At 40.6% G+C, this 144,179-nt stretch overlaps 5 protein-coding genes across 8 annotated transcripts; 4 read left to right on the top strand and 1 right to left on the bottom strand.

Moving 5' to 3' along the window:
* The first annotated feature begins 541 nt into the window (after nucleotides 1-541).
* On the top strand, nucleotides 542-23,430 carry LOC129105337 (RNA-binding protein Musashi homolog 1-like). Its single transcript, XM_054616291.1, is given in 15 exon segments — nucleotides 542-680; nucleotides 683-698; nucleotides 1,251-1,291; nucleotides 1,975-2,056; nucleotides 2,207-2,291; nucleotides 10,819-10,860; nucleotides 11,411-11,503; nucleotides 16,964-17,012; nucleotides 17,713-17,795; nucleotides 18,034-18,151; nucleotides 18,946-19,026; nucleotides 19,508-19,564; nucleotides 20,594-20,647; nucleotides 20,826-20,980; nucleotides 21,095-23,430. Coding segments are annotated over 15 exon segments (1,044 nt in total). The 5' UTR covers nucleotides 542-634; the 3' UTR covers nucleotides 21,137-23,430.
* Nucleotides 23,431-38,750: 15,320 nt separating this feature from the next.
* dnai1.2 (dynein, axonemal, intermediate chain 1, paralog 2) lies at nucleotides 38,751-58,312 on the bottom strand. Its single transcript, XM_054617526.1, has 20 exons — nucleotides 58,176-58,312; nucleotides 58,024-58,089; nucleotides 57,364-57,462; nucleotides 57,065-57,145; nucleotides 56,658-56,784; nucleotides 56,325-56,380; nucleotides 56,053-56,208; nucleotides 55,819-55,878; nucleotides 55,569-55,697; nucleotides 55,276-55,360; nucleotides 55,035-55,152; nucleotides 54,773-54,816; nucleotides 54,346-54,593; nucleotides 53,955-54,044; nucleotides 53,569-53,656; nucleotides 53,277-53,356; nucleotides 49,604-49,752; nucleotides 47,750-47,849; nucleotides 44,311-44,496; nucleotides 38,751-38,944 (listed from the first exon to the last, which is right to left on the bottom strand). Exons 1-20 carry the CDS (start codon nucleotides 58,209-58,211, stop codon nucleotides 38,843-38,845), a joined length of 2,100 nt encoding a protein of 699 aa, XP_054473501.1. The 5' UTR covers nucleotides 58,212-58,312; the 3' UTR covers nucleotides 38,751-38,842.
* A 2,108-nt stretch (nucleotides 58,313-60,420) lies between these two features.
* Nucleotides 60,421-70,709, top strand: fam219aa (family with sequence similarity 219 member Aa). 2 transcript variants are annotated; one of them, XM_054617027.1, is made up of 6 exons: nucleotides 60,421-60,635; nucleotides 65,054-65,150; nucleotides 65,697-65,790; nucleotides 66,423-66,503; nucleotides 67,589-67,643; nucleotides 68,116-70,709. In XM_054617027.1, the coding sequence occupies exons 1-6, from the start codon at nucleotides 60,576-60,578 to the stop codon at nucleotides 68,272-68,274; spliced, it is 546 nt and encodes a 181-aa protein (XP_054473002.1). In that variant the 5' UTR covers nucleotides 60,421-60,575; the 3' UTR covers nucleotides 68,275-70,709. The 2 variants fall into 2 exon arrangements, with proteins under 2 accessions (XP_054473002.1, XP_054473003.1); XM_054617028.1 differs by having other exon boundaries at nucleotides 67,589-67,764; nucleotides 68,116-68,184.
* A 753-nt stretch (nucleotides 70,710-71,462) lies between these two features.
* zgc:109965 (Nicalin-1-like) lies at nucleotides 71,463-76,421 on the top strand. The gene is made up of 15 exons (XM_054617250.1): nucleotides 71,463-71,616; nucleotides 72,414-72,604; nucleotides 72,837-72,981; nucleotides 73,088-73,185; nucleotides 73,281-73,358; nucleotides 73,439-73,542; nucleotides 73,846-73,934; nucleotides 74,048-74,187; nucleotides 74,273-74,451; nucleotides 74,578-74,665; nucleotides 74,774-74,812; nucleotides 75,739-75,911; nucleotides 76,003-76,056; nucleotides 76,139-76,217; nucleotides 76,365-76,421. Exons 1-15 carry the CDS (start codon nucleotides 71,463-71,465, stop codon nucleotides 76,419-76,421), a joined length of 1,668 nt encoding a protein of 555 aa, XP_054473225.1.
* A 3,592-nt stretch (nucleotides 76,422-80,013) lies between these two features.
* On the top strand, nucleotides 80,014-86,784 carry myorg (myogenesis regulating glycosidase (putative)). Of its 3 annotated transcripts, none has more exons than XM_054616994.1 (3): nucleotides 80,014-80,093; nucleotides 82,629-82,981; nucleotides 83,146-86,784. In XM_054616994.1, the coding sequence occupies exons 2-3, from the start codon at nucleotides 82,719-82,721 to the stop codon at nucleotides 84,935-84,937; spliced, it is 2,055 nt and encodes a 684-aa protein (XP_054472969.1). In that variant the 5' UTR covers nucleotides 80,014-80,093; nucleotides 82,629-82,718; the 3' UTR covers nucleotides 84,938-86,784. The 3 variants fall into 3 exon arrangements, with proteins under 3 accessions (XP_054472969.1, XP_054472970.1, XP_054472971.1); XM_054616995.1 differs by having other exon boundaries at nucleotides 80,036-80,256; XM_054616996.1 differs by having other exon boundaries at nucleotides 80,051-80,093; nucleotides 82,633-82,981.
* The last annotated feature ends 57,395 nt before the right edge of the window (nucleotides 86,785-144,179 follow it).

The raw sequence follows: 144,179 nt of genomic DNA on the forward strand, positions 1-144,179 counted from the left end.
TATACAATACAACACAGACAATAAATACACTATATATACTATACAACTACACAGACACAGACAATAAATACACATACTATACAACAAAATAAAGATAGAACAGGAATGAAAATGTACATGTATATCCACTATTGTAATGTTACAATAGATACATGTACGGTTCATCTCAAAGCATTCAAAAGGCTTTAACGGGCCATGCTGTTGTGATCGACCAATGACAAGAACGGCGGGGAAACACTACAGAGACAGAGAGAGAGAGAGAGAGACATAGACAGAGACAGAGACAGAGAGAGAGACATAGAGAGAGAGACATAGAGAGCCAGTGGCAGCATGAATAAAGGCAGGCAACGTGCAGGAGGGAGGAGGGGAGGTCCTAAACCGGGGGTAGGCTACGGGAAAAACGAGGTAGAGGCGGAGCGTTGTATGCATGCATGCATGTGTGTGTGCGTGTTTCCTCACTCACCCCTCCTCCTTTTTTTTTTTTAACCACCCCACCCCCCCCCACCTCCACCCTCCACCCTCCTCTCTCTCCACCCTCCTCCCCTCTGCCCGCCCCTGAAGTCTGGAGCAGCAGCAGCGGCGGAGCGTTCACTGCCTCTCCTCGCCTCACAGTGCGGGAATATACCAGCGGAGAATGGATACGGAAGGGAGCCAGAGCAGCCTGTCCTCCGGCACGGACAACTCCCCCACGACCCCTGGTAACAGCCTCTACCTCTACCTGTCTACCTGCCTGTATTTCTTTTTTTTTTATTTATTTTTTTTAAGCTCGCCTCTCGGCCCCGATCCGAGTTCACCTTGGACTTTAGTTGAGTTCAGTGCGAGAGCCGAGCCGCGCCGAGACAAAAGACAAGCACGCTGCGTGTGTGTGTGTGTGTGTGTGTGTGTGTGTGTGTGTGTGTGTGTGTGTGTGTGTGGGATGGATCCACAGACGCACCACCGCCTCCTCTCCCCTCGTTTGTTTATTTACCCCCGGTCGTCCTCCAGAAGGCCACATTGCAACTTCTCCCCCCCCACCCCCATCATCTGGAAAATCCTTTTTTTTTTTTTTTTTTTTTTTTTTTTTTTTATACATTTTTTTTCCTCCTCTAGGGGATTATAACGGCGCGACTGGCCGATCGGTGACTTCGCAACATGGCCGATGCTTTTCTTCTTACTTTATTCATGCTATATTACACATAATCCCCCTCATCCACCCCACTGAATGTGCGTGTTATCATGTGTGACTTACAGCTTGTGTTTCTCTCATTCAGCAAAATGTTCATCGGGGGTCTGAGTTGGCAGACAACACAAGGTGAGCTGTCCCGCACACTACTTTAATAAGTCTGAATGAAAAGCCTCCTCTTGTTTTCTTCCACACACACACACACACACACACACACACACACACACACACACACACACACACACATACATTGATTCTCCCTGAAGTTGATTTGAAACACTGTTAATAGTTAAATCAAAGGATCATCTCCTAGGATTTAGATTTGAGATTAACACTGGGAAAACGCATGCACATTTCATGTCCACCCTTAGTAATAACAGAGCTTTTATTATGGGATCTGGATCGATTATTCGACGTTAAAGCAGAAGTTCTGCTCCCATGTTGTTCTCCTTATTGTTGCATTGAATCCATTCATTTTTTATTCTCAAGGCTCTCGGGATAACCGTGTTATTATCCCGCTGCTGGCCGCTGGGTCTAAACAGCCATCGTCACCAAGCGCAGCTTTGTTTGCGGTCCTGCAGGGCCCTAAATGGGCTATTATGCTGAATGGCCAGATAGCCACAGCCTGAGGACCGGAGGGGGACACAAACACAACGTGGTCCCCCATTGTCTGCTTTTTTTTTTTTTTTTCCATCAACCTCAACCAGGGGCCTGTAGGGCAACAACAACAACAACAACAACAACAGAGAGAAAAGTCACATTATGGATTTATTTATTTATTTATAACCGTGCTCCTCTTGGTGTCTTTCCAGAGGGATTGAAGGAGTACTTCTGTAAATTTGGCGAGGTGAAGGAGTGTATGGTGATGAGGGATCCCGTTACCAAGCGGTCGAGGTAAGGAGGAGGAGGAGGAGGCGTGTGTGTCCGCCGTCCTATCACCGGATGCCTCATGCTCCCCATGCTTCTCCATGAGACTCTTTAAAGCTGCTTTTGCATTCTGACTTTTGAGAGAGTTTCTAATGTTTGGTTGTTTTTCCTCCACAGGGGGTTTGGGTTTGTAACATACGCAGAACAAGCCGGTGTGGAGAAGGTTTTGGCGCAAAACAGACATGAGCTGGATTCCAAAACGGTGAGTTGTCCCTTTATGAAGAGCTGGAGGCTTTGGGTCACTTTTCTTTCTTATTCTGTGTAGCATTCTCCTTTATTGCATTCATATTAGTTGTTGCACTTACTGTATTCGTATCAGTTCGCTGCACTTATTGTATTCGTATTTGTTTACTGCACTTATCCTATTCGTAGTAGTTTGTAGCACTTATTATATTCGTATTAGTTTGTTGCAATTATTGTTTTCGTAGTAATTTGCCTCTGCACTATACTTTTGCTCTGGTTTATGCTTTAAGATGCTTGTTTAAGAAAGGAGATGCACTTATGACTTCTGGTGACTAGTAGTTCTCTTGAATACCTATGTTGAATACACTTATTGTAAGTCGCTTTGGATAAAAGCGTCTGCTAAATGACTGTAATGTAATGTAGCATGTTTTTTTTTCTTTCTCTCCCCCCCTTTGGTGCGTTTTGCCTCCCCCCTATGGCTTGTAAAGTTGAGGAGTGCGTTTCAGAGCAGCTCCTCCTCCCTCCTCCTCCTCCTCCCTCTCTCTCTGCTCATTTCCCCCAACAAATCCTTGTTCAGGGCGCCAACATGAAAGCGTTCTTTCTTGGTCTTCATTGCCATGGTTACCTGGGGGACCTGAATGGGGTAGGAGCCCCTGCTAAACCCCCTTACAGGGTTTATGCAGAGAGCTCAAAAAGTTTTTTTTTCCTCCTCCTCCTCCTCTTTTTTTTTTATTTTTTTTTCATAGAAAACATCAGAACTAAGTTTTCAAGTAGCAGCTCTTAGAGAAAGAAACAAACAACAACTTTGAGGAAAGGAAACAGTTGTGGCAGCACACTGATGCCAGGGAGGTGGGGGGAGTCTGTGAGGTCCAAATGAGTCTTAGTCGAATTTAGAAGTTGAGGTTTGTTTGAACAACTACTGTGATCAGGGAGATCTCTGTGATTTCCCCTCCCACACTACCGACACATGAAGATTCAAATGTGGGTGAATGAAACCAATCAGTAGCCAGATAGAGGTCACAGAGGCGCTTGTATTTAGCTCCATAATGTAGAACTATGAGGACGGTGACGTATAAACGTGTGTGAATCCCTGCGTTGGAGTCAAAAGCTGCTGACTCAGATTTGAATATCTGTGAAGTTGTGAATGTTGCTGTCTTGGTCATGTAGATTAGTATAGAAATTGGGACTGGGTGTGTCAGTTTGTGGCCTCTCCTAACCAAACGTACACACACACACACACACACACACACACACACACACACACACACACACACACACACACACACACACACACACACACACACACACAATAGGATCATTTGAGAGTGAAAATCAGTGGCACAGAAAGGAAGCAGATGCCCAGGGGTGGAGAAAGGTAGAGTTGGTTAGTTGTTGGAGCAAGCCTGTTGCCGGGGGTGACGCCAGCCACAGGAGACAGTGCTCTAACTGCACAGCCTGATGGGATTTATGTCTCCATAACAACTTCTCAGCTATTTAGCATTAACTTAAGATACTCGGCTCGGTTGGGCAGCAGAGCTCTGACACACACACACACACACCAAAAGATAAATGTAATATCACGACAGAAACACTTAGCTTGTGTGTGTGTGTACGATTGGGATATTATCTGTGTGCTCCGAGGTTTTCAAATGTCTGAATTTAATTGCAGTTGTTAGATCTTTCTGCACAGTTGCTGCGAGGTTTATTACAAAAAAAAGTGTTGCTGCTGGTAATTTGTCTTTTTTTTCCAGTTAGTTTGAGAGCAAGTTCTGAGCAACTGTGGAGTGTTACTCAATGAGTCATATTACCTATTAAACCCAGGTACAGTCTTTGGGAGCCAGACCGTGTGTGTGTGTGTGTGTGTGTGTGTGTGTGTGTGTGTGTGTGTGTTATGTGAACATTGGTTGGCAGGCCACCGGTGGGGTTAGGAGTTGCCCTGTTATAAACCCAAATACAGCATTAAGGCTAAACAATAATAATGTTAACCACTCAAATGCAGCTTTGGTTGCTCAGGTTGTTGTGGCAGCAGTCTGTGGGGGGAAGCTCACCGTGGTAACATTTATCCAACCAGGCGTTTAAAAACGGTTATGGTTGCCATTTTGTCGTTCCATCTTGGGAATAAGAAAGTAGATTGTTTTATTCCAGCTCTCATATTTGCAAGGTGTGTGTTGTTCAAGAAAATAAAAATGCTTTATTAGTGCATATAGCCTAAATCTATGACGATACGTAAAATATCACTGATTCAAAATGACCGAACAGCGAAACAGCTCATTCCGTAACAGCTCAACACGGCTTTGCTTTTTGCTTATGAATAATTACGAATAAAGCCTTTCAATAGTGTTTTTTTGTCAAAGCTTAGAGTCAACTGTGGGTCAAATTCTGTGGTGTTGGAGCGAATATCTTTAATAACTTGTGTAGCTTTATGGGATCAGTGTCAACCCCTCTGTAACGTCTCCAGCACCTGTCCCAGTTTAATTATTTTCTATATTGATTTATTTCTATGCACTTTGTGTCTCCCTCACACCTGGACCCTCGTTTCCCCTCCCTCTCTCCATAGTTAGAGGATAGCTATTGTTTGATCAGAAGGAGATGTGAGAAGGACATTCCCTCTCTGGAATGAGGAAGAATATTCAACGCTCTGATTTTTTTTTTCTTTTTATGCTGAGCCTTTTGGTTAGCGAGAAAAGACGCTACGAGGCCTGAAGCAGGAAGGAGGGAGACGAGGAAAGTGAATGAAAGGGATGAAACAGAGCAACAGGGTGCTGTGTAAGGACACGGAGGGGAGAAGTAAACCACGCTACGTGGAGACAAGGTTCATGCCGTGGTTAATTGGTATTAAACATTTACAGTCCTGTTACATACCAATAATTGTTTTATCCGCCACTAGAAAGCAAAAGCAGCGGACCGAACTCTGAATTAACATTATAGTTACTGTCAATACCTGTGGGGCTAAGGATTTAAATGCAGAAAATGAGAGGTTGTCTCTTGTTTTTAGAGTGAGGCTGTTGTTTTGGTTGGAGGTTAGATTTCCTGTCGGGGCAGGGTATGGCCTTAGGGCAGTGGTGTGCTGTCATAATTCTCTGGACAGAGAAGAAGGGCACAACTGGTATTTGTTTTCTCCGGGAAGAAGAAAGGACGAGAACAGACAGTCTCTGAAACGCCACTGCTTCTCATTCACTCGGATTAGCGAAGGTTGGGTTTAGATTTTGCCACGTTTTTATTTGTAGTGTCGTTTCTGTGTAGAGCAATATCCAAAATAACCCCTTTTAAAAACATTACTTAAAAGAAAAAAATATATATTATAGAAGGGAATTGCAAAAATAAAGATCATACAGAAGATTCTTTACTTTCATTTCACTTCTTTTTAGACCAAGTACCCATGTTACGGTAGGTAGTAATTGCTTATTTTGGCACGCTCTGCTGTCTGAAGGTGCAGTGGTGGTCATCATCGTGGTGTTAATGTAGCTGCTTTCCTCTGTAGCTGTGCACTGTAACAGCATATGTTAGCACCAGCCCCCGTGGCCCATTGGCACCCTGGTCCGCCACGGCTACTGGTCTACCACCTGGTTAGCGGAGAGTTTAGATGCCTGCATCGGCTCCTCGCTCCTCACCGGAGATTAGCTGTTAGTGCTGACGTGGACAAAACTTGAGATGGGGGATGGAGAAGGTGGAGGAGAGCGGAGAGCGAGCAAGGCCCGGCTCCCTTGCTGTAATTAGTATAGATCTGAAAAAGGAACTAATCCGATTGAGGGAAACAAACTGGATTGGGCTTCTCGAGGTCCATGCTTGGCCTCAGATCCGGTGATAAAGCCTAGACCTGGTCTGAAGGGGGATCCAGGGTTCTCCCTCCCAATGCTGCATGTGCACAAACCCACCCAACCACCACCACCACCACAACAACACATGCCCTGACGAGGCACCCCGGTGGGGTTGAAAGGGTGGGGCTGGGTTGGGGGTCCTCATTAGTGAGCTTCGTTAACTAATTACTGTGCCATTGTTCAGCTGTGCAGATTGACCCTGCTGGCCTGAACCCAAACCAAGTCTCCTCTCCGGCCCTGCGTGCGTGCATTGACAAGCAATCTGCTTTTGTCCCCTCTTCTGTTTATAGCCTTTTTGTTTAGCTTATATTGATTATATCGCCATAATGGGGCAGCCTGTGGTGCCTTTTTTTTTTTTTTTTTTTTTTATATCAGTGTGGTCGTTTGCCATTTTGTGGCAAGAATGGTTGGCAGATTGGCCAATGTGTCAGAGTTTAGACGTCTATATGTGACTGTGTGATGGCAATACACTTGTTGTAAGTAGAGGTGGATTAGTGAGTGTATGTGTATACATGTGCTCGTTTAATTACATATATGCGCTACTTTGTATACATGTGTTTGTGTTTATGTTTGTGCTACATTATGTGGGTGAGTGTGTGAGTGTGTGTGTGTGTGTGTGTGTGTGTGTGTGTGTGTGTGTGTGTGTGTGTGTGTGTGTGTGTGTGCCTGTGGGGGTAGCACGGGAGCCCCAGTTCCTCTACGGGCCCATCTGTTTTGTACTCTTTGTCCTGTTAATTAATGAAATCAGAGGGGCCGCCTGCTGGGACGGCCCCGCTGCAGCGCCACACCGGACAGGCCCACTTTCTCATGGGCTCACTCTGTTTTCCAAATGAATGCCTTCTCCTTCTCCCTGTCTTTTCCACACTCTTCTCTCTCTCTCTCTCTCTCTCTCTCTCTCTATGTATCTACCCATTAATTTGACGTCCACTTTTTAATTTTCTGTTTTCCAGTTTGTAACACTGGTGGATGCGCTGGGCCACACGAGGTGACTATTGGTCGTAGATTAGATTTAGTTTTAAAAGCTAAACCGCTAAAAATCATATTGTAGGCTCTGCCGTCACTATGCTACTTTAGATGGAGCGGAGGTTGGATGTCACGAAGCAGGATGTTAGTCAGACCATTTTAAGAACACTCAGTCATAACTCTTCGTTGTCAGTCTGGTCGGAGCAACTTTTTCCTCCTAGAAGTGTTTAAACACCATTCACCAGTAGGTAAATATCACCACTGTGGATTGGGACTGTTACATCGCAGAGCCACATCTCAAATGTCAAACCTCCGAAGAGCTATTTCTGAGTGTTGCAAACATTGACCTGGCTAAGTTATTTAACTTTTTGCTTTGTGGCCTATCTGTCTTCCTTGAGGCTAATCCGCCGGTCTGATAGATGCTTTAGTTTTCATTCGTAATAGCCTTCCTCTGAGTACAGACAGATTTAGAAATTAAATGTTAGATTTTTCGCTGAAGTGGAATGATTTTTTAACAGCATGGCATGACTGTAGCCGTAGTAGCACTACTACAGATGTTGCATTAGGCCTAACCTAGTCTAGTTGGTAACCTTTTGTGTTTTAGGATGTTTTTTTAAGAGCTTATGATGATTAAAAAGGTTTGAAATAAAGGGGTTTTGACAACATGTGAAATATGGGCGGAAAATATGATGATATAAATGATGAGACATATATTTGTCAACTGATTTTTTACACCGTTGGTACCATGGAATCTTTAATATGTCCGATCAATTTGTATTAACAAGATTGTTGCTTCAATTTGATTAGATTTTTTTAGGTGTTTCATTCAAACAGTTCTCCTTTCGTGTTTAAGAAAGTATATCACTATATACTGTATATATCTTTTGTGATATAATCTGCATATACTGATCACTCAAGCCAAAAAAATGTCTGTTTCCAAGCAGAATTGAAGAAGAAATGTATCTTACAAAGACACATTGACAGGAGACTGATTTTCAAAATCACTGCATGCTGATAAATGAAAAGGCTGGCGGATGTTTGCGTTTGTATGCGTTCGGTTCGTTGAGACGGATTTTTGAAAAATATTTTTTACTTCATGCGTACGCGACTGTAGCCTCATGTCAAATGAGAGAGTTGGTTTCTGACCGATGTCATTGTTAGCTCATAGTCTGTGTCTCTGCCACATAATGGCCTCAGGGTTGCACCTGCCCTCTGGTTTTGTTAAAGCAGTTAAAGGCACCTCTCAGCAGCCGTAATCCCCTACCACTTTACACCAAGACTGTTTTGTAAAGTTAGGAGGTGTAGAAAATGATGTGTTTACAATAAACACAATTATTTATCTTAACTAGAAACATTGCCGCCTAAGGCTGGGGGAAATGTTTTGAGTCCTAGAAGCATCGCGATTCTCTCTTAAAAGATTATGACTGGATGCAGAAAATTCAATAATTAGCCTCGTAATGTCAGGATGCAGAAAATTCAATAATCGCAAATTTAAAACTCAAATCTCAACGTTATGTTTGCCCATAAAAATTCTGTGACACCAGGTTGTCCATTCCTTACCCCTTCAGTCCTTAGACTTTTAGTGTCATTATGTCGGGTCACTGCAGCTTCTTCTTTATTTTATTATCGATTAATATGGCTTGTTTTTGCCATGAAATACATGTACAGCCTTAAAACAGAGATTTTCTTTCAGTAGTACACTTGTACTGTAAACTGTGGGACATGATTTGTATATGTAAATGGCTTCATCTGCACACCATTTAGGATATTTGAGTATTTTGCAATCATCTTTTAGATGAAAAGCAAGTGGTAAGGTCACTGCATGGTTAATAATCATAAAGTATTACATCTATTATGTTACATTTGGCCTAGTAAGAAATGCTGTGTTGTCGTTGTCTGTGAGGTTGCTCTGTTGTTGCACTGCTGTTGCCGATAGTTGCCGGTGGCGTTGCGTGTCCCTGTCACCTTCGCCTTTGTGCTCAGACCAGCTGGAGGTGACACGACTCCTCTTGTCTTTGTGGCCCACTTCAAGGTGTAAAGACCTTCTGCAATCCCTTCCAAGGACGCTGCAGCTGCATCTTAGTTACACAGCGCCGCGCTCTCAAAGCAGTGTTAAATCTGAGGTACTTAAAGGTCCTCGTGGGATATTTTTGTCTGTAGATTTGTCATCAGAAGCAGGGAATCATCGCAGGAGAGAGATGAAAGGATTGTTAGAATATTGAATGAACACCCTGCCTTGTATTGTGTGTATGGTTCACGTTAGAAGTACTTATTTCTGGCCTTTTGATAGGCTCCCTTTTAGTTGCCAATATCAATTCAATACCTCTGATAGCGGCTGTGTGAGACACCAGGGCTTTCGCTTCACACATCCAATTATTAGAACAAAGATGAAACTCTAAGACCATAATACACCTCAAGGTCCTCTGACCTAAAATTGTCCCTCTCGTCGGCTTGAGTGAGAATAACACCAGATTCCTCACAAATTTAAAATGCCAGGCCAGGCTTTGCATATTTAGCATTATTAAAGGCCAGCTCATTCAAAACTCATTTGCTTCTAATTTTATCTGTAACCTTGACCACTGCGGAGACATTCCACTTGGGAGAGAAATATGGATATAGTCAAAACCGGCTAATTCAAAATGGAGGTTGTCTGGATTTTGTGAGATTTACAAAATATATATCCGTCAGAAATGTATTCAGAATATTAAATGCTCATTTTGGATGCCGGGCTGCCCTGCTCTGTCTAGTTTCTGTGTAAGATGCATTGAGTTGTGTCTCAACACACAATTTAGAGAATGTACGCATTCACGTCTCACTGTGTATTTTGTTCCCTACGCCTGTTTGTTCGGCTGGTGTGTTTGGATTTTTTGGGGCTTGCATAAACAAGGGTCTACTATACATACTGGCAGATTAGCATACGTTCTATTTCTGGACTTGCAGGCCTTCAGATGGGCTCAGACTTAGAGGCTCTGTGTTGTAACTAATTCTAGTTAGTTAACAGTGTGATAATTCATTGGGGCCCACAGCGAAATTCCGTTAACACTAACACATGATCAGCTACTGAACAACATATCCGGAGCAGGTAGAGATTTCTTGTCCTGCTTAAATAAATTTACGCTGGGCGATGCTTTCTAATGGGGGGGGGCCCTGGGTAAGAAAATGTCTGATGAGACAGGAAAAAGAGATTTGTTCTATTGTTTAACACTTTTAAAACAGCAATATTCGTTTGGGGTCGTGGAAACCCTGTGTCCTCTATAGCAGCTCAAAAAACATTTGACTTTCATAATTTTATAGATATGATTTTGAACTGATAACTATGTTTTTAAAGAATGTAAATGTAATAATGCATAGCTATTAAACATCTATTAAATATGAAATATTTAATAGATAGAATTGTTTTAATAACAATTCCTTTTTTGCTTGATACATTTCTCTTTTATACTTTTCCACATATTGTGTTTTAGTAACAGCAGATGAAAAAAACAGGTAAAGAAAAAAATATTTTGCAATCATTATGATTTACACTTACAGCAGTTGGGTCCGTGTGCCTCCAGACATTGAGATTGTAAAGCAAGTGTCAACAACGTCTCACTTCTGATCGAATCCTCTAAAAATCTGCAGCGTCGAATTGTCACCTTTCAACGATCATCACAACTGCAATCAAATCCTCAGTAGGATGTCTTGAAATGAGCACGTCATTCAAAGAACAGAAATGTTTTACTTTTCATTTTTCTAAACTCTTCTAAACTCATCTCTCCTCTACAGATCGACCCGAAGGTGGCGTTTCCACGTCGGGCTCAGCCTAAGGTGAGTGCACCCTTAATGTGTTAACAGCATGGACGGGTTGTAATGATGTCATGTGTCACTGCTCATCACTCCGATCCAGTTGGCCGGGATTAGAGTCAGGCAAGAGACCAAAGATGAGCGGCAATCCACTTGTCCAGCCCGACACCGTGACCCCATACCCTGACCCCACCCAACCCCCAACCGTCAGCCGGCAACATCTACACACACACACACACACACACACACACACACACACACACACACACACACACACACACACACACACACACACACACACACACACACACACACACACACACACGTTTGTCCTGGCACACACATAAATGAATGCACAGACAAATGCCTGCCAGTAGTCACCTGTACCTCTAAGCCTTAAAAGTAACAGACCTTAAACTGAAGTAAATTAGGTTTAAATGGCCCGAAGAGCTTTCAGAAACCTCTGAGATAAGATAAACAGCAACAAACACAAAGTCTCTTTATCACCAGCATCTACCCCCTGCCTAATGTGATTAGTGCTAAACGATGCCTTTTTCTTCTTCTGTGTTTCCAGCTGGTGACCAGGACAAAGAAGATCTTTGTCGGAGGACTGTCAGTCAATACCACCATCGAAGATGTGAAGCATTACTTCGACCAGTTTGGAAAGGTAATACATACACAAATCTGGTACCCCACTCTGTATTAAGCTTCTGTCTTTCAGATTCACTAGAGCAGTGGTTCCCAGCTTTTTTTTGTCTGACTGATCTAAAATACCCCTTTCATCAACAACCCCCTAACATCACGTTAGAAATCTATCAATTGAGTATAAACCAGTTATTTTACCGATTGTAATTATCATAAAATCATAATATTTAATTTTAATGATATAATAGTGGATATGATAATGTTACACTCATTGTTTCATACAATTGAATTGTCTGCATTGATTAATAGGTGGGTTTTGTTAAGTTTGCTTTTGTACTGCTACCACCTGGAGATGCAGAGGCAGGATGTTTCAACAGTTTATCCATTACTATTAGCTATTTCAATCCCTGTCTGCTAGCTGACTATTTCTACTGTTTATCCATAGCCATTACCTATGTGTGTTCAATACTTCTTCTACCTTTAGGCTACTTTTAGCTACTTCAATCTATTCAATTCTATCAACAGTTATTGGTTCCTTTTTCATCCATTCATCAATCACTTTTAGCTAACGTTAAATGTTTGTCTATGCTTCTCGCTTGTTGTGAACACACTCTTAGTTGCAACTTGTGGTGTTCAGGTTTATAGCTGACTCAATATGTGGTCATATGTTTTTTTTAATATGAAATCGAAAAAAACATTTTTTATCAAATTACTTGAGCTACTACTGACCTTTCCACCTACCGCCTGGCAACAGCAGAAGTACCCCCTGGGGTAGAAGTACTGCAGCCCTGGTTGGGAATCACCGCTCTAACGGACTGTGCACCTTTGATAGATTATTTTCATCTGTTGGCCCTATCCCTTTGATATCTCTCGGCTTTTGAAAGCTTGTTTTGCTCCTTTTGTTTTACTCTTTTTGCCCTTTTCATTTGATCGAGGCACAGGAAAAAGTGCAAAAGGGGCCTAATGTCAGTGAACAAACATTTAGGGGGATTGGAGAGGACTGAAAGAGAGAAAGAAAGACTAAAAACTAAAAGAAAGGAAATAAAATGCTCTTTGGTCATAGATGAGCTTCTCTGTCAGCTTCAGTATTAGTTAGTTTGTTAGTTTATCTCTTTTGTTAGCTGTTTTGCTCCTTTACAATCACATCTTAGTTTTGGGGGTTCTTCATTTGTTCTGCCTAGCTACTTTGAATGAAATTTGGTGAAAGGCAAACACATGCTGTGGAGACAGATGAGTGGTCGGGGAGAGGGAGGAAGGAAAAAAAAAAAAAAGCATCGAGAGGAGGGGAAGAGAAGTGGGAGATGGTGGGGGGGACTGAAAGGGAAGAAGCAACCCCCCATAGAGAGAGGGAGGGAGGGGAGGTTGGAAGGGTTGAAGGGCAAAGAGAAGTAGGAATGTTGAGATAGTGAGGAGGAAAAGTGACTAGGAAAGGAGAAAACACCAATCTGATGGGCCATAAATGTATCAGAGCTCCTCATGCATGGATGCTGGGTTACTTTTTAGCTAACTACTCTTTTGGGGTTTAGGAGTGTGTTTGAGTAGAGTTCAGGCTCTTCACTATTAACTAATCAAATGCAACAGCTGCTCCTGTAACAGCCCCCCCCCCCCACGTTACCCAAAATCACTACCTAAGACACCAACTCCCCTCCCATCGCGAATACACACACCCTGCTCCAGTCCCTCTCTGCCTGTTGCCGTGGTGACCTGCTTTCGCCCATTGTCCCGCTGTATTCCAGAGGGTTTTCTTTTCTTTTTTTCTCCTTTAAAAAAAAAAAAAAAAAAGTGTAAGAAGTGCACATTTGCATGAATGGAAAGAAGGGCGTGTGCGTGCATGGAAGCGTTACAGTGGCATCGCCGTGGCTGCGATGGGGAGGCAAGCTTGCATACATTTGCACGGACTGCAAGACTCTCAGCCAGTGATCCAGTTGTCACAAACATTAAGTGTTTGGTCCTGCTGTTGGTGAGAGCAGAGAGAGAGTCTGAAAATGAACATCGTTGTGTTTTCTCTCAGCTGGCCTCTGACTCATGTTTGGGGTTTTACCATATTTCAGGTGCTGGTTCAAATTCACACAATGTCTTCTAATTGTGGATCCTGTTCGATCTGGATCACATGTGTGTGACCATCACACTTCAAGTCATTGCAAGGTGCATGTTGTGACATGTGTCATGTTGCCTGACTTGTGTTTTTATAAAATGGCAGCTCTGTGCCGAATCAGTTCTCCCCGGTGATCACAGACGCTCATATCTAAGACAACACTCCCTCCGCAGGATGAGGGAATATTTGGACTGTTTGGACACGTGAGACCAAAGCTGTATCATGGATAGCGCCGATCCCACAGTGCATTCCTGCCGAGCGGGAGGTATTTCTTGTTTATTATCTGAGCCTGGTTACAAGGTGCAGGTTGGGATGGAGTAGGACTCAGTGTCCTGTTTATTTTCGTACCGTGGCACCGCCTCGCAAAAGGAAAACACAGAATGCACTATGCATTTGCTGCGACTCTTTGATACACGCCGTGGTTTATTTTTTTGAGTGTAGTTCTGAAGGCACACCTACACAAACTTCATTAGACTGGACTGGAAATGGCTGCTCAGTTGACACGTCAGGTGTTTTGGACCAAATTGAGGAGTCAAAGACGTACGTTGATGTGAGGTATCATTACTTAAAAAATATCTGAGCTCCTGTTGCTAAATGTCTTAAGGGCAAAAGGACTACAGCAGCCATGTTTGTATGAGTAATGAGCCGATCCTGAGATCTTGAAATCCCCTTCAACCTGGTAGAGAATTGGAAACACCTCCCTTGTTTTTAGGCTGAACGCAGAGTCCGTGTGGATCTGAGAAAGGTGTTTTTAACTGGTAATCAGGCATGCAGTTAGGTAATTTGATAATTAGCATTTCAGGGATTTTTATGTCAAACAGGCAATTATGTGTAGCCCAAAAGAAAACCCCTGTTTTAATTCTGTTTACCAGCTTCTTTCCACTGCTTTCCTGAAAGTATTTTACATGAACAACTACCAGTAAAAATCCCTCTTCTGTAAATGAAGTGAGAGAATAGGCCAGAGCGGCAAAGCAAAGGAACGAGTGGATAAGATGAAAAATGCAGCATGGACGGGGCAGACTGGAAAAGTTGGGACTCCACTCACCCATGTGAGCTGCCGATTAGGAGGCTTGACTGAACACTTTGTCTGCTGGCCTGTTTAGAGAGCGATGGCTGGAGAGAGAGAGAGAAAGAGAGAGAGAGAGACGGGAGAATGAAAGAGGGAGATGTGAGGAGACAGAAGGGGAAAAAATGTGAATGCCACCTTTCATAATCTCGCAGCAAGTGTAATGAACTTGTCAGCAAACGCTTGTTCTTCAGACAATGGCTGCACGCTTCACTAAGAACTGGATATTTTTAATGCTGCCCTCCAGAAGCCGCGTATGATCACAGCTGACCCCTTGTTTGGGTACATCTGAGAATGTCAGGATTCCATGAGAATATGACCTTAACTCATTCTTCGCTCCCTACATGCACGCTGACTAGTTAGCGACTGAGCCACTTCTGAGCAAATCTCAGACCCCCACAGCTATCCAATCAGATTGTCTTACAGCACCCTGGGCAGTGGACATCGGAGATCGTCTTCTTATTAGTTTTGGCAAGGGCGAGGGTGGCTGGTGTGCGACCACAGCATAAGCTCACACACGTGATGGAATATTTCTCAAATCACCAAGCCATTATGTTGTAATGGAGGACGATGCGATGAAGACCATTAGCATGACTGTGCAGCATATTATCTTTACTCCGGCTTCAAAAGATGTGGCTCCACAGCTCAAAAGCTCCCCGGACTAGCAGCGCTAACCATCGGCCATCTCTTCCCCGAATAGATGTTGCTAATGCTAACGGGTGGTGGGGGGGCTAGCTGTGCGTGTAACTCTACTCTTATGATAACATGTTGGCTTGCAGCTGTCTACTTACTGTCCTGTTCCCTGGCTCTCTGCTGTGTCATTGAGTTTGGACGACCGGAAGGGTGGACGGCATGAGAGGAGAGGAGAGGAGGAGGGGAGGGGAAAGGAGGGAGGGAGGGGGGGGTAAAAACTGAATGAAGGACAGAGAGAGGAGGGGGTGCTGTGTGTGTATGCGAGCTATATGTTGACAAGGATGAGAGCTTAAATGGTCAGGGAGGTTGTAGAAGCAGCCTTGATCCTCTCCGATTCATAATTTGGCAAGAGAAATCTAAATATCTTTCACCGGCACGTGCGTAATCTCAAAAAGAAGACGCAGATGTGTTTCATCTCAAGTAAAGGTCAGAAATCGGGTGGCCTGGTTATCAGAGGCCTCTGCCACTCATGTTACTCTAGTTTGAGTTTCAGTGCTCGATACCTCATGAGAAAATAGCCATGTGGTCATACTACACATGTTTCCGTGAGATGTGGGAAGATCTGTATTGCAGATTTTTTGTGAATGTTGTCGCAATACTTTTTCTTTTTTTTTTTCTCGGCACAAACAACAGAAAACACAGCAGTCCCAGGCCTTGGCTTCCCTCCTGTCTCTCTCCTCATGCCGTCAGAGCTTAGCAGAAGCTGCTAACTTTCCTGCCAGTGAAGGACAAGTAAAGGGAGGGAGGAGAGAGGGGTGAAATGGGGGAGGAGGAGGAGGAATATGAATAGGCAGTGCAGTGAGTGCAGAAAGGAAAGTGGAGGGAGAAGAAGAATGAAAGGAGAGCGTGTTGACAAAGACCCGAGTTCACTTTGTTCTATATTCTCTGATCCGAAATGTTCATTTATCCTCCATCAAAACTTCACCTGCTATGATTCATCAGTTTCCCTTTTTTTTCCTCCTCTTCTGTCACATGCTTTCTCTCCCTCCCTCCCTCCCTCCCTCATTTTTCTCCTTTCCCTCCATTCTATTCATTGAAATTAGTTTGCGAGGGAATGGGGGTGGGGTGTTGGGGGTTGGGGGGGGCAAGTTTTTCTAATTGAAATTCTTTACAGGGTCTCCATGGGAATAGTAAACTTTGTGGAGAGGGAAAGAAAGACAGCAAGGGTGAGCGAATGAAAGGGGGAGAAAGTGAGGGGGGGAGAGAGAGAGAGAGAAAGCCGGACAGAGTTTGTGAGAACTCTGGAGAGAGACAGAGACAGAGCAAAGAATGGGAAAGAATTTCCTCCAGCGCCTCGAGGACGGGAAACATTCACTTCTTATTCACCTTGATAGATTGTATTTCATTTTATTTTTATACAGCTCCCCCCCCCCCCACCCGACTCCCTCATTTCCCCATCGCTCTCCTCCTTTCTCTCCCTCATTCTTTCTTTTCTTTTTCCTCCTTTGTCACCTGTCACCCCTCCCTCTCTCCCTCTCCACCCTCTCCATCTGTTTTCCCCTCTTACTCCAATGCTAAAGAGGGACAATGGCACCCCATGCTGTGTAATGATGTGTGTGTGTGAGTGTGTGTGAGTGTGTGTGTGTTAATATGTCCAAGCTCATCTATTCTTTGCTTTGTTCTCACAGGTCGATGATGCCATGCTTATGTTTGACAAAACAACCAACAGACACAGAGGTATGTATGCAGAGTTATGACACACACACACACACACACACACACACACCACAAACTCTCTCACACACATTATGTTAATATGTGTCGACACACTAAATGGGGACACCTAGAAACATGTCCTGGTAAATGCAAGGAGAAACAGCGAGATAGAGTCACTTGGTGAACCTCCACAAAAAAAAAAGAAAAATGCAGATTTGTTTCTCAAATGAAATGGAAAGACAAAAGCATGTGATTTATCTCCGTCCTCTCTCAGAGGTGTGGCGCCCGCTGGGGGCGGCAGTACAGGGTCAGGGTGGTTAAATGTAACTTAATGAGACAAGTGAAGGGAAAGAGAAGGGTGGAGTGAGAGAAAATATGTGTGATAGTTGGGAGAAGACGGTAAATCTGGGCAAATTTCTGGGTGAGCCACGCCCAATCCCAACTCCTCGATGATGCCAACAGCTTGATTGACAGGCAAGATATGCGCGGATGTATTTTAGCTCCTTGTGTTAGAAATGGATTTTGACAGTCTTATTAAATCCAATGTAGAGTTTTAGAAAGTTTATGAGATAAATCTGGTCAAATGTTTGCATAAAATATACTCGTTGTTTTTACTCAATATTTTATCGGTATAATCCTCTTTGTCACCGACCACAGGGTTTAACATGAACACTCAGAGAGCTCAAGTGTTGGAATAAGAGTCTGTTTGTGTGTTTTCCAGGCTTTGGATTTGTCACCTTTGAGAATGAAGACGTTGTGGAGAAAGTGTGTGAGATCCACTTCCATGAGATCAACAACAAAATGGTACGCATGTCAGCAGCAACATAGTTCATCAACCTACAGGTTTCTACTGAAGAACTAAAAGTCTTCTAATGAATAAATCTCTAACACATGTGTAGTTTATATCACAGCATTAACTTCTTAGTGATGTAAGGATTGTTTGAGCTGCTTTTAGCGTTCTGCTAGGATGTGTTAATAGGATGTCTTAATCTCAGTTTTTTTTGCTGAATTTATTAATGAACACTGGTTTCCTGTTGCTTAGGTGGAGTGTAAGAAAGCCCAGCCCAAGGAGGTGATGACGCCGACAGGTTCAGCCAGAGGCCGCTCCAGAGTGATGCCCTATGGGATGGATGCCTTCATGCTGGGCATCGGCATGCTGGGTAAATATTGATAATCAGACATACGTATATAGATATACGTAGAATACATTAAAGTCTCCTTAAAGGTTTTATTCATTAGCTGTAGGTGTTGTGGTGTAGAGCAGAAGCGTAAATTGATAACACTACGATTTATGATGTAAAAATTTAGAGGTCACAGACTGAAGGGCGATAGAGCTCTACACACTGGAGTGAAATGTGGTTTGAAAGCATCCTCATTGAGAAAAACAAACCTACGTGTGTAATTTGTGGTTGTTTGGCTCCCTCTACTGGACGTTTCACACTGTTCTGCATTGTTGTCCCCATCGTCTCAGAAACGGCTGTAGATGTTAACTCTGGTTCGTTCGTACGGGGTGAATGTAGACTGTTAACCATCATGCGTCACCCAGTAGATGGGTTGATCCAGGGCTTCACTGTAAGATCAAAATATTCACTGGCTGATTTAAATGAGCCCATCATATAATGAGGATTATGTGACATCACATACTTTGTATACTTGCTGCATTGGAGCAGAAGGAAATAGCTGATGGTAGCATGGTTAGCAAACAGCATTTACCGGTAGGTAAAGGTATGGCTGCACACACAAAATGATTGGCTGCACAGGTTTATGATGAGAAGCCTATTACAAGTAGGCAGGTTCTTGAGGTAAAACTAATCAATATGTTTTCTAGTAGGTTGGTCATTTTTTTGCTAACCCTCAGAACAATCACATTTCATAGAGTTTGTGTCTTTTTGTCTTCATGGGTCTTTATTCAGCCCAGATAACTAAAGGGATGATTATGTTCTATTTCCAACAGGCTACCCAGGTTTCCAGACTGCTACCTACACTAGCCGCAGTTACTCTGGAATTGCTCCCGGTTACACTTATCAATTCCCAGGTAAGTTCATATATATCTTACATTTCTTGCACTCTTTTTATGTCTTCTAACAGGAAGAGAAGTACGTTTAAGATTTAAGATACAGGCTGTAGTTGATTCAGCTGTCAAGTACTGTCAAGAGATCTTTACAAACTACAAGAACACACACTTAATGCCATCTTAAATTGTTATTTAAATTGTTCCAGCCTGTCTTTCCAAAACCTCCTCCTTCTTTTATATATCTCCATATGTCTCCAATCTCAAATTCTAATTATTTGTCTCTCCATATATTCTTGTGTTTTTTATCTACTTTTGTAACCTCTCCCTCTCCTTTGCTCCAACGTTCCTGACTGTCCTCACAGTAGATGTTTAACTTTCTGTGCTCGTGCGTCCATGATAGCGTTCTGCTGTGGCTCAATGTCCGTGTGTGTGGCTATGTAGTCTGGCCGGTGGATGGTGACTGTATTTACAAAGCGCTGATCTTGACCTTTTCTCTCTCCAGAATTCCATTTAGAGAGGACCCCCCTCATGACATCATCCCACCATCCTGAGCTGGCAGGTCAGTAGCTCCTCATTCCTCCGAGGGCCCCAAGACAAAGAAAAAGCTATTTAGCACAGAATAGTCAAATGAAATTGCTGGCATTAATTTAATAAGCTTATTCCCCAGTTTCATGTAAACTGACAAAGCCTTTAATGAAAATAGTCAGGTTGTTTACTAAATCAGTGGACCAATCAACTTAGGTTATAAAAAAGGCAAAAAATGACAACAAGCTCTGTAGCTTCCTGCAATTATTCCAATCAAGTGTTTTTTACAGCGGTTTGAAAATGTATCTTCAGAAATACAAATGATCCTTAAAGTGTCGTCTAAAAAGGTTTCTACCAAAGGAGTTCCTTTTAAGACGCAAATAAGAGAACAGGTGCAGCAAAAGAAAATTAAATAAATTAAATGAAAATATAATTACAATAATCTTTTTAATAATTTGAAACTAAATTGATTTAAAAATGAATTAAAAACGAATAACGTTAATAAAACATAAAATAAAAAAAGGTTACTTCAAACAAATATTAAGTCAAACTTGGAATTTATTTAAAAACAAACTTAACTCAATCGCATATTTAATTAATTAAATTACAATTGAAATAAAAAATCTAATTCAATTCGATTTAAATAAAATCATCAGGTCTTCAGTGCCTCTAACTTCCCTCACAGTTCCTCTTCTTTCAGCCAGTTAGCAGCTGCTTTGAGCCTTAGGGTGTTTTTGTGAATAATTTCCCTGCATCTCCAAGCTGCACATGCAGCTCCGTCTCCACACTGCCATCTAGTGGCTCTGAGTTGTACTTGAATTGTCATCCTCCTTGTTGTTATCATGAGCTTTATAATGTTCCTTATTTCAAACATGTAGAGTCAGATTTATCGTACGTTATGGTTTTAATACGTTGCGCCCTCCACAAGCTGGATTTAAATCGGATGACAGATGTTTGCACAGATGTCAAGCTAACCGACATTGAGCTGTAGATTGTGACTCATGATCTGATGTGAGCGATCCACAATGACGAAGCAATAATTTGGTCTGTTTTTAACCCTCAGCCATTCCCCTGACTGCTTATGGACCAATGGCAGCAGCCGCTGCAGCAGTTAGAGGTATGTGTGTGCTGAGACAAAATAATAGTGTGCACTATGTGTGTTCATATACTTGCCTTCGGTAGAACGTGTATACATAGTCCTGCTTGGACAAATAAAAGAGTATTTTTAGACGTGTGTGTGTATGTGTGTAAAGCCCTCTAGTGCTGAGGCCTGACTTGTCTCCTCCATCTCTCAGGCTCCACCCCTTCACGCACAGCTGGTTTCCTGGGCACCAGCAGCCCTGGACCAATGGCTGAACTGTATGCTGCAGCCAACCAGGACTCAGGAGTCAGCAGCTACATCAGCGCCGCTAGCCCCGCCCCCAGCACAGGGTTTGGTCACGGTCTAGGGGTAAGTCAAATGCCCCACGAAAGCACGCGCACACACTTTAGTTCATGCATGGATGCACGTATTATTCAAAAAATCTCATAGAAAGTGTATCCGCTCTTGTCCATGTATCCCCAGGGCCCTCTGATTGCTACTGCATTCACTAATGGCTACCACTGAGAAGACTCAGGTCACTAAAGAGGGGAGGGCCTCTCTTCTGCTGATGAGCCAATCAAAACGCTGGCTGCCCTCTGATGGCACAACCTGATTGGCCAGCCACAGGCTCCCTGTGGCTCCACCCACCGACTGAATATCTTTTTGAAATCCTGAACTCTGTTTTGCTGTACTAATCTCACTTCAACATAACGTCCCCCGTCTCTCCTCTTTTGTCCTCATGTAGTGTTATATCTAGATCCCCCCTTTTGTTATCCATTATTTTTCTTCTGAAGCTGAGAAAAGAAAACTGCAAAAAAAAAGAAAAAAAAATCTCTGAGGAAACGTTTGTCATCTTTGACAAACTCTCAGAGGACTATTGTAAGTTTTTTTTAATTATTATTATTTTATTTCAATGTGATATGTCGTTTCATCATGAAAACCTTCAAAGCCGTTACTGATGTGAACCGAGAGAAGAAACCGTGCGACATGGGTCTTTGTCTGAAAACCATTTTTAACAAAGGAAGAACAAAATCTAACAAAGTCCTCTTTTTAACTCAAGCATCGCAGAAACATGAAAAAAAACAAAAACTAAAATGTATATTTTGGTAGTCTTTAAAAACAAAACCTTTGTAATATTGTTATTAATATTGACATAATAATGATAATCTGTAAGGTATTTTATTCTGTAATTGGTTTTAAAGCAATGTTTTTATGTCTTCCTGTAAGATATTGTACATAGACGTTGGGATGGGGGGGGGGGGTTTGAGGGGTTTACTGAACCAGCTCGCATGTCATTGGTTGGTTTGGAAAGGGTTAACAGCTATTTGATTGGCTGTCATCTACTACTATGTGTGGTCATCTCACTACTTTTATCAGTATGCATATGGTAGTATGTGTACGTCGTTGGCCAGTCGGCTCCAGCACTCAACGATAGCTGTTGAGAAATAGAACTTCCAGGAGTTTGTCTGGCACATCCATTCAGTTAAGCAACAGTTTTGTCACAAACTCATCACTTTGTTTGCTTTGCTTCTTGAAAAAGCAACTTTGTCTTTATTAATTTGATCACCACAACGAACCAGATTTCTTGCATCTTCACGAGAACTACTTCAGATTAAGATGACGAACTACAGAAGCACCACAGGTGGAGAAATCAGGGGTTCACGGGGTGGGGTTTTGACTTGACTTCCTCTTTTTTGAAAATATTATATATATATTTTTGCGCGATTCACTTCTTAATGTTTTTGTTTTTATTGTTTTCTTTTTTTTTTTAATTAAATTCTTTTATGCGGTGTTATCCACCGTGAAAACAAATGAAGGACATTCTCAGAGAAGCAATTGTAGAAAACATCACAATCATGTTCTGTCCTCTTATCGCTATTGAAGGTGCATGTGATTGCGTCTGAGTGTGTGTGAGTGAGTGTTTGTGCGCATTCATCAAGGTGTAATATGGAACTACTTTTGGCAACGAAGGAGCATTTCGATTGCCAATTTTTCTTGGTACTGAAGAAAAAAAGATCACCCTGTTCCATTGAGGCTCATCTGCTCCTCTCCCCCCACCTCCTTCCCATTTCATATTTTTAGGTTTAATAAATTTGCGCACCTCTGAAACCAACATAATATTGTTTATATACAGTTGCTGCTCCGTGTAGTGGTGAACAGAGGGGATTTGGTCAGGGAGCCAGAAATGGAACAGGGTCTCGCTCCCAGTCGGCTCTGACACAGGACCTCAGTACAGACGCCACTGGCTGGCAGGAAAACTCAAAAGAGTTGGAACAAATTCAACATTTGCAAAAAAAACCAAGTAGTCTGTTTGTTCAGCCTTCTTGCTGCAGCCTGTTTGATGTTCAGCACAGCAGAAAACTTCCTGATCCAGCCAGTAGTTCCTCTGTCAGACCGCCTGGGACACGACATAAAACTACTGCTGGACACCAACACTGTAACTTTTTAACTTACAATAAAGCAATAAGTTATTTTTTACCTTACAAATGAAAATAGTACTATTATTGGTAAAAGCAGACGACGTGTGCATAATTCTGCGGCATTAAGACTTATTTTCAGAAAAAAAAAAGAAACTATATTTTTCTGTTTTGAGATCTTGTTCCCCTTGTTTATTGATTTTAATGATGTCTTTTGTTGTGTTGATGTAAGGAGAAGGGCCAATGCTTTGAATGGAGCTCGTTGCTCTACGTGAGCTCTGTTTAAGTTTTAAGATTTGGGCTGTACCCCGCCAAGCTTTACAACAATGCTTTTCTTTTTTTTCCTTGTTTTATTTTTCTGATAATTTCAATTTTAAAATCCTAATAAATTATTCTAAAGTGTTTGATTCTGATTTTTTTAATTTTTTTTATTATTATCATAGAGTTGACTTTTTATGCTGGAACACTGATGTCACACCAGTTGACCAACAATGGCACGCAATCTGAAATCCAACTGGACTTTCTCTAAAGCTAGGTCCAGACAGCAGGCAAATCCAATTTGTTTCTCAAATCAGATCTTCGACAGCAGCACTGTTATTTGCAAGTGATCAGATAGGATTAGTGTGTCCAGACATCAGAAACCTATCTGCATGTTTTGCCGTGGTAACAGCATTGGCGTCAGCAACAACGTGACTACGCTGGTGACACAGCTGTCCCAACATGGAAGCATTCGCCCTCTCGTGCTCTCTGGTATACAAATTGATTAGGGGAAGTACTAGAAAGTTAATGGAGAGTGAAAGTCCCAGCAGACAATATATTTCGTCATCTGTCCAAGCACTGCTGTTCTCAATGTCTTCTCAAGTGCTCTTCTAGTAGCAGCATTGATTCCTCTTAGCACTTCAACACTTGAAATCAGATTGGAATCGCATTTCAAACCACCTCCAAATGTGGTATGGTTTCTTCCTGTCCAGACTTTCCCAAATTAGTATGGATACAATGTGGATATGCCAAAAAAAGGCTGGCAGTCTGAACATGGCCTTATGAAACTTAAATCCTCCCCTATGTATGATTTGAACATTTCAGACTTTGGAGAAACCGAGTGGAAGTATTCAAAACGACATCCTTCCCCAGGCAGATTTGACCTGAGGATACGTAGCTCTCACACCAGATGAGTGATATTCAGCAAGTTTGTGCGGCAAAGGTTCAACTAAATTGAACTTTGACCTTACAAATTCTGACTTCCACAACACACATCCAATGGGAATCTGACATTGAAGGGAAGTGGAAGTTATTGGAAAATTTGCCACCTTTATTAAGATTTCCAAACACTGCTGATGGTAAATGTAGTCCACTGAAGAAATACATTTCCTTATGCCTGCTATATTGACCGAGAATGCTGATCTATCCTGCTCAGGAGCCGTGCCGGCTGTGCCTACATTTACCAGGATGCAATGTTTTTTACGCCTGATGGAAAAAATAAACTAATGAAATGTCAATGAAGCTAATTATTTTTACGCCTAAACCTTACAACTTACACCTTCTGAATTCAAGTTTCTCTTTTTAAACCAAACCGTTCTGTTTTTATACAACACGGCACAAGTGAAACAAAATACACCAGTTTTCACCAGGATTATTTTTCTACAAACATGAACTTGCCATCAGACTAGTTTGAAAGACGCAATAGATATATGGAAATATGTGGCTTTAAAGACACTTGTGGACCAGTTATATCAAATGCCTTCCAACATGGTTCCGTCCACACTGGTCCCTTCCGGTCCCTGCCCCAGAGCCTTGTTTACATGCTACTCTCTTGGCCTACATGCCCCTGATGCCTCTGCCTCTAAGACAATATAGACGGACATTATTTGTTCAGAAAATTCAGAAAAGAAAAAATGAAAGTCGCCGGTTGATTTTGATCTTAGTTTTCAGCAAAAATGCCAGAAAAAAATAATCTTAAAAAGAAAAAGCGACGCTAGTTCTGTCATCAGAGAGATCTCTCAAAACAAACTTTAAACCATATAGGATCCTTTTCTTACTATAATATCACTGAGGCATTATGGGAAAAGCTACCTTAAGGAGATAAATGCCATATTAAAAGACAAGACATTGAAGATGTAGTAAATGTGCAAGGAGGACCTGTTTATCATGTGTGACCTGATAGTTTCAAATGTGTTTTCAGCTGTTTTAAATTGGACTGTAACTATTCCAAACAAACACAAAGAAAGGGGAACATGTTGCAGCAGAATATCTGACCCACTGTGTTAACAACATTAATAGATGTTAAATGGCACTGAACCGTAGACAGGGATCATTTCCATGTATCAGCATGTTGTGCCAGCAGTGGTAAATAGAGTCTGATGCCTCACACTTCATCTCCGGGCAGAGTCCTGGACGGAGGCCAGCAGGGCTAGTGATCTTCTCCCTCCTCTCTCCTGTTCCCCCTCTCACCACAAACTTTGTTTTTACAGCTTTGAAAGAGGACCACCACTTAACATATCGGACTTATCAACCAGAGATTGGAACTTCAAACATTTTTGTTAAAATTTGGATTTCAGCTGCCCTTTCAGGTTCTCCTTTCAGCCTTTTTGTAACTTTTCATCATTTTCAAATTGTTCTAGTCCCCCCACCCCCACCTGACTGTGTCTCTTTTCTGTCAGGTACAATGGCTCTGGGGGAGCTTAATTCGCAAGTTAAAAATTCCCTGAGTGGAAGTGTTTTTTTGGACCGCGGTTCTATAGAGGAACAGGAACAGGAACCTCCACTCCACAGCTACCTTTGTTTGACTATTTTCACCTGTTTTTGTCCTGCATACCCCGTCAACATTGTGGCCTTGGTCTTCTCTATCATGGTAAGCGTGGCATTTCCCGAATATATATCATCTTATAGTATGCAGATGTACTGCTGTCATTGAGGAACAAAATGTGTCAGAGGGAATAGAAATGTGTTCTCTCTTCAGGATGTTTCAGTTACACAGTGTTGTGAATGAATGTGTTAGACATGAAGAACACACACACCTGTTCTGCTCATCAAAATAAACCTACTACATCCTCCACTTGAAACAAAATTAGCACATTGCAATCTGATGATATAAACATTCAGTTGGTGGCCAAACTCCCAAAAAACAGACAGATGTTACCAGTAATCTGTTTTCAGACCTGTTAAGTGTTGTTTTACCAACATTTTATAGTTTACGATGTGACGAGGTCCCAACAGGTCAGAAAGCTTCAGATGACACTTTGAAAAGTGGTAAGTTTGAACTGATTATTGGCAAAACCTGGAGTAAAGGCATTAATTGACTTTTCATTTCTGGGGCTGATCAAATGCTCAGCGGGTTTGTTAGTGATGTTGTTTTTGAAGTAAAATCCTCAAATGTACTGACAGAGTTGTATGTGTAACACAGTGATTTGTTATTCTCAGTCTAGGAACAGCTATTACCAGGGTGACTATGACGGGTCGAGGCGGCTGGGCAGGAACGCTCTTTATGTTGCTGTTGCCTCCATCATCATTGGCCTTCTCATCATCACTATCTCCTGCATCGTTCACTTTACCACTGTAAGACACTCAGGGTTGGGCAGTAAGACAGTATATTGTGACCGTTACCATGTGGGTATTTTAACTATATCTATCTACACACACCTAATTCAATGTGTTAATTGTATTCCAATTTTCATTGGGAAAAATGGCATTGTGAAATAAAATACTAAAAAGGGGTATTTTTTAAATAATACAATTATAATATTAACTTTCATTAAACTCTGTTTAAAAAAAAAAGCTGATGGACAATGTTTCCCTGACCAGCCATATTGTCTTTCCAGAGAATTCACCAGATTTTTGTTAATGCTGTTTCCATTCCTCCTGATGCAAAAACAAAAAATCATCTCTGCCAATAGATAATGAGTTTGGTCGGGTGTGTGTGCATGCATGTGCATCTCTGTGTCTGTCCGCAACTTATCTTGCATTCTGCTGCACCAGACCTCTTGTGGTTGCAGTGACTCACACTTTCTTAAAAAAAACCCATTTCATTGCTGGTAATCTACTGCCATTGATTGGCTCCTGACTCCTCACTCTCCACTCTTAACCAGACCCTGGCCGGTAGGGGTTCAATTCAATTCAATTCAGTTTATTTTGTATAGCCCAGAATCACAAATTACAAATTTGCCTCAGAGGGCTTTACAATCTGCACACATGCGACATCCTCTGTCCCGGTACCCTCACATCGGCACAGGAAAAACAGGAAAAACTCCCCAAGTGAACACACGGCTGAGTGCATCCACACCAATCATTCGCTGCTCTGCAGTCAGAGATGCAGGCTGTGTTCGAAATGATATACTAACGAACTGCATTCTACATTCTCAATCAGTATGTACTACCTACTACTACTAAATTAATGATTAAGTATGATTTTACCTGTAAAGCACTAATGTTAGCACTAGTAGTATGCTCAAGCGACAACAGGGCTGATATCAAGGCACTCCACCAGCGACTTTTTCACATCTGCATATTACAATGTGCGATTGAAAAGCAGATACATTTGTGTTCCAGGGGTTAAGCCAACTGTGGCCTGTGTTCATTCAATCAAACATTACAGCAGTGGCCATTGCAGACACACTCTACTGAGTGCACCTTTCTAGTTTTGCCATGTTTGTCTTGTGCAGCGTAAATGGACACAGCTACAACTGCATTTCGTTATGCAGCCCTGTGTTGCACAAAAATACACTTTCCTTGGACCTTGATAATAATAAGTTGTGGTTTAATCATTTTTTGTTATAATCATTTTCCAAATTGTTCAAAACAAATACGTTTTTACTTATTTCCCTTCGCCACATAATGTAATATGCAGCTAGGAGGGGAATGAGACTGTGGAAAGGAAAAGTCTAATCGTATTAGCAATATGTATGATTTCGTACATTATTATGCAAGACAAAAGATCTAATTATACTGTGTAAATAACAGTAGATTGTACATTTGATGATATGACTCTGGCAAATTTGTCTCCTGTGGGTAATTCATTGAATAGATATTGTTTAATGTACTTCTGTTTGTGTTCCAGGGGGACTTTTAATGTTGTGGAAGTAGAGAGAGGGGGAGAAAACTGGATGATCTAATCTGGATGGGCTCAGGTGGTTCGTTCATTCTGCTCCAATCTGCCAATGAAAGGACTATGACTCGCCTCATGTTTACTTCAACTTGTACATCCCTTCCTCTCGTGTTTAATACATGTGGAAAATCACAGACTATACAACCTGGTGAATGTGTACATTTCAGAAATTAACGTCAATAATGCTTTGACTTAAAAGGCAGCTTTCTACTAAAGTGAAGGAAGCCATTGTTTACCAATTTGAAAAATGGGTTTTCACTGTTTTATTTTATCTAGAATGATTGACCAATACTTTGGGTTGAAAGTCTGTAACTTAGCCTCTGCAGCTTACGTTTTTCAAATCTGTCTCTAAACTAAACTGTTGAAGTACTCCTTTAACGACATACTAAAAAAAGTTTTTCACCTTTTCAAGTCAAACGCAGGGAATATTTCACGTTTGTTTTTATTGATAGAATTCAGCTGTTACTGCTGTGTGCATGGACATGTCATGGCTCTTGGATCCAGATTTTGCCAAATTTGACACAATCTTCATTTCATATCATATAAACGTAAACACAAACCAAAAGATCACATGTCATGGTAAGTCTTTAAAATTTGCTGCACCTGTTGCCAGTCAGCCCCCGATACCCAACCTCTCTTTTAACCTTTAGAATAAGCTTAAAGAATTATGTACAGAAACGGACTTCGTCCTATTTGTAATATATCTTTTACACCGAAATTAATTTAGAAACCTTCTTTGAACCCCTTAATTACAACCTGCCTTGCTGGGACATTTTCTTGTAGTTTGATATGTCATAGTATATCCCCGTCTAAATATAGAAGATTTCTCCTCCGTGTTGCAGGTCGCTCAGCACGTCAAGCAGAACTGACCCTGTTGTGAGGTAACAGAAACATATGAAAAGTGTCATAAAAGGCAGGGAGGAAAGAAAGAGATGCTTCCGATTGGTTCAAGCAGGAGGGTCCTGATTCTGTTTGTCCATTTCAATCTCTGACCTCGTCTCAATTCTTTTCCATTGTTGCTATTGAACAACAACACTTTCAGGCTGTTTTCATACATTTATTTGAACAGCTCTCCATGGGTAAACAATAACCTTCCTCAAGAGAGCAATTAACACTTACATGCTATAAACATAACAACATAAAATGTTTGCGGTTTCATTTTTGATTTGCAGTATGTATATCTTCCACCAAACCAATCTCCTGCATGCAGGTGTAATTCAAAGCAGTGCCTCTGATGTAACAGGCCTGCTGCCAAGTTTCAGCAGTTATTCTAATGCACTTAGACAAATTCGTTTTAGCAGTAATCTTGTACTATTATCTCCCATTACTTGAAAGAGAAATGCAGCGTGTTTGTGGTGCCACCTCTTTGATGTCACACCAAAGCAAAACTCGAGAGAACAAGATGAAAAATGAAATGAGTGCAGGGATTAGGAGACTTGAAAGCACTTAGTAAGAATACTTAGAGATCAAGGTGGACTTTGTGACAGGAAACTGATTACCGTCCTATATAATGAAGCTCCTTTGTGTTAAAAATCCACATAAACAAAATTAATTCATCTAATATTCATTTAATATTTTCAAAGCATTCTAGCTACATTAAAGAGAATCTGATTTCCAGCGCTGTGAGACATCTGTGTTTTTTCCGTCTGTACCAGAATAATGAATTATATTCTTTTCTTGCTCACATTCAAAGCATCAGCTCACCTGAAACTGTGCTGTTGTGTTGCTAGCAATACATTTGGAGAGCACACCATGATTCATATGAAGTGCTCGTAAATAGGCCACTCAAAGCGGCTGCTTCCATTAGCACAAGATAGAGCCTCCACGCTCATATATCCCATAACACATTCCACCTAGGGAGCAGCAGTTTGATCCAGTTTGAATACATGAAAGAGGATAACTGTGGGAATGATTCAGAGCAGGCAGGGAACACAAACACGCATTCAGGTACCTGACAGCCACAAAACTAAAAGTTAATATTAAATACAGATTTTTCCGTATTTAATAAACTTTTTTACTTAAGCGGCATTAATTCACTCTTTTTGGACACTTGGGGGCAATGAGATGAGCTGTAAATGCAACATTTGACAGAATATTACCTGCAAGAATCGCTATGGCAAATGTGTTGCCCATTTAAATATCCAGCAGACACAGAGCAACTTCAGCATTCATTTAGAGTCATGTTTGAGACCAACTTGCCAACTGCAAATCTAATGTTTTCGGCCCTGAGAGAAATATCTGGCTCTTTAGCTGCCAAATGCTCCACTATGTTCATCAGCTGGCTGCTAACTTATCCTGTCAGCTCTTTGGTGCTAGTCAAGTAGTATACAGTGGGTTTTTAGAGCTGGATCAGGAAATGGCACTGATGAGAGCTGTGAGAGTAAATCAGAACATAGTGGGCCTGCAAACCAAAACAACTAGAAAAGTGCACTCAGTATGTCTCCCTCTCCCCTCCCAAACTAAGAAGAGTTGTATCTCACTCAATTGTCCCTCCAGGCTCCCTTACAGTCAAGATTGGGGCAAAGGTAATAAAAATAGGAATGTATTCATCTTATATTGTGCGTAGCTTTAGTGGAACATATCGGGTATGGAATTAATCTGCAAATGTTCCAATTCAAGATAAGACCAAACTTTTGCCAATTTTTTTAGCCATGACAAAGGGCAAATATGGCTTGCAACAGACTAGGGAATGCTTGTTTATCATTAATATAATAATATTGTGTTATAGTGTTATGTTAAGTTACTTTGTGTTGTGTTAACACCATGGTCATTACAGTTATATTGTATTGTGACATGTATGATTCCTTACGGGGACCAACAGGACAATTCAGTACTGATAGTGTGTGATGTCGAAGCAGTGGGTCAGTGGATGTATTTGACAAGCTGTCATCATGTAGCTATGTGCTGTGGAGATGAGTTTCATTCTGTTCATAAATGTGACAACACAGTATTTTGACACCCATGTCTACACTTATGTCGGCCCATATCATTGCCCTCTTGAAGTGATGCCCACTACGCTAACAGCAGCTTAGATGGATGGTTGTCAAGAGAGAACTTATTATTGTGATACGTTATGTAAAATAATCTCATTGGTCTTGGTGTGCTTACACACAGACAATGGGACACTTTCGAGAGGTAGAGAAGCATTGACAGCCCGAGAACCCACCTGTGTTAAAATTACTTGAGCATTGATTCAAACATATTCCAACATGGTGCAAAATTAAATAAAAGGAGTTTGAATGCTTGAACTGGATGTCATCCTGGGGCAGCTATATTTTAACACTTATATGAAAATACTGACTGATTCTACTCTCGTTTTCCTAAGCCTGAAATCAGGATGAATATGATAAATAAGAATAGATAATAAGATTGTATAGTGACTATAGAATTTACGGCTGTTTACATTTATAGTAAGAATTGCATCACTCATGCATTAGCTGCCTAATGCTAAATGCCAACAAGCTTTTATATTCGTAATTAATAGAGAAATAATTAATTATGGAAAAGCTTTAATTAATTGAGAAATAATTTATATATTCAGTGTATTTTGCATTCAAATAAGAAATTAGATGCACTGTTTAGTTTACATTGTATTCACTTTTTTTTTTACCTTTTGCTAGTTTTGCTTTTCCTTTCACCTTAATACATTATTACTGCCCACACAGCCTATATTTAGAAATCACTGTCAGATACATCCTTTTCTGATCTGTTGCAATTGGTTCTCTGCATGACACAAATGACCTTTGCGAACGCACAGGTGGTGGAACAACCATTGCCACAAAATGGGTCATGAATGTAGCACAGGCACAGAAAAATTTAAAGTATGGATGATTCATCTTGTAGCAAATAGTGTCATAACTAAAATAATGTTTTTTAACCTGAACTATATATATAACCTGAATATATATATATATATATATATATATATATATATAAAGACTTCAAAACTGCATCCTTTCTGAAATTGATATTTCATGCAGTTCTTTAGTTCCACTCTGAAACATTATGCTCATTAACTTTGTGTGGGGGTGTTTCAGCTCAAGGAGTCTTTCCGGGCAGCTACTGATATCTGCAGGACGAGGTGTGTGGTGTGCTAGGGGAGATACCAACAATGTAAAGACACCCGGGTGCATCTGTTGGCAGTAATAAAGATAGAGAGATGAATGGAAAATAACCGTGTTGTTTGTTTTGGTCGTATGTCGTGTGTGTGTGTGTGTGTGTGTGTGTGTGTGTGTGTGTGTGTGTGTGTGTGTGTGTGTGTGTGTGTGTGTGTGTGTGACAGAAAGAGCCAGTCTGACAGTTTCACAGCCTTCTGTGTCACATTCTTTATAAATAATGCTCATTCAGCGTTAGCCCAAGTGGCCTTTCTGTGTTTTTATGTATTACATCATGTAGTGTTTGTCATTAAACACAGTTTATATCAATAGTTGATATGGATGGACAAAGATGAATTTGACATGAACATTCCTAATAGTGCTTTATCTTTGCTGCACATCCACAGTCCCAGAGGGAAGCTGCAGATTCCTGATTATTCCTGTGAAGCCTGTTACTCTACAAAGATGTTTTCCGAAGTCAATTCAAACTGTCCTCCTCTTGCCAGTAATACTATTTCTGTCCTGTAGAGGGGCCTCAAGCTAAATGTTCCATGTGTCCTCCAGTACTGATCCTGCCCTCCAATAAGTTATACACAGTAAACAGACATGGGAATAAATGAGGAGAGAAAACTATTTCTCTAGAGGTTCTAAAGAGGTTTCTTGGAAAAAAAAAATCTTATTCTGATTCTGCCTGGTTGCATTAACACATTTACAATACAAAAAGAATCAACTATAACTTCACTGGCTGATCCAAACATTTAACAAAAAAGTATTTAAAAGTAACATAGTAGTGCAGTGTTAGTGTTGACAGTGAGCAACTGTATATATATAAAAAAACATAACTAAAAATGTTAACAGGTTTTTGGGATAAACAGTCTGAAAGAACATTATTCAATTAGAAAATAAATTAAACATTTTATATCAGGCTTTTAGTTGTTGGATTATACTTAATTGTATACATTTATATTTTTTCCCCAGTAAAGTATTTCACATGCCCAATTATTTTATGCACTGCTCTTTAAATTTAGATTAAACCTACCACATTTGGATATAACCACTAAAACCTATTTAAATTATCGCTTCTTCTTGCATATCACCCAAATGTAGGTACATGGCCTTACGAAAAGCACATACTGTTGTGTCACAAGCCCCCAAAAAACTGAAAGTTGGGGCAACTTGAGCAAATTAAGATCCCATGAGAGAGATCATTGTGACCGACAAAGAAGGATCATTAATCCAATGCAGAAACCTCAGATGAAAAACAATCCAGCATCTTACAGTGAAAAATGGAAGCATCAGGATGGAAGGAAAAACGAAAACAACTATAAAACTCGGACAGACAAGGAAAAGTTCCGTATAAACTTAGCTTTGTACCATTTATATGAAAAACAAAGTCCTAGTCATTGTTTTGTCTGACAGCCGGCTTTGCTTGTTCTCCGTAACAACCTCCACTCCCCCCCCACACTCCTGTCTGCAGCAGGCGCCCTGTGTAATTACATCCAACCCGTTCCCCTCTCCCTTACGCTTGATATCACTGCTGACATCGACTAGCACAGCCCCTCCTCTATGTCTCTTGCTCTCTCTCTCTCTCTCTCTCTCTCTCTCTCTCTCTCTCTCTCTCTATCCACCAGCAAGTGTGCAGTCCTGCCTCGTCTTCAGTTGTCTGTGTTGTGCAGCGGAGATGAACAGGAGCTGGTGAGACAGCGGCAGCGATGAGGGAAGAGGAAAGAGTGTGGTAGACAACTCAAGAGGGAACCGTAATCCATGTGAACAGGAACAGAGGATGGAGGATGACTGAAATTATACAGCGGGATATTTAGTCAGAGGACCAACTGTTGGGTGAGCCTGTGAGGTAAGTGAGCAACTAGTATGAATCTGAGACTTTCGCTCTGGCATGTGACAGCACACGAAATGTAAAAAGTCTTAGTGAGATGAAGTAAACATCCACACAGTATGAAATAAGTTTTTTTTCCAAAAGACGGGAGGCAACATGAGCCTCTTAAAAATGTATTGTTTGTGATTAATAACAATCCATCTTCATTTCTTAAGAGTGCAAAGAGAGAGGCTCCTCTCCATCTGAGGGATGAAGTCTGCACCAAAAGCACCAAAAGCCAGATCAAACAATCGGTGACTTTATGAAATCCACCTGTCACACTCCTTGGTCGGCCAGGTTTCCCATTAGAGTCGTGGGTGTACAGAACTCACTGAGGCAGGGGGGTCGGATTAACTGATCAGACTGATTGATAAGAGGTGATTAGGGGTCTGGGTGTGATAGTGCCGTCAAGGTTTCATCTTGGAAACAGGTAGACCTTTTTATGTGTGTTGTTTTGTTTGTAACACACAGAAAGAAAAAGACAAACAGGTTTAAGACTGATAGGAGGAAAGGGATTTAAGTCCAGTGAATACTTCAGTTGGGATACATCATTGTGATTCACAAGCTTTTTCTCACAGGAAGTGACTGCACTCATGCTATTAATCACTTTTTTGAAGATGCATTGCAAGAATTCAGAATTTGGAACTTTTCTTTTTTGTACATTAAGACAAATGGAAACTCAATATACCAAATATTTGTGAGAAAAAAAAGCTCCCACTCACTGCACCGTTGCAGGTTTGCCTTGTCTAAATTGATTTTACGATTAACCCACTAACATGATCAAAAATTCTAATTTGTAGTGTTAATTGCACTGAAAATTGCAAATGAATGGTCAATCATTTTAAATGAATCCATCTCACCAAAGGACCAGAATGCACATCCCAATCAAATCATTCAGATACTTTAACCTGAGAATTTCTTTGATCGATTCTCAGAATAAGTGATTATTTTTCTTTTTTTGTCATTAATATCTTCTAAATCTAACTGGTCACAAAAACAATCACTCAGCAAGTATTTTTCTGATGTTGTTTCGATGTTTTTATGTATTCAATATGATAAGCCTCGATAAGCACTCTTCAGGTTAACACTATTCACCGTCTGTAGCATAATTCATTGATAACTATTCACACTGCAAGTGCTATTACGATGTAAATTTATGGATATGCAAATGTATCAAATGGGAAACTAAAGGGAGTGCATTTTCAATCTAGTTCCTGATATTGTGCATCCATATTAGCAAGTGGGCCGTCTGTACTGCAGATGTTAATTTGAAGGATTATGAAGAGAGATGAGCACATCAAGTGTGTAGATGTGTTTAGTAGAGTAGGATAGTGCATTTGAAACAAACAAAAAAACTGTGCAGAATCTGATTAAATAAGAATTTGGGTTTATTTTGGTGATTTTATTTTTGGGTGTGTATCTGAAGGCTTGCAGTGCACCAGTGGTGCACATGAAACAGGAGGGGATTGGGAGGAATCCATTATCATACATTACCAGTCTTAGGTATTGGTTTGGGGCCAGTAACAATGGTATTATTGCTTTAAAAGCAGTACATACTGACAGTTGTGGTTATGGAGTGGAGAGTCCAGATCAGTATCTTTTAAGTGTAAAGCATACTCTTGTGTGTGATGTGCAGCGTTGTACGTGTAAACATAAAACAGTTTAAGATTATTGCGTGATTATTTTGCAGCAACTTAAATGTGGTTGTGTTAATTTGCACTGGTGTGCACAATTGTGCATATTGGTACTTGGAGAATGCAAATTATGTATATCTTTGAGAGCAGCGGTGCTCATAAATCTACAACGGCACACCGCTGAATGAATAGGGGGAACAGTGCAGCTAACTCCCTACGCAACTGATGAATGTTAAGACGTGATGTAATAAAGAATTAAAGTATGTTAACTGACTAACACAGAGCTTGTTCCTAGGTCCCAACTCATACTCTGCTTGTGTTCAATTAGTCCTAACTCTTATATTTGTCCCTCTTTCACAGGCACTGGTAGGCATTTACTGGAATCGTAATCTCACAAAATGCAGCGAGGCTCATCTGCATGGTGGAGAGGTGGTGTGTCACCATAAAGAAGCTCAAGAGAAAAAAGGATCCTTGAGGAGGTAACATTCATCGCTGCAGTGAGAGGATCAGGCATACGTCCCTGCTGTTTTCCACTCAGATTATTCAGAAGAACACAATGTGCATTGTTCCAAGGAACACTCCCCTTTTACAGTCACAATACATATTGATTTTTTGGCCTCACAACAACACCTAAGGCATTTAACTATATGATGAGAATACAGTAAGTTAAGTCCATCTGTGGACATGAGTAATCATAATCATATGGATTCAAGCTTCTACAAATAAGTCTTCAATCACGACACTGGTGATGTTCAGACTCACTCATTCCATAATGGTGAACTAAAAAAACTCATGGAACCAACTTAAACATCTATCACCTAAATTGATCAACACTGGACACTGCAGTCCGGTCTTCATTATGGAATCTGAAGAAAGAATAACAGGACTATCCACAGCTGCGTTGGTGGCCATCGCCTGCAACACATTAGTCGCCGTCCTCCTCCTTCTTCTCTGTCTGATCCTCTACCGAGCCTGCGGAGTCCCTTCCAGACAAGAGAGGCTTCCAGTGTTGGCTCCGAGTGAAGGAGAGACCCAGCAGGTGAACGAGCACAAGTACCTGTTGACGTCCTGACTGCAGAGGGATGAGTCAAATGTAGCAACGAGCGACGACCACTGTGATCTCCTCCACTGGAGAGGGAACTGAGTGAGCACAGGGCGTGACTATAAGCAAAAAGCAGGCTTGTCCTTCGTAGTTTTTTTAAATCAGCTGTGGATCTGATGGCAGAAATGGCTGTGCCAGAGATAGCAAAGATGGTTTGCAGTTAAGTAAGTTGACTATTTTTGCGGAGGAATGCCAATGTGAATGTTTTGCACAGACACACACATGCTGAGGAAAAAGGCCACAAGGATGGATGCAGGTTGCACAATGACAGAGAGAATGGAATGTTCAGTACAAAAAGAGCGGCTGGCCTGCTGTTGGAGGTTTCTAAATATATCCTCTTATTTCGTAAAAACAGACAATACCAGTATATTGCTGAAAAACAGGGACTTCAGCCTGTGTGGATTGTGTGTGTGTCATTGTCACTCATAAATACCAGTGATCTGTGAGGCATAGCGCCTTGCTGAGGGTGTTACATAAGGACGAGAGAGGCTTAGATGAGATTTGTGTCCTCTTCACTGAGGCCCTCATACTGACATCTGCTTGTGGCTGTACGTGATGGCCCACACGATCTGGACTGAATCACAGGACGCACACATACAGAGGCATCGATCATGTGGAATTCTACAGATCACAAACAGAAACTGCCCACATTTCCCCCCACAATTTATCAATACTTAGGAATTGAACCTGTATCGCCAGTGCTGCAGCTTCAGACTCAACAAGGCATGTTGTAGAGTTAAAATATATTATGATGTGTATTTGAACTTTAAAATATCTTGCAGGCTTTTAGTTGATATCAGAGTAACACAGTGTGAGCAGTATGTAAAAAAGGGTTTCAGAATATATTGTTGTTGCTCAAATGAAAATGTGTCTGATAAAGCTACGACTGTGTGTGAAAAATTTGAAGATTTCCAACTTCGGTGCACCCCAGTGTTAGTGCCAAAAACTCGAGATGTACTGCAACATCCTCCTCCAAACTACCACAACCATGGAACTGATGTTGTAATGCACTTTCTAACCATTAAACCACTCTTCCACCCAAACCCAAATGTTATACATGTGTCTACAACATCTACAAAAATGCAACAAAAACTAATCTGACAAAAACTACAACAAAGTTATTCATCCAAACCTGCAGTATGCTTCCTATAACTGCAGTAATGAGGGAATTGGAACAGCTGTATTCTCATCACCACGGCCACGGCCACAATTAATTGTTATGCATTGTCTGTAAAAATGAAGCCTGATTGAGCAGCCCTCTCCAACTAAACTTGTGGAGATGAAGTAATGAATCACACTTAAGGGGGAGATTGCTGCTTTTGTTCGCAGGAAGATGCGAAGGGCAGGGGAGCTCTCTGAAGCAGAGAGAGAGAGAGAGGGAGAGAGGGAGAGAGGGAGAGAGGGAGAGAGGGAGAGAGAGTGCACTGTGGCAGCGCTGAGCTTCCGAGCACTGGGTGGTATTTTACTGAGGAACAAAACCATTAAGAGAGAGGAATAAATAAAAAGGCATGCCATGAGTGAAAGGAAAGTTCGGCCCATGGATGGGAAATTAAAAGGCTTCTAGCTCATCCCTGGACGGGAGCCCAGGACGACTTGTGCCAGCCAAGATAGGTCGTCTGGAAATGGTCCATAAATGCTGGATCTATTAGGATAATTTAACTCCCCGTTCGCTGGCAGTAACTCTCCCCCTTTTCTCCCAACTTTTTATCTTATAATAATACAGAATGGGTTTAAGAAATCCCTGCAGAAGGTCAGTTAAGTCAATGGAATTCTAATGTTGCCTGTTTAACATGTATTTGGTACTGCAGTAAAAATAAATGCATCGATAATTGAATCTGAATAATTTATTAACAGTTTGAGAGAGATCAGATGAAAAACGTTTTTAATAAAGATGTAGAAATATTATTCATGTTATGTTGGTGCTGTTTGCTGTTGCAGACATTGAGCAAAATATCTTTTTTTTATAGGATCGAGAATAAAAGATTGTACCATGTTGCTGTGTCAGAGGCTGTGTTAGGCTGTGCTTTGCTCTGGTTCCCTCAGCAGACTGAGGAGCTTCTCCATCTTGGCTACTTCAACTTCTGGACCCTTCGGCTGCTCCTGACCCTTCTTGCCCTACACACAGACACACACGCAAAGTGAGAGAGAGAGTAAATTGTAAATGTATTATGCTTACCAAGCACTTAAGGAGCCCAGAAACCCAGCAGGCAGGCAGTTAACCAGAGGAGAACACAACACAATCAGACATAAATTGAAATGGATGTTACGTCAATAGCAGCAGAGTGGTTATATTAATCCATTATAGTAATTTCTTTCCACCATATTGGGACATGGAGCTACTGCCTAAAGGGCACCATTGCAAAGGGCAAATCTTCCAGAGATCTTCCAGTTTGTGGTGTCTTGTTATTATTGGCATATTAAACACTGCTGTGCATAGAAAAACACACACACAGCCAATTAGGAGCTAAAGCTCAACAGTGGCTGTGTGGGAGGTCATTCTACCTCTGTTAAAAGGATATTTAACGGGCCCATCATTAGTCTTATTTACTATTGTTAACGACTTTTCTCAAACTGTAAAACTTGTACAATTTATTATTTAATGACATTTATATAATGATATTAAAGCTTACTGGATATGGCCTTTTATTACTTTCATGAACAAAGTGGTAATTTATAATGACATGTCTTCTGCTTTTGCAGAAAGGTAAGTTACTAATAATAATAAGCATGATTATCTTTTATTTTTGATACAAATACAGACCAGAGTTTCTCAGGTTGAAGAAATGTAGAGTGAGGTGAAAAAGCCTAATTCGTTCTTAAACTGCATGAAAGTCAGCTAGCACTGTAGTGAAAAGTGAACTACTGTTTATGTAAGCAGTGATTATATGTCAGTCCTGCTCATACAATGACATCCAACAAACTTCCTCAAGAAATAAAAAGGAATCAGTCTATAGTTTATAATACAGGCTGCTGGAGGGATGTCTCAGGGCCCTTCCTGTGACCTTAAACCATTTTCACTGCAGACATTGTTACTTTGTTAGAGCAAGAAAAGTACAAGTGTAACTAATAACATTAACAAGAAAGGTGCACTCAGTGGAGTGCAGATCTCTGCTGTATCGTGTGATTGAATGAATACAACCCACAATTGGCTTACCCCGACAAGCGGCAATTTATGTAGGTAATCGACTCAAAGTCTTTGTATAAGACGTGCAGTCTTGCCAGAGAAAAATGTGTATTTACTAAGTCTGCCTGAGTAGCGACATCTGAGTAGAGGCGAGGTACTCGGCAGTGTGTGTACTGGTAGTTCTGTTAGCCGATAGCCAAACACAGTGTCCAAAACACTAAAATTGAGCACAATGTTTTCTCCTACTATTATTTTTTGCGCAGAACAGCGGTTGAAAGGCGGCTCTGCAATCAGCTGTGTTACCACTAGTGGCCCCTACCAGCCTGAAAAAAGCTTCTGTGAGGTGTCAGCAGGCAGTCAATTGCATTATAAAACAATAAGAGTTTTTTTTATGAAAGTGTGAGTTATCACAACCACAAGAGATCCGTTGAGCACACAGCCATAACTGGCCCTCCGCAATATTATGCAGAATTCGAGATTAGCTGTGGAGAGACAGAGAGCTGCACACTCATTCACGGACGGAGACACGGACGCACGCAGTCATACACAAACTCACACACGCAACAGATCACATGAGCCTCCTGGCAGGGATGATAATAATAACGTTGGCTCGTAACATTTAAGTGTCTCTGTAAGGTCTGAATGGAATGTAGCCATCATTAATGTTATTAGATACACGTGGGCTTTTGCTACTATGACATCCCATAATGGCTGCTATGTAATCATTTACTGTGTGTGTAGTAATTTGCTTTAAAGAATGACAACATGAGGGATAAAACTACCAGTATGCATACTAAAATATTTTTTATATATATATTTTTGAGTGCAATGTTGACATAATGGACACTATCATCCCATAGAGGAATAAACAATACACAGCACAAATAACTGGTTGCTGCTGTGGTGACTACAAAACACGCTTTAAGTCTTAATTTGATGCCTGTGCAACTTTTACCATTAAATCAAATTCTTGTATATTCTTGTGTATGTGTTGACATCATAGTAGTACACTTTAAACACTAGTACATAATGTTATTTTTTATAGATTTAAGTATAGAAGTGTTACTGTTGGGACTGACGTGCCAACTCAGTAGAAAAAGTGAGGGTCGACACCAACTCCTCTGAAGATTGGAAAATGAATATTCATATTGTAGCTGTTTTGAAGCTTGAAATGGATACAGTGAGGGGGTTGATCCAGACAGACAGCTCCGTTCCCAAAACGACTGAGCATCAAATCTCGATGCAACATAATATCTCTGCCATGATGAATGGCTCAATGAAGCTTCCTCTATAGTGGAGAGAAAGGCTGACCCGGCACAAACCAGCACTTCTTTTTAATTAACTTCAAAAGTAATCAAAAACATAAAAAAATCCTCTTCTCCCAACATGTCAACAGGTGTTCTGATTTATTTTCTTAATTTCTTGCTGGCTTGTTTACTGCAGCAATAAAATCCTAGATTTGTTCTGTCTGTATAAAAGTAATGCATACATATAAGAACCCCCCCCGTATTGTAAGGCCCACACTGTTGTGTCGGCTCATTTTCTAGCATTCAACATGAATACAAAACGCTATGAAAGGCGTTATATTTGGGACAATTGGGATTCATAGTCAATGACAAAATATCGCACATGGTGCTTTTATATTGCCACTGCCACTTGTGATTTGTGGGCAACAAAGAATGAGACGAGAACAGATGAGATGAACACATTCATGCTGCACACAGTTGAACAGAACAGTGTGCTGTGTTGAACACAGACGGGGGCCATTTGATGTTAAGTGGTCATCTAAAAATGATGAACATTTGGAGTGTGTCCAAAGTTGACTATAATGTGCACATTCTGGTATATTATATGCATTATGTGAATTGCGTAACACTTTCAGACCAGATTAAACTAGAAAGTGCATAAACTTTCTCTTTCTCTTTAACTTTAAGACAGCAGACAGTTGTTTCAACACCAAAGACTCTCCAGGATAACACCACATATCCTCAGGCCTATACAATTCTGTGTGTACAGCATAACAACAGGCACATCTGACGCTACATCTTAGTGATTGTTGCCCTCAGACTTAAACTAGGAAATAACAGTAAGCCCTCAGAGCATTTTAGAACATACTCTAAAAAGGTACATCCTTTGGTCAATTCCTGTGCCTGACACTTAAATTCAGACTTCTAACATTTGAACTCTCATTTTGCAAGACAACAATTAATTCATTTCGAGGCGCACTACAAGACACAGAGGTCGGGTGGAATTGTTTGGTGAGAGTCAATGAGCCAAGAAGTTGGTCTGCCCCGACAGCCTTACTGAATGCCCTTTAAATAGGTGATTAAAACACACTTTGGATTGTTACAGTTTGGATTGCCAGGCCAGGACATATTACTGATGATATTTGCTGTGGGTGTTGATGCCTGATGCTTATTTGCCACACTGCGTTCAAAAATGCTCTGACCGCTGTCAGTGGTGCTTAACTATACAATTACTCCCCAATTGTATGCCTTAGGGCTACAGTCTGAGGTTGCTAATGAGGTACCACTGGATGTGTGTATATGTGTTGACATGCTGTACCCATCCAAACTGGGTTTATGTGAGTGGTTGAATGATCATTTTTTCTGCGTGTTTCACCCAGGCAATGCAGTGTATAATACACAACAATATGTTGTGAAAATAAATAATTATTAGTGTAGTCATTAGCATTTTTTCTAGTTTACATGCACCTATATGACCAACACAAAGAGGTAGAAAAGAAAAGGCTGAAGAGCTTACTCAAAATGGGCCCTGATTAAAGTGTTGTGACTCAGCGTGCCATTTTGTTTCCTCCTGTGTTTAGTAGGGCCGCTGTGATTAGTCCACAGCTCATTAACCATTGTCACTGGGTGGCAACAGAACCTTCAGTGACTCATCAATTGTGAATGGAGTAGAGTGGAAATTTTTACTCTATAGCTACAACTTGCTTTGAATTCCAAATATATTTCAGCTTTCTTTTCTTTAAGATTATTTCCCCAATTGTTAATACATGACAATTTATGTTTTGCTTCTCCTTCTAGTGATCTTTTCTAACAAGCTTATTTGATTACAAAGAATGCTTGATATCTCTATGGGTAATTGTTAACTGGCCTAAATGAGCAAGGGAGAGAGAAATACAGGCCATTAGTGACGCTGACAATGAGCAGCCGAGGAGGGGGAGAACAGTGGCCTTCATTTCATTGTTATTTGGTGAAATTAGCTCGAGGTCAGGACTCTGCAAAGATCTGATCTACTTTCACTGATGTGGAACAATAATACATGCATTCAGATCATTTACAGATAAGATTTTATATTAGGTGAAAGAACCATTTCGAATGTTATTAGCTGATTTAATGGGCGATATCAGCGGTGATCACTATCAAGTGAGATGTAATCACTAATGCAAGTGACTTTGGTTTCACACGGGACTCAAACTATGATCTTGTGAATGTTTGACCCATCCATCGCCCCTGACAACCATCCTAAATGGATTTAGATGTCTGTAACCCAGCAGATATTTTTGTATAAGGTAAATCTACTTTCCAGAACGATAACTTTAACAGGTCTTAAAAGTTGTAAAATGCAGTAATAGCCAAATCCAGAGTTATTTTCTTTCCGCCGATTATGTGAATGAGCCAGAGACCGAGGCTGGACTAAGGGCTGGGAGGCAGGGAAACACTAGTGTGCCTGTTGTATGGGCCAAATAATGCAGATGATTGCCAGAAGATCCCCGGTGTTTTCATCTGAATTCTATACTTTTTTTGCTTCATGTGTCACTGAGCAACTTCCATAGGAAGGACCGTGGCGCTGCCTCCGGCGCTGTATCCAGTCTCTTTATACATCCATCATTTTATCGCTTTACTACATCACCTCACTTCCACCTTAACTTCTTAATTATTACTGCGAATAGAGGTCAGTGCTTCTTCTTGTTTTTGTATGGATGATAGAATACATGCCTTCTGAAACAACCAGTAGGTGTAGCAGGCCCCATCTAACCTATATCTATGACTCTGATAACCGCTGATAACGCCCATTTAATTGGCTGTTACCATCCAAAGGGGGGCAAGAACACAATAGGCCATTCAAATGCAATGGTAACAATGCAGAACACATTTCTCCGTGGTGCTGAAAGTGGCAGAAGATTTGGTACTAAATATGTAATGTGGACAAGCTCCATTCGTATGTGCCAGTAGAGTCTCATTATAAAGACAAAGCAGCAAGAGAAAAACATGGAGCAGTCAAGCAGCTGCATTTGGAACGAGAGGCTTAAAATGGGTATAGTTTGGAGTAATATAGCTCAAACGATTGTATTGTGATGGAAAGTCCCGCTCTGCCAACTTGATAAGATTCTTACCTTGGGTTTCTTGCGGAGGTTAGGGGAGAGTTTGAGGCTGCTGACATAGCCTCGGTCATCGCCCACTATGATGATAGGATAGATGGGATTAAACTCAACGTGAGTCAGCTTGGTCTTCTTTTTGGCCACCACTGGCTGCTGGCAGATGGCCTCATATTTGTTGATGTTGAGGTCAAAGACATGAACCTGAAAAAGATGAGTGATTACAAAAATAAATGTATTGTTAATGACATTTTTTAACTGAGATTTCAAGAGTTTGGCATCACCACTAACTTTGACTAAAGGTTTACAGTCTGTCTGAAGATCCAGCCTGCAGAGTCAGTTAAGGCTAGATCTGATGCTGCCATTTTATATCTTGTGTTTGTGTTGTCTTTTATTTGAGAAGGAGCCTGGGGGAGCACAAGTCTCTGCAGGGATGCAGCCTGACCATCTGGTGCAAAGAAGGGTGTTCCCAGTAATTCTGCCATCAAAAGTGCCACCTGCCCATCAGATCTAAACTAATGCACCTTCAGGCACACTTAAACACCGATGGCACAGTCTTCTGGAGCGATTTGCCGTTCAGTATCTTTCCAATCCACACTTGGGCATGTGGACGTGAGCAGCCGGGGACCCAACAACCGGTCTACTGATTAGAGGACGACCCATTCTACCTCTGAGCCACAGCTGCTATGTGTTTGTCTGTGCTGGCATACGAAATCATAAGCATCATTATCCCGAAGGGACCAGATCCCAGACATTCTTCTTTCAGCCTATAAGTGCATTTAGACAATCTGTCTGCAACAAATGAGCCCACTGCAAAGCACAGCCCACTCCTTTTACCAGAAAGATGACTGTGCCCGGGCTGCTAGGGTTCACACCGTCTATGTGTACCAACACCACATAAAGCATCGCAGTGATTACAACCAATCATCATTTTCTACCAGGGTATGACTTTCTGCAACCTCCATCATTACAGCCATTATCTGCAGTGTTTTTGCTTTTGATATATGAGCACTAATGTAACATTAGTCATACCTGATTGCAGTACATTTGTATTCAAACAAGAACTGCGAGCAGTGATGCATTTTACTGTGTTGAAATGATTGCCTATAATTTATTAAATTTACATTGTAGAACATATTAATTTTAATTGATAATAAAATATAAAATTTTTACATTATTTAGGCAGTTTTTATTGCTTGAAAATCTAGCATGAGCTGATGCAGGTATTGTAACTGAAATATAAAGCAGTCCATGTGCAGAAGGTTAAGAGGAGTTGCACAGAGAGCAAATATGGATTTGGAGACCAATCATTGGAGGATAAGCCTGGACTTGTCATTATTTCATCCTGACACTTTATTTCCTCATTAGTCAGCTCAGATGGAGAGGCAGGGACAGAGAGAACCAAGAGATATTTGTTTTCATCGCACAACTCAGTGTCATTTTTACACCTCAGCTTGCCAGGCAAGTCATTATCCTTATGAACACATGTACGCACGCACATACGCACACGCGCACACACACACGTACGCCACTGTGTCTCTGACATTTTGCAGCACCGCAGCAGGTCAGATTTTTCATCATCAGAAAATACACGTCAGGGGGTGCACAGCTCATGCTGAGTCACTCAAGCTCTATCAGGCACTTGTCCCAGAAAACAACAATGTACTGCAGAGAATCTGCAATCCTGGGGTAGAATATTCTGACTAGCATCATGTACTACAACCGCACCAGTGAATGTGGAAATTCTGACAACATTCTTCAAAATGTGACAGCGACCAAAGAGCAAGTTTAGCCTTGGACTGAATGTACATGAATTATTTAGTAGATCCAGTTAACTCTGAACAGCCCTGTCCCTCAGTCCCATCCCTCAGTTTACAGATGACATTTACACTACCTCGAAATTTGGCATTATAGCAAATACTAATATAATGTATTTATAAAATCACTAGCTTACGTCAACAAAGGTTAAGCTATTTTTCCCAAGCACATGCTTAAAATCTGACTGAAATGATAGTTCAGATTTGAGTTTAGTACACTGAGGAAAGTGGACCAGGCACACTGACCTTGATCGACAATTTAATATTCTTTCCTTCCTGCTGCTTAGAAAGGAGAGGATATTGTGCTAGTAAAATGTATGCAAACCGATGGGCTTGTAATGAGTTTTTTAATAGCTGCTGAAACTGCTTTTGATCCAGTTTCAGATAATAAATTACAGGACTGAGATTTAATATGCTTTCTAGCAAAGTCATTTAATTAAATTTTTTTCTTTAGAGATGTTTACAATAAAAAAAAAATGCCGATTTTTGTGTTTAAAAATCTGGCTGTATACATTGCCATTTATTAATGTGCAACTTGTGTACTATCAAGGGACATTTAATTTATAGTTGTGAATTTGTTAAATAAATCCCATGTTTCCTCTCTTCCATTTTTAATCAAGACTGATGTTTGGTTGTGAATTAATTTCAATAATTATGGATACACTATAGTATGTATTGTGCCTATGGGGACTGAACTCTGGCGTTGGAAAGGACGGGATACACACACACAAACAGACACACACACACTATCACATAAGGTGTCTCTCAAATTGCTCAGCTCTCATTTCCTCTTCATCACTCTCACACGCCTTCACTTGGCACACTGGACAGGAAATGTGTCAGACACAACACTCTGGACTTTTATAGCATGGTGCAGGCTGGTGCAAAGACAAACAGATGGGGACAGCTTGCAGCCATACTAAGAAAATATGTGGAGATAAGCAACACGGCATCCACTGATATTACTTTTGGCAGGAATCAATAACCACTGGCAGGGCAGGAACCCGCCTTTTTCACAAGAAACTGTGTATGAAACTGTGCATTAATCTGAGGCTTAGCATATGAATATAGTTTAGTCAGCTGAGTATATATATAGAGATATGATAAGCAGAATAATGAAGTTGGTGGCAAGTGGGAGATGGTGCAGCTGCTTGTGACTTCACATGTTCTGTCAGGTAAGTGTCGAGCTAATGTTATCTGAGGTACACAGCAGATGTGTGGTGGTGATGATCAGACAAAGCATCCTATAGGCTACATATAGGTCTGAGACCGGTTGTACAGTCAGCATATATCACCTGGAGCTATGAAAATATCTTACATTCCACATGTTATTATATTTTTTGATTTGATGCATATATTGATACAGATCATTAATGAGCAGTCCCTTCCTCTAATCCTAGCTAAAGGAAATAAACTAATTCTGCGATCGCAAGACAGCGCACATTGCTTCAAATATAAAACGTAAAACACTTAAATGTACAATCAATGATTTGAAGTTCTTAATACATATTAGCAGAAATCATGCACTGTGGCTTGAACCAGAGCACTCTGAAGGCCAAAACAGGCATACAAATTATGAACTGCTAAACTTCTAAGTCAAGCTGTGGGCTGCAAAATATTTAGTTTAGGCAGACACTTACTGTTCCATCTGTTGTGACGGCAGCGAATACAGTGGAGGAGTATGGAGACCAGGCAACATCACCAACAGCGGCGTTCAGATCAAATGTGAACATTGGAGTGCTGACAAAACACACAGATACACACAGTCAGACAGGAAATCTGTAACTTTCAATTACATTGAATGAATTGCTATGTGCCCCTGAAATCCAATGTCACCCAGAATGAATTTGAACTGCTACCCATTGTATTAAATTTGTGTTTTCAATAGAATCTACAGTCATTTAAAGGTCAATCATCTGATTCTGCATTATAGATGTACAACTGTGCACTAAATTCCTATTTAGGCAATGGTATATCTGTGGTTTTCTTCCTAGAGATTCCATTGGTGGAAAACCCTCTTTAGACATAAAGTTCATCTATGATAACCCTTTACAATCTGTCCAGACACTGACGCCTCATCAGAGCCTGGGAGAGAAAATGAGTGAAGAGATGAAACAGAAGAGTCTATCACACTGTTTCCTCACATTATTAACTTGTGTAACACCACTGGAAGCAAGATGAAAAAATACATATTTCTAATAAAAAAGACAGATACAAGACTTGTATTACTGAACACAGTGTGTGTGTGTGTGTGTGTGTGTGTGTGTGTGTGTGTGTGTGTGTGTGTGTGTGTGTGTGTGTGTGTGTGTGTGTGTGTGTGTGTGTGTGAGACAGTAGGTAATAGGCAATAGGTAACACAGAAGAAGCAACTTAGATGTGTACATGAAAGCAATTTGCACTAGCAGTCTGTCGCCATTGGTGTTTGATTTACTAAAGCTGAAACTAATTACACATCCAACACCTGAGTTGGCCTTCTGGGCACATTCTGCAAGTGAAGCAGAGCTAAAAAGACCCTATTCAGTGGTAGAATATGTCCACCATCAGCAAGCTCAGAAAAATAAATCAAAATGTAGCAATGTTAAAATATGTTATCGAGGATGCATTCAAATTAGTACCCTGTGAATGTCAAATACGGCAACACATACAGCCTAAACTATATACATATGCACCTATAGCCGCCCTTTGTTTGCAATGGACACCTTCACACTGCAAAAACTGTAAATCTACGAGTCAGAGCTACTAGGATTCTAAATCTCATCCAAGTTTCTAGGCTGGGGTGAACATCTAAAGCTAACCTTTTGTGTAGGTTAACTAATTTGACACGAGCCTGTTCTATTACTACTACAGCTCATTCAGGACTGGCTAATGTCATGTGACAGTTTTACAGGATATGTTAGCCGCAGGCATCAAACAAAAGTAGCAGTTTTCAACGTAAAGCTTTCACACACTTCTAAACGGTGTGGCAAAGTTTGAAAAAGTGGGTTTGATCCAGTCAGACCCTCTCCTGGAAACGGAAATATCTCAAATCCATGGGGTGTTATGGATCATTCTTGAGAACCCTCTCTCTCATAATGGGAGGGTGATTGCTATCATTATTCAGTCAAGCTGCCTGTGCTGACAAGAAGTGGGATGCACTGTGGGTTAGTCAAATAAGCAAGGCAAATTATGCAAATGAGAACAAGGTAATAAAGACTAATATACTGTAATATAATGGAAGGTTTACAGGAACGGTGATTATATTTTCACTGAATGCACATCTGAACATTAGTAATGTTGCTAACCATTAAAATATAAATACTGTATAAAGTTGCAGTTACTATTTTGTAACTAACCACAGCATTTAAAGGATTGGTAGAAGCTTTTACTAAAAACTAAATAACATATATAAACTAAATAGAATAATTCTTATCGCTGTGTACAATGTACAGTATGTAGAGTGATACAATATCTACAGTAGCTGCAAGTTTCAGTCTTTCCCTTATCAGTTTTCTTACTTGATGGTATGGTCCCAGATCTTGACGGTCCAGTCTGAACTGCAAGAGATGAAAACCTTTGGGTGGAAGTGGTTCCACTTTACAGCATCCACCGCCATGCTGTGGGCATCATAGGTCTCCAGGAACTGGCTTGAGTAGGTTTTGGAGCACTAAAGAATAAAGACATCAAGGTAAGAATTAAGGCAAGTCTTGATTTGGGCCAAAATTGATGGTATAAACTCAGATTTATCTTAATATTTTACTATTTAACAAAGTGTCCAGTGACTGAACCCATTCATTGTCTGCTGGTGGCAGCTGCTACTGTAACCATTGTACTTTCAAGAACAACTTACTGTATTGGAACTATGTGCTTTTACCGTGCTATAAATTAATGCGAAATAGAAATATACAGCAATTATTTTCATATTTATGAACTTTTCTACTTTTTTCCCCCCAACTTGCCCTCTAAAATACCATTGGAAAGCTCACCAGTCCAGTTTTAAATGAAATTAAAGTTTCCGTGGTAACATTGTTCCAACTCATCTTAATCAAATCTTTATTGTAATCCAAACTGTTATTGTTGTTAGTGTTTTATATAGTATGCTTAGTAAAAAAAAATCTGTGGGAATACAAGAAAAAAGAGGCCTAACCAGACATCACTATGCCTTTACAAAGGTAGCTCCAGTGCCTCAGAAGACATTATAAAACTATTTACAAGCTGAGTAGAAGTCCTTGTTGCTAGTTAACAAGTAGCATATAAAAAATGATATGGACAATACTTTTAACTCCTACGAGAACTAGATAAAAATATTTCTTGAGAATGCTTTATATAAAAACAAAACTGAAGGGAAGTTTTGTTGTGACATTGCTGATTGGAGAAAGGCTAGAAGTATAATAGACTTGACAGCTTTAACCCAACAAGAGTTGGGTTGTAAGCTTCTGTGCTTCAATGTTGAATTGCCCTATAAATGTCCAGTTTGTTTGCGATTGACAGAATAGGCTTTAAAAAAGCACCAAAACAGCAGCAGTTAGATCGCAGGGATACATTAACTGGAAAGATAAAACAGCTAGACAGCTTCTGGGGACAGCTGTTGCCCTTCCAAGCACTGACAGTTTGATTGTTTCCTGCAGCCAGCTGAAATATTCTTAATCTGGCCTCTCCTGGGGTTTCTTTGCCACTAAACCTTGGCAGTCGCAGACAGAACATATTTTATCACACATACTGGGTGTTTGTCTGCCCATATGTCTGCAAGGAGGGTTAGGTTAATTAAGTGATTTCACAGGAGTAGGTCCCAATACAGGCAGCATGTATCTAAGCCACAGCCATCATAGGAAGTAGACAAATCAGTCTGCTGCTTCACTTGTGACCTCACCTTAATTGTGTTACAAAGCACAAAGCCACCAACATGCAATCAAAAGTGTGTGATTACGATTAAATAGAATAAGGTAAGATCATCATGGATTCAAGGATAATCTTTGCCTGAGATGAGCGGAAACTGCCAAAGGGTTTTCTCTGACAACACTACGAGACACGTGAGTAGACACAAATAAGTGTCTTGTATTAAATACTGTGTAAACACCATCCCCCTCCTCTCCTCGCATCTCTTCCTTGGCTCCTTCACTCGAGTCTCCCATAAGCAGGACTAAGACGCGAGATGAGGAGGTGAGGAAAGGAATCAAGGGGATATTTTAGCATATTGAAAAGCATCCTATGTGTGTTTTTGTGTGTTTTTGTGTGTGTGTGTGTGTGTATGTGTATGTGTGCTTGTGTCGTCAAGGCCAAATGTGTTCCTGGAGGCAACTTCTTTAGCAGGAACTACCACAGAATCCGTTTTGAGTCCGTCCCCCCCCCTTCCTTCTTCCCTCCAGCAAGAAGTTTAATTTTATAACGGCTGTAACATGAGCCGATTTCAATGAAGTGTGCATTAGTCAGCGAGCTGTTTTCAATTGAATGAGGACACAGTCGGAAAGCGCAAAACGATTGAGACATGTATGAGTGTCTTTCTGCTTATGGTAACAAAAACATGATGAAGAAAAGCATAGAGGAGGTTGGAGGCACACACACACACACACACACACACACACACACACACACACACACACACACACACACACACACACACACACACACACACACACACACACACACACACACACACACACACACACAATTAATGGAAACTTCCAAGCTTGTGCACCCTCTGGAGTGCAAGCCCAGCACGATATCTATAAGTGCACCACAAACAAAATGAGCTTCCGTTTTTCAGGGCAGACAGCGTCAAGCCCCAAGATTATCCTAATGTCATTTAGGGGTGGTATGGAAAGAAAACACATTTTAGGGATAAGGCTTTGCTGCACAACATCAGCAGAATTTTTTGATGAATTTTCAAAAGTAAAAAAGTTAACCAACTAACTTTGCAAAACATTTTTGCCATCGTGGTAGTGGTCATGGGGTGATGCACAAGTAAGAGACAAGTAAGAGCCTGACAGGCCCAGGTGAATTAGATTAGCTGAGGACCCTCACATGCCAGTTGCCTGGTGAGGTTGGCTATTTTTTACCATTATTTGACATGAATACTGAGCCTCCATCAGAATGTTCACCCAACTTAAAATATTATGTCTAGTGAAAGCATTTGTCTGTCCTCTTTTGTCTAGTTCCTTTCTCACTGGTCATTCACATGCACTCTGAGTTGGCTCCACTGTTGCTCCACTGCATAATTGATACACTACAATCTATTATTGCTGTTTATCTGACACTGGTTCTGGTTTGAAGTGTTTTTTAATGGGAGTTTCAACCAGGACAAATTAAAACATCAATTATTCTCAGCATAATAGTGGTAGAATACTATTAAATAGCTACACTTTGACTATGACGCTTCAAAGAGAGGAAATTAGGAGGACAGCTAATTAAGACACCTGTGTTCAATTGACTGAAACATTCTTGCATAAAATGTAAATCACCTGCTTTAACAGTGCACTATCAACATTAATACATGGTGAATGTAACAAATAGTATTGAACTGGGTCACATCTGTATCAGTACAGGGTTATCTCAAGCAAGTTTCAAGTCTCTACTGGAATTATCTTATATCCATGGCTACCTCTGTGTTTGAAAATCAATCTAAATTGTAATATAATTATTATTATAAATATTACACTGAATGAAAATAATTTAGTACAAATGGTCCCAACGTTTAAAGTGAAGTGAATGATACAGTACCTTAAAAATTCATGTTCTTTAAAAACTATTTTGCCATTTGATAGGGTCCTGTTTTTACACACATTTTTACTGTATTGTCATAAGATAAGATAAGATAAGATAAGATAATCCTTTATTAGTCCCGCAGCGGGGAAATTTGCAGGATTACAGCAGCATAGGGTAAAGTGCACACAAGAGACATAGTAAAAGAAAGACAAGATAAAAATAAAATGAAATAAAAAACAAGTATTATAAATAAACATGTATTCCTATAGATGATTGTCCTGTCATGCATTTTGTATCAGAGATTTGTCAATTATTGTTACAGTGGCCAATGTTATGTAACTTAATGTTACTGTATCACAAGTTGTGCTATGATTTCCTTTCCCCCAGACATTTGTCTAAGTGAGTCACGTCAACAACATGCTTCATGTAATTTAGAAGTGACCAATGCCATCAAGCCAAAACTAGCTCAGTAGAATCATGGAAACATACCTTGTGTATTTTCCCCTCCTCTGTGCCAACAAGGAAGAGATAGTCGATCTGTTTATGGAAGTCAAACGATGTACCACAGGCTGTGGACAAGATACATCAATACTTATATTAGATACGTACTGTTACGGACAGGCCTGATGCACCAGACTCCAATCTGATCTGATGTCAGGTTTAAAGTTTAAATCTGAAGTGTAGCACTTTGTATGAGTAATAGCAGTTAGAAATTGTATTGCAATTGCATACTTTCTTACATACATGCACAAGATGACATGCTAAGCAATGGAGATCTTACCGATGCTAGGCTGCTGTGCAACTTCTGGGCCCTCAGAGACAGCACCATTTAGTGACAGTCTGATAATGTCTGTAAAGACCAGCTCATTCTGCAAGAATGCAAACACACTGTGATGCAGTAATATATATACTGTACACACTGTGATGCAGTAAAATATATACTGTACACACATTCAACTAATAGATATAAACACACACAAATGAAAACGAACACATAGACAATTGTAAATGTGAACAATCATACAGGGACACTTATCCAGAGGGCACACAAAAAACATGTAATTAGCCTCTCAAAAGTTTCATTATATTTGAATTATGCTGATAACATGAAAAAAGAGAAAATGACCTTAGTTACAGAGAGAATAAAAATATAACACCTCAGCTAACCTTGACGAGTGTCCAGGACACAACTCGGCCATCAGATGAAACAGAATAGAAATTGTGGTTATTGTCCATGTCATCGTTCTGCCAGCGCACCTGAATAAAAAAAAAAGAATAAATCTACTGAAAACAGAAGAAAATGTTTGAAATTTTCTAACCTAACATGAAATTCTCTGTTAGGTTAGGGCATCATAAGCATTGCTGCATGCTTGGTGTTAGAGAGTTTATTAGACGGCTTACACTTCCAACTAACAGGCTTGGGATGGTCTCAAAATGGAAAAACAAATCCAAGTAAACGCAGAAATGAAGACAAAGAAATAATGCAAGAGTGGAGAGACTTCAACTAAATTCACACCCTGAACTCCCGTCACCTCTACCTTGCCCCCCCCCCTCTCACCTGCCAGACTGGGTCTGTGTGCTTGCCAGTCTTAGCTGTACTCTTATACACAGGCTCCAATCCCTCCTCCTTCAAGTTGTAGACAGCCACACAGCCGTCATAGAAGCCTACCGCCACCAGGTAGGAATGCTGCTCGTGGATGTCGAGGCACAGGACACCAGAGTCTGTTTGGTAGATGAACTCTGGGAAGGCGGAGTTCTTCATTGAGTAGTATATTAGCATGCCAAGCCCCTGCTTACTGAAGTCGTCTGGCCAGCAGAGGGAGAGAGGAGAGTGAACGGGAGGAAATGTCAGGTCAAATATCAAATATGCTTCATTAAAATAGTAACATTTAAAAATCTCATAAAATAGGTACAACTTAAATAGTCTCAGAAATGTTAACATAACTTGTCACTTATGAATTTTCATTTTTATCCTGTGTACTTACACGATCCCATTCCCACAGCAAAAAGGTCCGGATATTTCTTATTCCTGTTGATGACAGGTGTATCAATTAGTCATCTGCCCTTCTTGTAACAGCACATTGGATGAAAATCCTTGAAATGTAAACACTGATAATTGAGGTGTACAATCATGATGACCTCTTTAAAACTCTAGATAGTGGGGCAGTTGCGACTACATATTCCCCCAAAGAATAATAATAAACATCATTCTAAGTGAACGTTAACAGAGTTGTAAAGCAAACCTACCAGCAGAGGGCAGTGACAGATAGTCTTTTGGCTTTGTCATATTGAAACTTCCACAAGGGGAGAAGAGTGCCCTCCTGGTCCCTGAACTCATCAGATGCATCCTCAAAGTATTTGAAATCTGAAAGGGCATGAAAGGGGAGCAGGGAGATGGGAAGAAGAGAGAAGAGAATCTGTAGCAACTTCTGTATCAAATGGGATGTAGTTTATTATTGTGTCACTTGACGGATGTACTTGAACATACCTTGTGCTATGTCATCAAAGGTATTCTGATTGACCATTCGTTCAAAGATCTTGGACGCCTTTCCCACTTTGGTGACGTCATCATTCTGTAACAGAAACATGAAACAACTTCGATGAAAATACTGCAAAAATATACTTGGTAAATAATAGATTAGCCATTTCTCTAATTTCTCTACCTTATTAAAGGTTGTGTTCAAAAGCCATGTGTATGGTACTGTATGTATGGCAAAAGCATTATAATCAGTTGTAACTGTGCTAAGATACAAATATAAGATACATGAGCACTCTATTTACCTGTGTTTCCATCAGCATCGTTTTCTTCTTGCTTTTGTCATTATCTTTCTTTGAAGCTGCAGCTTTCTGCTTTTCTTTATTTTTTTCTTGTTTCTGCAGCTCCTCCACATACGCATCATAGATCTCCCACTAAAAAAAGAGAATAGAGTTATTACAGTCAGCCCACGTGAGCACATATATTCAATGCTCAACAGTGCGAGAAAAAGCCTGGCCTAAAAAAATATTTGAAACAAGTCAGGGGATTCAGTACCTGATTAGCAGTGGCAGCAAAGATGCTACGAGGAGGAGGTTCAGTCTGGCAGCTTCTTTCCTACAGGAAAATAAAAATGACTCCACAGAAACTCTTAAGGCACCAGGCTATGACTATTTTATCATACACACATCAATATTATGTTATTTATATCCTCCTATATTCAAACTTTCCTCTTTGAAATGTTAGATATCCAACTACTACGTAAAAGATGTGTGAGATTCTCTTTCCTACCCTCAGTGGGTTGTTGAGGGTCTGGGAGGCCCTCTCACTGAAGTTGAACTGGTTAGTAACTTTTGGCTCCTTCATGTCAGTTTTGGAGGCAACACTGTCTGGTCTGTCCTCTTCTCCCGCTTCATCCACTTCCCCTCCATCCTCTGCAGGTGTGGCCTGTGGAGAGCCAACAGGGGAAAGTGTTGTAGCTCAAGTTATACTCTTGTTCAAAATAAGTTATACTGTTCAACACAGACCAGTGCTTGGACTTTAGATCAACAACATATTTTTACCGGGGTTTCTGGTTTCTCCTCATCAAGTTCTGCTCCAGTGTCGACAGTAGCAGTCTCTGGACACATTAGAAATATTATATCATAATTTGACTGTCGACAAAAACTCTTTTCTGTGTAAACTCTGAGCATGTTTTCTATTTTATGACACATGTTGAAAGTGACACCTTGTGGCACCAATCATGTACTACACCAGAGAGGAAAACACATCACTACATGGTACAAAACACTATGCAACATAGTGTGCCGTTGTAATGGAAGAGAATAATATGTTATCCTTGAATATCTAACGAAGTGTAACTGTCATCTGTAAACACAGAATGTTTCAGTAACTACCCTTAGGGAGACCCTCCTTGGCCCTCAGTCTACGAGCCTCATCAGAGTCTTGATGCAGGAGGCTGCCCTCCAACACAAAGTGAACAGCCATTTGATCCACAACACTGGTAGGCTTGAAGGAACGTTCCTGGGACACACAATAAGCAATGATGTGAGGAATAATGAGCAGACGAACCTTTTAGTTCTGTTTGATTGTGGTTAGGTGACAAGAAACATATGTTAATGAACCACTTACATGGTATCAAACACATTTTGAAACAAAAAAAGACCCACAGAAACATTGGATGGGGAAAAAAAGAATTAGCCTTTCTCATGAAATAATCTTCAATACAACATAGTTTCTGTAATACAGGGATACATTGATAGCAAGGGAAGTAAAGTAATACCCCTGGATATAACTTTGTTACCTTGAAGCTGAAGCGGACAATATTTTGGGGAGCGTGTGGGTTGTTTGCAGTCAGGATCCTTGTGATTTCCTCTTTCAGCGCCTAATGATAACATTATAGATAAAGCAGAGGACATAGCAGCATAGGTTACACATGCCTGACTAATTTGGCCATGGTATTGATTATACATAAATGATGATGATGAATTATTCTAGTTGGGGGGGAAAAAAGGGAATTAAGCAACAGCAGCAGAGTCTGAGCCAAGTCCCTTAACTCAGCCCGTGTGTCTGTCATAAACTTGAGCAATGAAGATCTCTTACAGTGTCAGTGAGCTCCATCTGATCTGGGGGCTTAATAAGCGCTTTCCCATGAGCCCACTCGTCCCATCCATCACCAGGATCCACTCCCTCTTCCTCATCCTGTAATGTTGCATAAAATAAAGATTTATGTCTTGGTAAAAAAAAACTGTGAACTTTCATCCACTTCTTGAATTCTGTCACATGTTTGTGATTATGAAGCGCAATATAATAATAATGATAATATACATATACATATAAACATAATAATAATAATGATAATATACATATACATATAAACATAATAATAATAATAATAATAATAATAAAATAATAAATAATATACATATACATATAAACATAATAATAATAATATAATAATAATATACATATACATATACAATAAACATAATAATAATAATAATAATAATAATAATAATAATAATATACATATAAACATATATTCTAGAAAAACCTCATCACACGGATCACTGTGCTTTTTTACTAAATTGTGAATTATTGTTTATTTAACTTTTGAAACATCTTTATGTTCATAGAACTCTGGTTGTCATTGTCTTCAGTAAGGACAACATTATATTAAGATTGAAACATAAGTTGTGGGCATACTGTAGACCAGAGGTCTTCAACAGGGGGTTGATTAGACAGATTATGAAGCGCACCCACCTTTTTCTTACTTGTAGCTTTGGTTGACTTTGCACCAGGTAAAGTAACCTTCTGAGCAATTGAGCCCTGAGTGGAAAAAAAGAGAATAAATATCCTGCTAAATGGTTAGCTGCGACATTAGCATAACGGGATAGCTTGGCATTCAGCGTTACCTTTCTCAGTGATGCTGCAGCGTGATTGTTAGGCATTGCGAAGAGTCCGTTTTAATGTCTTAACCACACTTTAGCTACTGTGTGTCTCCTTGTCAAAGACACAAAGTAAATAACGTAAATAGTTCACGTTAGCTAAAAGTCACAGGACACCGCTCCTCTGAAGCTGCCTGCTGCTGTATACGGGTTGCCAAGACAACGAGCAGCCTCGGCCAGGCCTCTGGGGAAGTCATTAGTGAGGCTAAAACATGTAACATACATGTAAATACATATAAACATAATAATAATAATATAATAATAATATATAATAATATATACATATAATAATAATAATAATATACATATAAACATAATAATAATAATAATAAATAATAATAATATAATAATATACATATACATATAATAATATAATAATAATAAATAATATACATATAAACATAATTAATAATAATATAATAATAATAATAATAATAATAATATATAATATAAACATATAATAAAAATAATAATAATATAATAATAATGATAATATACATATACATATAAACATAATAATAATAATAATAATAAAATAATAATGATAATATACATATACATATAAACATAATAATAATAATATAATAATAATGATAATATACATATACATATACATATAAACATAATAATAATATAATAATAATAATATACATATAAACATAATAATAATAATAATAATAATAATAATATAATAATATACATATATAATAATAATAATAATATAATAATAATATACATATAATAATAATATACATATACACATAATAATAATAATATAATAATAATATACATATATAACATAATAATAATAATATACATATAAACATAATAATAATAATAATAATAATATAATAATAATAAATAATAATAATAATAATAATAATAATAATAATAATAATAATAATATACATATAAACATATATTCTAGAAAAACCTCATCACACGGATCACTGTGCTTTTTTACTAAATTGTGAATTATTGTTTATTTAACTTTTGAAACATCTTTATGTTCATAGAACTCTGGTTGTCATTGTCTTCAGTAAGGACAACATTATATTAAGATTGAAACATAAGTTGTAGGCATACTGTAGACCAGAGGTCTTCAACAGGGGGTTGATTATCAATTTTTTAATTTATTTTTTTCAATTATTTTCCACAAATTGAAATGTCTTTAAATACACATTCACATGAATCCAACATATTGTAGCGAATGGATAAATGGAGGCAGAAGATGTTATGTTTCAGTCACAAATGCACACATTCAGCGACACACACAGGAGCTCTCTCCAGCTGGACCTGTCCCTGCAAGCCTCCTCACTGTACCCTGCACATGTTTAAAATAAAAACATGATTATATGAGCCTGTGTATTATTTGAATAGCTTAGTATTGAATGCACAATAACAAGGTATGTTTATACATGGCACTATTTAATATAAAACAAGAAGCATTCACATTATGCTGTGGGGGAAAAAAACAGTTTGGCTGAAAATTGCCTGCTGATGTAGCTTCCCAATAAAGGGGAATTAACTCTCCCATTGTTTGCTGGAAGAATGAGTAGAGTTCAAAATGCATGAAAATGTTTCAAATGCATGAAAATGTTTCAATTGATGAAAGGACAGCGGCCAACGTCGTCTCCCTATCCCCATAGAGTGATTACATAAATAGGATTAAATACAAAACAAGCATTCACTTTATGGATCATAGTTCTCAAACAACACCTTTGACTAAAAACATATATTTAAAAAAACTGTTTGGCTGAAAATTGCCTGCTGATGTAGCTTCCCAATAAAGGGGAATTAACTCTCCCATTGTTTGCTGGAAGAATGAGTAGAGTTCAAAATGCATGAAAATGTTTCAATACAATTTTACACAATATATATATAGTAGGGGGTCCCTGCTCCATCTCTCTATCAGTTTGGGGGTCCTTGGCCTGAAAAACGTTGAAGACCCCTGCTTTAGATGAAAAGGGTGGCTATATTTTCCCCTGAGATGACAAAAACGTGTGCAATAACACAATATATATATATATCTGTAAGTTACAGGACTCGAAAATGCAGTTTTATGTGAATACAGATGTCTACAAATGTTGTTTTATGCATGACATTACTTCCCTACGCATTTCAATATGAGCTGCTCTGTGATTGGTCAGACTCTTCGTGAATATTCCACAGACCCGGAAGTGGGGCGGTGCTGCTGTTTTGCTGTCGAGTCACCTCTGTCAGGATGGAGGAAAACGAGCTGCTATCACGCTGAAAAACGACGGATCCCGACAACCGAGCATCACCTAACGGGAGAGTCAAGACACAAGACACAAGTCACCGTTTCTCTTGACTAGTGCACCGTTTTCTATAACGTTTTGTTTAAAAATGATGGAAGAAATCGACCGCTTCCAAGTACCCCCAGTCAACGGAGAGACGCAGCCTTTGGTAAGAGAGGAAACACGGACACACATCTTATGCAAATCATTGTGTTGAACGCAAACAGCAACATTGAAGTCTCGGTCGTGGGTTTATCTTGACAGCTGTGTGGTTATAATCTGATAGCAATCTACAGCTCTGGCACAAACTGAGCCTTTGGGATGGGTGTAGGTTGGTTTTCAATTGATGAAAGGACAGCGGCCAACGTCGTCTCCCTATCCCTATATGATTACATAAATAGGATTAAATACAAAACAAGCATTCACTTTATGGATCATAGTTCTCAAACAACACCTTTTGACTAAAAACATATATTTAAAAAAAATAAAATAAACGTCAGTATGCGCTTATAAACATCAATAGTCTTTAGATTTCCTCCTCTGGTGACGTGTTATTTCAGTGGGGATGGCTGTAGGTGGTAGGTTCACACAGATACTGCAGACTGCAACCCTCAGGATGGCCAGCCCGAGCAGGCCCATAGTCAGAGAATAGTCTGTCCTCCCATGATTTATTATGGGACACAGACCTGCCAGTGAAATTAGAATAGATGCACTTCAGCTGCAGCCAGTCATGACATTAATGTGTTCTGTGCCTACTTCCCCATTGCACTGTTTATAGCACAAGGGTGTATTCCTCTAGGTTTGAATGCAAGTATAATACAGGCCCAACCAGCACACTGGACAAGATCTTAAAATGACAATTAATGGCCACCAATAACTTACTGAACCCATGCTCTTATTTTCTAAATTTCCTTTTGAGTTTAACTTTTATTTCTGCAATACAGTTTATTATTACCATAGATAATTCTTATATGCCCGGCTTATTCTCCATACTTCAAATTAAGAAGTCTCAAACAGCTGTCCCTTTTTTTTTTTTAAGTGTTTGCCTTCAGGGTTTATGAAAAAGCAGAGCTCCAAGCTCTACTGTTCATTATAGTACCTGCGCTTCCACAGCCCTCCTACCCCTGAGGCTAAACTTCAGCAGAAATCACAGAAGAACATACTTTCTCTGGTACAGAAAGTCTCCTTTTTATGCAGCGGCAATTGCATTTCTTTATGAAGATTTGATCAATCTGCTCTCATGTTTCATCCAGTGTGATTTCTGTGGAATTCAATCCAATATCAGAGATACTTGGATTGTGGCTGCAGTTCGTCGGCTACAAATCGTATAGATTGTTTACTTATCATGTAATTACTTATTATCATGCCATGGCTTCCTAAATGGTATCTTGCAGTACAACCCTGTGAAGCAGCCCCCTCACTTTCCATTCAAACCATGTCTGATTGTGTCAGAATCACGGCTCATCATCGTGGCTGTGTATTCTTTATGTTAATAACGTCATTGTGATTGCTAAAACACATGAAAACACCTGGCACCTACCTCCTTGTTGAGAATGGATTTCACAGAAATACAACAGCTTTTTATAGAAGACAATGGGGTAGAAGCGTCGCTTGATATTTGTGGTGAATGATCGCGTACAGGTGCTCTTTGGATCCCTCAGGTGTGCTGTGCTTATTCCATCCTTTGATGGGCTCGTTGCCTTGGTGGAAAATGCTCATATAAAATGCAAGCCCCCTCCGAAACTGATCCAAGCCATGCTGAAGGGTTTGTGCAAAATAAAGATTTTACATGGCAATATGTATTTAAAAGGACCCTGCTAGCAAGGATCCTGGTGAAGACCCATGTCAGTTTGGAGCGGTGGTCATTTTAAATACATATTCCCATGTAAAAAAAAAAGGAATTGTTAGACCATATTCCACTTATGAAATCAGCCCTTCTTATGATGGACGAAGCTTTTCTTATAGAATTTGAGTGATTTGAATCACTGAGTTATCGTTTATTATCATAGATGTTTAACGCTTTAGATTGTGAATGTTAACTTGTAAATTCTTTTTAATCCACACTTTTTTTATGAAACATAATCTCCCCAAAACTACCCCAAACCGTCCCATCATTAAGCGCAAGGACATTTGATGAATGATTACTTACGGCTAAATCTAATTATGACTCATTGTCATAAGGATATCTTGCAACTGTTTTTAATGGTCATCTGATGCATCAGTCGACGCTGCTATTGGCCAGTGGGAGGCCGCGATGTGTAATCCTACCAATCACTTGGTCTCTGTGCTGTGTCAGCAACCTTGTGGCTCTTCATCATCAGAGGCAGTAAAGGAGGCGGAGGACACGCTGAGGAAACGGATACACTGAGAGGGCATCTCATTTATATGTGTCTGTGTGTACACATGTTCTCTGAGTGTGTGTGTGTGACCATGAGTGAGTGCAGGTGTATTTGTATGCATGTTGAAGGTCAGGGCCAGTGGCACACCTTGTGTCATAGGCCATGTCGCAATCATTTGTTAAGATACTGTCAGGGAATGATAAGTTCTAAATGCATATTTTAAATGGCCTATCTGGCCTCTCTAAATGTTGTGACTGACTGTTTAGCAAATTGGTGCATGTAAGCATCTTATTTTACATTGCATTAAGGTTTGGGAACTTCTGGTAGCATTTCTTTATCCCAAACTTTAGAGTGATATAGTGTAAGCTGGTCTATTTTAAGATGAACTCTAACTTGTTTATTATGGGCTACCCGCTAATTATAGTCATTTTAGGCGTCTTATATTCAAGAAGTGACAGTAAATTCTGTCCCATTCATCTTAATAGCGAATCCCTTTCAGTATTCACTGCCAGCTCTGCTGAAATATTTCAAAGGGATTTACTTGACAGACAATATGACCCTACCTCATCACAGTATCTGTCCGTGGTGGAAGGGAAGCGTGAAAAACAAGAATGAAATAAATAAATCCTGCGGGTAAGCCTTAATGATCCAAGGGAAGGGCCTGTCACTGATCAGACGGAGCTGTTGTTTGTGCTTGTTAGTGTGGGGAAGCCTCATCTGTGTGCTGTGCTTTCATTGCTCCTACTAGTGTGCATAACATAGTCACTGTAGCAGCTCTCATGAATTATTCCGACTAAATGGATGATGCTCCATCGCCAGATGAGAATGAGACTATTGAATGCATTGAAGGTGTATTTGGCCGTAGTGCACTAGTTCTTGTAGAGAAGTACTTTACTATCACAATAAGAGATGGTTTGCTCTGGATGGCTGCCGGGAAACATTTAAAAGATAAATGATGACTTTTTGCTTTTAGTTGTGCAAAACATGTATCTTAGGGTGTTGTGTTTGTGGTTTTACCAGAATTGTATGTTCTTGGAAGCTTGTTTTTAAATGCGTTACATGAAAATTGATATTCTCACTATCCCTGCTAAATATTAATGAATGTTTTATCAGGCCCTGTGAGACTGGATAAGCACTATTTGTCTTATGGAATTGGCCTAAATTCTTATAGTATGTCATAGTATTTCATAATGATACCATGAAAGGGTTTTGATTAAATAGATCCAGGCATATCTGTGTCTAGACCTATTTGTTTTGAAATCCCATCTATCCCCCTGCAATCATACATTTTATTTTTAATGAATTTTTGCATTTTATGAATTATAAACACGTCTTACTTGTTATATTTCTTTTAGGTACCCTACATTTTAATTAAAGATTTTATTTTACTTTATTCAAATATATTTATACAAGTAGCATACTGTTTGTGAATATAAAGCAGTGGTCTGAACCTATATTCATTTTTCAACTTTAACCATAATATTTATTTATTTACTTTTATTTTATAACTTTTATCTAAAAAAAAAGTTTCAGCTCCAGTTATTTATTTTTCTTGAAGGATATTTTAAGTATAGCCACCTATTTCTCTGGAGAGAATACAGAGTTATTGAAAGCCGAATGCCTGGTAGTCCATGTGGAGACCCTCAGAGCGCTACAAGGGGAGGACTGTGAGATCAACATAATGTGGAGCTCTGTCAGAAGAGCGGGCCAAGCGCGGCCCCAGCTCCCCTCTCTCAATCTGGGGAAACCGTGGTTCCAACAGCAACCCCCTCTGTTCTCTCACGGCCTCCTCCCCATGCCATCACTGCTCACACATAAAAGAGACGGACCCAGGGACGTAGCCAGAACACTCGAGCGTATTGATGCAGAAAACCAGGCAGCTATAGTAGCACACAGTCTTGGGGAAATATCGCCAGAGTACTGGACACAAGCAGGCTCTGAAAAAGGAGCTGATTTTCCGGGCTGTGTGGCCCTGGTGATAAATCAGCTGGTTGCTCTCAGTACTGAGTTGATTGTGCCCTCAGGACTGTGTTCAATTTCAGCTGCCCATTGGAAGTATAGCACAAGTGGATTTGAATTGTATTACCAGAAACAACTTGGGTCCAAGTTTAATCCCTGTCAGCCACTGAATTAGCAAACAACTCAGTCTATGACGAGACGATAACATATGCAGTTAGTTCTTAGTGTTGTTATTTAGTTGTATCACAGCTGACTTGCTCTGTACTGTGGGTTTCTTATTTTTTTCTAGGACCCAGCAGCGACCTCCACCTCAGAGGCAGACGCTGACAACAAGGGAGAGACTGTGGCCATGAACTACAAGCCCTCACCACTGCAAGTCCAAATAGGTATCACAAGAAAACACATTGCAAATCAATACACAGCTTCTGATTTAATATCTAGGTTTAACAGTAAGCAGTAACAAAGCCCTTGTAGAATGGAAAGAATTAGATAGGAACAAAAATGCCCATGGGCTTTCCCAGTATGCACATTTGTGTTAAGGCAAGCATAAAAGGTCAAAATAAGCACAAACATTCTGTTCAACATTAGTTCAAATTCAGTACCATGTGATATTTGAACGCTCAAGCTCCAAAAAAAACTTGATATTTAAAAATATTGTTTCACGAAACTCTGAACTCAATATCAATAAAATATTCAGTTTGTCAAAGAATTACGTCTTCAAAAACCATTTAAATTGAATTAAGGGTGTTGCTTATGCTGGTTATATAGTCTGTATACTTTATAGAAGTTGTATATCAGATAATTTGCCTAAAAAGTCTGTTTTATTACTTTCTGCAACAAACAAAATCATATAATTCTGCATCTGATCATGGTCATGAAGTTGAGGTTTATTGATGCATTTGCTGATGACCTCACACCCTCTGGTTGCTCAGAGAAACAGAGGGACCTTGCCAGAAAGGGATCAGTGAAGAATGGCACCGTGGGAAGTCCTGTCAATCAACAACCCAAGAAGAATGCCAGGACAAGGTAACAGCTTCCACTGCCTGCTTGTTTCCTGTTATGTTGAACCAACCCGACCACAAATGTTTCACTTTGCATCAATTAGCATTTCAAGCATGTTTTTGTTTTGTGTCCTCCGCTCGGCCTGCTACTGAGGCGTTATTTGGTGCCAGCCTGCTGTGGACGCCATCAGACTTCCTAACGTTACAACCAAATGCTCAGCTTTTTAGAGAAGGGGATGTTTTTGTGGTGTGAATGGTGATAAGAGAGTCAGATCCTCAAGAATAAACCCAGTACAACCCACAACATTTACAACTGGCTCATCTGTCTAATCCCACTCACTGCTGGATTAGTGGAAATATCAGAAAGGCTACTGATTGGTCTAGACTCAGCGTCCCACAGGGGGAAACATAATCTAGAAACGCCTGCAGTCTGAAAACCTACAGATTAGCCTCCAATTTTTGTTTCTTTGTTGCCTGTAAGAAGAGCACTACATTTAGGACAAGTATCCTGTTCCTGTAGTACTTGATTTGAAATGTTTGTGAAAAATGTTTTTGGGTGTTTCAGTAAAAATGCATTAAGCTACGTGGTGGAAAGACTTTTGTGTAGCGTTTTTAAAGTCTTCTGTGTTGTGCCTCGATGTATGTCCTCATCTTCAGGTTGGTTGTGCCAAACAAAGGCTACTCCTCTTTAGACCAGAGCCCAGATGAGAAGCCCCTGGTAGCACTGGACACTGACAGGTATGTATATCACGTAGTACACGGTCTGACACAGTTAGAAGAACAAACTTTTCAGGGAGACCTTAAGCGAGGGAACAGGAGAAATTCACCAACTTGCAGTTTTTTGTAGGTCTCACCCTGCTGTGATGGCACATTAATCCATAGAGCAACTTGAGAGAGTTCTTAACAGAAGGGATCCTAAAAAAGGGACAAAGCCTCTCCCGGGGCGCGGGATTAGAGGATAGCAGGGTGAGGATTTGGGCAGGGAAAAGCGGCTCAGTGGGAGTGCTCGAATCCCCCCTTTTACCAGCAGGTCTGCATTTGACACAGATGAGTCCCACCCTATGTGCCCTCCGTATGCTGCTAAACTCTCATGTGAAATGGGAACTCTGGAAGCCAAGCACACTTACATCATGTATTGCTTCATACACACCCTCTGACAAGCTTTCTGACTCACAGCAACACAGGACACCCGTTTGTTTATTGTCCACATTTTAGACTCTAGCGTAGAGCCTTTGGACAATGTCACTCTGTACGTTGTTTACAGTGTTTGAAAGGCAGATTAGTCATTCGGAGGAAAAAGCCTGTTCGGTGCACAATCGTGATACTGCTACTCCTTAGACTACATTTCATTTAAAAAAAAACGTTGTTAGTTCATCTCACTGAAAAAGCCAATCATTTAGAAATCAAGAGACTGCAGCAGAGTGTCACTGTTAACTGATATTAGCATAAAGCACATGAGAAGTACTACTCAGCCTGTATAAGAAAATAAATAAATAACTCCAAGTACGGACTAAATAACCTTAAATAACCCAGATAGAGAATTTTAAAGCAGAAAGTCTGCCTTACAAACTGAGATCACAGAGTTTGAAAGGCGTGGGCATTTAGCAGGCAGGAAGCATAGAACGAAAGAGTTAACAGAGTTGCGTCATGGGAGCTACAGGACTAAAAGTTATGATATCTCAACCTCTGGTTCGATTTAACCGTTCTTTAAAAGTCTTATTTTCTACTTTTCCCAGCAATACTATTTAATTGACTTCCTCTTTAAGCATTCAGATATCATGTCCCACCACTGTGTCTAACTGCTGATGTCTCCTGTCTTTCAGTGACGATGACTTCGACATGTCCAGATACTCCTCATCAGGATACTCCTCAGCCGAGGTGAGATGTCTGAGGGACCAGGTATCTACACACGCATTATACTGTTTCACAGCGTCATTTGGTGAATCCACAAACATCACCACCTGATCACCCAGTCCCATTGTCACACCACTCACACCAGGTACATGTGCACCCGTCTGAAATAAACGTACGCTGGCTCCTCCGAGGATTCATAGTCACAGTCATCTGTAATGAGTTTTTCCCATAGTTCTCATCCAAATTCCTTTTCATTTCTTCCTCATAGAGTAGAATCTTTTTTTTTTTTTGTGCTTCTTGCCTCACCCCTTTTGACACCAATTACCTGCACTCTATGTTGCTGCCTTCTCTTTCTCTAATAGTAATAAATCATATTTTAATGAGATTTTTAGAATCAACATAGGAGCTGATTTAACTAACAAGGTCGTTCCTAGCTGAAGGATTTGTCAAAATTGTCCTGAAGCTCTGCTGATACTGTGTCTCTCCTCTTCTGCAGCAGATCAACCAGGACCTGAACATCCAGCTCCTGAAGGATGGGTACCGTCTCGATGAGATCCCGGATGATGAGGACCTGGATCTGATCCCCCCAAAAGCGGTCAACCCCACCTGCATCTGCTGCCAGGCTGCTCCCTCCACAGCCTGTCAAATCCAGTAGCTCCACCGCCTCCCTCAAAGAAACCCTCCTGCCTGCCACCTGCACTGAGGCCAACTACTGACCAGAGTGGCAGCTTGGAGGAAAAACTATCAACTGGCAATGGCACAAAGGGAAAACAAAGGTTATACATGCTAAGTTAAAAAAATGGAGATAGGTCAAATCTTGAGAAAAGAGTCACTATGTACAGTATCTGTGTGCGTTCCTCCTATGGTAGGATCTGTGCATCTTACTTCTCCATTGTTGGTTTAGCGAGGACTCGACTGATGGCAGAAACATTACCTCTAAGGAAAACGTTTTACTTTTGCTTCGTCTTCGTTTGATTTCCATCTCATGCTTGTGGATATTTTGGTTTACAAGGACCATGGGGGATTGTGAGTCATTGTGGAAGAACAGAAACGCAATCAGTTGACAGGTTCTGGAACAAATACCTGAAATGGTGACATTAGCGTGACGGTGCATCATCCATGGAGTCTACTTCTTCTACTGGTGTGTCATAGAAAGTGTCAGATTGAACGACAAGAAGAGATTGGAAGTTTTGTAGTGGCCATTGTTTATTCTTTCTCTTTCTCATTTCTCTTTCAGCCAGTCTGCTTTGTATTCCTGTGTATATATGTGTCAGACATGAAAATGACATGTTTGTCTAAATATGTCCAAGGAAGTAGTTCTAAACCATCAAGCTGCTGGCGAAACACTAATGCTTACACTCACAACACTATGGGAGTAATTCCATATTTCTTTTTCAAGTTTGTCTGTTACACAAAGGTTGTACTGCGTAATTGTTTCATATTCAGTTAAAAGAAGCTGAGAACAAATAGTTTTGCATGTTGCCTGTTAACAGTGTCCTACTGACCAGCTCGTGCTGACGATTTATCAGTTTTTAAACAACCTCTAAACACATCCTTGTGCCGATGAGACATTTTGTGAGGCGTGCTTTTAAAGAAATCAAGTTAGTAATATTTAGGTTCATCCACTGTAATACCAGTAAATATAGAGAATCCGTTATTAGAAACGGCCCATGAGTTACGGCGTTCTTTCTTTGTGTTTGTCCATGAAAGCCCCGACATGAGTGGATGTGTAAGAGGAGCACAAAGGCAGTCACCACCAGTGAATGTGTTTACAAAGTACTACTACTTTCAATAATAAGAGGCTTAGAATATCTGCAAATACTTAGAAAGTTGTGCAGTTTGGGCCGTACCAGTGTTATGGTTTCTGAAGAATGTCTATAAAGTGTTTCCATTTTGCTTGGATGGAAATTAAATGGATTTTTTAAATTTATTTTTCTTTTAAGTGTATTAGGTTTGTATGGTTGTACATCTGCACATATCCCCCTTGACTTATAATATAAGCAATTTGTCTAATATGATTTGGGGACTGTATATGTAGCAACGGACACAGCTGTGTATTGTCGACGCTTTATGCCAATGGATGTTTTCCCATGATGTTAAGTAGGAAGTACTTAATGCCGACTGATTATTTATCATGTTTACATCACATCTCTTTAGCTCTACAGATGATAAAAGTCACTTGCATGTGAATCTGTTCTGAAACAAATGACGGTAAAAGAACAGGCTGGGTTTACCCCCCAAACACACAAATAAATGCACATTTTGACACCTGAAAAACACTTTCTATTTAAATGCATCTCTTAGAGCTCTCTTTTTATTTTTTTATTTGGGGAGGGGCCAGATTTGCAAGCATATACGTAAGCATGGTCAAGAAAAGGAAGACATTTATTTGAATGAATGGATAGTACCGTAAGTGGAGAACTAAAAGCTACTCGGAAAGGAAACTAAAGTGCTAATTCTATCCCTTAACCTGTAAGAGGGCATCTCCTTTCTCTCATCACTGATATACCTGATTAAACAGCCTCAATGCTTCTACAGCATTTAAATTACAAAAGAAAACGAGCATTAAAACAAGTTACAGGTGCCATGTGTGTAGATGAAAAAAAATGACTTTTATGTCTGTACTCTGTATTGAGTAGAACAATACCTGAATAGAAGAGTAGGTCAGGTAATATGTCACTAATGCAGCTACTAGCTGAGGCGTGTGTTGGACAAGTAGCTGTGTACACTTAACATTAACATGTAGAGACTGACTGTAAGTGTCTATGGTGCTGATTTTATTTTTTATCATTAACATCATCCCAATAGATTCACACACGGGCAGTCCCAGGCTTGTGGCGTCTCATTAGGGGTGTAGCTTCACTAATTCTTTGAGTTCCGAGTCTAAAGTAATGCATTGTAACAGAAGCTATTTATTTGCAGTTGTGTGTTTTTTAATTTATTTTTCAAAAATGGCAGACTGATTTTGTTTAATTTTTATTTGTCAGGTGCTTATTATGACAATTGTGAACTGGTTCCATTTAGATTTTAACCGTGTCAAAGTTCTGTGTATAGTGCAACATATCAAAAAATAAATATTAGATATCTGAAGTGTGATGGTGTCATGTGTTTTTAATTGTACAAGTTTTGCCAATTTCTCATTTTACAACTATTTTACATATTTCACCAATAGATGGACGGTCTGATTAGAGCGGGCGAAGTCTCTACGCCGCCTCAGTGAGTTCTTAAGAGCTCCTATCCAACCAGCTCCTCAGACTGCTTCACACTGCTTGTCCCTGCAGGAGGTGCAACAAATAGCTACTGTATGAAACACTTTGCCTGGCTCCCACACAGAGTCTCTGCTGATGATGTGTGATTACCTACCGAAGTGGCCACATTTCAGCCAGGAAACACAGGATGTGGAATAGAGAGGTATAGATAGATAGATGGATAGATAGGAGAGCAGTGAGTGTGAGGTGGTGGGGGGTTGGGTTCTTGTGATTAGCCTTGAGTTGATCCCTTGAGAGCAGATGGTGAATGGTGGCTTACTTAGAGAAGACGCTTTATATCCCAGGAGCTAGTTTGTGTCCACGCTGAAAGGATCAGCACTGAAGTTGAGGAAGACGTAGTACAAAGGTTCATGAGACAGGACCGCTGGGAGACAGGTGAGGGACATTTCCATACCCAAAAATGATGCTAGTAGAACATAATTGACTTCATGGTTATAGGTAGAATATGTTATTGTAGGCTGTGGGAGTGAGACTGTGCTACTCTGTGTAGTCTGGCCTTGTATGTAGTTTACTGTAAAATCAGCCTTCCCTCATAGATTAAAACAATAACAAGACGCAGGCGGGACGTGGCATCATGTTGTCGAGGGACCTGAGTGTAGCCGCCGGGCTGCTGCTGCTGCTGCTGGTCTGTGTCCAGCGTCTGCACGGCTCTGCACTCCCTGCTGTTTCCTCCTACGAGTTCACAGCCTACAGGATGCAACAGTTCAACCTGGCACAAAGGAAGCATGGTGAGTTCAGAGCGTTACACCTCAACTCCAGTGACGGAGGTGATGATTAGGTTCATTTACTAAAGCTCTGTACAGCTTTGAGGTACTTTACTTGAGTATATCCATACACACCATATACTGCTTTTAATTATACTCCACTACATTTCAGAGGGAACTATTGTACTTTCTACTCTACTACTTCTATCTGACAGCTGTACTTACCAGTTACTTAATCCAGTCATTAAACCTTTTTTGCTTGTGACCTGTTATTAAAGAAATGTGTCTACTTGGGGCCCTTGTCATGTTTCAGATAAATCAGTTGTTAAAGAGAGAATCATTTAATATTTCCCACGAAAGTGAAGAATAGAAGAAAGTCTGAAAAATTACTACAAATATCCGCTGCAAAACAGTTTTTCTTCTTTCCTATCCCATCAATCATCTCACCAAATAAAAGTACTCATAATGCATAATGGCTTCATTCAGAGTGTGAAGTATTATATATACATGTGTCTTATACTGTTGGGTAATTATAACTGATATACTAATATGTAAGCAGGATGTAAATGTAAATTTGTCCTATGTCGTATGCTGATCATGTTTGCATGTTAAATCTTAGTAAAAATGTAACTCTATAGCGGCCAATTAAAAGCAGTGGGGTACAAATGCAACATTTTCTCTAAAATGTAGTGTAGAAGCAGTGTTAAATATCATATAATTGAAATAATGTCCAGGCAGCTACCAGTAGAATACTGGTTAATGAAGTCCCTTGAGTTGATATTTTTGTTCATTTCACCCTCATCTTTCATTTGTCCTCTTAGGTTGCCGTGGAGCCATCGTGGTGGCGGAGGCTCGCTCAGCAGATGAGCCGGTGCTGACCCGCCGCTGCGTCATCATGAAGTTGCTGGACTTCACCACAGAAAAATACCTCGAGGCCCAGAGGCAAAGTGCTGCCGCCATCATGATCCTGCTGCCCAAAAATATCTCCGGTATCCCCCATGAAACTGTTCAGGTAACAAGTTATCCAGGAACACCTTTTTGCTCCAGGACACGCTGCGAGGCAACAATGATAAATGACTTACAGCTTCTTTTCTGACAGGATACAGTCTCTGAATCATAATATCTTGTATCTTAGTGCTCCAGGGCTTTAGGTAATAGCTTGCTTGAAGTGTTATGATCACCACACTGCAGAGCATCTTTCATATATCTGTGAAACAGAAAGAGTTCCCTTTTCCCCCTCGCAGTCCTTCATGGTGAGTGAGAGCGAGGCCTTGCTGAAGGAGACCCTCATGCCTGTGTATGTGGCGCCCGAGGACGATCAGCTGCTTTATATGTATGAGGAGGTCAAGCAAGCTGCAGCCACAAGGACCTTATCTATATTCGTCAGAGGTGAGAGGAGCGAGAGGATGTTACATTTTTATTCTAATGAGGTGAAAAACAATACAGCATGTCCATACCAAGGGTTTGTATTATATATGTTTTGTTTTTTACGCAGTCCTTCGAAGTATGGTCACAGCTACAGCCTTCCAGATATTAGTGAGCAACAATGTCCCTATTAAGGGCATCACTGACAACATCATCACCACACTTGAGGTGAGTTTGGAACAGACAAGAATGTTTTATTTTGACTGCATGACGTTCTTTCGATGTCAGTCAAACCTAATAAGTTTGACTTGTGATTGGTCAAGGGAGTGCTTCCAGGCGCAGGCGAGGACGCACCCACTGTTGTCATCACTGCCCACTATGATTCCTTCGGGCTGGCACCAGTGAGTCACATAAAAAAAAAATTATGAAACTGCAGTACAATACTATGTTTATTTAATGTTTGTATTTGTGTGCAACACAGTGGTTGTCGTATGGAGCGGACTCTAATGGCAGTGGGGTCACCATCCTGCTAGAGTTGGCACGTCTCTTCCAGAAGCTTTATAGTAGCCCAAGCACCAGACCACAGTGAGTTACAACCCCCCCATGTACAGAGGGACCTCCTGACATAACTAAACATATGTTTCCAGTAATGCTAATAGTCATAGACACTATGAGAACGTACATTTTTTATTATGGGTGGATGAATTTACAGTCAGAACATCCCAAACCCGGCTGAAAACCTTGCTGTGTTCCATTCTCAAGAGAGCTGTACATATAATCACGTATCATCATCTCTTTTTGTAGATTACTGCTAATCATCTGAAAAAGTAACTCCTGTCATGTAGAGGTAAACAACATACTATTAAATGCTTGACTGCTCTTTTATAGATATAATTTAATGTTCTCCTTAACTGGAGGAGGAAAGTACAATTTCCTGGGCACGAAGAGATGGATTGAAGATAATCTGGACCATGCTGGTGAGTTTTGCTTGAAGTATTTTTGGCTTTTTGAAAGTAGTCTACAGCGCCACCATATCTGAAAATGAGCAGCCAAGATTAATTTCATCCAACCCTTTTTTTTTTTTCTCCAGAGTCCAGCCTTCTCCATGACAATGTGGCATTTGTTCTGTGTTTGGATACACTGGCCAACAGTGATGAACTGTACATGCACGTGTCCCGCCCTCCTAAAGAGGACACTCCCATGCATTCCTTCGTTCAACAGCTGGAGGAGGTAACACGCTTTACTGCCAGGTCCAAAATATGGAGTAGGCCTTTTCTCTGTCTTCAGAGACTTAAATGTGTGATCATTCCACCAGGTGGTGTCCTCCAGGTTTCCCTGGGTGAAGGTGGGATTGGTCCACAAGAAAATCAATCTGGTGGAGTCCACAGTAGCGTGGGAGCATGAGCGTTACAGCCTGCGCAGGATACCAAGTTTTACTCTGTCTCATCTGGAAGACCCCAAATCTGAGCTACGTGGCTCCATGCTAGACACCATGTGGGTTCTTAATTCTGTGTATGACTAACATCATTTGGTGCTTGAAGACCTTGTTTACAATGAGAATATGATATGAAAAGATGCTTCAAAGAGACAAATCACATTTGTCTTTGTGTCTTCTCACAGGTCACAGGTGGACTTCAGGAAAATGAAGCGGAATGGCATCATCATAGCAGAAGCACTGGCGCGTTTTATGTACAATCTCTCTGACAAGGTGATTAAAGTGCATGGAAATAGGATGCATGTATCCAAATACATATACTGTGGTTTCATCTTTCATCTGCATTTTAATGTGTGATTAATCTTTATTATCTTCTCCAAGGGTTCACCCAAAGATGTGCAGGTTTTCAAGGGCCAATTGGTAAGTTGGCTGGATATTTTGGTCAATAAACTTAGGCAAATGGTGCCCTCTGGTGTTAGTTTATAGGCATTGCAGAGTTTTGTGTCTCCATAGTCCCTGGCCTTCATTTAAAGATTGGGGGCATTTGAATAAAACCACTTATTAAAATACACAGTACTTCAAAAGTTTTGAGTTACCCATTATATTGATGTTTTTCTACTTTCCATCAATAGTGACTATTTTAACAGAGAAAAAAACAGTATTATTCAGACACCAAATGTGTACATTTTTTCCCCCGAAAAAAGAATAATTACATAATTCAAACTTGTGTTTGGTTTACATTTTGAATTAGTTTTTCAGTTCAGAAAAAGCATAAGTGACCTTAGATTTTTATTGAACCATAATCGTAATTGTAAATATTTATATTATTTGGCCCCCTGCAGTCTACTCAGTGGTTGTATTGAAGACTTTTAAAGACTATTTCAACTGTGATTTGTCAGTCCACAGTATGTCCAGATCATATTCTGTGATCCAGTTCCAATGGTGCTCACCAAACAATATCCTCCTATATCTATTGTGACGTTTAAAAATAGCTCTTCTTAAGCAACACACCTGATAATATTCCAGCTTCATTTTGGCTGCATAGTTTTACACTTGACACTGAAACGAGAACTTGTTACTATTTAAATCTGCAAACATGTCGATGCTAAGCTTCCAGTTTCTTTCCCCGATGACGGATTTCTTCTATTCTTATTCCACTGTTGCTCAGATTAGTCCTCTAAGCCAACAGACTGACAAATCAAGCTTTTGTGGCGTATATTTGGAGTTTAGAAATTAAGGATTTTCATGCTGGACACCACTACGCTACTTCTATTTTTATTTCATGGCACATGAGACCTTTCCTACATTTTTCTTTCTGTGAATCCACATGTAAACTCTTGGTGCAGGACTTCCACGACACTCGGATGTCCAGTCTGATGTCCTTCCTGACGTCAGTCCCTCGAGCCACCCAGCTGCTGGATAAGGAGCCCAGTCACATCCTGCTGGTCAACTCACTGGAGCACGAGTTCAAACGATACCTGCAGCAAGTTCACAGACACGCCTACCGACAGGACAGGAGGTAAAATGTAGTAGTAGAAGAAAACAGATACCATGCAATGTATTCCCAATGCAACAATATCCCCCATAATTAACTATATTTCTTCTTACAGGGACCCTGATATTACCTTTTTTGATCAAATGAACCAACCAATAACAATGTACAGGTAAATATCTGAACTCACATGCATTTTGTGCACGTGGTCATTTCAATAAGACACTAGGACACTGACACACTTTTTCTTCCAGAGTGAAGCCAGCAGCCTTTGATCTCTTCCTTGGTGGCTGCATTGCTGCTTATTTGGGGATTGTTTACTATGCCATCCAGGTTTGTCAATACTACCTTTTTATATTGTCCATTCATGCTGTATTGCACAGCCCCTTGTATGTTGTCTCATACGTTCAACAGATAAGTAGACAAAACTTGACATATCAGGGTTGTTTTCTCACACCACCTCTCTGTTCTCTCTTACAGAATTTTGGTTATCTCTACACGAAGCTCAAAGTGGTAGTGAAATCGAAGCACGACTAAATAAGACTGGGAATACTGAATCGATGAAAAGGGCTTTAAAGACTGCATTGCACATGCTGGACTCCTGCTTCACTGGCTGTGCAGAAGATTAAAGCAATGCAGCAGGAATCTTCTAAGACCAATCATATGCACAACTTACGAAGTGTGCATTTGTATGAAATGTAGTATATTGTTTTCATAAATACACTGTATTTTAAACCATTTCTCAGACTGGAATTTCTTGTTTGGAGGTGATGTAAAGTTAACAAAACAAATAAAGGAGGAGTAAAGGATTTGCCCAGCGTCAAAGTATACTGAAGAAGGGAACACAACCTAGAGGTTAGATTTGATTTGAGCCCCCATGAAGGACGTTGCTGCTGCATCATTACTATGATTCCCCATGCCCTCTGCTCTGCATCTGTTGACATGGATTTGACTGGGCTTAACGGGGATGTCAAACAAGGCCCAGGCACTGCGGCGAGCTGAACAGCAAGTTCCTGTCACAGATAACTCAGTGAGAGCAGTGGAGAGACAAAGGCACCCTGCAGCGCTTGGTGAATTATTGATGCTCATGTGGCACGCTGACAGTGAATAGAGGTGACCCTGGGCGGTGGTGGGAGACTCTTAGAAATCCCATCCCTCCTCTGGTTTGATCCAGTTATGTAGATCTGATAAGACTGATTCTGTTTTAACTACCGGGCAGCTAAACAGCTGGGAGCTGAGTTTGGAGTGTTTCAGATCAGTGCTGGCTATAGTTTATGTTGGCCCCTGGGAGGGAAGTAGGTCATGGACAGCGACCCAAGGTATGTGTGTCTCTGCAGGGGGGCCTGGTGCTTTAGGAGGATTAGTGGCCGAGTGCTCAGGTAGCACAAAGAGTTGTTCTGGTTCAGCAAGGATGCTCTAAACCTTTCTCTACTCCTAACATACAGATTCATCACAATAGCTACAAGTTAAACAAAGTTTTTACCATGTATTTGTGCGTTGATGAAGATCAGAGCAGGATTCACAGCTACTGATGCATGCACACATTTGATGTTGTGATACATTAAACACAGGAGGATTGATCTACATCAGCAATGTAGATGTCATGCACAACCCAGCAACCGTTTTAAGAAGAAAAAACGCACACTTTTTTTTTGCGGTGTGAGTGAAAGAACAACAGACAGTATGAAAGAAAGGGAGGAGCCACCAGGTGAGAGGGGAGGAGAGGGATGTTCATGACTTTCAGGCGGACTGGAGGGAAACAGAGACAAATAGGTAAGACAACAAGTGAAGATGGCTCCCCAGCTCTACCTCACCATGTACAACGAGCAGTTTGCCTCTCCCGGCAGGACCAAACGAGAAGAACTTCGGCCCACCTCTGCCCACCGCAGGAACAACCCCCAGCCCCGGCCGGTAAGAGGCACAGCCACATGGAACTTATTGGTTTAAAGGGATAAAGTAATCATTTATGAAGACATGTAAAAAAAAATCTAGGAAAATGTGAAAATCTACGTGTCATTCCTTAAATTAATGTAATTCAGCAAATAATGTAACTAAAATAATTGAAAACATTTCCAAGTGGTGCATGTAAGGTCAAACAAGACTAATTGGATCACTTATTACTGGCACTCTCTTTATTGTTCTTCATTTAGCAAGACTAAGGAGTCCTACACTAATTGGCGACTGGTTGTTTACATTTCCCTGTGCGTGGTGAAAGCTCCTTAACATCTATTATTCAGTACTTCCTCCATGCCTATTCATTCATCCTGACATGGGGTAAACGAAGCTAAAAACAGAGAGTACAGTTACCCGAATGTAAAGGGGCAAAAAAAAAATAGAAAACCTACACTGCAGTTTTCAGTGAAATATATTACATTCTGAGTACTGAGAGAAAAAAAAACTTATCTTGGACAAGCTTTACTCAGTGAAAATAAAGAAATAAATTAGAAAGTAAAAAATAAACAAAAAGTACATATCAAAACCATATTTAATGTGAGATGCTGTGTTTGGTTCATGTAAACAGGTATGTTCAAAGTTGCCCTTATCTTCTGTTTCTATGTGTCCTTTTTTTGCTTTCCAGGACTTTCTGTTTCCCCGGAGTCTTCAGTCCATCTACAGGCCCCGCTGCACACAACCACACCCCTTGCCCCCTGTAGACGGTGGCCGTCCACTCTTTCCCCCTGTCAAACATTTATCATTCCACAGTCCACTTACCACTTGTCCAGACAAACCAAACCACATGCCCCCTGTCAGCCCATCCGCAGTGCCAGCTCTGCCCTCTGCTGACGGACTGCAGAAACTACAGCTGACTGAGCCTCCTTCTGACACTGGAATTAAGCTCCATGCAGTTTTGAAGAACCTGACAAGGTAGCAACAGATCAGTTTAATCTGTGGTCCAAAGATGACTCTAAATACACATTAATTCTAATTGATTGTATTTGCATTAGTAGAGCGGGTTATCCGAGGAATGTTCATCCACTCTCGGCACAGCCACTGAGGTGAGAAAATGACCTCTGACCTTATCTTGCGGCCTTTAAACCCTAGAACCACAGAGACATTGACAAGCATTATTGAGTGATACTTGACTGATTATGACGATATGACATTGTTTTTTACAGGCAATATGCAGGAGCTCAGCTTCGGATAAGACCGCAAACCAGCAACCCTCAACACCCCTTTCCACGGACACAATACTGGAGGTCTAGTTCTCGGAGCAGCCAAGATTCTAGGTGCCAATTATAAAAACTTTATTTGATAAAAAATATGTCATAAATATCAACCAGGGAGGTCTAATGTATTCCCTCTGATGGTCTCTTAACAGCGGGTGCTACAGCTGCTTCCATGTGGTGAAACCCTACCAAGCTGGACACTACATCATACACCCAGAGTTTGTGTCTGAGTGCCTTCGTTAGGACTATTAGAGCTCTGGCTTCCAAAAGTTAGGACTGGGAACCCGCAGAGCTCCTTGAGGACATCATTAACTTCACTATTGTTTAATTCTCCACTAATTAACCCAACGAGACAAGGTGTAAGAATGAATAATGCAACTGTAGGCTGCACTCTCGCCGCTATTATCTCCCTACACACAGCGTGGCCACTTTTACAATTCAGTACTAAATCTGCAGCAAAGATCTTCCCCATAAGGGACTCGTGGTGATCAAATTGAACGAGGCACTGTGGCCCTAATGTGTTCCTGTCTGTGGCATTAAAATTTTATCCCACTATTAGAAAGATCATTTTCTTTCATATTTATATGGTTTAAACAGAAATAGTACTGCAAACAATGAATCTTTACACAGGGGAATGACATACTTATTATGGTTATTATTATTATTATAGGTAATTTAAAGTGATGTCACATAGTAGACAAAATATACCACCACATAGCACAGATGGTCCCCATAGAAATATCAATATCTTACTTTGCTAATGCAATTCTTTAAAACATATTTTTGGCACACTTGCCTTTCGCTCTACAACCAGTGTGTTATGTAAAGGTTCCTACAACTAGTGTGACATGCTCAGATCATGTGAAACAGTGTTCTCTGTGCAGAACCAGACAATCAGCTGTTCTGTTCCCACACACTGGACTACATTTCCCATGCTGTGGTGGGCGGAGACGAGGCGGACACGCAACAACATGCATGTCTTGGTTCTTTTCTGTGGCAAACAAGTTAGGCTTGGATCTGCTGAGGGGGCTGCTGCTGATCGGTAGGCTAAACTACTATTCTGCTTAATGAACGCACATAACGGATAACTGTAGGACAGATCACTGACACGGACTCCGGGTTATTTCCCCTCCGTTAACTTTCTTGCACGACGGCTTTGGTATACATCCGACTATAGGCTCCTATATGGAGGCAAGAACTTGAAGGTACATTAACAAAGACGGGCATTCATTTCTGTACCATTATTATTATTATATGTGTCTGTGCTAAACGTGTTTGTTTATTAAAGAAATATGCACAATATGCTAAACGTATTAAACAGTCTCGTTATGAAACAAGACCGTGTCTCTGTGAAGTTGTGCCGTGCAGGCCAACTTAAGATTCAAGTTTATTAGCAGAATTTAGGCCTATAACTCATAGACTGATACAACAGTATGTAGTACAGTATGGGCTGCAATATTACACACACACACACACACACACACACACACACACACACACACACACACACACACACACACACAGGTAGGGAGGGAGCCTCTCAGACTTCTGTTCAGACTGTATCAGCACTTCTGTGTTTATTTTCTCCATGTCAGGACAGATAGTGAACCGGCTGAAGTGGCAGATATGAATCCCCCTGATCACACCACAAACAAAGAAACGCCCCAGTCTGAGAAAACAACGTTTGAGTTAAATAGTTTTGTTCACTTTATGTGTGGAAAAACACCAATTAATCGACAAATCAATTAACTGAAGATCAGAAAATGATTCTGTAACGATTTTGATAGTCAGAACATACTGTCTATATTGAGTGTACAGTAGGTCATTGTAGTAGCCTACTTTTGGATTTTTGATTATGTGTTTTATAAATTAATTATTAAAAAAGTTTTAAAAATTTTAAGGAAAAAATTCCTGGCCCTACCTTCCTCTCTGGTAATAAATGTGATTATTTTCTGTAGAGCTGCAACGATTAAGCAATCATTTATTTGAAAGATAATCAATTATTTTGATAATCGATTAATGGAAAAATGCTCTGGTTCTCAAATGTCCGGATTTGGTGCTTTGCTTTGTGATGTAAATGATAGTAAACTTAATATCTTTGGGTTTTGGTTGGTCAAGTAAAACAAGCTATCTAAATAAAATAGGCATTTTCCCTATTTTGCGATGATTTAATGGTCAAGAAGATTAGTTAATTATACAAATAATTGTCTGTTGCAACCTTAATTTGCTAGTCTTAATAAAGTCATTATCTTTGGGTTTATGGTCTGTTGGTTGATTAAAACAATTTGAAGACTTCCCCTTGCACTTTGGGAAGCTGGATATTTGATAATTTTATAGACTAAACAATTCATTGAGAAAATGATCATCATAATGATTGATAATTTAAACAATTGTTAGTAACAGCCTAATGTGATACATTTTCACAAGTCATAGATTGTCATATGATAAATTCTAACATTTGTCGTAGCACTTTTCCATTCAAAATAAGGGAAAAAAGACATAAACAAATAAATACAGTAAATCTTCTGCTGACTTTCCAGCAGTGGATCTCTGAGTAACCAACAGTAAGGTCTCTGCTAATTAATGAAGGGCTCACGTTATCACTCCTGTTGTTGGGGGAAATCCATACTAAGGGTGGTTGAACACAGAATTAGTCAATGAGATTGCTAATTAATAGCAAGCATTTTTTATTATTGACCCCTTGCTGCCAGGGCAGTTAGGACTAGTCAGCAAACAGGGAATGTGGAGAGGTCTGTGCACCTTAATCTAATCTATTCTGATTAGCTAAAGCCACAATAACTAACATCAACTAGTTGATTACCCTTAAGAGTTTTTGCTGTATCCCTGCTGGGAGGGACAGTCAGGTCTAAATGCAATAGAAATGCAAAAAAGTGCTTGTCCAAATGTCTGTTTTTTTTGGTTTGAATGAATCAGGTTACTTCAAGTTTTGGTTGGTCTGGCTTGATGGAGCAAAAGTTTAGTATTCTTTCCTTTCCTTCTCAGCATTGGCAGAGCTTTAAGGCCAAAATCCCCTTTTCTGCTCCTCTACTTCCGTACATACAAATGAGTTTTCTTTCAATTGAACTCGTATGTTAGAATTACTGCAGGGAACAACCACTTTATCCTCTTATGGGTAATTGGCTGTAGATTTGTTTTGTTAAATCTCAGACAACCCATCTTTAAAGTTTACATCCTGACAGTGTAATACCTCTAAGTGCTGTGGAATCACTTAGTGCAGCAATGCAGAGCATGTAAGACAGTGCTAAAAATGTAATGGAGGCTTTACACTGACAAGGAAACAAGATAGACTGAGAAACGGGCTGGCATCTCATGCTGATCTGGCTGTTCTCTGTGATGTCAATGACAGTAAAGTGATTATAAATAATATTTTGACTAAACAGAACTAGTAAGCAATATTAGGTGAATGCTCTATACAAAGGCTCCTAGTACAGGCAGCCTTTTTGTTCTACTTTGAACCCAATTTCCCTCAAACACAGTGTTGATATAAGAAGAGCAAATACTGTGTGAAGACCTTGACACTGACTTTTCAAAGCTCATTATTTCTCTCTTATGACAGGCAGAGTGCGGCAATCAAGGTTTCCTGGAAAACATTTCTATGCTCTTTAGAGTAGCAACTCTCAGATTTGCCCACTGAACGGCACAAGTCATGTACCAAGTTGTTCCCGGAGGAGCGGGAGGCACAATTACAGATGTTATCCCCAAGCAGAAACACAGCAAGGACACTCGACCCCTGGTCGGAGCCGGAGTAATCGGCCTGGTGCTGCTAATTGCAGCAGTGACTGCATGGTGTTATTACATAGCCTCTCTACGCAAAGCTGAGCTGCTTAAGACTCAGCTCCTGGATCTGAATAAAGATGGCTACATTATCCGCAACCAGGGAGGCTCTATTGTTTTCAGAATGGATTTCAGGTTGGTATTTTACTGTGTAATGATGCATATTTGAGATGGATGCGAAAATGTATGTAAAATGTAAATGCATGCAAGTCACTTCAGTTGTTTAACTAAAATGAAAAGTGCAATGTGTGTGTTGAGAGAGATTGCTTGTAACTGTAATTCTATGTAAATCTTGGCAGGTCAGGCACGCTGGATTTGGATTCATGCTCCAAAGAAGGGGAGATGCTGAGCTGCGAACGAACCACTGATAGAAAACTGAACTTCTTCATTGAGACAGTGCGACCCAAAGACACGGTGCAATGCTACCGTGTGCGTTGGGAGGAACTGGTTCCTGACATTCCTGTTGAGCATGCTATGACGTACACGTTTGCACACTGGTATGGTGGTGCAGTGTCAGCAATTCAACACTGGCCTATTTCTATTAATGGCCAACAGGCTCCCAAACCCTTTGTCACTAGTGACATCTACTCAAACCGCAATGAATTCGGTGGAATTTTGGAGAGTTATTGGCTTTCATCCAACGCTACGGCCATCAAGATAAATAATTCAGTGCCCTTCCACCTGGGCTGGAATGACACGGAGAAGACCATGTCCTTCCAGGCGCGATACAATGACAGTCCCTTCAAGCCAAACCCAGGAGAGGCACCATGCGCTGAGCTTAGCTACAGAGTGTGCGTGGGCTTAGATGTGACATCCATACACAAGTACATGGTCCGCAGATACTTCAACAAACCAAACAAAGTGCCTGCCAAAGCCATGTTTCGCCATCCTATATGGTCGACCTGGGCACTACATAAGACTGACATTGACCAAGAGAAAGTATTGGCGTATGCCGCAAACATCCACAAGTATAAGTTTAACTGTAGCCAACTGGAACTAGACGACCGCTACACTAGCCGCTACGGAGAATTTGAGTTTGACCAAACCAAGTTCCCCAATGCCTCGTCCATGTTCCAGAGGCTGAAATCAGATGGATTTCTGGTGTCGCTCTGGATTCACCCTTTTGTTAACTATGACTCAGAAAACTTCCATACTTGCGTAGAGAGGGGGCTGTTTGTCCGGGAGCCTACAGGCCGGCTGCCAGCCTTGGTGCGCTGGTGGAACGGTATTGGTGGCATTGTGGATTTCACAAATCCAGAAGCCCGCGATTGGTTTTCCTCCCAGCTCCGTTCGCTGCGCTCCAGGTATGGGGTGTCTTCTTTTAAATTTGACGCAGGGGAGACTAACTACTTGCCGTGGAAATTTAGTACCAGAACTCCCATTCGGGACCCAAGTTTTTTCACAAGACGTTACACGGAAATGGCTATTCCCTACAACGACCGAGCTGAGCTGCGCAGTGGCTACCAGTCCCAGAACATATCCTGCTTCTTCAGACCAATCGACAGAGACTCTGTTTGGGGCTACGAGTTGGGTCTCAAGTCTCTTATCCCCACCGTGCTCACCATCAGCATTCTGGGCTATCAGTTCATTTTACCAGACATGATCGGAGGGAATGCATATCTGAACCGCACAGACGGGAATCATGTACTACCCGATCGAGAACTCTATATCCGCTGGCTGGAGCTGTCAGCCTTCATGCCGTCCATGCAGTTTTCTATTCCGCCATGGGCATACGACAACGATGTGGTTGAAATTGCTCGCAAATACACAGCCCTCCATGAGAGTATTGTGGCGCCGCGGGTCCTGGAGCTGGCTGGCGAGGTGCTGGACACCGGGGACCCAATCATACGGCCCCTGTGGTGGATTGCCACAGGTGATGAAACAGCCTATAAAATCGACTCCCAATTCCTGATTGGGGATGACCTCATGGTTGCCCCAGTTTTAGAGCCTGGAAAACAAGAACGTGACATCTACCTCCCCGCCGGCCGCTGGAGAAGCTACAAGGGGGAGAGATTTGATATCAAGGAGCCTCTGCATCTCACAGACTATCCAGTTGATCTGGATGAAATTGCTTACTTTGTTTGGGTGTAGCAAGAGGGGAATGCACAGCTGAACAGACTTGATATGCCTTTGCTGCAATTTGCTTGTAAGACAAGCTTCACAAATTTAGCTTTCATGCTTGACCTTTATGCTTGTATGAAATATGGCTTATGAATTATGTAACATAGCAGAAGCACAGAAGAGTTATACAAGTCGACAAACAGACTCAATAATACCAGTTACACAGCAATTTTTGTTTAAAGTTTAAACCATAAGCTACTGGTCATACTAGACTGACAGTTAAAAGTTACATAGTCTCACTTTAAAGCCTCACATATATGAAACACATGTCAAAAAGGGAATATGCAAACTGTGAATTAAGTAAGGCATACTTGTCATTGTATGCCATAAAGATGAACTTAAATATAAGCCAAACAGATTGTATCATGGGAGCACAACTGTAGGGGTGTCCTTACCACCATTGCACAGGTAGCAGGCCACATAAAACCTTCTATATTAACTTCCATTTGACTAAGATGTCCTACTTTCATTTGACACTAATGACTCTTATACTCCTATGATCCGAGATACTTTTCAGGAAGTCAGGTTTTATGCTTCACTTATCGGGATGAATGCTTGAAGTTTAATCATTACAAACTGCATGTGCTCTCATTTTTTGGAACACAGTGTCATATAACTACTCGTAGTCCAGAAGAAGATGCCTTTTATTAGGCACTAAATATTTCATGCTCCTCCTCAGGTAACAGCTTTTTTTTCTGGTGTGTTTTGAAGTGTCTGGTTGGGTCTTTGTCTTTATTGTGCTTTGCTGACTCCAAATCCAGCTAAACATCTATAGTGCATAATACATTGAACACAATAACCTAAGTGATAATGGTCTGGTTACTTTATACCTACTTGCTATGCAGTGTGGAAGTCTTTAGATGCAATGAATTTTATCAGCATTTAATTATCAAATGAAATGGTACAATGTATTTGTCACCTTGTGTTTTTTTGATGTGAATAGTTTGTTAATGTGGTGATATCTCTAAGTGCCATGTGTTAATAATTACTGCCACATACGCTATGTTATTTGTTGTTAAGCTATGCATTGAATATTGTACATTTATTATGTGAAATCTTTTGTTAATTTAACCCTTAATGGAGAGAGTTAAGCCTTTTTGCCCAATCACAGACAACATAGTGTACCACAAATGCCACAAAACTAAATATCATATTACGTGGCTGAAAAAAAGTTTTAAAGCAAATCTTTTTTTTATATCATGTGATATTGCAGATGCACAGAGGAAACTGATACTGATTGTCTCATCAAACTCCGGGTAAAACAGCAAGTGACATATTTCAAAGTAAAAGCAATAAAGAATAAAATTGGGAACATGGAAAAATGACTTCCTGTGGCCCCTCTGTAATCTTTTTAAAACCTTGTTGAGATGATTCTGATGAGATTCGAAGCTGCAATAATAAAACTAACACGGTGTTTATAAGAAATAACGAAAAGGAAATGTCCACATTCTTTTGGTGCAATATTCTCACATGTTAGTACTTCTTTATTTTTGTTTAATGCTGTCTGTGTGGCGTACAGGTTGACCTCAGTGGATTTTGTTTGTGCCTTTTGAAATAGTTTCATCATAACAACGCTCCCTATTTATAGCAGTTCTCACTCAGCATCTGGGCCAGACCAACCTCTCGGGCTATTTCTGTCTCTGACTGTCGTGCTCTATGACGAGACGGAGAGGCTGTATATCTTGGACTGAATGTTCCTTTGCTTTTGGCTCTTCCTCACCCAGTGTGTGCTGTCTGCATCCAGTTATTGTAACTGAACATTGCAACATTTTTGTTAAGAGTGCATATTTGATGTCGTTTTTTTTGTTTTTTTTATGATTCCATTAAAAGAAATCAAGTTTGACTTTTGTCTGATTGTGAGCATTTTTGTTGTTCTTACTTTGAATATAATAATCTTTGTTGTAAAAGTAAACATCACATGGTACATAAAGTACTATTGTCACCATGAATACCACTACCAGATGGCTTTACATTTTTCACACACCTACACAAAAAATACAAGAAAAAAAGACACATGGACATTAAATCCAGGTCAGTAAGCTGACCATGCAACCAGTGAGTCAATAAAAACCTGTAACCTGTTATGAGTCTGCAACACATGAAAACTAATGTGCCTATCAGTTCAATATTGAAAGAGACACCCTTGAGGGACTTTTCCAACTTTTGGTGCACGGCTCATCACGGGGTGATAATGACAAGGTGATGAAACAATTGTGCAGGTTATTTGGAGGCTGTGTTCGGATCAATAAATCATCTGGTGGCTCATGATGTGATGCCAGAGAGCAAGTAATATGAAACGAGCAGACACCAAGAATAAAAAAGATAAACTTCAGTAGGAGATAATAGCAACAATATTTATTAGAATTAGACCGTAAGCATGATTGTCCTGTCTGGGTTCAAACAGCCTGGCAGGACCATTTTCGTACAGCTGTAGTCGATCTTTCAAAGGTTTGGGGAATTCATTCCATTTCAAAACAGCGGGATATGCTTCAGAACTACTTCACTTTATTTGCCAATGCCTCATCTTTCTTCGACATTGATCTGGACTTGCAGCCTGTGCGGGGAGGACATTCATTCATTGATTAGCTGTCCGTGTGTTGCGGGGATCAATACTATTTGTCGGTTTGCTTTCTGCAATCATATTGTTAGCTTCTGCCCATCTTTTCATAGGCTGGACAAGTTATTTATGTAGGAGCTTTGAGGGGAATTTCGAGATTTCTAGGAGTAGGGATGAGAAAAAAAGGACAATTTAATGCCAAAGTTAAAGGGACTTGACTATATATTTGTACTTAGTTCAGTGTGTTGAGGCACACGCAGCCTTACTGTCTGAACTATTTTATAAATTTGTTAATTTATATAAATGAAAGAATTGATATTTACTTGACGTTGATAGTAGTGTGAGTGGAGAAAACAGCATGAAAGTCTGACACAGAGGGTTTGAAACAAAAAAGTATAAAAATTCATAGGTTTCTTTCACATATTTGTGAACAAGCTTTTTAACAGACATTGAAAACGAAACAAAGACATGAAGTCTGTGGGTGTTTTGGCCATGCGATGCTGCGGACGTCCAGAAGGGTGCAGTGTAGCTTCATTGATATTTCTCTCTCTGACATGTCTGTGGACCGTAGTCCAGATGTTAGATGCGTACACACACACACACACACACACACACACACACACACACACACACACACACACACACACACACACACACACACACACACACACACACACACACACACACACACACACCAGGCAGGACACAAAACTGGCAGAGCCCTTCTCCCCCTTCCTCTCCCACCTGTGAGCCCACCTGTGTGTCCATCTGCAGAGGAGAGACGCCAGTTGTTCTGGTTAGGAGCCAGTGTGTCTCAAGTACCTTCCCGTATCCTCCTTCCATGAACCTGTCTGCTGTCTGTCCTCCCCAGTAAGCCATATATATATATTACATGCAGAGAGAAGTGGTGCTTGGAACAACAACCATAAAAAACATTAAAATTAGATGCATCTTTTGCAATTTCAAACTTGCTTTTTTCTCATTGGTTAAAGTCCTCAGTTGTTTGGAATTTAAATAATAACCACTATTAAAAAATGAATTATTTAATACAAGGGTTGTATGTTTTTGTGACTTAAAGTGCCAAAGATTTGACATAACATTACCTCAATTTATGTTGTAATTTGTACAGTCTAATTCAGTTAGACTTGAATTAACAACAGTCACAATGAATAATATATATTGCAAACAACTTATTAAACATGATCACTAAAATAATTGTAGATGAACATTAAAACTACTGAATCCATCATGCAAATTGCAGTTAGATCACAATTATAAAGTGAAATGAACATGAGACAGCCTATGATGAATAAGCTTCAGTTTTTATTAAAAAAGCGCTCTGGCTTCCTGGAGCCAAGTGTGGAATGAGCGTTTATTGTAGAGGGCCACAGGGGAAATAAAACCCCCTGGCCGTCTCTTGTGTGAAGTGAGAATCTTTGTCCTTAACCCAAGATTTTCACTCCGTAACTAGAATGACCTCGCATCTGGTGCTGCCATGGCTTGTCTGACAGGAATATGTCTGTCCTCGCTAGGTAACAAATGAACCCGACACCCCAGAGACTTGTCTCGCATCTGTTTATCTTTTTTTTGAACGGTTCGCTGCACTGCATCAGGCTTACACTCCTCCGCAGCCTTTGTGGATTTCAGAGCATGCCTCTGGCATTACGGGGTAAGAGATAGTCGGTGTTGTTTGTTAACTTTATGACTGGGTTTAGTACTACAGAGCGTGCATCCACTTACATATTTGGTTTTACATATCTTATTTATTATTGACTCTTGATATTCTTTACTGGAACACTGTTCTTCTATTTTTATTGGATTCTTTTGGTATTTTCTATCTTATATCTTAGCTTGAGCTGAAACGTTAAGTTGATTAATTGATTAGTTGATTTTGAACAATAATTGGCTATTTTGATGATAAATCTAAAACTCAAGCAGTAGCTGAAGATTCTTATGTACCAGCTACTATATCTGCTGCTCTTCTTTTCTTTTGCTTTTGCAAACCAAACCACTTTGGTTTTAAGACAGTTTGTTGGACAAAACTAGCAATTTGATAACATTAACTTTTGCTTCAGGAAATTCTTATGGGGATTTTCACTATTTGCTGACATCTCACAGACCAACTTAACCAAGAATATAATTGGAAAATGATTTGATAATGAAAATCACAAGTTGAAGCCAGCATTAGTTGTAGCACCTGCCTACAACAGTCATTTTGTTGCAGACGATGGTACATACAGTTTAGAGTTAGGGAAAATGGCGACAGATATGCTTAAACAGTAAAATGAAGGACTTAGGGGAAGACAACAGGCAAGACAACAGGCAGGGCACTTCCTCTGTGTCTTGGTGGGGGTAAGAGGTTGAACGAAATGTCAGCCACTGAGGAACAGATGCATAATTGAAACATTGCGTTGCCGCTGCAGTCGTGCACGAGGTTGTTTGATTGATACCGTTTTAGCACACTCCTGTCCCCTCCTGCTCATGGGGCTTACCTGGGGAGAAACCAGGGGAGGGGGAAAGGTGCTTAGGTGGCTCATCTGGGTTTTGGAGGAAAATTGGTGCCATCCATCAAACACTGCATTTAACAAACGCTAACGCAGGCCTGGCCAACAAAGGATTCATATATAAGGCAGCGAACCAGAAAACATGCGAGGTGCAGGGACTGCTGAGGGTCTATCAATCAGCCAGTCAGCTCCTTTATTTAACAAGCGAGGGCCACAGACCCCGCGGGCCACACTCCATATTCTGGCTGGTTGGGCTTGCAGTCTTCTCCTGTGAAGGGATGAAAAAAAAGGGGATGAGATGAACGAAGGGAGGAAGGAAAGAGGCACATGAAGGGATTGGGGTTGGGGGAGGCGATGGAGGTGCACAAGGGTTTGGCCCCTGTCCCTTGGCGTGCTGGTGCGCTTCATCTTCTCAGTGCAAGGGCCTGGAACTGCTGCTTGATGGGATTTTCAGCCCTGTGGCCTCCGCTGTCCCAGCATCCATCTGGAGGGCTGCCGTGTGCAAAGCGGAGAGCCAGCCACTCAGCGACACAGCCATAAAGAGCAACCCGTAGGCCAGCAAGTGCCACTGATCTGAGGCTCGCGGCTCTGTTCAGTGGACAGGCCAACACTCGATGGCACACATTCCTGTCGGGGACACGGGCTGATCCCTAAGCCACTGTGTGCTCAGTGGAACAGAAGACACGCTCTGTGAGGCAGCCCACATCCAACCACCGACTCCTTCAAAGCTTAGAAAATTGGAATGGAACAAGGACTTCACTATTCAGCATCCGTAATGGTGTGGAGAGGACTGTCTACCCTCTCTCATTCTGTGTCACAGCAATGGAATATATGCACTGATACTTGTTTTTAATGTTGCAGGATCTTATAAAGATTTTAAAGTGCGTTCAGCATCTGATGAAGATAAGAGGCACCTTGTAGATTATGCAAATGTCCACTCAGTGGTCACACAGATTCCTCATTTCAATGAGCCTATTGGAAGGTTGACCATAATAAAATAATGCTTCTTTTGCATGTTCAACAGTCCATTTTGTATATGGAGAAGTTCAATTTAATACCACAAGGCAAAGCGCCCAGAACAATAATATCAGCGATATATAATTGAAAATCAAGACCAAACATTCAAATACAATCATTACTGCCTTTCATTACTGGAACCAATTTATGTATGTCCCAGAGGACAGGGTAGCGAATAATGGTTGAGAAACTGTATACAGCGGATTGGTGGTGAATGTGCACGAGATCCCTCCAGATACGTCCATGAAAAGTTTGGATTGAAAATGTTTTTTGTTTCTCCTCAGGGCTACGCGGCGTCATTAGCATATCTTTTCCTCTCCTGACGACTGTAAATTCAGTGAATGTAGCCCTGTGGTGGGTAAGGTGGGCAGACGGCAGACTGTATAAATAAACAGAGTCTGTCTGAGGGCAGCACTGTGGCCCCCACCTGCCCACCATCAATCAATATTACAGCGGCCACTGGCAGCCCAATCGCCCTTTTATAGGCCTGTGAAATGATCAAACATCTGCTCATAACCATGCTTCATCTATAGATGGATCATACATACAATATCAAACTCTGATGATGTCATGCTGCACAACAGGATGTAACAACGACAATACAATACATTTACCCAAAAGTGTGTGCAGTTGCAGACTGGGTAGTTAAGAAGCCTTGCGATCAGTGGGCTTTTTTAAGGCTCACTAAATACTTTGGATCAATAAAGCCAAAATCGATGACACATGAAGCTTAAGTCTTAGTGTTTCCCAATAATCACATGCAGTCTCACCGTGTCCAAAAGACTTGGGTGAGAAGGCACAACTCAGCGTCAACTTTTTCCTTGGTTGCTGTTAAAAAGTCGGCCGTGTTGATGGAAGCTCAGTGAACATGATAAAAGTTGAGCCCAGTAACTAGTTTGGCAGCTGTAGTAGACAAAGGTTGCGGGGGCCTGGTCCACGGAGAGAGGGAATGAATCCAACTGGTCCAAGGTTAATGGTGGCCTCGGACAAAATGGATTCAATGCCAGGGGCGTGCTGACAGGTGATTTGACATGAGTGAAGGTGGGCCATCAATCTCCAGTTGGCCCCTGTGACCCTCCCCCGCCCGGCCGTAGCAGCTAGGGGGCGCCAGGTGTCATGGTGCCCTGACCTGTACAGGTCTCCAGATAGCCCACCTGCTGTCTGCCTAAAGCTCCCCCTACGGCTAGAAGAGACTCCCATCACTTCACGCCTGGCTGGCATAATGAAACTGTGATTGGGAGATAGTGAACTGTGACAGGCAGCAGTCGACTCAAAGTCTTCTAGCCAAATTCACAAGCCCTCGCTGCAGGTTTCCTTTTACAGCCCGCTCTCTTTCTTGAGTCGGTCTGACAATTTAATGGTGCAAAATGATAATCTGCCAGCCTATCTTTAATATGCTTTCATACTCGGTGTGGCTATTTCTTCGTGTACTGCAGATATAAAGGGGATCTTCCAGCTCATTCAATCTAAGGGGGAATATCAGGTAAAGTATGCTGAGGCAGAAACTACTTTGTGTTGTAGTGTGAGTATCATTATCTGCATGTGTGTACAGCCCCCCCCAGGGATGCTCGGCTTCACGTTTAAACCTGACATAAATTCCCTGTCACAAATCCCCAGGGCAGCCAGGCTTGTAGGCACAAAAGCAAATATTTCCGTTCCTGATCATGGCCAATCCCTTTTAACATCCCCACCCACTGACCACGCTCCCCACCCTCCTCTGAACCTACCCTAGCACCGCAAGCCAGCCATTTGTCACAAAGTAATTATAGAATTATCGATTGGCAAGCAATTAACACCTTTCTTCTCTTTTTCCACCCTCCCCCTGCCCCACCCCAGCCACCAGCCCCCTCCACCCCATCCTTTAATTTGAACTTGGAAGGAGAGAGACAGAGAGAGAATAAGTGGAAAAAAGCCGTGGGAGTAGCACATTTAATCCTGCTGGCATTTCCTAGTTCTCCTCAAATTAATAGGGCGACAGGGACAAAACGGCTTTCTCTTTCCTCCTCTGTTTCCTCTGTTATTTCTCTTCTTGTCTTGCCTGCTGATCTATCTTTAACAGACAGGGAGCTGCTTAGAGTCACAGCCAAACACTCTATTCTAGCTGGGATGAATGAATACGTCATTAAACCTCATTTCCAAAAGAACACCTTGCATGCGTCATAACAACATTTTTCCAGATATGATAGCTACAACAATGCTGTTGAACTCTCAAAGGGAAAAAAAGACCTAACTAGTGCAGACTATTTTCTTTTCATATTTGGCGGCGTTTACTTTTGCCTCTTCCACCTGTCCTGTTTTCCAGCTGTCACTGGTAGTAGTGGTCCAGATGGACGTGCAGGGGAACAGTGCTAGAAGCTCCGGCTGGCAGGTGTCTGAGTCAAGATGGATGTCATGGAACATCACCTTAGTAACATATGGATAGGGACAGGGGAGTTGATTCCCCTTCTGGCTAGTTTGATAACACATCTTCTCTTTCTGTTTATCAGTCTCTGCCTCCCTGCCATCTCTCACTCTCCCTGACTTTCATATTCTGCTGGCGGTGTCCACTAACAGGGATTTAATGACATTGAGATCTTATTTTTTACAGCTTATTTTTAAGACTAGGATATTTTGCCGCATCTGAAATGGAGCATGATATATATATATATATATATATATATATATATATATATATATATATTCTTAAAGTATGGATCAGACCCAAAGTGGGTCACGGCTCTACTTTTAGTGTCTTTCCTACAAAGTAAAAGTACCAATAAATATTAATGAGTCCGTATCCTAGGATGAGAGACTAAATTTCTAATTTGGGTTCTGCACTGAAAAAGAAACCCCTGAGTTAGAGGATTTAATTTCCCTCTGCTTTCTCAAGTCAGGGGTGCAAAGCTACTTTTAAATTACAATTCATGTCACCACAGCAGCGGTGGTTGTGTATGTTTTTTTCTGTTGGTCGCAGATAAGATAGAGCTGCTGTTATTACTGATTACATTAATGGTGACAAAATGAATGGTTCATGAATAACTGTTTTATTTTGGTATGGTGCTAAATAAGGCACATATGATTAGAGAAGAGTATTTGTCTGTTAAGATCTATAGGGAACAGATAGTGAATGCAAGAAGGTCACAGATACAGAACAAACCATTAGATTTAACATTTTAAGTCTGAATAACAGCACATTAAAACAAAAATGAAACACCTAATGCTCTCTCCTCCTCCCTCAAAATGCAACTAACCTAATGTGAGTGGCATTCATTTGACAGCAATTTAGGAACAATTTGAAGCCATTGTGGGACCTTTCTCTTTCATGCTGTAGTGTTGATCAATAGATCCCCTCAGGATGTTATTCAAACATATATACAGCAATATGCCTCCCTGAAAAACACTGTGAAATTGACCCGTTTTTCTTGCCCTGCAGGCCTTCTTAGTTTCTCAAAGAAGGGGGTAACCCAGGAGACAGACATTGTTGTGGCCCTCTGCTCTATGCAGGTTTCCTAGCTTTCATGGCTCTAACACCATGGCTCTCTGTCACAGTTTCTTCAAAGACTCCTCACACTTCTGCAAGGCATTCTGTTCGATTGACATTTTGAGAGAGTTTTAAAGGAAACCTGGGACAATCTATTCGTATCGGTGTTTTATCTGAGCTTGTTACTCTGCCTGTATTTGTTTCTAAGTTAAGTGCGCTTAAGAATTTGGGGAACTTCTGGAATTATCATAAAAGTCTTCATTTTGCAATCGTAACCTACAGAAAATTATTATTCTGAAGAAAACCAACAAAGACACTCACAAATTTGACTCACAATTATTTTCCTTTCAGCAGCTTATCAATTTATCCTCTTAACAGCACATAACGTGGTGGTGGCAATTAACTAAATAGAAAATAAATAAAATGACACATTAATACCAAAGAAACGATGCCAATGGAAAGTCATTTAGGATCATTTGTCGTGGTGGAAACACAAATTCTTTGGTTCATAGCTTCCAATCCATGATCTTTTTTAATTACTGAAGCTGCAGAAGAAGTTACGTAACAAATGTAGTTGTTTTAACCCAAATCATGATCTTTTTTTACCTACACCTTATAAAGTAGTGTTGTTGCCTGAACTAACACTAAATAGTTTCAGTGGTGGTGGCACATCATTTTATACATTACTTGCCGCCACCAGATAATGACTGAATGTTTTGAATGAAGAAAAGAACAGGTCCTCCTCATTATCTTTATAGTAAAAGTAGTTATGGGTTCTACTAGCAAGGAGCAGAGATCACAAGCAAGATATGGCAAGCACTCACACACTGGTAGCAGTTATTTCTATCCTTTGTTTACTTTGGCTTCCGACCTTTTGATATGTGTACAAATGGCTTGTGTGAGCTTGCAGGTAGTGATGAACAGATTAATACCATAAGTATTGATCCTGTAACACCTGTGTCATTTAGCAAACTATTGATTTTCGAAAGAGTGGGATCGATGTGATAAATATAAAAAAAAATGCTGTCTCCCTCCTCTGTTTCGCGCAAAAATACTGATCCATTTCTTTTTCCATTTACTGCTAAATTGTTACAGAATCACATAATTACAATCACCTAAGGTCAAAGAAGAGATTTTCTGTTGTAGTGCATTACATACTTACCTACCCATGATGCCCTGCTTTACCAAATTGCTTTCCACTTACTGAATCAACACAGTCCCCTGCGCACAGAGGTTGTGGTAATACCAAAATATTGTTTGAACACAACAGAATGAATCTTGGGATTACGCATACAGTCTACTTGCATGCAGCAAAAGAAACACAAGGAGAGAGAACCCTCAGTGATCCACACACATTTCACCGATGGATACCAAATATTTGTGCTTCATTCACACCTTGATGGAAGTTGTTATGGTTACATGATAATCAGTAGTCAGTGTTTGTTTCTGCTTGCTTGTGAGTTACACCTAAATTATCATGGGGACGGTGGGAACGGTACTCGATTTCAAAACTCTCCCCGTTTTTTCAGGGAGACAGCACAGTAGGAAAGCCTGTTTGTTGTTTGGCATGTCTTTTGCTTTAAAATTGATGCCATCATTCACTGAGTTGTTGTTTACTGTGAAAGCCACTACCTTGCAAGTTCTTTTTTCCCACCCATGTGTCATCCACATATCTGAAACAGTGTCTTGTATCCTCATTATTGAAAAGTGTTGACATCATCCCTGTTGGTGATACTTGGGTTATACTTGGTATTGGATGAACAAAAACAATATTTATGGTGGTGTCCATCAATACTAGTAGGCAGCAGGTGACAACCCACAGATTTATACAAACTGTCACTGGTTTAAGCTAGGTGTTGACTCTCAATGGTAACAGCAGTACTTGTAGCTCTTTCACATTAGTCATTTGAGTCTTCTTAAATATTAGTTAATTACTCTTTATCTTACGTTAATGCAACAGTTTTACTCTTTTAAACCTTGAAGTAAACCACACTGACAAATTCAATAGCAACATGCATGTGCTGCTGTTTTTTTACAAGTTTAAAGTGAGACTATGTAACAGTAACAGTGTTATATGGTCTAGGAGGACCCGGTGTTTACAGTGGCAAATTTTTCAGTTAAAGTTACACTGTCTACTTTAACATCACTGCAGAACACCTCTCCATTAGATAAAGCTCTAACCAAACTGTTCAGAAACAATTAGCTGCATTGTGAGGGTAAAGCATCAATGCCCGTCCATATCATTGCACTGCGTGGGCTTTGGATAATGCCTTTTTGATTTGTTCAACATAATGAATCAAGGGGGGAAGACTGTATTGACCAAACAGGTTGGTTAAAATATAATTCATCCTCTTTATTTCAGCATAATGACTTAATGAGCTAGAGTCTTCTGATTTTGTTTAATGAGGATAAGAAAAGGCTTGTGGAGCAACAGGTTGGCCTTCAGGAGGAGGTGTGAGAATCACTGGACGGAGAATAGAGTTGTGGGAGCGTCTGGTGGAAAGAGGGGGCAATCTGGCAGACGAAACGGAGGACCACAGCGTTGGTTTTGTTCCCAGTCGGGCCAGGACCTGTGAGCACAAGGTGGACACCCCTCATCAGCCCCCGTCCACACCCCTGCACTTGCCTTCCAGGCTCTCATTTTCCACATGATTAGCTTGCCACCTGTCCTCCGGATGGCCCTTGGCCTCCGGGCTGCCCCGCGTCACAGCACTACTTAGCGCCGGCAAGATTTCCACTGTGACATGCTCCATCACTGTGTACCTGATTGAAAGAAGGTCTCAACAATTATTTCATGGATTTATGTTTTGAAACATGTGGTTCATGAGCAGGTTAAGTAATGTAGAAAGTTTGAAAAAGTCAAAACCTTTTAATCAAATATTAGATCAGTTTACGTCCCCAAGTTTCAGTTATTCACACATTATCTCTCTGAAAAATACATTCTTTAAGTCATAGGTTTCTAGATTCACAACTCAAAAAGCAGAATTTGTGCAGAAATCCACAAACCCCCCAAATAAAATGGACTACACGGCTCATCAATGGCCTCAGTAACACTTGCTTGGAGTTTGCTCAGTTTTAGATGACAGTCATGTCAGTGTAGTTCTTTTATTAATCAGCGGAAGGCACTGTTTACTACCGAATACCTGCTCTTCAGCTCCATGGCTGAGCTGACTGCTGAACAACCATAGCTTGTAATGCTTCTGCTCATGAGACACATGTGAATGGATTCATTGGCTTTTGGTGAGATCAGAGTACCACCATAGTTTTAATGCATAAAGATTTAGTGGAGATACTATTTTGGAAATAAAACTATGACCTTTCTAACAATTGTTTAGACCTCATCGTGTCATGACTTAGTGCTCATCAAGTCAACAATTGTTTAATTGCTAAATTAATCTTGGTTCGAATCTTAAAATCACTGTTCAAAGCTTGTCTCACAGAACAGTTGAATCCAGATTATGTTAAAGGAGTGTTTCACGTGCAGACTGACAGAGGCTGATTTTATTCCTCTCGTCTGAATACATTTTCCACCTGTTTGAACCTGTTGTGTGATGCACAGTGGCGTGGCGCGACACACCGTGTTATCCCTTGGTAATTCAGCCCGCTGGTAATACATTTATGCTCCGTCAGAGCAGGGGATTGGCCCTGACCCATGTTGGCCTCGCCTCTGATGTTGGTGGCTTTAGACAGCAGGGACAAAGAGGGGGTTACTAAAGAGGGATGGAGGTCACGGTGTAAAAAGAGAAACCTCCTCCATTTAAAATTATGACAAGCCAGTGCAGTTAATAAATCGTGTTTCTCCACGTTCGTTTTCAGGCCTGCGTGATCATACATAATAAGTCGCTAAAAAGTCATTACCACAGTTTGGGTTAACAGAGTGATCTTCATGAATATTTGAAGAGGCTATTTGTAGTATCTACCTTGTAAAAAAAGTGGCACTTACCAGTCTAAAACTTAACATTGAGGAATCTTTGAAAGGATGTTGACGTCAGACCAGTAAAACTGCATATTGTGGGAATAATTTAAATGTTTTTATATACGCTGTCAACTGATGATAGAGGTTGTGAGGGCAATAAAGAGACGGCAGTAACAGAAGTTTTTTAAGACTTTAAGGTCATGCTACTAAGCCTCCGGTCTTCATGTAGTTTGCCAATTAGAGTCTCCGTGCTTGGAGAGGCGACACAAATTCTCACATCAGACTATTCAATGCAGATCCAGACTTAATTGAACACAGGTGACAGTTTAGCAGCAGGGAGAAAGAGAAAGAAAAGAGAGGGAGGAGGAGGAGGAGGGCGTCAGACAGAGTAAAGTTTTGCAAGTCTTTGTCCCTCCTCAATTTGCATGCCTAATGAAGCCGAGCAGGAGTTAATAGCGGGTGTAATGACTTCTGACTGGCTGGGCTGTGGGCTGCTGCTGGGACAGGAAAAGGCTCCGAATGGCTAACTGTGGAGCAAGGTGGGCAGAGGCAGGTAGGGAAACACTCTGTGGGTGACGGAGCAGAGGAAGCTGGACCAGAGGACCTTCACTCAGCTATTGCTGCAAATATGTTTTTGTCAAAGGTTATAATTTCATTGTTCCATGTTATAATAATAATAATAATTAAGCCTTTATTAGTCCCACAATGGGGAAATTATTTCTCTGCATTTAACCCATCCCGGAGGAGCAGTGGGCTGCAATGAAGCGCCCGGGGAGCAACTTGGGGTTAGGTGTCTTGCTCAAGGACACCTCGGCATGTTGCCGGTAGAGGGGTTTGAACCACCAACCTTGTGGTTACGGGACAAGCGCTCTACCTCATGTGCCACAGCCGCCCCAATTATGAGTGTTATGAGTGAATATGAGCAGGAATATTTACCATGTGTTCATACAGGTGATTTTTCCAACAAAAAAATGCTTTTCTGCACGCGTCCGTCTGGGTTCAAAAATTTTGGTTCAGCTGAATTCCCTTACACCTCCCTAACTGTGACAAAAGGCAAGGCCTCAAGGTCTATTAAAGCAAACACTCTCTCACATAACTTTAATCGCCTCCAGTTCATTTCCTATTTCTGCTATTCTCATGATATAACATGCATATGAGTTGGTAGACATTTATTTACTGTTAAATAGAATAAGTAGATGTAGAAAAACTTCTTAATTTCATATATGAGCAGCCTGTAGCATAAAATCTTAAGAAGATAACTCAATACCATGTTAGTGTGCCCTGCATTCTAGTGCCCTGAAAGGTGTACAACACAAAATACTCAAACTTCACTGATGATCCATATTGACACATACAGACCCCTTTGTTGTTTGAATATAGCAGCTGGTTTACAAGGCTCCAGATTTTATTTGTTTTTGGCCATTGTGTCAATTTTTTTTCAATTTAAACCATAATAGAAAGCTTCTACAGCCTGTTTCTTGCCTTGTTGAAGGGCCCTGTTTCAACCAAAGATGATATGAAATATTAATGTGGCAGACACTAGATGGAAAACCAGACATTTCCTCTTGTTGAGATTATCGCAGTAGGTCATGGAAAGAGTTCGGATATATTACATCCTTCACATCTCACATCACAAGTATGATGAGCGCTTTCATTTCCGATTCTTAGACTGTAATTGAGCTTATTATGAAAAAAAAAACAAGACATTAGAGTATCAAATGCCTCTTGGATACAAAACAGAGTGAAATAAAAAAACTTTAAAAATAAAGTAAAATCTGGCAGAGTAGCCAGCAAATATTTGCACAGCTGCCTGAATCTTTTTTCTTCTTTTGCATCTTAGAGCTGATGTGCTTTCCTGTTTCTTTGGCTCATCTCACAGAGAAATCAGGTTGGCACCATCACCCACACTGGCCACAGTGTGCCAACACTTCTGCTGGCCGTAGGACACACACACACACACACACACACACACACACACACACACACACACACACACACACACACACACACACACACACACACACACACACACACACACACACACACACACACACCCTCAGTCCTGATGGCCACAGATGTAACAGTGACCAGCCCATCTCCACCAGGTGTTGCTTTATAGCTATGTCACTTTGAGTCTGAGTCCATCTGCCACACACAGCAGGCGAAAAAGAAAAATCCAAAAACAAACTGCTTTCTTCGGCACGCGCATATGCACAAATAAATAGAAATTTTGATGTATTCAGTCATATGTTCTTGCACATACAAACACATAAATGCACAATCAGTTGTTTTTTCTTTTGTCTTTCAATGTCTCTCTGCTTCTAAGGTTAATTCAGCAATATTACAGCTTAATCCATTTGATCTCACATCATTCTTTGTTGTGTGGTTGCGGGGTGTTTAGTTTGACAATAACGCATTCTTGGTTAACCAGCTACATATCCATCTAACACTTTTATTAAGCTTCAGTGCAAGAAAAAGTACTGATGTCAATAAATCTTTAGATCACACAACTTTACTTTCATTTAGATTGAGGATACCTCAGGGTTCTCTGAGGCATTAGTATAGCATTGCCTGTGTTATAATCATAATTGTATAATCATAATTAATCACACTCTCCAGTATCACAATAATGTTGTTTACTCGCAAAACCGAACCTGGGATCGGAGTTGCATGAATCCTATCCTAATAGCATTGTTTAGGCTCAGCGATCCGTCATCCCACCAACAGGTAATATGATAGTAGAGGAAACAGGCAGCGCAATTAGATTTGTGTTGAACAGTGGGGCGTGTTTTTCTCCACCGCATGCTTGAATTTTTAATAACAGTTCTATTTTGGAAAACACCTGCCTTGACGCAGCGCTCCAGTGTCTGCGAAAAGAGCAAAAGGTCGCCCCCTCAAAGTGATCAAGAGATGGAGATGCTCATCACTGGCTCATGCATATTTATACTTTATTTAATTATATGTAATGAGAGGGTGTATTTGATCTGCACAGTGCTCTTAATCAAGAGCTTGGGATGATTTTCTAGTCTACCAAACGCAGACATCTTCTAAGCGCTTATGGTAATTTGATATTTGAGATGTGGACTTGGGGCTTATGTGGGAGTAACTACACAGATTCCTTACAAGTAACCCTATAAATATAATGAAGCTCAGGTTTTTCCATTAAATTCTGTTGCAGTATGTATATTTTTACCATAATCATTTTAATGGCCTATTGCCTTGAAAAAATAAAACATGGTGCATTGAATTATGCACAATCAGGGTTTGTAATGTTTTAATTAAATGCGTAATGACCACAGCCTCTAGCTTGCTTAGAATTCGCTGAATGTCTTAAAATCTGACACCAAAAAATTCCTGTTTATATTATTTTGGTTGAATGTTGGTTACACCGGAGAGAAGACTTACAGACAAGCTGACATAAAACTACTGAAACTGGAATAAAGTTAAGGAGTTTAGTCAACAGCTTTCATTAATTCAGTAATATATCTTTACATCTTCTGTAGTATGAATTGGTACCAGTAACAATTTTGGTATGAAAATTCTAGTGGGGCCACGCAGTATTCATTCAAGAAAAATTGATGATACAATCCAAACATACCATAGATATATCACTTTGGACCATACTCTCACAACCATTAAACTGTGCACGTGTGAGAGAGGGGAGACACAGCGATTGTATGACTAATGTATCACCAACGGCAGTGATGATAAAACTACAGCCGAATAATGCCATTTAAAATCACACAATGAAGATCTGATGACATATTTTACCATACCTTCATAAAGGACCACCAAAGGCCACTCATGACCGAAACAACACCAGCACGAGGACAATGGAAACGCAAAGCAAAACGCATGCATTGAAGGGCGCACTGCCCATACATTTCAGTAAATACAGCAGTCAATACTTGAAGAATAATTTAACAATAATTTAGAGTCATGTTTGGGATATGAACTTTTTAGTTAGGTTCAGGGGCTGAAGATATGCCAATATGGCATTTGACAGGCCAGAGGCCGTTTAGTCCTTCATCTCAATAAATTCCCAAAACCTCTCTGTCACTGCGTTGTTTACCATATAGCACAGTACTATGACCATTTGTGACACATCCGGGGTGTCATCCGCCTGCACAGTGCGATGCATTTGCCAGATGTTGAGCGACCTCATCCTTGTAAACATTGTACATGCAATACAAAATAATGTTTTGAATAAAAGTGCCCTTAAAATATGGTTGAGCATCATAATGGTTCCTTAGCCTGGAGTCTTCCTCGCACATAGTCTCAAATATGCATTTTTAAATGCCAGGATTAAACGAGCCGGCAGACTCATCATGTCCACGCAAGACAATTTTGCAAACATTTTATTTTCAATTTTTGCTCCAGGGGTAAAGTGCTAAATTGTACTGTAGTTAAATAATCCACACAATTAATCACTACTGTACAATAGCAGTCCCTCTTTAGCTAGCTAGCAGACGTGCACACCCTTACACCATAAAATCAACCAGTGGGATTCTTATAGGGGTCCTGGCAATCAGTCCCCACTCACAATCTAAAAGTTTGCGCTGAACTTGCATACATGCCCATATGGTTTGTCGATCCAGAGCTACAAGTGCAGTAGGGCCAGTTCTGCCTTGTCCCTCCAAGCTGAAACAAGAAAGCAGCATCAGGCACCAAGACAAATTTTGCGAACTACAAAGCAATTTGGGCTCAGTTTTCCCAATACTTTGGTTTACGACTGAGTGCCTCAGCTGCATTTTTCTTAGTGCTAATCAGTAAATGTAAGAATGCTAACTTGATAAATCAAGACGTGGACATTGTAAATATTACCTGCTAAATATCATGTTAGCAATGCCACTGTAAGCATGTTAGCAATTAGTTCAAAGCACCACTGTGCCTAAACACAGCCTCACAGAGCTGTTAGTGTAGCTGTAGACCATGATGCAGTTATGATAAAAATCCCAATTGGGGCGTGCTTGCCTTCCTCTGAGTGGTTAGTATCATGTGTTTAAGTTTCTAAAGTTAACAGCCTTTTCTTGCTTTTATCTATTATTTTGTATTTGTTTCTTTCTTAACACCTCCATCTTTTGTAGTGTTCATGTTACATTGTAACCGTTTATATACAAGGTTGTCAACCTGAATCATGGCTGATTTTCTCAGTTCTTGAAAAGTTGACATAATGGAGAAAAGTTTTAAACTTGACAGCAGCTTCATATTTATTCGAGGCAAGCTGCGGGTGCTCTTTCTGTAAACATAAACTGCATCACCTCCTGTGCCTCGGAGGATTTTTTCTCAGAAAAGTCCTTTTGGGCAAGTGTTTAGAACAGCGAGCATAAAAGCTTTCATTAGCTGGGTAAAGGCTGGAGGAATGTGGTTTTGATCAAAGCAGTAAAAAAATCTATATCAAAACATGCTGATTATTGGTTTACTTGATGGTTCATCTGGCATTGGAGTTGTTTGGCACATCAGAAAAAAAGAGGAAGGATGTGTGTTGGTCCCATCTGTGGTGGCCAGTTCCTCTTTCCTCCACTCTTTTATCTCCTACCTGCTCCCACTGTTAGAAGTGTTCCTTAATCTAGCCTTGCTTGCAACCTGTCTCTGTCTCTTTCTTCCCCTGCATCTGTCCGCGTGTCCGTATGCCAGCCTTACCTCCTGCTCTCACCTTACCCCCCTCCCCAACCCCCTCCCTTCCTCCGCCATGAGGAGATGAATGGTGCTCTGTCACTCGCTGGGCTCTTCAGAGGGCCGGCGCTCCGTATGAGGAAAGTGCCAGTCATTAACAGGAGAGGGAGGAGGGAGAGAGGCAGGATGAAAAATGAGTTCATTTACGGGCAAGTCCTGTGAGCCGCGTAACGTCAGCAGCAGCAGCAACCCCCTCCTCACCTTCTCCTCCCTTCTTCCTCCCATCACTTTCTGTAGGTGCCCAGTGTGTGTGTGTGTGTGTGTGTGTATGTGGGGGGTGAGGTGTAAGGAAGAGGAACGGGGTAGGGGGGGGAGTTACTCAGCAGATTTTCAGCCTTGTAAAAAAAAGGTAGCCACTTCCTGTGAGAAGAAGCCGACACAAGATTAAGGGCGGTAAATTGGGGTGGGAAGAGCTCAAGCGCAGAGGAGACGAGGGGAAGCATTAGCAGGTGGGGGATTAGAAGAAGGCTCATTATTCAGACTGGAAGGACCAGGATGAATTTCAGCTAAAGATTAACGCCTCTGGTCACACCTAACATCTAAAGTGCTAGGTCAAACTGCCTTAAGTCGAGTTTCAGTTACTGTTACCTGTTGGGACAGTATAAGTCACAATACAAAGTAAAGAAATGCAGTTATCTTGTTATATAAATGCCTTTAGTTGATATGTAGCCTACTATATTTTAAGTGAAACTATATTCACTAATGCAACAGGTGTTCAAAAGACTTTTCCCGCGGCATTTAAGTCAAGCCTTTCACTTTATCGCATATTGAGTAAACATCATATAAAATTTTTTTTAGGGAAAAATAAAATGTGTTTCACACAAATGTGTGTATATTCGGTGTTAAATGTGGTAATGAAATCACAAATGGCTTCTCTTCATTAAATCGAAAACAGGATATTAAAGCAAGCAACAATATAGGCCTTGTTCATTTTTTTCCAATGATCATTAAGCTCCATTAGCGATATAATGTCTTGTATTGAAAGATATTCCGTGCAAATTTCGGCTGTGTTTCATACTCATCAGAATAGACAAGCTTCTGCACATAATTGTCAGCAGAAGTTTTCTTTCAAAGTTCTCACATACTTTATCTATTCTTCTTCTATCAAAAACGGTTGTGATCCGATGCACAGTAGACACTGACGGAGGACTGCAGCTGCTGATGTTTAGCCTCTCTCACTATGCAGCAGCCGGTGTAGAAATTGTGTGACTATGGCCTTCACAATGGAGCATAGTTTACAGTGTAGGCTTATTTTTTTAAAGCATCACAACATAACCATTTCATATTGTTAAATTATGCAGGAGACTTCTGTCTTCTATGTTGAGGTTATCATTGGAAACATTTTTTCAAAAGCACCTTTACAATGTTGAAAATACTCTATACTCACTGTATATAGCGACAATTCTCAACAGTTATATCTTGTAAGTAATTTCTTTCTTTTAACCCAAAACCACACTCACCATGAATTTAAAAGTGGGCCTTCACTTTTTGACCTCTACTGTTAGCCAAATAATGACAGAATGATATAAAATCCATATTCTCCTCATATTTACCTCATAGCTTGTTATTCTGTTATTCAAACCTCAAACCTCTATCTCATGTGTTAATTGTAATTTGTACCACCCAGAAGAGGCCTGTCACTGTCAGCTCAGCACTTGAAAGCCGGATCATGGGCTCCTCGTAAAACATGCGACATTGCAAGTCATAATTATGACTGGCCGTGCATCCAAGTGCTTAAGGCCGACATAAACAAGGAAGATGGATGCAGGTGTTTTTATTGTTGTGGAGATGGGCACAAGAGCTTTTCTTTTGTGCTTCGGCTGCAGATAGAGGAATTGCAGCATGTTAGGGAGGACAGGCCTACGTCAGTGTAATGTCCCTCTTTTACTGGGCAGGGCTGTGAAAATAAATGCCACGACAACTTCACAACTGAGGGCAGTGTAACAGCATGTGGTTTTATGATCACCAACTTGGCAACACAGGTAGCATGAAAAATTTCATGGACGTAATTACGAGAGATGCAAGTACTTATGTGACCATGTGCATAACTCTTATATATCCCACATGCTGTAAACAGATATAGTATGTAGTAAAGTTAATTAGGTGGAAAGGTAAACTTCTTACATGTAATGAAATGAAACAAGACTAAGAGTCCACAGTAAGTCTACTTACAGTTTGAAAAGCTAACGTTAGCAAACATTTTATATTCACCATCTTAGTTTAGCGTGTTAGCATGCTAACATTTGCAAATCAGAATTATTGAACACAGTCTAGCAAATACAGCAGGGGCTTATGGGAATGTTTTTTGCAGGTATTTAACCTATGATGACACTAGATAAAACGTCAGGAGATCACCATTTCAGTACGACTCATCCTCTGGAGACCATGAATGTCTGAACGGAAGCCATTTGTTAGCAGATAGCTTCCTCTAAGTAAATGATAAACCGATAATAATGCTAATAACTTTAAATTTAGCTTACAATTCAGAGACTCACCAGCCTTAATACATTTACCCTGCAAACTGTGCTTCTGGTAAACTTACAGTGTAACAGCCCACTGGGTATTTACCAGCAATAGTGGCGCTGAACTGTAGCTGACCCTCCGCTCTGAACCACCTGGAAGGAGAGAGCATATAGCAAATTTCTCAGTTGGGATCCATAAAGTGTCACAACATTACTTTTTTTTAGAAGTTCTAGTCTTTACTGGATGTTCCCTCTCTGACCACTGTTGCATTTGCCACTGGTTTGCTACAGTTTATTCAAGTCAAATGATCTTCCTTTGGTCAGAAGTTACAACAGATGAGGAAGTAATCAGTCATCAATATAAAAGTTGGGGCAATGAATTTTACTTAATAGTTTTTCTTGGACAGCTGTTGAACATATGGAGGGATTTTGCATTATTTGATCACATCCATTTTTTCTTCTTCCGGCATTTGTTGCGGGCCAAATTTATGTTGATGCCACTCGCCAAAAGTAATCAAATGCTAACGATGATCCATTTAAAATGAAGACCCCAATGTAGGCCTCTGTTTGATAACGAGCTTAATTTGATTTACTTTCTTGTTGTGTTCTGTAGACGGTGAAGAAATAGGCAAAAAGAGATAAATGGAGAGAGACTTAATACACACAAGTGAAGGGCCGTTTCCAGTTAAGCCACTGAGGTGAGAACACACTGCAGGTGTGTTGTGCTTTGTGTGCAGTGGTGCTCCTCTCCGTGATTTAATTTCATACATCATAAATGCCACTTTGACACTTAGTCAGGCGTGTGGCGACATGAAAGCGGAAGCCATAAATTAAATCAAAGCCATTTCCCTCTTTTCTCTCCGTCCAACTTCTTTCTGATTTACTCTGCTTGGCTGGAGGAGGCTGAGGTGTGGGAGTGCTGATTAATGTTGCTCTTTGAGTGTTGAGCACAGTCATGGTAGCTTGTATTAGTGAGAGCTCTCACACATGCGTGCGTGTGTGGTCAGACGGACTGACAGACGAAGCTGACAGAAATAGAACAAAGAAAATAAGTATTGATCCTCTGGCTTAAAACTGCATTTCCAAAAAACCTCAGAGTAAAACTAACTCTGTACAGGCCTGAATAATGTACTTTTCTTGAAAATTCTGTTTCATTCTCGTATGTCTTGCTCACCAAGAAAACTCCCTTCATCATATGTAAATGCAACACAAAGTTTTGAACACAGTGACTTGTGGATACTGAAAGTACAATGTCTCTGTCTCTGCATCTCCTTTCATCAGCATCATGCTGCCGTGATGCACAAGCCATTGTACTTCAATAGGCTACACTACTGTGAATGATTGTGAATGCTTCATGTTGCTTGACTAATAGCACTAAGCTTTTTGACAATGCTCTTAAGTGCATCATAGATCTTCAGTTTATCACCCCTGTGTTCAAAACGAATTTTTGCCACTCAGGAGCCAATACTCCTCCTCTGCGGGAACGACGAAACCTGTGTTTATGAATGAATTTTCCCCCAGGGCTCTGCCATTAGGTGCTGCTGATTTCCTCCAGCACTGTTTAATTTCAGGATCCAATTGGAAGTACACATTAAAAGTTAATGGTTAAGGTGGTTATTGATTTTAAGATAAATAACACACATAACAATACAGGCCAGCTTTTGATTTTCATTTACCTTTTCATTACCTCAAACCTCTATCTCTTCTTTTATGGCAGCCTTTCTCATGCTTGTTTGTCTGCTTTGCTCTTTCCTTGTCCTCCATCTTTTTTTTTTTTTTCACAGATCACAACTCATCCTGTATCCTCACAATTTTTACAGTTCTGCTCATTTCACTGGTGCATCAGCGAGATAGACCTGCTGTGAAGAAAATCTGCCCCAGAGCATTGAGGCCACATGTGCGTCGTGGCCGGTGCAGCTGCGTCTTGGCTCGCGCTGCTGGCTTCTCCCTGCCTGTACCCAGCGGTCTGTCAGGCAGCGAGGCAGGGGAAACGGTGGGATAAATGATTATTTATGATCTGCCACCTCCCATCCTCTCAGCTATCCCCAGGCCCCATTCATTACTGCTGCAGGCTGCCACTGTGCGGGAGAAAACATGAACACACACATACACACACACACACACACACACACACACACACAAATGCTAAATTTTGTGGCGCGTGCACACACATGCACTCTTGGATTCTGAGCCCAGACGAGCAAACAAACACACAGTCTTTTTCCAATATCTCATTCTTTCCAGTTAAAAGAAGCATATCTCAGACACAATGTGCTATCATGTAATTTGCACCGTCCTACACAACAGAAGTGGGTACTCCACTCGGTCATCTTTCCCCGAGCAGCGTGCTCTCCTCTGAGAAGAAAAAGACATCATCCCATTGGCTGCTTTGAAAATCAGATGTTTCACTTCTCACGTTCCCCGCTTTGCATTAAGTGGCACATGGCTGATGAGTCTCTGTAGTATTTGTCTCTCTCTCCATGCATCATGTTTTTCATTGTGCCAAACTTCCAGCAGCTGGACCTAATAAATCCTCGGAAAACCCAGAGAGCTCAAGGTAGCTTAAATAATTGATCAGACTGAGCATGCAGCCTGGCAGGCAGCTTGCCTAATATACAAGGAGATCACAATAAGATAGAGAACACTACATGTCTGTGTTTGCGCGTGTGTTTGTGCATGGGTTTGTGTACAGTCTTTGTGACACTTTACTGCAAAATCAATAACGTCGTTGGATTTTTGTAATACAAATTTAATTTCAACATGTACACATGAAAGCACATCCAAACCAGTGGGGTGCGTTCAGGGTAGACACAGTCTCACCAAAGGAACAAAGGAATTGTTGAGATTACAGGATAGTTGTATTTATTGATAATTTCTTCATATTCTTAATTAACAATTCTTTGAATTATATTTATTTATTTCATTATTCATAATTTGTCTCAGGATTAAATATACTCCAGTTAAACCAGGCAGATTAGTAAAGTATGGTACTTTTGCCACTTTTTCCTAAAACTATCATTCCTGAATGCAGGAAGTTCAAGGCAACGGGGGCAGCTGCAGAGGCCTGTCTGCTCTCCTTATACATCCATTGTCTGCAGCTTTGGCTCATGGGCCCAGGTTTACGTAGATTTGTGCATGCAAAGTTAGTTCTCACGCTAGATCTGTGTAATTATAAATTCCACTGCATTTCTTGGCATGACCTGCCACTCATTGACCTCAAGTAGTTAGGGTCAGGATAGCCCATTGGTCAGGTCATAACACCTGAACAAATCAGGTTTTCAGAACATCGGCGAGTAGGGACACCTGGCCAATCTTAGCGCTTGAATGCTACATAGGGCGGGTCTCACCAAGAAAAGCAGTGGACCCGCACTTCCTCATGACAGGTACCTACATTGTATGTAAAAAGTGATTGTTGTCATCATGACATCAGTTACATCGGAGGGCGAAACTAAGTACAAACAAATGCATTTAAAGCAACCAAAATGTAACAATTGACTTTCATGAACTGAAAACAAAGTGAAAGGGTTAAAGTCATAAGAGCATACCCTGAACATCATGCTGTATTTAAGAAGACTTGTATTTAAGAGATTGAGACAATAAACTCCTGTTGACAAGGCTTACTGGGGTAATACATCAATTGAGAAGTAGGATCGTTTTCTCAAAGACTTCTATACAATCTGGTTTGCAACTTGAGGAGACGCCACCTGCTGGGTATTAGAAATAATGCAAGTTTACGGCACTTCTGCATTGGCTTCACTTTTCAGAACCGGAGTTTGCCGCCTGGTCACGTGACATCCACTCCCTCTCGCGTAAGCGCGGATAGCTGAACGACAGCGTGGACAGCGTGGACATTTAATGACGTCACTTAAAAATGTTTTCAACACTGTGTTTTGGGGAAAAACAAGCTGTGGCTGCTAATGGCAAAACAATACCTGACCTGCAGGATTTTACCAAGCGGAAGTGGAATAAGATTACACAGACTTTATAAAAGGTAATGTTACGAATTGAGGGACTAGCTGACGTTGTGAGGCAGCGAGGTTTCATGTTTCCAAGTCAACTCTATATGCGACCTGTTCCCTTTCCAAGCAAGAGCTAGCCTTTAGGGGAAATGTGAGCAGTAAGGTTAGCTCTGCCAAGCTCGGAAAATACAACCGTAGTTAACCACACATACAAGCTCCTCAACTGTGTTTACATTAACATGCAATCGGATTGAGAAGCTGTCAGGAGGCAAATACATTTGACATACAAGCAACATCCTAAAGAAGTGGATGAGACCAAGGATAAAACAAACAAGCTTCAAATATCAGTGGAGTTGATGTCGACAGCATAAGTCAGGTAAAAGAAGCCTTTTTGAGAAATGTGTTGATAACAAATTGAAAAGCCTGTCCAGATATGAATAATTATGGATCTTATTTGATTGAACTCTGATAACACTGTTCACAAGTGGTCCAAGGAACGAAGCCTGTACAGCTAAGATCTTTTGTGAGAGAGACTGGTCTGCAGGAGACTGTACCCGAGGCCACAACACTCTTAAAGCTGGTCCTAGCTATAGATAAAGGACCTGTAGCTGTAACAAAATTGGACAGAACAGACTTTTGTCCTTGTCTCCCACTTCCACTGACAAGTACAGATTTATGAGGATTACACCTAGCAAGGAGGACTTTTGCAACAAAGTCATTGACATCTTCGTCCAGAGGGAAAGACGCATGGACGTTGTCTCCAAATAGAGTAAGTAAAATAATATACATGTACAGTACCAGTCAAAAGTTTGGACACACCTTCTCATTCAACTACTTTGAAGAATCTAAAATATAAAACATATTCTGGTTTGTTGAGCATTTGTTTGTTTACCACATAATTCCATATGTGTTCCTTCATAGTTTGGATGTCTTCAATATTAATCTACAATGTAGAAAAAAAAAGAAAGAAAAACCATTGAATGAGAAGGTGTGTCCAAACTTTTGACTGGTACTGTATAGGACTGTACTGAATAGTTTGAAGCGTCATTCTTAACGTTGACATAAAAAACATTATTATGGATAATTTATAGGAATACTCACGCATTAAGCACTTTACACAGCAGCTTTTTTGACATGCCATTGCAGGGTAAACACAAGTGTAATTAATAACATTAATTATGGCCCTGTTCCATTTAGGTAGGCCAAGGCCCTGGTATTATGCTTGCTGGTGCACTCCAAGGACTTTGACACACTAAATAGAATGGGACCATGATTAATTTGATCAATTTCACCTGTGCTTACGCTGCTAGGACATGTCAAAATGACTACTGTGAAAAGGACCTTTTATAGCCTGACCCCTTCCATCACCTCTCTCTCACATGGCGCTCAGTCCTCTTTGCTGTCATGGTCCCAGTCCCTCAGTCCTATGGTCGAAATTTATTTAAAATAGATTTCATTACAATTTTCATGATTTTAAGAATAGTTTCACTGCGATCTAAGAAATGGGCGGTCAAGCAGCAATCGGAAATTACATTCATATAATTGCGAAAACACAGAATCATATTTCCCCGATTGTATGGGATGAGGCCTCATTCGAAAACCTCAAAAATAGCTTTGAATGTAAAAATGTACATTCTGTACAGCCCTGATATATTAAATGCATTATTATTTATTTATATTTAAACCCCTTTGGCTTTGTATATGCGTCTTCTCTCTTGCTCCTTTCTCCTGGTGCGCCGTCGCCAAACACTCAATTGTGTTGTTATCGGTCTGCATTTGCACATTTTGTTGGAGTGAAGAGCTCCCAGTTTTCTACTGGTGGGCTGACAACAAGATTTCTCTGTTTCTTCTTTCTCCTGGTGCGCCGCCGCCAGATGCTCATTGTGTGTGGAAACATTTCTGTGCATTTGGTATGAGTGAAAAAGCTGTTTTCTACTGGTGCGCTGACACCAAGATTTTCTCTCTCTCTCTCTCTGGCTGTTTATTGTGTTGTATGTCTGCCTGACGAATGTAGACTATATTTTAGACTATATTTTATCCATGTGTAATGTAGACATATCCATATGCCACATTAAATTGGTCACTGCCTTTCATGGCAGCCTACTGATCCAAACACATACAAATTAAACCAACCATGATTGTATTCTCTGCCTTACAACACACACACACACACACACACACACACACACACACACACACACACACACACACACACACACACACACACACACACACACACACACACAGCTTCTCTGTACAAGGACCCCCCCTCTTTACAGGAAACGAGCGAGTGAAAGCAAGGCAGTCCCTGAGAGGAGCTTTGACGTGTCAGTGTATTGGGCTTTGAGACCTGCAGAACAACGGCTATTTCATGTTTTAAAAGCTCCATGTGACGCTTTGTCTATAAAGAAGAGAGTTAGGGGGTGCTTTAAACGGAATATACAGCACATACATCAAGAACTTGTTAAGAGAATGTATATATAAATCCCAGGGCTAACGTGATATGTTGCAGCCCATTTAGCTGGAAATACATTGGTGCCCACTGGACACTGTAGTTGTCCACTGGGCATTGGAGACCATAGTCTGTTGAGCCTATAGGTGGAACCATACCATTATAACTCACATTGAATGTCCACCGGAGACCAGGGGGAGGGAGAGGGGAGTGTTGAAGCGCGGTGTGTATGGATGATGAATCAATATATTGGATGGTAATATATGAAGAGGTGGAGATGTGACGGTCCATTAGGGGGCCATCATCAGGGTGTTTCACAGGCAGGAGAAATTGGGCAGCGTTGGCCAGGGTCTATAGATGGATGGATGCTCAATACGTAAGCCCCCTGCTCCTTTGAGTAAACCTCATCAGGTGTGTAACGGTTCCTTTTAAACTTGCATGGTTTGATGAAAAAATGAAGAGTGGACCATTCTTTTCAATTGACTCGGGGAATGTTATTATAACATCTTCTACTTTAGATCACCTCCCTGTTTCCAGTCTTTATGCTAAGCTAACTGGGACTAGCTTCATTTTACTGTACAAACATAAAAGCCGTATCAATTTCCTCATTTAACCCCGACACTAACCATCTTGTTTGCCATAACCAGAGTCAAACCCTAACCTTATACATACGGTAGTTAGCATGCATATTGCTGAATATGAGAAAAGCAGACTTTTCCAATATTAACATACTTGTCTAATGATAACTCCATTCTTTAATAAATTACATTCATATCCAACTAATCTGCAACATGAAATACATTTTAGAAATAAACAAAGACTATGGATAATCAAAGTCACAACATGTTTATTGACTTTTAACTGAAACTACAACCTTTCCCTGACCTTAACCATAGTGCTTTTGGCGGCTAAACCTTCTGGTAAACAGGGTTGCTGGTGATGGTGTTGCTTGATTGCTAACCATGGTTGCTAACACAGCTAATTCAGGCGACCAAACTTGTAACATCCACCCACTCAGTCATATCTGACTGCAAACCATAGTGCATCTCTTTTGTGGAGTTGCTCATTATAGAAAAATTGGATGGTGTGACGCAGCTAATGTGATAGTTTCCTCCATATTGGACTCTCTGTGTCTCCTTTTTTCTCAAAGGTGAAGGTCAAGGCGGTTTGCAATTGGTCAATGGCATGCACTTGTGTGTGAAAGCTGTGCTCCATGAATGCTCCTCAGTGAACTGCTGTTGATGTTAAATTTGCTACCACAAATGCTGGTGTGTCGGGGCTCTTAGGCCTCCTCACAGTTCTACAGCTGATGTTTCCTCAATCAAAGTGATGTTAAAAGAAAACCAACATAATTGCCCATTTATGATATGCCTTCGAACCCAACCGCGCTCCCTCCCTTCCTGTTGAGAACACCTGGCAGTGAGTGATACAGTAAAGCAATAGGCTCATTGTCACCTTTTCTTGTTTATATCGTCTTTCCCACCAGGACGACCCATTAATAATCACACGCAAACTCCCCCTGGCTTAAAATCTCTCTCTTGCTCTCTGCTTCCTCTCTCCCACTTTCCGTCTCTCCTTTGATTTTCTCTCCTCTGCGTGTCAACACAGTCAGGTCCCTTGGCACCGACAGAGCTATCCGCTGTCGCATCCTCCCTCCCTCTGCCCTGTCCCATTACAATGACAATAACAGATAAGAATATTTATTATGTTGGCTCACCACTCCCCGTTCCTCCAAACATCTCTCAGGGGAGCGGCTCCTCACTATCACCCTCAAAAGCCTCATTCAGTTAACAGAAAAAAAAAAACCCACATCCACTCCTGGCCTTGATGCTTTCCTTTATCAGTCCAATGAAAGGAGAGCCAGAGCATGAAGGCGTCTCATCTCCTCGGCTTCTTTTCTTCTCTCGCAACTCTCCCTCCCCACTTTTAATTTCCATCTCTCTTTTCCTACTCATTTCAGAAAAAGGGGGGAAAGGAAAAAGAAGGAGGGAGGGAGGGCGAGCAAATGAGAGTGGGACGCTGGCTTGTGATAACTGCCATGCAGAATGGACATCTCCCTTGTTTATTGGCTTTTGAAATTCAATCCATTGTCTGGGACGGGAAGTGATAAAGGGAGTGGAAATACAGACGCTCTTATCATGCCAGCTCAGTGAAAGGAACTTTTTTTCCCCCCCTCCTCCAGATGCCTCCGTTTGTTGTGGGGTACGTTTGTTGTGTGCGCATCGCCACATCCGAATAATGGTTTCTGAAAAATGCATTCATTCAGCTGATTATTTGGACCCGGCTATGCCACTTACTATTGTGCGGCATCGTTGTGTGTAGTCATCACATTTAGAGGAGGCACACAATCGAGAGTGGTCACACTTGTCTCATAGGCTTTTCCCTGGACGTGTCATATTTAAAGGTTGAAAATGCTCCCGCTCCAAAGATACCGAGTATGTAGCACAGGCTGTGAGTATTGTGGTGCCTTTGTGGACCACACTGACCTTTCAGCGCTTTTATAGTCCTGGATTAAATGAACGCATCATGTCATTGAAGTCAGTTTACTTTTATAATGAGCTGCACCAATTTGGATGTTACCTTCAACAGACAGCACTTTTTTTATTAGATTTGAGATGTCCACTACATTGTTGTTTTCTACAAATTTGAGTTGCAATCTGTTCTTTCTGAAGCACAAAGGTGAAATTAGCAATATCGTCAGTGTGAAATTTGACAACACTTTGTATTAACACTAATTTAGGGGTGAAAAGTCACAACGTCATGCAACTAAAGCTGTAGACATTCACCTGTACAAGTAAATACACTGTGACAAAACAAGACATTCTGTTTATTAATAACTACAACAATAATAATGTGAAAATGTGCCTTGGGCTTCACAGGTTGGTTAAAACACATCTTAGAAAATCACAACACATACATAGCACAACATTCACAATACAGAGACTGATAACGAACACGGTTCCAGTGTGAAAAGGTTTACGAATAAAGTAAAGTTATTGCATTTGGCATGAAAGACTTTTGTAGATGCTTTTGGTTGCTGCAGCAGTTCTATAGCTTCTATAACGTTCTTAAAAAGTGGATGAACCGGACCAGACAGAATTTGTCTGGCTTTTTTTTTCTCCTGCTTTTTATATACACATCCCAGTTTTGATTCACATTTTGCATATTTGTAGCTTTATCTGCTTCAGAGGTTAAATCGGGTCTGTGTCAGTGTTGTTAGACTGGTGAGGGTGCTGTGCTCATATACTTCATTGGTTTACTGTTAGAAATGTTGAGAAAATGCACCTAAAAAATGCCAGTGTGGAACTACATTTACTTTTATTGTATATAAAATAATTTCATACAAATGTAGCTGCATGTAAAACTGGTGACCCATAAGACTCGGGTAGCCAAGCTAGCTTTCTGCTAGCTGATCTGCTAATAGGCTGACCACTGGGTGAGCTACTATTACAATCTGATCTAAAAGACCACCATATTGTCTTCAGACTTTTCATTAAAAAAATGTAGGTATTGTTTACTGGAAATGACATTTGTTGTCTATTACAATGGACTTTTGCTGTTTCCTCATCATGATCTGATGTTTCTCCACAGAGCCATTCTGGACAGAGTTGGTGGATGTTTTTCTGGGCATCGTAGACCCACACATTAAAGGATCTGAGGAAAAATTCTATGGTTGTACAAATGTAATTCAGAAACTTAAGGGGTACTTAGTTATACTCAGATGAGTTTAGAATAGATGAAATGTCATATTTAGCAACAAGTTTTTAGTTAGTTTCGTGGTTCCAATCACATTTTTTTCGATACTAAAGGGAGGTGAAAACAAACAGCAGGTTGTTTAACAAGCTTTAATGTATTTTCCCTCCTTGTGGACCATTTTTATTAATTCTCTAAGGACAGTTGTGTCATGCATTTCTTCACTGTTTACCTTATTCTACAATACAAGTATACAAGCAGGCAAATATTTTGAAAATACTGTGTTGGGGGCCCTGTAAAGATTCTTTTTGGGGTAGCGGCGCCCTCCGGCTATGCCCGTTAGTCACATGATCTTTGGGACTTGCTGGTCCTAGTGGTCCGTAGGGAGTCTCCTCCTCGCCAGCTCACAGCTGCCATCCTGCAGAGGTGTTTGCATTTACAGTCTAACCACAGCAAGACATCCACGAAGAGTGGAGAGATGAATTATAGTTGACTTGTTTGAACTATTCATTTCAATGACAACACATGCTGTGGTGGTCAATAACTTATGAATGCCATTCTAAATACTCTCTTATATAGTCAATTTATTTCTTGTGGGATTGATTGGGACTGGTAAATCCCTCCATGCAACCAAAGACAAATGTACAGTAGAAGAAATATGGAACTTCATGTATAATTCATTGAAATCACATCACATGTAACATATTACATTCAGACAGTTTTAAATAAAATAGCACTGAATATAAAGTTTAAAAGGTGCAGTTGCACATCCAAAAACATATCCACGAGTATTCACATGATGCAGCGATGAATATTTAACCATTCACCTGTGGGGATTAGAAACAAAAGAGCAATACACAATACAATATTCATGAATACTTTTGAATAGAAACTGTATATGAGCAAAGACATTCAGTTTGCTCCACATTGAGGGATTTAAAAAGAATTGTAAAAATAAAAGTCAAAAAGTCATCAAGAGAGCTGCTAATAGTTAAAACCAAACGGGATTTAAAGTATTACTAAAGGCTTAGGTTTATTACCCAGCAGCCTTCTCTGGTTCTTTTAGAAGACAAACGTGAAATGATGTTGCTCCCTTCCCAGTGGCTTTATTCCCATTGATGAGCAGTTTGTTAATGCTTAGCGCTGATTCATAATTTAGCATTAAGTGTTGGTGGGTTGGCCCAGCAGCAGTGAGCACCTACTGGTCCCAGCAGAGTCTCTGAGGAACCCCGGCAATAGGAAAAGCATTTACCCGGTGTTCTATTGGCCTGCTGTTCTTTAGATAAATTACCTTAAATAAGGAACTGAAGACAAAAACGTCTTTTCAGAGGGCCACACCGGATCAAGTGTTGTGACAAGACAAAAATGTATCAGTTCCTTTGAGCCTCTCTCCATGGCCTGGTTACCTGCTATTCCTCCCATGTCTGCTGTGGGGCTCTGTCGCACAGGAAATAAACCCATACTCTCTCTCTCTCTCTCCCCCCCCGCTCACCTTCCCTCCCTGGTACTCTTCCTCTCTCCTCTCCACTCCCCATTTCCTTTGTCATCCATCCCTCTGATCCTTTCTCGGCCAACAGGGAGACTTTTAGCTCCTTTTTCTTGTCCTCTTTTTTGTCCTTGACATGTCACACTTTGCGTCGCTCAAATATCAGACTGACATGGACATCAGACTATGAAGTATGATACATGGCGGTATTTAATTCATCCTAGACAATGTTTACAGACACTTTCACGACTGAAAATGAGTTATGTGACTGCAGTGATGAAAAGATGATCCCGTTTAAAGTAACACATAATAATCTTTCTGATATTAAACTTGATTCGTTTAGCACTTTGCCAAACAAGTGCCACACCAAACAGAGAAATGCAGTAAGTGTAGCTGAGTTTTTTTAATTGGATGGTTAAGAGGAGATTTGTACCAAAATCCCTGGACACCCTTCGTGGGCAAAAGGTGTAGCGTCAGACTACCATGGAAAATGGTACAGTGTTAAGAAGACTTAAGTATTAATTACCCTATTAACTGCATAGGATTCACTGTCTATATCGGGTCAGCCTCTTGTGTTGGAGCAGGCTGTGGAATTAACAGAGGGCTGCATTAATCCCCTCTTATTTTCCACATCAGCACCGGCGCATCTGAAAAACATGGTCCATTCAGGCGTTAATTACATAAAGTTCAGCGATGTGTGTGTCTAAGAGAGTGTGTGTGTGTGTGTTTGTGTGTCTGTGTGTGCGGGGAACGCCATTTGTTTTCTGGACGACATCAGCGGTGAAACACATTAATCAATTAGTCTTAGGTGATAAACACAAGAAGCGCGCCATCACGTTTCACATGGGACTCCCGGGTTTCAAGGTTGCTGCTGTCCACTGACAAGCACACATACAAACAGACAGTGTAGTGTACACCCAGGCGCACCCACAGATCTAATTAAAACCATCGTTGTGAATAGATCTGATTCCATTTCAGTGTGGTTAACAGTCCTTCATGGATAAGTAATGAGCTGCTGCCGATGGAGCACTTCAACCCTTTAAGTCTGGACTGCAGCAAGACTCCATCAGGAGTTACTATGGTGATCGTTACTGTATCGCTCTATATAGCAGCGGGAGTGAGTGTAACTGTAATGAACTGATATACAGTGTAGGGTTAGGTGGTGGCATGCCACCCAGTATTACAATAATGAGTTGTGTGTTAGGGTACAGCTTTGTAAGTCATTATTTGAACTATCATCCATACATGTGACTGGAGAGTTATTTTCCAGTTATTATAGACATCACCCTTTCAGATGACGCGGGCGATATTGGGCAGAAAAGTTGATTTTATCTGTTAAAATAAGCCAAAGAATGAAGGAAATTCAGCGGTGCCATTAAGTGACCAGTCATCACATTTCTTAACATAAGGGAGGACACAACTGCCCCTTTTGGGCATTACAAAAAAGTAATATGAATATTACAGTAACCGAAACACATAATATGTAATAACAACAGAAATTGTATTACAGAGAACTTGTCATGCAGAGATGCAGTCCAAGTGCCTCACACAGGATTGAAACAATGTTGAGAAGGAAACATAATAGTAATAAAATAAGCAAACAATAAACAAAAGGAATCAGTAAAAAGTCATTTTGGTAGTCGAAATCCTGACTTCAACATTCAGAATGGGCTGAGATTTTCTTTTTAGGTAGCCTTATAAAAGATATTCACAGTAAATAACAGCATGCAACTTGTAATGAAATAATGAATCAGTATTTCCACATCATTGCGAATTAGAAATCTAACTGTGGTGATGTTCCGAAGATGAAAAAAAACAACAACTTGTAACTTTGTAACGTTTTGTATTCAGTTTGGAAAGGCAGACTTCAGCTTCTTAATTCCTATCTGTTAAATAATGAGACACACTATTTGTTCATTTCAGTAATGATACTCAAATGAATCTTGAGTCACTATTATGATAAGAACAGTGGGCCTTTTTCACTGAAGACCTTGTCACAGTAGAACAGGTATGAAACAATGAATAAATGAATTATTCACTTCATTTCAGGTGGCTGGTATTATGCGTGTTGGCTCACTGTCAACAGAGCAGAAGCTTAACAGAGCCATCGTTAATGTTATACGTAACACCTGTGCTTTTTCTACGAGGACAGGTCAAAACGTCTGCTGTGAAAAAGACCTGTAATGGTAAAAGATATTAACAGACGAGAGGCCAACGGGAAGATGTGAGGGACAAAAAGTACATACCTACCATGTAGATAGAGGTACAGCAAAGAAGTGACACTTGTATGATTATGACATAATGTTTGACCCCTTTGACCATGTTGACCAGGCCTACTTTACACAGAACCATTTTGTTGACTAATGGATTAGTTGATTTAATCAACAGATCTTTGAAAAAAAAAATCACCATAGGGGTGCACCCATACGAATATTTTATAACAGGCCGATAATGACTCAAATAACTTGATCATATATACTGGAATTTTAATTCCTGTTTTTAAGTTTTCACCAATTCATTGCTGCATTGAGTAGGCTTAAATTTGAATTGTAACTGCTGTTGATTCTGAAATTTTTGAAGTTGCAGGTGCACAATTCATTATTTATTAGGAAAGCAATAAGTGAAGTCTGATGTTTCTTTACACATAAACTGATCCCAGTCACTCCCACACAGTGAGGCATTTAGATTATAAATAAAAACAGTGGTATTGGATCGATACTCGATATTGGCCGTTCCACAAAGACCAGGTATCGTTATCGGTGTCGGGACTAGAAAAATCAGATCGGTGCAAACCTTGTTTACCAGAGATGCGACTGTGGCTCAGTGGAGAACAGGGTCGTCAGAGGATCGGCGGTTTGATCCCCGGCTCCGGCAGTCCATGTCGATGTGTCCTTTGGCAAGACACTTAACCCCAAGTTGCTCCTGAAGGCTGTGCCATCGGTGTGTGGATGTTGTATGAATGTTAGTTAGACTTAGAGTCCTGATGTGCAGGTGGCACCTTGCATGGTAGCCCCTGTCATCAGTGTATGAATGGGTGTGAATATGTAATGTAAAAGCACATTGAGTGGTCGGAAGACTAGAAAAGCGCTATACAAGTACAGTCCATTTACCATTTTATCATGGTCATGAGTTTCTGTACTTCTGTTTTTATCTCTGTCTGTTGGTTAGAACCAAATAATGTAGAATAAAGACAATAAGAAGGAAAAGGAGTTTGTGCCCCATTAAGGAAGAAGAGCATTTCCTCATTGGTCTCAGCGACCCTGTTGAAAGGCCCGTGCCCGGACTGATTTGCAGTGAATTTTCTGCAGAGCTATCGACAGCACAGCCGTCGGAAAATATGAAAATAAAGCAGGACAATCTCCTGCCGTCTGTGTGTGTGTCTGTCTGTCTGTCTGTTAGTGGAGATAAAAAAAAAATGTGTGACTCGGGCTGTGTGTGCACAGTGCCTCTTCCTTTAACATATTTTCCTCTCTGTGCCTGTCGGAGCAGCGGGGCCACTTTGATCAGAGTGTTATCTGCACCGCTGCGGCCTAATCCGTGTATTTGCTCCGAGTCTTAGCTGGATCACCGCGCTCAAATCAAAGCACTACAGAGTCAGACCAGGAGAGAGCGGAGACATGCGGGAACACACACTTTCAAACACTCACAGTCATACTGTATGCACACACACTCTCAAACACACTTAAAAGAAATCCACAGAGGGCCACAACCCTCCTTGCGGGGTCAATGGATTCGGACTCTATCATAATAATTGAACTTGTGGGATCAAAGCCACAAGCAGGTCTAAATGCATGTAACACACGGAAACAGGCAAATTACAGCCATAAATAAAAGCTTCCTTCTGTTTGAGCAGTAACAAAGAGATGAGCTTTAACTGCATAAATATTTTTATTGCAACACCTCTGAAACTGTTGTTTGCCACAGTTATGCTCCCTACGAGGCTGCATTGAGAGACACTCAGCTACCTCGGATCAGAAAGTACCGCTAATTACAACACAACTGCCTACGCTGCATCATAACACAATCAAAAGATGATTTTGTGTGGCTCCTCACTCAACAGTTCCTCGCAATTTCTACTTGTGTGCTTCCTAATGACGCTCGAAAGTCATTAAACCATCTCCCACTAAAGAGTCCTGCGGATTATTTTGCTATGAAATAAAAGAGTAGCTTAATATCTGGAGCCCTACGAGGATTTAATGAATACTTTTTGCAAAACTCCAGTTGTGTCATTGACCATTTCACACTTATAACCGTTTGACTGTTGACTATTTCACAGCTGGTGTTCACTCATTCTTTTGGAGTCATTCACCTGATATACAACCTCAAATTAATTTTTTCACCGGCAATTTCAGCCTCCTGACTCGCGATAATGGTCCAAATACAGGCATGAATAAAAGAAACAAAGAAGAAAATCAAGGGTACAGTATTTCCACATCAAAAATGAAAGAGCAATGACTAAAACTAATTTAGCAAATAGTCTATGAACGTTCTGGATGTGTGGCAGCTCAGATTATTATATCAAACAAATATGCAAAAATCATTTCAGGAATGTCCTCTATTTAGAAGATAATCCCATACCCTTCTGTGTGACCTCCCAAAGGAAGCAATACACACAGGGAGATGGAAAAACAAAGCAGAGAAGAGAGGGAGAAAGCGGAGCTAGTGAGATAATGAAATAACTTATGGAGATGTGCCTCCCTCTTGGGTGGGAGGAAGCGAGTGAGGGAGAGATAGAGAGGTATAGAGAGAGAGAGAGGTATAGAGAGAGAGGTAATTGCTCTGGGCTCATACTACCTTGAGTTCAGGTCGGACTGAGGGCAAGGGATGTTTTATAAGACCTCCTCCTGTTGGACACAGGTTAGTGGAAATATAGACAAGATGGAGGCCATTACTGGCAGGATGCAAAGGTGAAGTTAAGGATTTTCTGCTTCAGTTAAATATTCAATTTGTGTCAGAGTCTTCGCCTAATTACAAATAAAATAGTATGTGGTCGAGAGCTCCAACTGGCCTGATCAAACTTCTCAGAGGAAAGCTGGCAAAATTCACAAAGTCATTTTTTTAGTTCTTGCTTACCTGGAGTGCTGCGCTATGAGGTTCAGCAGTTACACAGCTATCAAGACCTGAAAGTTCTGGAGCACCATGAAGTCTCAGAGATGGGCGCATCTGATCAAAAACACTGACTGTGAAGGAGCCAAAAAGTCCTCCAAACTGTCAATTACTTGTGCTCACTTTATTTACCTCGGGGTAAAATGAATCTTTAACGTTTTACTCTGTTACCTTTCTGTGGTTTTAAGCCTAAAGTCCTTGCATTCCTAATAACTGTACACTTAAAAAAACAGTTCACAAACATATACTTTCATTTAATAAAAAGCTCAGTAAAAGCTAAAAAAACAAAAATTTTTTTCTCATCTAATTTCCTAAAACAGCTGGAGACTGTTTTTTTCATCAAACCTTAAGCAAGCAGCATTGAATTATGCATTTGTCGGGGACTACTTTCAGCTGTGGATTAATACACATTTGTTGCTCTAATGAGTATTTATGGCAGCAGCATGGTGTGTGTGAGATTGATTTAAAGTAGACTACAGTGTTCATCATAATGAAACAACATGCCACCTTGTGCAATGGTCTGCTCACTGATGTTCTTTTAATAGTTTTTGGACAACAATGGAGTGGCTTCGGCCACACAGATTTATACTTTTTTATATGCATCAATTCCTTGTTGGTTTTTGTGTTTTCATGGGATTTGTTGACAATATATAGAAAGCCTATACTTGCTTAGGAGTAGATACAGAACGGTTAGCTCCTGACAGAAACAAGTCATTGTAGACATGAACATTTGACTAATTCTGTGTTTTTTTCTGGTAGAGACAGACAATTAATTTTAAATGAATACAGTGATTAAGTAGTGATAATATTTACACCTGTTGGTGGAAATCTCAAGTGCTTCTTAGTGATGATGAGAGCAGTCCAGAGGCAAAACTTTGATGCTGAGCTTTCTGATCCCTGTGAGACTTCCATGTTAATAAACGAGATCTCCTGCAAAGCAATACTGCTTTAACCCTATGTATTATGTATGAGGCATAGGAGAACAGAACTAAAAAGGAAGAATCATCTAGGCACACATAAGTGCCAGAATCCAATCTCAGCTCCATTAGTGCAGGACAAATCCTATACAGTGAGAAGGGGTCTCCATATGTTTCCATGAGGGAGCTCAGGAAGCCATTATGGAAATGAAAGGGGACAAATCACACGATACAGATCACTGGCTGAAGCGGGGAACAAAATCATGGTGCAGTATACTTTGGACGGGTACGCTCAACAAAAGAATGCTGAAACCTGCACAGTTCCCTCTGCAGACTTCTAATAAACTCTCGCAGCGAGGACAACAGTCTGAGAATTCCATTAGTTCACATTTGTGTCATCTTGTATCTATAAATTATGCTCTTTTGTTGTTCTGCAGATCAGAGATTACGACTCCCTACCTCACTTTTTCATAGTGCTGGCATCTTCCACATGACATACTAAGGTTTAGCAGCAAGGCGTCTTATTTAATCACGTGTCAGCACATTATCACCATCTCTCCATCTTGGCAAGGCACAGAACTCATTCTAAGTGCGCTCGGAGTCACAACTACTGCAGAAGGTTATGGTGGAAGACAATTTGTCTGTGTTTTCCAATGAGTTAGCATCCCCTCCGAGCGTATGCTCCATCACTGTAGATACAGATCCTTACAAACAATCTCCCAAATGCTAATTGAGGTAATTAAAGCCGCAGCATCCAGAGGAAACAGGTGCAGGTGGTAGGCATTATTCATGTCCCCCTTGCCCTTGGAGGTAACCCTCTCAATCTACTGAGGTAAACAAGACAGACAAGGGTGCAGTTTTCACTGTTGTCTTTGTTAAGGCGAGCACACAAGAAGCTATATTTCCCACTGGTGGTGGAGTGTCATTGTTATTGTGTGTATGACATCAACAGATAAGTGATCTTCACACCTCAATGCCAAAATCTATTCAAAACACACACATTTTCCTTGAGCTCTATCAGTAACTTCATCAACATTCACGCAGACGTTCTGAAGGGAACGTACTTTCTTTGGTTGCTATCACTGGAGGTATGACGCCACTCTCAATATGACAACGCCGGTGGCTCCAGGCACATTCAGTTCCCAAGGAGACACACTTACATAATAAGGAAAACGACAAGTTTCTCCTTTAAGACTCAGATGCTTTCTTGAAAAGGAATGGGCAACATCATTTCCATGGCCATAATTACCACCCCTCCCTTCAATGTCCTTCAATTTGTCAAGACTTTCTTTTTTTTTTTTCTTCAGGAAATGCAAATGCCCTCGTCCTAAATGTCAGACTTAGGTAGTGATGGCGGTGGGGGTCTGACACCATTACAGAGGCCCTGTTTATATCAGACAGTGATTAGATTAATACTCATTAGCGAATATTTGTGTCTGCACCCTTCCTGCACCCCCCTCCAGGCAACCAAGCAACAGGAACCATGGCAATTAAAAATGGCAAACTGTCATCCTCCATCACCGCACCGATGTGTTGGCCCTTGAAGAAAACGCACATACACCCTATGCTTGGTAATATACACATGAGTAGGAGAATACAAACAAACTCACTGACGAAACAGACATCAGATTAAACATAAAGTCACTTTCTAAAACCAATAGTACAAACAAGTTCTCTTACTACAGTTTGTTCCTTTGGATCATTTGGCATCTCTGCAATAAAACAATGGGATCTAAAAAATAATAATATTGCAACATTATCAGAAATTGCTACACGACCTACAGAGGTCTAGACTCCTGAATAATTGTAATAATCATGCCTGTTACTATTTCATCAACCCGGTGTTGTAGGCACTAATAGAGAATTCATCAGGCATTTGTTTCCTTTCTGTGCCAGAAAGGAAATGAATGCTTGAAGATTTTTTCCCTTGGCATGAAAAAGGCCTTTTATTTCCTGCATTCACCTCCCTTCCCCAAATCCATATCCATCTAATTTCAACCAAGATGTAATAATGGAAGCTAATTTAAATTTTGTCACAGTTCCCTATTGCTTTTAGGTTGTTTTTTTTGTTCCAGCATAATGGTGAAATGCCAAGAGAGTGAATGAGATACAGTGTTAAAATACACAATTTTCTTTGCCAAAAATCGGAGTGTTGAGTTACTTATAAACTCAAAAAAGCAGCTGAAGCCTGCATGTCAAGTTTACTATGCGCCTTCAAAAGTGCCATATTTATGTAAATGCATCATCTAATTTGCATGCTCTATATGTGCATTTGATCCTCATTATGTCCTGTTTTCCATCTCCTGAGACACTTGTGAAAAATAATGATCTTGATGACCGCAGCATAATTAGGGCTTGGAAAGTCACCATCGCCTCGACAACGCCATCGCTAAGTCTATCATTATAATTGAATATATTCAAGCCGCTTTTTGAATCATTTTAGTCGGCGTTTGGTGCTCCATTAGCTATGGGTTATGATCATTACGATAAAAGGAGGTTACTTTAACATGCGCGTGTTCTGAGAATTCGGCCTAAAGGGACGAACTTCAGAGAATTGTAACCTGCTCAGACTTTGCGCTCGGTTTGAGGCCACTTTAATTATGCCTGTCGTAAAGCCCCCACTTCCTCTTGCGGAAAAGAAAAACTCTGATCTCATCTGTCTGGAAAAAAGGTTTCCTTTTAGATGTTTGTCATGAAATGGCTGCTAGCGGCTGCTGCTTTCTGTGAGCATGTGAATCAGCTGGTCTCTGTCTGTCTCATTCTGTCAGTCTCCCCTCCCTGCCTAATTATCCGAGGTGCCAGCATCTCTGCTGTGCATTCCCCTTCGTTTTCTACGTCTCCTTCCCTCTCTCTGTTCCCGGCCTCACTCTTCTGCCAAACTTCTGAAAATATTAGAGTTTATGAAAACTTTGGAGGTGCTGTTGTGGGAAGAATTTAGTTACGGGGAAAAAAGATTGTACACAGTTGCCTGGGAATCGGGCAAAGCTGCGAGCCGATGTTTTATTTGCTCACAACCGTATCTAATATAGCCGCCGTTGAGGCATTTTTTAAAACAACCAAGGTAGCTGCAGCTGTTGAAGCCGTTATCCCCTCACTACTGATTTGCTTAAAGAACAATCAACTGCACTTCTCAAGCTTTAGTTGAGATTTCTGTAATTCCAACAGGATTTGGCAAAAGTTTGATATGCCGACTCATCATATACTAGCTCATTTCTGCACGCTGTAGTCTGTTTATTTTATTTTTTATTTTGTAAATGGCCTCCTACACCGGGCAGACTGGATCACTGGTCGCTCATATTGACTGTAGGTCTATCCAATAGGCAGAGGCATTTTGGTCTAATGCCAAAAGGAAATCGAAATTGAACTGAGAGGTTACAGACAAATACGTATTTCTGATTTGGTCTGGAGATGTCAGGTGTAACATTAAAAACATGGGAAAAACTTGAATATCATATTCATTTTGTTAGGTGTTTGTCAGTGTTAACAAGAGAGCTCATACTTTATTTATTGCCTTCACATTATATTCAAAATGACAAAAAACACAGTGATAATGTCTTTACATGATATGGATTGGAATGGCTTAATATAGATAAAATTTAACTAACTCTGGCAAAAACAAAGTTTTTGTTGGTAATAAGCAGAATGACTCTTGGATGTAATCAGAGGTTATTGTACATTCATCTGGTGCACTGAAGCTTTTATTGTTGTTATACGGTAAAGTCCTGTCATTAGTGCCTCCCGGATCAATATGCTCTTAACACAATGTCCATATTCACCTGAGTGCAGGGGGCTTTCAGAGAGGTGTTATTGAAGTAATTAGCAAAAAGACACAAAATGAACAACTTCATGTTTTGTTTTTTTAACTATTATCAAATCCTTAATAAAAAAAAGTCTGGGACAAAATGATGATGAGAGAGTGACAGGCAATTTCAGATCCACAAATATTAAAAGGAAAATCAAGAGGAAAAAAAGTACTGCATGTTTAATAGAAAGATACTGTAAACTGATTTTCTATTTCCTCACTGAATTTGGGCTGAGTTGAAGCCTTGATGTTTGTTTCTCCCACTTTATTTGTCGCTGGCAGTCTTAAGGCAGTGATTCCCTCTTTCCAAGAGTGAATTAGGTTGAAAGTCAAAGAGGCTCAGGTTGTTGTCGATAGTCATTAGAGCTGGCCAATGGCCCTGGGTTAAGACCTGTCAGACTCTGCTGTGAGGCTCAATACCATGCGGACGCATGTATCCACACATCCACTTTTTTTGCAGCACAAAATTATCACAGCTTCCGGTAAAAAAACATTTTTCTGTAACAACGCTCATGGTCAAACAAGCTAAGAATAATGTTTCCAAAGCTTCTTTATTTACTTTCTCCACTATGTGACATTTACGCAGAGCTGTTGGCACAGGCAATGTAGGCAATAGGGCTGTCGGAATAAGACAACAAAGACGTTGGAAGCTCTTTAAGCACTATGATAAGGTCCAGTTAAAATGTCTCAACAACTACAACTGCCATGAAACTTTGTGTGGGCATTCATGTTCCCCTCATGAACTTGAGTCACTTTGGTTGCTTAACTTTTCCTCCAGCATCGTCATCAAGTCAACATTATTTGTCCAATATGGTTTACGACAAAACACCTGCAAAACTATTGACATTCCCATAAGCCTCTGCTGTGCTCTGTGTTTTGTGCTAATTAACCAAATGTAAGCATGCTAACAGGCTAAACTAAGATGGTGAACATATAAAACATTATATTAATTAGCATCAGCATGTTAGCATTGTTATTGTGATCACGCCGACGTTATTGTTAAGTTGAAAGCATAGCTAAAAGCTAGAAGTACTGTGGTGCATAACCGCTACCATTGCTTTAGATTCTCTAGACTTGTTTGTTTTTTTAAGTGAGACAGAGCAGACAGTAGAGGCATAAGCATTTTACCTCACTTTCAAAGGATGAAGTTCTCTTGCAGTTTTGTTTGTTAAAACTAACTCTTTTTGCAAGCACAAGCACAAAGAGCAATTTTAGTGGCTTGTTAGCACCACAACCACCACAACCCCCTTTTAATTTCTTCCTGCCTCTTTCATTTTGTATTGATTTTGTATCTGGTCCAGATTCAAATGGCCTGCAGATGTTTTTTCGCCTTTGATTTTTTTCCTGTCTGCTCTCCATGTGATTTTAAGATCTAGCCGATGGGTGCCTTACAGTAGCCCTGCATATATGATTTTGTAAAGTCTCCCCAATCAACATTACTTATGTCCCCGATAAAAGTTACTCCAGCCAAGAAGGGAAAGTTTAGAGGGCAAATGTGAACTGGACTTGTCTTATCACACCTGCAGACACAAGCAGTGATAGGGATCTCGGTACCAGCTCTGAGGTGGGTCTACTGGGCATAACAAGACCTTCCTCTTGCTTCAGCAGATATAATTAGCTTTGGGTTTGGGATGAGCAGGCAAACAGTGTTCTTTTAAGGTCTTTTCTTCTCGTGTCCTTCCCCCTCTTTTCCTCCCACCCATTTCTCCTCCACTTTTTTCCTCTGAATTGCTGCCAAGCTCTGTTTGCCTCGGTAATTAGGAGCCAGAGCGTGCTTTCACGACTCCATTATGAAAACAGCAAACGGTCCAGTGGTTTATTGATAAAGCATTACACTCTGCTGCAATACTGTATGGAGATGTACAGGGAGCCTGCAGCCATTTCAGGTGGACCACTGTACAGGCTCCCCCACAGCCAGATGAAATATCATAATGATATAATAGCGCTATCACACACCCCATATAGTACAAGACCGAAATGTCAGAATAAAGCATGCCAGCTGTATTAGTGAAATTTAATGCAAAAAAACAACAGCGACAACAACATGAGCAGTGCCATACTCTGTCAAATAGAGAGAACGGCCGGAGAAAAAAAATCCGGCCAATCTAATCTGCTGCAGAGAGGGAGACAGTTGAAGAGGTAATTTCGCTCAGCAATATGCGAGGACAGCTATTTAAATGTGTTGTTGGCGCTCCAATCAGGTTTCCCAGGGTGCCGTGATATTTAAAAGTGACATGGGTGACCCTCCGCATTTGCGAGGTGTCATCATGCATCAATCGGCAAGGTGTATATCAAAGCTGCCCGTAATGGTGTGTGCATTGGGATTTATATTTCCAATTAAATCTGCAAATTATATGATTATCCGCTGCACCGTGCCGAGGCCATTTTGGAAACGGATTGTGGTGTTCATTTTGTTTTTCTACAAAGATAATAGTGCCAGTGGCGAACCTGCTTGTGCAGCCAGAATATTAATGTCTGTGTGTTCACGGGCAGGCTCGCAGCTCACACAAACACACTCACACACATACACATACACACATGCAAAAACATGAGACATAAGCCATCATACTCCTGCAGAAACACACAGACATTCTCTTGTCATGTACTAACAGCTTTGCATTTTTCCCCCTCTCCTTTTCTGTCAATTAACCTTGTATAGACTATGTAAGTCCTTATTAGCCGGGATCCAGCACCTGCTGCTGACTTTAATTGCCTGTGAAAATGATATCAGACCAGGGATCTGCCTGATAAACCTACACGTCGATCTGTCAGACACAGAGCACCGAGGCCTCTCTGATGGCCGAGACTGGTCTCAAAAACAATCCCATGCATGTAGACACAGTCAGACTCATTGCTTGTGAATTATTGATTCGAACATGTCAGCTAAGAGACAGCGCAGGCCGCCACTGTAGAAAAAGGAAAGGGTTATTTTGCTGTTGCTTTGCTATGCTTGACTGCCAAGACCGTGTTCACCAGAAAGTTTCCACTTTCTGAATGTTTACCGAGAGGTGCCTAACAATGCCCTAAGACAGAGAGAGGAACTGAAAGAGTTTAAGGATGCTGGCTGAGTTGAACAATCGTGAAGGAGGAAGGGTATTGAAAGACACAAGAGACTGTGAGAGAAAGAGAGAGAGAGAGAGATAGAGAATAAAGAGGAAGGAGGAAAGTGAGAAGAGAGAAAGAGTCAAAACTTTCCCTCACAGGCTATTTGTATATGCATCTCTAGGGTGCCATTTTAGCTTCCAATATTTTATTCTGAGTGGGAGTATTGACTGAGTTGCCATTGCCCCCCCCCAGAATTTGGTAAGGCTGATAAATGCTCTAAATGCAAAGTTTAGTCCAAGCCTTTTAAGATGCATTTTCTATTTTAATATTCCAAAATGCAATATTCATTATCTGTAGAAAATGGAAATATTTTAGCAAGTGAATGCTGGCCTGAGAGTAAACCTTGTTATGGCTAAAAATTCAGGAAATAATATGAGACCTTTTGCTTTGGCTTTGTTTTGGCAGATAGACTTATCTGGGATTTTGAAAACCCAGCAGCTGAATTCTATTTGCAGAAATTTTGAAATATGCAGTAATTCATTTTGCAATAAATATTTGTATTCCGTGTCTGAAACTGAGGCATACAATATAGGCCCTTAAATCTAAAACTTAATTGTAAAGTCGCATGTTCATCATAAGTAGAGTAATTCAAGTGCAATCTACTCTGTATGTTGACGTAAATACTTTAACTGTTTACTAAAACCATAAAAAAATTACTTTTTGGTAACTTGTAACACAAGACCAACAAATTACCACCTTTTGAATTGATAGGGAAAAACTTTTTAGCGTACACTTGATAACAAGTTAAGCTACCATGCTGGAAGTTTACACATTTGCCTGTTTACCGACAATCCATCAGATACGTAGCAACATTAGCATTTGTTATGGAGTCATGTTTTTCAGCCACCAGGTCCAAAACAAAATGTCTGGCTCCGTAGCAGCTAAATGCCCCACTATGTTCACTAGCTAATTGCTAACATGGTCTGTCTGTTGTTTGGTGCTGGTCTGGTTGCGTATAATATGTTTATCTTAGCTTGGTTGCTAAACCAAAACGGTAAAGTTGCATGCCAGAAAACCGAAACAATTAGCTTAATGATGCTAATAATGCGCTCTGTAGGGTTAAACGAACTTGCAGTTTTGGTAGATAATATTCTGTAACGCCTTTTTTGCATTGTATATCTGCTACATTGCTAATTTAAAAATATTGTGCAATATAGTGCAACTTTAATGTGACCAATGAAACAATCTTTATTAGATTTAACATTTTTTTGAATTAACTTCAGCATACGGTTGCTTGCTGTTTTACGAGCAGCATAGTGAACACAAAGGTGCAGAAACAATCCAAAAACTGCCAGTTGAAGACTTACTGATGAGGTTTTGAAGTGAAAAGCCTCATTCAGAACTTTTTCGCAGAGCATCTCAACACACCTCTTGCGCAACACAAGTGATTTATCAAGTAGAAGATTTGAATGCGCAAGTGACTAAATGAGGGAACGGAGGAGAGAAACAGCTTGCAATCCTTCATGATGATAATCTCCTCCGTGCTAATGCACATCTCAATATCCCAGGCAACACAAGTCAGATTGTAGATTCTGACAAGTATGGATTGCATAACAGCATCTGGCTAATCCTCACCCTACAGGCGCACAAGCATATCTCCCCTCTAATTAGATTTATTTGCTGCTTTCATGGGACTCGTCTTTACCATAACCATTAGGTTCTCTGGTGAAAGATGACACTAAAACTCTCGCCTAAGTTTAGTGGATTTCTGCTGATGTGTAAGTAAGTGGTGGAAAGAGGACGAACAGGAAGATATGGTGTATCGTTTTGACACCTATTCATGTTCCCCTAGCTCAACAAGGCACTTCATGTATGTGGCCTGTGTTGCTGTGATACACATAATAGTAGATGGTATGTTTCTTTTCTTGGAACAGTATAATGGTAGCAGAAAAGCAAGTGTATTGCAGTGTATTAGTGTTAGCACAGTGACCTGTTTTTCTTTGTTTTGGCTTTACTCCAGCACGCTGGATTGGAAATGAAACTGACTTTAAGGTTAAAGTGCTGACTTTCAGCTTTAAAGCTGTTTGAGGGTGTTCACATCTATATTGGCTGAATAGTGTAGGACTCGTAGCCCTTTTTTACCCTGAGGGGAATATGTATAAAAAGGGCTTGCATTTCTATATGGTTCATCAGATGTGGATGTAAACACCACAGAATTAAAGCTGACAGTCAGCACTTTAACCTTGCAGTCATTGTTTCATTTCAAATCCAATGTGCTGCAGTTCAGAGCCAAAACAATACTATCCAAACCTACTGTGCTGTGTGTTTCCATTATTTGATCGTAACTAAATAGAGTTATTGAACAAATAAGAGTATATGTACAGCAGTGTATTGGCACTGGGGAATAGAAAGTGACTTTCCAAGGTCAGCCCAGTTAGAGAGAAAATTAGTATATGCTACACAGCACACAATGCACAAAAAGAGATCAGTTATTCTTACACACACAGCAGTGAGAGCTGAGACCATACACAGGGGCTTACTGCCCATGTTTAACTGGGATTTAAAGTTCACACCTATTGGACCAAGCATTTACATACAATGTGCACAAATTAGTGCATTAGTGATTTGCTCCCCTTTATTTAAAACTTCTTCTGTAATTACAAATGATGTCTTTAACTAAATTAATTTGCCCCGATGAATATATCTAAGTCATAGCAGTACAAGATTAAGTTGAGAAAAATAGATTAGAAGATTGATACCAATTTCATGTTTTTAAGGTTAATATGAAGCTAAAGCCAACAACTGGCTAATTTAGCTTAGCATAAAGTCTGCTAAGCTTACCCCTTACATCTCATTTGTTTAATCTTTACACAAAACAACCTCTAAAACAACGAGTGGTGTTTTTACTGGGGCGTTGTGTCTGTTACTATTTATTTGCCTGGAACAGTAACTTCTTGGAATCTTTCCTTAACTGTGAGGTTGCCAGGCAACCAGTTAAGTCTCCAGTCACTGCTCCCAGCAGAGAAACAGTCCCACAAAGAGTTAAGCTAATCAGCTGCTAACTCCAGCTACATAATCATCATACAGACATGAAAGTGGTATCCATCTTCTTATCTTATTCTTGGAAAGAAAGCAGCTAATCAAATTTATTAAAATGTCAAACAATTCCGTTACACATTATGCGTCTAGCCTTGGAAGTTAAAGAGGAGCATCCTGCGTTAGCGGCATGCTAGCAGCTGAGTTTTACTTTTTTTTTTAAGTGTTCCTGATTAGTGTAAACTGATTCCTTCAAATTAACAGTGTTATACACATTTATGTCATTATATACTTTAAACAAACATCAGAATATATCTACTTGATATGGTCAACATAGACTGCTGAGGCATTGTATTAACACCATGATACGTTTTGCACAGCTGTGGGTTTTGTTCCCCTCACTTTCGTTGGAAGCAAAACCTGTAAAATGTTCATTATCTGTCAGTAGATTTTTCATGAGCATTACACTGTCAGACGTCAAGTATACATGTTTGTATATGTTAAGTATGTAGTGTGGAATTGGAACATTTCCTTTGTTTTTTACGCTGCTGTTTAATACAGAATATATGTAAATCTAACCAGTTGGATATAAAACAGATTTGTTTTGTTTTTGGAATTAAATGTATGATAAGACTGCAGGTTTTGGCTGTTAAACACCACACTGTGTTATCTTTCACATCCCTTTTCTGTATGTTATGCAATTATGGATTGCTGCTGTTAGTTGGCATTGGTAATTTAACAAAATATGCTAAAAAAAATAGCCATGACTACTTTTGGGCAGCTCAGAGCACCCTGAAATATAAGGGATGCAGATGAGTCATTTGAACTCCAGCTCCTGCAGTCTTCTACTATATAGTGCTCTACACAGAGCTGGATAGCACTTTCCTAGCTTGTTCATTTAGTGCCCAGAGTTCACTCTGTTCGGGCAGCAGAGATGATGTCAGGTATGTGAAGTCAAAGCGATTTTACTTTAGTGTCGAGAGCAGAGAGTACATACAATTCAAACATGCACCTTTCAATACCTGTCTTGCAAGGAAACCTCTCCGAAATGTGTTTTGCAAAAGTATAGTGCTGTGGACCTCGCAATTAGAGCTAACCCTGGCAAGTTGTGCTCGGCTCTGCTGTTAGTGAAAGACAGTTTTAGCCTTGTACTGACCTTCCAGTCTTGAATAGGGATAAGTCTGTATGGTGTTTGGCTAGATACGAGCTGGATCTGTCAAGGCAGGGCATATCTGAATATGTCTGCAGCACATATCCTCTCCAATACAGTGCATGCATTTAATAGTCCTCTCTTGTTTTGGATTTGTAGAACTCGAAAGTAAACTAGTAATATCTGAGGTCATTTTAGGTAAAGCTGGAGTCATTTTTTCTTGATCCAAATCTCTCATAGATAATCTAACCGGCCCAACTCGTGGCTGAGCAGGAAGACTGAGATTGTGCAAATTGATAAAACTCAAGGGAGGAGAGGTTCAGAGTGAGAAATGTAGGGGGCAGGGGGTTCGCTGGAGACTTCAATTCAATTTTATGGCTAAGAGGAATTTGGAAATTCATCACATATGGGGTAGAGATCACGTCAAACCTGCCTTCTGTACGTTTTCCCTCGGATTCGAATAAGTGGTTTTGGGAGAGAGAGAGAGAGAGAGTCAGAGCAAAAGAGAGAGATAGAGAGTTAGAGAGTGAGAAAAACACAACCCCACCCCTCTTGGAAAGCCTTGCGGCAGACAGGAAAAAATAAGCACATTTACGGCAGCAAATTTCACACGTTTGGTCGTGGCGTTAAAGGATTAGGATCTGCCGGTGAACTAACTGTCTGGATTAGTGCTCTTGTTGCCGGTGCCCACTTTTGACTTCTAATCTGGAGGCATTGTGAAAGAGAGAGAGCAGAATCGTTCAACAAAAAAAAAAAGGCAGCCGTGCCTCAGATCCCATCACTGTGCGCTGTGATACAAAACATGACTTTCTGTGATTAAGCAGTCATGGAGAATGCTGTTGTATCTCCGCAACACTCAGCCAGCAATAAATAGACCACCAGAGCTATAAAGGGTGCAGGGCCCATATGTATCTAAGACCAGCCGATACACACAGCCTGAACAAGATGACCGGGAGCTTGTGTGTGTGTGTTTGTGTGTCAGAGTATGTATGAAGATGATTGTTTACTGAGCTGTAAACATCGTTTAAGCAGAAAGAAGCTGAGGAGAATGTCATCCCAACGATTCCCCCGCTACTCTATTTCACTTAATCTCCATCCCAACCTGATGGTGTGACTTCCGTCCTCTCGCCTTCGTAGCCATGGAGATGTGGTGTGTAATTAAAAATATCCTCCCTCCTCTGGCTATTCACTTACTGCTGTCAATTAGCAGCTGTTGGGTCTGGCTGGATTGATGTGGAGCGTTGCGCGCGGCAACCCTGTGCTCTGCATGTTTGCTTTAACGTGTTTTTTTGTGTGTGTGCAGTGTGCGACAAAGAGTATGAACCAATCTGTAAACAGTGTTATAAGTAGTGAAAGAGTGTTGTTGTGCACTATGTGTAAATTGCACACAATTCTAATCCTGCAATTAAATTACTGCACGCATGGATTTTAAAAATTAACGGAGGAGGCTAATTTGTTTACATGTTACTGGTCCTTTAAGTTTTGCATGCGGCATGTTTATTCAAAGGTCCACATTTTCCTGCTCTCCATTTATGGCAGGCTGCGTTAGCAAGCTTTCCCTGCTTCTTTAAGGCAAAAATAAATGAGCCCTTGCTTAGATTGCTCCCCAGTGTATTCTGCCTCCCTTGTGATGAAGAATGAATCAGTCTATCGCAGGAACTTTGCCTGCATTTATTACACATTATCACCTGGATCAGGGTGATAATTTTTCACTGAGATTGCCACAACCACATTGTTTTCTAAGTGAGCTTGGATTTCCCCCGTTCTTCATATGTGTGTTTAAGTCGGCGCAGACCGAGCTGTCTCTAAATCTCTGTGATAGTCACTCAGGTGCACTCGGGGACAGATGCCCTGTCAGAGTCAAAACGTTTTTTCGGTGTGTGCTAATCGCTGTGGGAGCTTCATACGTCAGTCACAGCACCCCGGACGCTATTGTTGGTGTGTCTAATTAACACTCCTGTGTGGCGCTGATGCTCCACACTACCTGTGCAGAGACACCTGTCTTGTGACAAATCTAGAGTACACAGGAGCGGATGATCGTCAACAGACATTTTAGACGGGACACAAAAAAACCCCACCTAAACACTTGTTTTTCTAATGTTAAGATGAGAGGCAGCAGGTGTTTTCAGGGAGACTCAGCAGGTATGACACCGCCGTGCCCAGGGTAGCTGCTGGCGTTGATAGGTCCACATGCATAATACTTCACAGAAACAGATGGATGAGAGTATTACAAAGTCTGGCGGGTGACAGAAAAGAAATTGGTAATGTCTGCGATTTAATGTATTTTCTCTTAAAACTGTTCCTCTCCCTCTGCCGCAAGAACATAATGACGCTTTTTTTTTTTTTTTTTTTTTTTTTTTGCCAAGAGGTTTGTCAGGGAAGATGCCTGCAAATTTGCATTTATATTTTACAGCAGGACTTATCATAATCATCATGCTGCTGAACAAGATTAACCACAAGAGGACAACAAAGGGAGGAGGGCAAAGATGTTCTGCATGTGTGCTCATGTGAATAGCCGGGAATGTTATCAGCTCCACAGTGTTTTTAATCATGTTTTTTAATCGTACTTTGTATGTGTGTGTAGATGTTTGTGTGCCTGTGCACTCTGTTATGTGCGTTCACCAGTCATGCGAGCTTGCTCTAACCCCGGTGACCCAGTGTCCCTGGCTCTGCTCCAGGTAGCCTGCAGTCCCATCTTCTCTGCCGGCATAGTCTCGCACAACACCACGACTCATTGCTCAGCTATGGCCATTTTTTTTTTTTCTGTTGGCACAAATGAAATTGAGGCGTACCAGCAACACGAACAGTTCTCGATCTCACCTGTCATTTTTTAGATCTCGCTGTCTAGATTCAAGATTTTTTTCAAAGGAGTTAACAATTGCTTCGATGTCTGCTGATGTGTTGTTTTGTTCTGAGTGTCGGTGCCTTAATATTGTTTTATAATATCTGATCTGTCTGCCATCTTTAATTTATCTCATGTTGATTTCTCCCGACAGTTTGCAATGTCTGCACCAGTGTGTGTGGGCTTCACATTTGTTTGTGTGATACTTGTGAATCACATGCAACCCCGAGGATTGTCTACAGTCAGCTCATCATAAGAATTTAAAGGCACAGACTGATGGAGGCTTTTAAAGTCATGCCCAAATGTTAGAGTTCAAAGACCTCCAGCTGGCTACAGATGACACATTTACAGAACTGCTGATTAATGTGAATGGCTTTAAAGGATAAGTCTGATGTTATGTTCCTTATTTCAGCAAATTCCAGGAAAAGTAAAAAACCAACATCCCCAGTGTGTCTGTAGACTCCATTTTTTTTGTTAGTTAGAGGTTAAACCGTTCATTGTTAACATGCCTAATACTAACACACTAAACAACAACGTTACAAATGGTTAACACTATACCTACTTAACATCAGCATGTTGTCATTGTGTGCATGTTAGCATGCCAATGTTAGCATTTAGCTGTAAGCAGGTTGCGCCTGTGCCAGGGCACAGTGGGGCTTACAGAAGATGAAGCTAATGACAAAGTGTCTTGAATTTGCAAACTATCTATAAGCCAGCAGGGGGCGACTCATTTGGTTGCTAAAAGAAGTCCAATTGTATGGCAGTCTACGAGAAAATCACCCTACCTATCATTTGATTTATTAACTTACATCATGAATGTCAAGCCTTCTTCAATACAGCATGATGTTTAGTTTGAAAAAATGATGGTCACATTGAGAGTTTAATCGACTGCAACCTTTTTCTTGCCCAAAAAAGACTTTCTATTAATGAATTGTTCGGCTGTACCTAGCTCCGCCCTTTGTCACATCTGTTTGCAGAAAATCAAGGTGGCAACATCAAAAATGGCCAACTTGAGGCTTCAAAACTGTAGTCCACAAACATACATGAAATGGAAATACTCAAGTAAAGTTCAAGTACCTTGAGTGGACGGAATGTACTGAGAAGACTGCTAGAACACCAAACTGAGCTTCATAGATCCAGCCTCATAATTTTGCTCTCCAAATGCACCAGATCGACGCATTTAACTGGAAAATGTACATAGGGTCTCACATGGAAAAGATATACATACATTTTACTAAATGTTTATATCTTTTATCTGAAACTTATAAGTAATATATATGACATGGGGCCTTTTGTACGATTTTGTATGATCTTTTCCATATGGGGTCTCACAAAATTCCTGACAGAAACACTAAACAAGCTATATCAGGCTTTAACTACATGGGCTATACTATATAGTAGGATGAATTTATTGTTGGTATAGCTGTGCACAAAGTAGCTCCCGGAGCCTTTAAATACACACGTCTCCTCAATAAACACAACCATTCGGCACCTTTTTAAACCCTGCCAACCTCCATAACACCTTCAGATTGGTTGGATCACGAGTGGCAGAGCGTGGCAAGTTGCTCTCATTTGGTGACAGCCACAGATGAATCATTTAAAGTGCTCGTGTGCGGCCTCACAGAGCAGTGTTTTCTGGACTATTAGCTACACAAGCAGCATTAGGCAGATGAGGCAGACTCTCCTCATATCTCAACACACGCCTGAGGCAACAGACAGAGCCCGAGACTTCAAAGTGTTCAGATAAGGAGATAGACACCTCACTCCGAACTTGAGGAGCCTTGACAGATTTAATAGCTAAAAGGGTCCCGGGCCTGGTTACTCATGGACCTCCAGCTTAATTTTAGTCAACAATGTATTGATTATCATAAGTAGGTTGTTTAATGTACATTGAGTTTTTTTTCCCCCTGCAAAAACCTCCTTGTCAAAATGTCAACAAAATCTATATGTTTTTTGCCGTCTCCTTGGAGCATTTTGCAGTTTCCCGTATTAACATACTTTGCCCTTTCTCCCAAGATCTGATCTTTGTTTGTGTGTTTTGAAGATTTGCGGTGGAGGGGGAAGATGCTGTGCTGCTAAACACGGGATGTGGGAAAGGCAAGGGGGAAGGGTGAGGAGGTTAGTCTGTTTTTGTCAGTGCATGTGTGTGTGTGTTTGTGTGTGTGTGTGTGTGTGTGTTTGGATGGTTGTTGCTGGGGGGGGTTGGTTGCCTCTGGGACCTGCCTCTCAGTGTAATTGAAAAATGCGACCTGGAAAATGTTTGCCCAGCAGAGCATGAAAGTTACCTCCACAGCGGCGGTGGCGTGCTCAGAGGCAGCTCACCTGGCCCCTGACAGGGAGAGCCCTGTATTGGGTGGGATCTCACGTTAAGAGCCACTTTATCCCTTCACCACATGCCAGAAAAATGCATTATTAAAAAGTACTGAAGAAGCCCAGATTTAGCAAAATAAAATGCAAAAAAATGCATCCACAATCCTCACCTATAAGCTAAAGCTGTAAGAAGACTGACCTCGACAAGGACGCCTGGTTTTCTCAACTGAAATTGTGAGCAACAATTCAAGGTGCAAATATTTCATCAAAGAATTTTTTTTAGATTCACTCAAATATTTTGAAAAAACATGTGACCTCACATCCTCTGAATTGAAGTGATTATTTAAATATGTATATCTAGAAGAAAATTAGAGAACATTCTTGTGTCTTAGCATATGTGACAGTTATTAAATTGGTGATAAAATGCAATCAAAAACCCAACCTCCGTCCTGCACACTCAGGGTCCTCCGAGTCATTTTCATTAACCCACAACCATTATTTAAAATATCGCCTGTCCAGGTATGAAGACGCATGAGTGCGGCAATGGCACTTCAGCTATGTAGACAGACTAAATGAATATTATAGAAGGGTAGAGTCAGCACAAGATGGAGGCATGATGTACATTATAAGTAGTGCGTTGAGATCGGCCAACAGCTGAGCATAGTTTTACATAAGAAAGTGATGAAAGAAAGAGGGGATCCAGGGATGGATATTGAACAGGAACAAGGAGACAGCAGAGGTAAAACAAAGATATTTTCAGTTAGATCTCACCTATTTTAATAGATGAACATTCAACCCAATCACACAACAGCTTGTGGGGAGACATACTAAACTGAAGACTGAAAAGCAGATGCAAACAGTGGTGGATTCAACGAGTCTGAACAAAAAATATTTAAATAGCCTGTAATGATAGCCTATAATAGGAAGCCTGTTGTCTGAAACCACAATGAAAAACATCTGTTGGCTTTGCAAACGTTTTTTTTGTTGTTGTATCAACAGTGATTCCAAAATGTGAGTACAGTTCTGCAACTGAAGCACAAATTTAAGGATGATGTTGGTACTTTAAAACGCCTGGGGGGCCGTTTTGCCTTGTTGCTGGTCTGCAGTGAAAATGTCATCAACATGAAAGTGTGTACCAAAGTGAAGTGAGATGCAGTATAAAACAAACAACTATTTTTGTCTTACTACAGATAGATAGAATAATGTAATGCTCTATTAATCAATAATACAAATAATAGAGATTTCAGCCCAAAACAAAAATCTAATTTCCAACAATTTCTTATCCAACAAATTCCTCAGAGACATCCAACGCTAGGACACGGCATTTTGTATGACCTAGACTAATCTTAAAGGAAAAGTTCGGAAAATATTGATACTCACTGTCTTGCCAATAATTAGATGAGAAGAGTGGGCTAGCCTGGTCCTTTAAAAAGTTAACAAAATCTGCCTACCATCACCTCTAAACCTTACTCATTAACATTGTATATCTTTGGGTATTGGTAGGTGGATATTTCTTTTACCTTTTGGCTTTGGACAGAATAGCTGTTTCCTCCTGTTCCCAGTCTTTGTGCTCTACTAAGGCTAAGCTAACCAACTCCTGGTTATATTTTTTTATTGTACAAAAATGAGATATAATCTATCACACACAATGTTTCCCAAAATATATCTAAAAATAATCTTGTAATACAAATTTAGTTATGTAAATGCCTCCGTGGTGAAATTATTCCCAACCAGAAGCCCACCAATAAGCTCTGTGACAAAAACTGTAGAAACAGCTGGGGCTGAAATTAATCATATTTCTTTTAGGCGAGGTAGATAAAGTCTACTTTATTTTTTTATGAATTTAAGGTTTTTCTGAGCAGCTTTGATGTATTCCCCCCCCCTTTGTCCAGTCTTCACTTTCTCTTATTACCTAGAATAATAAGTGCTGGTGCATAGGTGGTGTGCTAATAAAGACTGTGACTGTGATTTAGTTGAGAGTAATGAGAGTAAAGAAACTGTTACACCTGCTTGGAAGACTTGATACACCACTTTTTCCTGAAACATCCTATGAAATTCACACTTCAAATTGCCATACAGTATCTCTTGAAGTATAATGTCCCAGCTTTGCAGCATTTGTAAAATCATACAGGGCTCTGAGACAGAGGCTAACTGAGCTTGTTGGCCTCAGACAGTATTATAGTAAATGCTTAAGGGCCAGTGAGGGGAACAAGCTAATTATGGATTGACTCTGTGTTAGAGGGACTCATGCTTCCGTCTTTAATGAGGAAATTTGCATCTTCCATTAATTTGATGTATGTGTGCATACATCACTTTATAGACTATTTCACAGGAACTGGAGGGGCGAATTTGTGAAGTTTTACCGCCCACATGGGCTCAGAAAGATCAATTGGTCTGCCTTCTCCAGCATTACCTCTTTTTGGAGCATTCAGATTAAAAAAGTGCCTTGAGTTGAGCAGAAGTTATCATTCAGTTACTAAGTCGGTATGTAACATAGAAGTCATTTAAAAAAAGTTCAATTGAATTAGAGAAAATGTAGCATGAGCATTGCTTCTTCACCGTTTTTGCATCACGGGCCACACCACCAACATCATCAACTTCTAGAGGCCCTACATGAGATAAAGGAAAAGCTATGTCAGGTAATGTATAAATGAGAACACAAACAAGCTAGTAAACAGTGTGAATCTAATTAAAAGATAATGTCAGCCATTTTGTCACAAATGTTTCTACTGCTTTGGGGCCTATCTTCTAGCCCCTAGGCCTCTCTATCTGTTGAGGGCTATTGCTCTCTACTCGCAGGCTGTATCTTTAGTTCCGCTGCTATCTCCACTTCCTCACCCGGACTGTATCTTCCTGTCCTGGTGGTATTTGTGCTGGCCGTCATGCTTGACTGTGCTGACCCAGTATTTCTCTCTCTCCAAGATCAAATATCCCGTTTAGTTCCTGGTAGCTCATAATGTTGAGAATATTCCGCTTGAAGCAAATGAGAACTAGAATCAGAAAACAGATAAGCGTTTAAGTTTATATATGACTAAATACTGTAGGTCTTACTAGCTTTGGTGTACTGCTTTTTGCTAAATAATTCAATTTAGTGTTTTCCTCAAAGTCTCCCTAATATGGAGAAAAGGAACAGAAATACGGTACATTTAAATTCTGCATCTGGAAACCCTGTGTTTTGCACCCCACTGAATACGCCTCCAGACTTCCATTCTCTTTGAGGATGGCTAGACTTTACGCAAACATGGCTTGCTAGGAGGATGATATTTCTGACAGGAGGATTGACCATCCCTATCTCCAGAGCAGCAACTGCACGTTCAGAATGAACATCACCCCATAAACTGGCTGCTGGAGGGGAACTTGAAAGAACAGGAGGGAGAGCACTGACGCACCTCTGAAGATGGTTCAGCACCGACCACTGACAGCCGACTTCAAAGACCCAGTTATGAACATGACAGGCAGCCAGAGGAACAGCCTTTGAATCCAGTGCACATTTTTATCAAGAATTTATGGTCTATTTAGAAGTGATTTTTTTTTTGCAGCAACAGCACCGGGAATTTGATTTGACTGTACATCTCATCGCTGACACGGTAACTCTCGCAGGTCTCCTCTTGATGTTGATATATATGGGACTTGCATTTTCATGAGTGCCTGATGTTATTCCCCATGGCAGACGATGATATTAGCACCTTTGATTCCTGAGGAGTTCTAAAGAAATGCTGCACCGAAAGCCCCCCAAGGCACAAGTTGTTTATTTGCCCAGATATATATTAGTCCAATCAATTTGCCTCAACTCACACCTTGTGGAGAATTGTAATGGAGCAG

Source organism: Anoplopoma fimbria, chromosome 17 (genome assembly GCF_027596085.1).
Source record: "Anoplopoma fimbria isolate UVic2021 breed Golden Eagle Sablefish chromosome 17, Afim_UVic_2022, whole genome shotgun sequence".
In the NCBI taxonomy this organism is placed as follows: domain Eukaryota; kingdom Metazoa; phylum Chordata; class Actinopteri; order Perciformes; family Anoplopomatidae; genus Anoplopoma; species Anoplopoma fimbria.

What these genes read in the sequence shown, in the direction of transcription:
- dnai1.2 (XM_054617526.1), bottom strand. Translation starts at nt 58,211, where the DNA reads ATGCCTAACAATCACGCTGCAGCATCACTGAGAAAG. An exon ending in TTGCTGCCACTGCTAATCAG is followed by an intron (nt 55,698 to 55,818) that starts GTACTGAATCCC and finishes CTCTTTTTTTAG; the next exon opens with TGGGAGATCTATGATGCGTA. An exon ending in TGCACAGCAGCCTAGCATCG is followed by an intron (nt 53,357 to 53,568) that starts GTAAGATCTCCA and finishes TCTTGTCCACAG; the next exon opens with CCTGTGGTACATCGTTTGAC.
- fam219aa (XM_054617027.1), top strand. Translation starts at nt 60,576, where the DNA reads ATGATGGAAGAAATCGACCGCTTCCAAGTACCCCCAGTCAACGGAGAG. An exon ending in ACGGAGAGACGCAGCCTTTG is followed by an intron (nt 60,636 to 65,053) that starts GTAAGAGAGGAA and finishes ATTTTTTTCTAG; the next exon opens with GACCCAGCAGCGACCTCCAC. An exon ending in GTAGCACTGGACACTGACAG is followed by an intron (nt 66,504 to 67,588) that starts GTATGTATATCA and finishes CCTGTCTTTCAG; the next exon opens with TGACGATGACTTCGACATGT.
- zgc:109965 (XM_054617250.1), top strand. Translation starts at nt 71,463, where the DNA reads ATGTTGTCGAGGGACCTGAGTGTAGCCGCCGGGCTGCTGCTGCTGCTG. An exon ending in AGCCCAAGCACCAGACCACA is followed by an intron (nt 73,543 to 73,845) that starts GTGAGTTACAAC and finishes GCTCTTTTATAG; the next exon opens with ATATAATTTAATGTTCTCCT. An exon ending in AGATAATCTGGACCATGCTG is followed by an intron (nt 73,935 to 74,047) that starts GTGAGTTTTGCT and finishes TTTTTTCTCCAG; the next exon opens with AGTCCAGCCTTCTCCATGAC.
- myorg (XM_054616994.1), top strand. Translation starts at nt 82,719, where the DNA reads ATGTACCAAGTTGTTCCCGGAGGAGCGGGAGGCACAATTACAGATGTT. An exon ending in GTTTTCAGAATGGATTTCAG is followed by an intron (nt 82,982 to 83,145) that starts GTTGGTATTTTA and finishes AAATCTTGGCAG; the next exon opens with GTCAGGCACGCTGGATTTGG.